Source organism: Cetorhinus maximus, unplaced genomic scaffold (genome assembly GCF_964194155.1).
Source record: "Cetorhinus maximus unplaced genomic scaffold, sCetMax3.hap1.1 HAP1_SCAFFOLD_566, whole genome shotgun sequence".
Taxonomy (NCBI): domain Eukaryota; kingdom Metazoa; phylum Chordata; class Chondrichthyes; order Lamniformes; family Cetorhinidae; genus Cetorhinus; species Cetorhinus maximus.
This window is the reverse complement of record NW_027596508.1, coordinates 63,004-207,182: the sequence shown is the minus strand read 5'-3', so window position 1 is coordinate 207,182 and position 144,179 is coordinate 63,004. Positions and strand designations below refer to the sequence as shown.

The 144,179-nt window shown below is 44.7% G+C and overlaps 4 protein-coding genes, 2 long non-coding RNA genes and 9 other non-coding genes across 15 annotated transcripts in view; 7 read left to right on the top strand and 8 right to left on the bottom strand.

Moving 5' to 3' along the window:
- Nucleotides 1-11,667: 11,667 nt before the first annotated feature.
- On the bottom strand, nt 11,668-12,347 carry LOC144674124 (histone H1-like). Its single transcript, XM_078535631.1, has one exon. It carries the CDS (start codon nt 12,345-12,347, stop codon nt 11,679-11,681), a length of 669 nt encoding a protein of 222 aa, XP_078391757.1. The 3' UTR covers nt 11,668-11,678.
- A 10,321-nt stretch (nt 12,348-22,668) lies between these two features.
- On the top strand, nt 22,669-22,740 carry trnam-cau (transfer RNA methionine (anticodon CAU)). The gene has a single exon. It is a non-coding gene; the product is annotated as a tRNA-Met (tRNA).
- A 15,954-nt stretch (nt 22,741-38,694) lies between these two features.
- trnam-cau (transfer RNA methionine (anticodon CAU)) lies at nt 38,695-38,766 on the top strand. The gene has a single exon. It is a non-coding gene; the product is annotated as a tRNA-Met (tRNA).
- A 5,223-nt stretch (nt 38,767-43,989) lies between these two features.
- trnas-gcu (transfer RNA serine (anticodon GCU)) lies at nt 43,990-44,071 on the bottom strand. The gene has a single exon. It is a non-coding gene; the product is annotated as a tRNA-Ser (tRNA).
- A 2,193-nt stretch (nt 44,072-46,264) lies between these two features.
- trnaf-gaa (transfer RNA phenylalanine (anticodon GAA)) lies at nt 46,265-46,337 on the top strand. The gene has a single exon. It is a non-coding gene; the product is annotated as a tRNA-Phe (tRNA).
- A 2,820-nt stretch (nt 46,338-49,157) lies between these two features.
- Nucleotides 49,158-49,239, bottom strand: trnas-gcu (transfer RNA serine (anticodon GCU)). The gene has a single exon. It is a non-coding gene; the product is annotated as a tRNA-Ser (tRNA).
- A 2,029-nt stretch (nt 49,240-51,268) lies between these two features.
- On the top strand, nt 51,269-51,341 carry trnaf-gaa (transfer RNA phenylalanine (anticodon GAA)). The gene has a single exon. It is a non-coding gene; the product is annotated as a tRNA-Phe (tRNA).
- An 11,473-nt stretch (nt 51,342-62,814) lies between these two features.
- On the bottom strand, nt 62,815-62,885 carry trnag-ucc (transfer RNA glycine (anticodon UCC)). The gene has a single exon. It is a non-coding gene; the product is annotated as a tRNA-Gly (tRNA).
- A 9,062-nt stretch (nt 62,886-71,947) lies between these two features.
- trnag-ucc (transfer RNA glycine (anticodon UCC)) lies at nt 71,948-72,020 on the bottom strand. Its single transcript has one exon. It is a non-coding gene; the product is annotated as a tRNA-Gly (tRNA).
- Nucleotides 72,021-74,963: 2,943 nt separating this feature from the next.
- trnag-ucc (transfer RNA glycine (anticodon UCC)) lies at nt 74,964-75,034 on the bottom strand. The gene has a single exon. It is a non-coding gene; the product is annotated as a tRNA-Gly (tRNA).
- A 12,185-nt stretch (nt 75,035-87,219) lies between these two features.
- LOC144674125 (histone H3, embryonic-like) lies at nt 87,220-87,624 on the bottom strand. The gene has a single exon (XM_078535632.1). The coding sequence runs from the start codon at nt 87,622-87,624 to the stop codon at nt 87,220-87,222; it is 405 nt and encodes a 134-aa protein (XP_078391758.1).
- Nucleotides 87,625-90,269: 2,645 nt separating this feature from the next.
- LOC144674127 (uncharacterized) lies at nt 90,270-108,102 on the top strand. Its single transcript, XR_013574475.1, has 3 exons — nt 90,270-90,466; nt 90,790-90,936; nt 107,687-108,102. It is a non-coding gene; the product is annotated as an uncharacterized LOC144674127 (long non-coding RNA).
- A 15,506-nt stretch (nt 108,103-123,608) lies between these two features.
- On the bottom strand, nt 123,609-124,756 carry LOC144674126 (histone H2B-like). The gene is made up of 2 exons (XM_078535633.1): nt 124,699-124,756; nt 123,609-124,257 (listed from the first exon to the last, which is right to left on the bottom strand). The coding sequence occupies exons 1-2, from the start codon at nt 124,754-124,756 to the stop codon at nt 123,812-123,814; spliced, it is 504 nt and encodes a 167-aa protein (XP_078391759.1). The 3' UTR covers nt 123,609-123,811.
- A 280-nt stretch (nt 124,757-125,036) lies between these two features.
- Nucleotides 125,037-126,457, top strand: LOC144674128 (histone H2B-like). Its single transcript, XM_078535634.1, has one exon. The coding sequence runs from the start codon at nt 125,049-125,051 to the stop codon at nt 125,424-125,426; it is 378 nt and encodes a 125-aa protein (XP_078391760.1). The 5' UTR covers nt 125,037-125,048; the 3' UTR covers nt 125,427-126,457.
- Nucleotides 126,458-128,540: 2,083 nt separating this feature from the next.
- LOC144674123 (uncharacterized) overlaps nt 128,541-144,179 on the top strand; it is a 17,942-nt gene continuing 2,303 nt past the window's right edge. The window contains exons 1-2 of the long non-coding RNA XR_013574474.1: nt 128,541-129,014; nt 129,341-129,438. This is a non-coding gene — a long non-coding RNA (uncharacterized LOC144674123). The remainder of the gene's footprint in view (nt 129,015-129,340; nt 129,439-144,179) is intronic.

The window sequence follows — 144,179 nt, the reverse complement described above, 5'->3', positions numbered from 1 at the left end:
AAATCCAACATGTTACCAGGCACTGACAAACTGCACAATACACACACAGCACCAGAGCCTGACAGATACAGAATGAATCCCATTACTCCCAGCACCAGCGACTGACCAGTACAGAATAAATCACCCACTCGCTACAGTAACGGAGACAGACAAATGCAGAATGAATCCCACATCACACACAGTACTGCTGACCAGTAGATACAGAATACATCTGAGACCGTTTGACATTCAGAAGTTGAGAATGAATCAGACTTTCACACAGTGCCAAACACAGAGACACAGAGGAATCATAAGCACACGTTCAGAATCAAAATCTGATAGAGACAGAATGAATCCCACAGTCATTAATGAAAATGAAAATAGCAGAAGATGGTTTCAATCCATCGAGCTGTTGGTTATGGGCCCAGCACGCTTCCGCTGAGCCACTCTGCTAGATGGGGAGGTAGTGCCACAGTGTTATTGTCACTGGACGAGTATGCTAGAGACCCAGGGGACCCAGTTTCGAATCCCACCATGGCAGATTGTGAAATTTGAAATCAAAATTCTGATTGTCGATTGTCGTCAAAAACCATGCAAAACCTGCCTCCTTTACATGATCCGACTGGTAACTCCAGGCCCCTGACCCACAGTAACGTGGTTGTCTCTTAAATACCCTCTGAACAAGGGCAATTAGGGATGGACAAAGTTGTGCACAGCATCAGGGATTGAGTGTTACAAAATGTATCTAACACTCGCGCAGATTACCAGAGCCTGACAGACAAAATGAATCCCACTCTCACATACAGCATCACAGACTAACAGATGCAAAATATGTTTCAAAGACTCCCAGATATTGAGAATGACTCCCACATTCCTGTTCAACACTCGACACTGACAGATACAGACTGAATTCCACACTCACATTGAGCAGCAGATGTTGGAATGTCCAAAATTAATCCCACCTTTAGACACAGAACCAGGCTCTGACAGTGAATGAGAAGTGCACAATCAGATAGTACCACAGACTGAACGATCTAGAATCGATACCACATTGACTTACAGTGCCAGAGACTGACAAACACAGGATGAATCTCATTTACAGACAGTTACAGGGACTAACGGGTATAGAATCAATCCAACACTCTCATATTGCTGTCGAGAATGACAGATACAGCATTTATCCCAAACTGGTATATCATTGAAACAAGGATCAAGTGTAGGCCATTCGGCCCTTTGAGCCTGCTCCACCATTCAATATGATCATGGCTGATCCTCTATCTCAACACCATATTCCCTCTTTCTGTCCATACCCCTTGATGCCCCAAATATCCAAAAATGTACCAATTTCTTTCTTGAATATACTCTGTGACCCGGCCTCCCCAGCCTTCTGTGGTAGAGAATTCCACAGGCTGACCACCCTCTCAGTGAAGACAAGACCATGAAGCAGCACTTTATGGGGTATGTGGAACATTCCTTGTTCCAGTCCTGCTCAGGCCCCCTTCCGCAATTCTTTCTTCGGAAAACCGATGACCATTTCAGTGCTGCTTCATGCCCTCACCTGGACCTGGAAAAAATGATACAATTTTGCTTCCAATTTCCATCCCTCCATCACCTTCATGGTCCATCTCTGACACTTCCCTTCCTTGACCTCTCTGTCTCATTTTCTGGCAATAGACTGTACATCAATATTTGATACAATCCACTGGTTCTCCCTTATCTTTTCTCCAAAAACTTCAGTTGATTAGTTAAGCATGATTTCCCTTCCATAAACCCATGCTGACTTTGTCTAATCCTATTAATGCTTTCCAAGTGTTCAGTTACCATGTCTTTTATAATAGACTCTAGAATTTGCCCCACTACTGATGTTAGGCTAACTGGTCTGTAGTTCTGTTTTTTCTCTCCCTCCTTGTTTAAATAGCTGGGTTACAATTGCCACCCTCCAATCTGTAAGAATTGCTCCCGAGTCGAGAGATTTTCGATGATGATCACCAATGCATCCAATATTTCCAGGGCCACTTCCTTTAGTAGCCTGGGATGTAGATCATCAAGTCCTGGGGATTTTTCAGCCTTTAACCCCCTTAATTTCTTGACCACAATTTCTTTAACTAATACTAGATTTCTTCAATTCCTCCCTCTTGCTAGACCCTTGGTTCCCTAACATTTCTGGTAAATTATTTGTGTCCTCTTTTGTGAAGACAGAACTAAAATATGTGTTCAATTCTCCTGCCATTTCTTTATTCCCCATTATAATTTCCCCCATTTCTGACTGTAAGGAACCTACATTTATCTTTGCTAATCTTTTTCTCTTCACATATTGATAGAAGCCTTTACAGTCAGTTTTTATGTCCCTTGTAAGTTTAATCTCATACTCCATTTTCCCCTTCTTGACAAATCTTTTTGTCCACTTTTGCTGAATCCAAAACTGCTCCAAATCTTCAGGCTTGCTCTCTTTTCTGGCAGGTTAATATGTCTCCTCTTTGGATCTAATACTATCCCTAATTTCTTTTGTAAGCCATGGTTGGGCCACCTTTCCTATTTTATTTTTGTGCCAGACAGGAATGAATAATTGTTGTAATTCATGCATACTTAAATATTAGCCATTGCCTATCCACTGGTCAACCTTTTAAGTACGGTTCCCCAGTCCATCATTGCCAACTCGTGCCTCACACCTTCGTAGCTCCTTTTATTTAGGTTCAGGACCTTCATTTTGAATTCAACTTCTTCACTATCCATCCTAATGAACAATTCCATCATTTTATGGTCGCTCTTTCCCAAGGGAATTAATTCTTTCTCATTGCATGGCACCCAGTCTATGATAGCCTGCTCTCTAGTTGGTTCCTCAATGTCTTGGTCCATAAAACCATCACGTACACACTCCAGGAAATCCTCCTCCACAGCATTATTGCTGTGTGTTTTGTCCAATCTGTATGTAGATTAAGGTCACCCACAATTACAGTTGTATCCTTATTGTATGCATCTCTAATTTCCTGCTTAATGCCTTCCCTTACATCTCCATTACTGTTTGGAGGCCTATAGACAACCCCCACCAACATTTTCTGCCCCTTGGTGTTTCTTATCTCCAGCCAAAAGATTCCACATCATGATTTTCCAAGCCAATATCCTTCGTCACTATTGCATTGATTTCCTCCATTACTGACAATGCCACCCCACCCCCTTTCCCTATTGGTCTGCCCTTCCTAAATATTCAATACCCCTGGATGTTCAGTTTGCATCCTTGATCACCCTGTAGCCATGTCTTCATAATTGCAACTATATCATAACCATTTATATCTATTTGCACCGTTAATTCATCTACCTTATTGCAAATGTTCCACACATTAAGATATGATGCCTTTCAACTTTTCTTTAACTTTGTAACCATCTTCGCTTTATTTTGCACTCTGACCCCGTTTGTTTTTCACGCCTTTTTTTCTGTCATTCACTTTTGCTTCTTACTTTTCTGTCTTTTGTTTCTATCCTCGTTTCCCCCTCCTCTGTCTCCCTACTCAGGTTCCCATCCCCCTGCCATTCTAGTTTAAACCCTCCCCAACCGCACTAGCAAACACTTTCCTCCACCACCACCACCACCCCACCCCCAACCCCTCCACTCCCACCACCCCCCCACCTCCAACCCCTCCACTCCCACCACCCCCTCACCCCCAACCTCTGCACCCCTGAGGACATTGGCTTCGGTCCTACCCAGATGCAACCTGTCCTGTTTGCACTGGTCCCACTTTCCCCATAAGCGGTCCCAATGTCCCAGGAATCTGAATCCCCCCTCCCAACACCATTTCTTCAGCCATGTATTTATCTGATATATCCTGTTATTTCTACTCTCGCTAGCACGTGACACTGGTAATAATCCTGAGATTACTACCTTTGATGTCCTACTTTTTAGTTCACATCCTAACTCTCTATATTCAGCTTGTCGGAGCTCATTATTTTATTTTTTACCTATGTTGTTGGTACCAATATGCACCATGACCACTGGCTGTTCACACCACCCCCCCCCCACCCCCCTTCAGAATTCCCTGCCGCTCTCTGGGACATCCTTGACCGTGGCACCAGGGAGGCAACAGACCATCCTGGAGTCTATTTTGTGGGCCACAGAAACGCCTGTCTGTTCCCCTTACTATTGAATCCCCTTTCACTATAGCCCGGCCACTCTTCTTCCTCCCCTCTTTTGCAGCAGAGCCACCCGTGATGCTATGGACTTCTGCTGCTTTCCCCTGAGACGTTGCCTCCCCCAGCAGTATCCAAAACGGTATATATGTTAGAGAGGGGGACGGCCACAGGGGACTCCTATACTACTTGCCTCCCTCTACTCTGCCTGGTGGTCACCCATTCCCTTTCTGCCTGTTCAGTCTTAACCTGCAGTGTGACCGCCTCACTGAATGTGCTGTCCCCGATAATCTCAGCATCACAGATGCTCCAAGGTGAATCCAACCGCAGCTCCAGGTCCGAAATGCAGTTAGCCAGTAGCTGCAGCTGGACACACTTCCTGCACACATGCTCACCAGGGTCACTGGAAGTGTCCATGAATTCCCACATAGCACAGGAGGAGCATATCGCGGGTGTGAGCGCTGCTGCCTTCTGTTCCCTTTAATTTAAGCTTGTTAGTTACTCCCTTTTAAAGAATACTAATTACACTAGGGTCCTTATTCCACTCCAACTACAGTCCAAAGTCCTCACATTATTTTGTTTAAACTGATGGACTGCAGCAGTTTAATTAATAGAATAAGTAGAAGTACTTACCTGACCTACTTACTGCGTCATATTTTGAATCGTGATGTCACTTTGAACTCCACCGCCTGGAGGCCCTGAGGGTCCACCTCTCCTCTCCGGACTTGGCGTCTGTCAGAGGGAGAGAATGAAACAAAAACAAAAATACCTGGAAAAACTCAGCAAGTCTGGCAGCATCTGCGGAGAGGAACACAGTTAGCGTTTCGAGTCCGAATGACCCTTCAACAGAACTAAGTAAAAATAGAAGAGAGGTGAAATATAAGCTGGTTTAAGGTGGGGGGGCGGGGGGGGACACAAGTAGAGCCAGTGATAGGTGGAGATAACCGAAAGATGTCACAGACAAAAGGACAAAGAGGTGTTGAAGGCGGTGATATTATCTAAGGAATGTGCTAATTAAGGGTAGAAAGCAGGACAAGCAAGGTACAGATAGCCCTAGTGGGGGTGGGGGGAAGGAATCGAAAAAGGCTAAAATGTAGAGATAAAACAATGGATGGAAATATATTTAAAAATAATGGAAATAGGTGGGAAATGAAAAGTCTATATAAATTATTGGGAAAAAAGGGGGGGGATCGGAAAGGGAGTGGGGATGGAGGAGAGAGTTCATGATCTAAAATAGTTGAACTCAATATTCAGTCCGGAAGGCTGTAAAGTGCCTAGTCAGAAAATGAGGTGCTGTTCCTCCAGTTTGTGTTGAGCTTCACTGGAACAATGCAGCAGGCCAAGGACGGACATGTGGGCATGAAAGCCGGGTGGAATGTTGAAATGGCAAGCGACAGGGAGGTCTGGGTAATGCTTGCGGACAGACCAAAGGTGTTCTGCAATGCGCTCACCCAGTCTGCGTTTGGTCTCTCCAATGTTGAGGAAACCGCATTGGGAGCAACGAATGCAGTAGACTAAATTGAGGGAAGTGCAAGTGAAATGCTGCTTCACTTGAAAGGAGTGTTTGGGCCCTTGGACAGTGAGGAGAGGGGAAGTGAAGGGGCAGGTATTGCACCTTCTGCGGTTGCATGGGAAGGTGCCATAGGTTGGGGTTGAAGCGTAGGGGGTGATGGAGGAGTGGACCAGGGTGCCCCAGAGGGAACGATCCCTGCGGAATACCGCCAGGGGGGGTGAAGGGAAGATGTGTTTGGTGGTGGCATCATGCTGGAGTTGGCGGAAATGGCAGAGGATGATCCTTTGAATGCAGAGGCTGGTGGGGTGATAAGTGAGGACAAGGGGGACCCTATCATCGTTCTGGGAGGGAGAGGAAGGTGTGAGGGCGGATGCGCGGGAGATGGGCCGGACACGGCTGAGGGCCCTGTCAACCACCGTGGGTGGAAAACCTTGGTTAAGGAAGAAGGAAGACATGTCAGAGGAACTGTTTTTGAAAGTGGCATCATCAGAACAGATGCGACAGTGGCGAAGGAACTGAGAGAATAGGATGGAGTCCTTACAGGAAGCGGGGTGTGAGGAGCTGTAGGCGAGGTAGCTGTGGGAGTTGGTAGGCTTCTAATGAATATTGGTGGACAGTCTATCACCAGAAATTGAGACAGAGAGGTCAAGGAAGGGAAGGGAAGTGTTAGAGATGGACCATGTGAAAATGATGGAGGGGTGGAAATTGGAAGCAAAATTAATAAATTTTCCAGGTCCAGATGAGAGCATGAAGCAGCACCGAACTGATCATCGATGTGCCGGAGAAAGACTTGTGGGAGGGGACCGGAGTAGGACTGGAACAAAGAATGTTCCACATACCCCATAAAGAGACAGGCATAGCCGGGGCCCACGCGGGTAACCGTAGCCACACCTTTTATTTGGAGGATGTGAGAGGAGTTTAAGGAGAAATTGTTCAGTGTGAGAACAAGTTCAGCCAGACGGAGGAGAGCAGTGGTGGATGGGGATTGTTCAGGCCTCTGTTTGAGGAAGAAGTTGAGAGCCATCAGACCATCCTGGTGGGAGATGGAGGTGTAGAGGGATTGGACGTCCATGGTGAAGAGGAGGCGGTTGGGGCCAGGGAACTGGAAATTGTTGATATGAGGTAGGGTGTCAGAGGAATGACGGGTGTAGGTGGGAATGGATTGGAAAAGGGGAGAGAGAATGGAGCCAAGATAGCACGAAATGAGTTCCGTGGGGCAGGAACAGGCTGACATGATCGGTGTGCCGGGACAGTCCTGTTTGTGGATTTTGGGTAGGAGGTAGAAGCGGGCCATCTGAGTTTGGGAGACTATCAGGTTGGAAGCTGTGGAAGGAAGATCTCCAGAGGAGATGAGGTCAGTAACAGTCCTGGAAACACTGGCTTGATGTTCAGTGGTGGGGTCATAGTCCAAGTGTGGTAGGAGGAAGTGTCTTTGAGTTGATGCTCAGCCTCTGTGAGGTAGAGGTCAGTGCGCCAGACAACAACAGCACCACCCTTGTCAGCGGGTTTGATGACAATGTCAGAGTTGGACCTGAGAGAACGAAGTGCAGAAAGTTCAGAGAGAGATAGGTTAGAGTGGGTGAGAGGGGCAGAGAAATTGAGACGACTAATGTTACGCCAACAGTTCTCAATCAAAAGATCAAGAGAAGCTAAGAATCCAGAGGGAGGCATCCAGGTGGAGGGAGAATATTGGAGGCAGGTAAAAGGATCCATTAAATGGGGAGAGGACCCCTGCCCAAAGAAGTGAGCACGGAGACAAAGGCAGCGGTAGAAGAGTTCAGCATCGTACCGAGCCTGAGATTCATTGAGATGAGGGCGTAAGGGTCTGAAATTAAGTCCTTTGCTGAGCACTGAACGTTCAGCGACGGAGAGGGGAAGGTCAGGGGTATGGTGAATACACGGCCGGGGCTGCCATTGGAAGACGGGATAGGGACAGAGGGACAGGCAACGGTTGAGGGTCCTGGATGGGTGTTGGTGTCAATGAGTTGTTGGAGCTTGCGTTCCTATGCACCTGAAAGAAAAAGACAAAGTTTCTTGTTGAAGCGTCGGATGAGACGAAGAATAAAATGAAACTGGGGATATGCGCAGCTTAGAAAAAGAGTGCGGCGGTGCTGCTGGAGGGAGAGGTCAAGTGTGTTCATATGGCGGCACATGGCACTGAGTGTAGATCTCAGAATGCGACGAGAACAGCAGTCCGAGGAGCGTTGTATGTCCCGGAGATACCTTTAATCCTGGGTGGGTTTGAAACATAAGGGATGGAACTTAAGTTGAAATCCACATGGGGTAAGTCGGAGACGGAGACAGTCAATGAGGAAGGAAATATGGCTGTGGAAGCGAGTTTTGGTAAACACCTTGTCAAACACCAGGAGAGAAATGGAAAGCAATGAAGGTGAACAAGGCAAGAGAGAGATACGAAAATCCTGTCGGAGAGAAGAGCACAACTTCTTCAAGGTAGGCATTCCTTGAAGAGAAGTGGCAGTCAATTAAACTCTAAGATAAAAGCAAAAAACTGCGGATGCTGGAAATCCAAAACAAATACCTGGAAAAACTCAGCAAGTCTGGCAGCATCTGCGGAGAGGAGCACAGTTAACGTTTCGAGTCTGAATGACCCTTCAACAGAACTAAGTAAAAATAGAAGAGAGATGAAATATAAGCTGGATTAAGGGGCGTGGGTAGGACAAGTAGATCCAGTGATAGGTGGAGATAACAAAAAGATATCTCAGACAAAACGGCAAAGAGTTGTTGAAGGTGGTGATATTATCTAAGGAATGTGCTAATTAAGGGTAGAAAGCAGGACAAGCGAGGCACAGATAGCCCTAGTGGGGGTTGGGTGAAGGAATCGAAAAAGGCTAAAAGGTAGAGATAAAACAATGGATGGAAATATATTTCAAAATAATGGAAATAGGTGGGAAAAGAAAAATCTATATAAATTATTGGGGAAAAAGGTGGGGGGGGGATCGGAAAGGGGGTGGGGATGGAGGAGAGAGTTCATGATCTAAAATTGTTGAACTCAATATTCAGTTCGGAAGGCTGTAAAGTGCCTGGTCGGAAGATGAGGTGCTGAATGAAAGCCCCACTCACTCACAGGCACCGCTAACTGACAGATGCACAATGAGTCTCAAACACTATCACAGTCAGACACAGAACGACAGCAACAATCACTTTCAGTCCCAGAGACTGACAAGCACAGAATGAATCCCAGACTCTCTCACTGTAGCACGGCCTTACAAACAGTGAATAAATCCCAAACTCATTCACAGTATCAGAGTGAGTAAATCCCACACTCGCACATATTATCAGGGGCTCTCTGTTACAGATGGCATCCCGCTTTCCCGTATAGTCTCTCTCTGTGGAGAACGGACCCTCGCAAAACAATCAGGCGACATTCCCCGATGTATAGTAAAACACTGTGGAACTGGGGCTGGAGAGAGTCTTTGTAAAATGTATTTCCTGACCAAAGTAAATGGGCTGATGACGGGTCGGGAGGAGGAGTGGGGGCGAGAAATCACAATCTGATTGGCCTGTTTCCATATCCAATCCTGAAATTATATACTTAGAGGCTGGTTCCGCCTTTAAACTGTCCATTCAGAGTCATCTTTTCCCAATCCTTCATTAACATAGATCTGGGAGACTGTCTATTTAATCGGCGCTCGGAAGGGGTTTGGTTTATTTCTGTGTCTGAAACTGAAGATGGTTGATGAGAAGAAACCAGCTCCCAAGAAGGGAGCCAAGAAAGCCTTAAAGAAACCGGTAGCAAAGGGCGGCAAGAAGCGGCGAAAGTCGAGGAAGGAGAGTTACTCCTGACCATTTTCTGAACAGATTCACCAGTCAGAGTTACAAGGACTATTAATACAATCTGCTCGACAATCCGCCTTTTTAGACTCTGTGAGGAACCGCCCCGAACAGTAATTGGCTGCAGCCTTACGCCCAGGCAGTTGCGTCCAAAATCGAACCAATGAATTAATCCCTGGCAGCTCAGGTCCTCATTGGTCGAGTTGTTTTTAATTGTCCATTTAAAAATTCCGCCTTTTTTTACAGCCGTTTCCCGTCTCGACAATAGACTTCGTTCTTCCCTTTTTTGAAAATTATAAATACCATTTTTCACACTCACTCACTATTTCCTAACCCCAATGAAATTCCAGTTCATGTAACCTGACCCGGCAATTTGTAAACCCCGCATCATCCTGGTGAATCTGCTCATTTTTGGACAGAAACACCAGTCTGTTGTTTGAACTGTGTAAAGTCAGTGCTGAGTTTCCCAGGCAATAACTGAATTGTTAATATAATAATAATTGAACATTGCTCCATACAGCACAACCAACCTTTAAAATCGCCGCTCGCTTAGAGGGCTGGAATGGGTAATAAAATCGAAACGGTGCTGGGGGCATCAGACCCCTTCCCATTGCCCTCATTCTGGGCTGTTCATTCCGATAAAGAGCGGGAACGGGAGCGGCTCGAAGCTCCCCCTGTTTCCGGTCTGAGTCTTGACGGACATCCGTGCGAATATTGGGAATAGGAGGAGGAGGCCACTCAGTCCATCGAGCCTGTTCCGCCATTCAGTGAGATTATGGTTGATCTGATTGTAACCTCAACTCCACTGACGGATTGAACGGCTGATGTCAGAGGAACCGCCGGATCCTGTCATTACTATCCGACCCATTATTCATCTAGAACAAAACCTTTCGGAAATGTGAAGCAGTGGAGAGACTTTTCAGTGTCAGTACAGAATGTGCCATCCGGGTAAATAAACAACGAGCAAACTGAGATTCTCAGTACATTCCCCGCCAGAACAAATCAGACACTAACATTCCCGATCACAGCCCATCCCAGCTCCCGCTCCCAGGTTTCTGCTCTCTCTGTGAGGCGGTGGGTGGCTCTGAAAAGAGCCTTTGTTGTTGTGTTTGGTAGAGAGAGTCGAGTTGTTCAGCCGCCGAATCCATAGAGAGTGCGGCCCTGGCGTTTCAGAGCGTACACCACATCCATGGCAGTGACCGTCTTGCGCTTGGCGTGTTCAGTGTAGGTGACCGCATCCCTGATCACATTCTCCAGGAAAACCTTCAGCACCCCGCGAGTCTCCTCATAGATCAAACCCGAGATCCGCTTGACACCGCCACGGCGAGCCAGGCGGCGGATTGCTGGTTTGGTGATGCCCTGGATATTATCACGAAGCACTTTGCGGTGCCGCTTTGCTCCGCCTTTCCCCAGTCCTTTGCCTCCTTTCCCTCTGCCAGACATGATGATTCTTCACTCAGAGCGCTGCAGAATATGAGAAATCAGCTGTTTCGGTTCTTCTTTTATACAGCCCGCCCCGACCTGACTGAGAAAGGGGCAGAGAGTGAGAGGCGGGGCGGGGAGGAGACTGAGTGACAGACAGAACAGAGGAATGTCTATGATAATCCAACTCCGCCTCCTCCCTGCTAGAAACGACTTTGTTTTTAAATTATCGACAATGGAAGTTAACACAGCGCTCGGCACAAAGCTTATAGATTGGAGCTTCAAATTAAACGGTTCTAAAAACCCGCAACTTTTAAATAAAGAGCTTTACAATTAAAATTCAGTAATATTCCCGCCCAAGTACATACACTATATGCTGTCAAATCCGCCTATTTCCACTTCACTCCCAGCTTCTGTTCTATCCCCACACACCTCCCCTCCAGGCGGGTTCAGCAGTTTACCGACACCTCACTCCAGCTGAATTAGACAAACTCATGTGTTGGGCTTTGAGTTGTAACGCGGGGTTTCTCCGCCCGGGTAACTGTCTTACACACACCCTGAATCTGTGAAAAGGGAAGGAGCAGAAACTGACAGAGCAGCTGCACAAATCCCCAGTTACAATGGGGCACGGACCCCGCTGTTTTATTACAGAGTGGGGGAGGGGATGGGTATAGTGCATGTCAGTGAGATACCGGGAATTTTCAATTTAATATAAATCATTTCAGTGTGAAACCTGCTCCCAGCGCCGGGAGAGGGACATTTGATTCGGGGATCAGCTCTTTCCTGAGAGACGTGGGCGGCTCTGAGAAGAGCCTTTGTGTTCAGAGGTTTACAATTTGCTCGGCTGGTTTCACTTCTTTCCTGGCGCTGCTTTCTTAGCCTTTGCTGCTTTCACTTTGGGTTTGGCCTTCGATTTATCCACTTTTTTTAAAGCCTTTCCGCCCGTGACCTTCTTGACGGGAGATTTTTTCTTCAGCGCTGCTTTCTTCACCGCCTTTTTTGGAGTTGCCGCCTTCTTGCTGCTTGTTTTCTTGACTGTTGCTTTCTTCGCTGGGGATTTCTTGGCTGCTACTTTCCTGGCTGGAGATTTCTTAGCTGCTGGTTTCTTTGTTTTCACCTTCTTGGCCGCTGGTTTCTTTACTAAAGATTTCTTGGCTGTTGGTTTCTTCTCCTTCTTTCCCACTTTCCCCTGGGATTCCTTCTTAGGGATTTTGAAGGAGCCGGAGGCGCCCTGTCCCTTTACCTGCACCAGGGAGCCGCTCTCCACCTTCCTCCTGATACTTAGCCTGATCTGGGAGCCGAGCTTCCCCACATCGACACCGCTGCCAGACAAAGCTTTCTTTATCGCGGCCAGGGACATCCCCTTGCGATCGCTGCAACCCGCCACAATCTTGAGGATCTGTTCGCCTAACTTGGGACCGGCTGCCTTCGATCGGGAAGCCGCCTTCTTCTTCTTGGGAGGTTTGACTTGAGCGGTGGCGGCTGGAGGAGCCGTTTCGGCGGCTGCAGTATCAGTCATATCCGAGACTGTGTGGAAAATCTCTCTGACAGTCAGAACTGGATCAGAAATGAAAGCAGTGGTGGCGGCTCAGAGCAACTTAAACACAGAGAGCGGACGGGGCAGAGACAACCTGCTGTCAGCTCCCGGCTCCTCCAGCCTCTCTGTGTTTCTCTCTCCTCATAAACTCCCCAATTCCACTTCAAATTAGACATTTCAGATTCCCACACTCGCTTCCTTCTGTTAACAAAATCCGAATCTTTGTTGTCGAGAATGTTCCATCCGAATTAAATGCAGCAATTTCGATTTAAACCCGTTTCTTTGCTGCTTTGATCGCGCCCTCTCAGCCGAGCGCTGACTTCTTCTCTGTGTTTCCACTGAAATCTTGAAATAAATGAAAACTTTGCCTTAAATTCTCTCTTCAGGGCTGAGCAGGGGAGCAGCGCGATCCAATTACAGGGAAATCTTGTGATTTTACACAAGAATGACTCGGAAACCTGGCGCTGAGGCCGGACACACAAACACAGTGACATTAGTCTAACCCGCCCGCCCCTTCAACACACTCTCGCTGATACAATGTCACTGTCAGCCTGTTCCTGCCCCACGGAACTCATTTCTTGCTATCTTGACTCCATTCTCTCTCCCCTTGTCCAGTCCCTTCCCACCGACATCCGTGATTCCTCTGACACCCTACATCATATCAACAATTTCTAGTTCCCTGACCCCAAACGCCTCCTCTTCACCATGGACGCCCAATCCCTCTACACCTCCATCCCCCAACCAGGATGTTCTGATAGCTCTCCGCTTCTTCCTCGAACAGTGGCCCGAACAATCCCCATCCACCACTACTCTCCTCCGTCTGGCTGAACTTGTTCTCACACTGAACAATTTCTCCTTAAACTCCTCTCACTTCCTCCTAATAAAAGGTTTGGCTATGGGTTCCCGCGTGGGGCCCAGCTATGCCTGTCTCTTTATGGGGTATGTGGAACATTCCTTGTTCCAGTCCTACTCCGGTCCCCTCCCACAACTTTTTCTATGGTACATCGATGATTCCTTCGTTGCTGCTTCATGCTCTCCTCTGGACTTGGAAAAATTTATTAATTTTGCTTCCAATTTCCACCCCGCCATCATTTTCACATGGTCCATCTCTGACACTTCCCTTCCCTTCCTTAACCTCTCTGTCTCAATTTCTGGTGATAGATTGTCCACCAATATTCATCACAAGCCTATCGACTCCCACAGATACCTCGACTACAGCTCCTCACACCCCGCTTCCTGTAAAGACTCCATCCCATTCTCTCAGTTCCTTCGCCTCCGTCGCATCTGTTCTGATGCCACTTTCAAAAACAGTTCCTCTGACATGTCTTCCTTCTTCCTTAACCGAGGTTTTCCACCCACGGTGGTGGACAGGGCCCTCAACTGTGTCCGGCCCATCTCCCGCGCATCCACCCTCACACCTTCCTCTCCCGGCCAGAACCATGATAGGGTCCCACTTGTCCTCACTTATTACCCCCCCAGCCTGCGCATTCAAAGGATCAGCCTCCGCCATTTTCGCCAACTCCAGCATGATGCCACCACCAAACACATCTTCCATTCACCCCCCCGCTGGTGGCATTCCACAGGGATCGTTCCATCCGGGACACCCTGGTCCACTCCTCCATCAACCCCCTCCCACGACGCCTTCCCATGCAACTGCAGAAGGTGCAACACGTGCGCCTTTACTTATCCTCTCCTCACCATCCAAGGGCCCAAACATTCCTTTCAAATGAAGCAGCATTTCCCTTGCACTTCCCTCAATTTAGTTTACTGCATTCGTTGCTCCCAATGCGGTTTCCTCTACATTGGAGAGACCAAACGCAGACTGGGTGACCACTTTGCAGAATACCTTCGGTCTGTCCGCAAGCATGAGCCAGACCTCCCTGTCGCTTGCCATTTCAACACTCCACCCTGCTCTCATGCCTACATGTCCGTCCTTGGCCTGCTGCATTGTTCCAGTGAAACTCAACGCAAACTGGAGCAATATCACCTCATCTTCGGATTGGGCACTTTACAGTCTTCTGGAATGAATATTGAGTTCATCAATTTTAGATCATGAACTCTCTCCTCCATCCCCAACCCCTTTCCGATCCCTGTTTTTATTCCCCAATAATTTATATAGATTTTTCTTTTCCCACCTATTTCCATTATTTTTAAATGTATTTCCGTCCATTGTTTTATCTCTACCTTTTAACCTATTTCGATCCCTTCCCTTCACCCCACCCGCACGAGGGCTATCTGTACCTTGCTTGTCCTGCTTTCTATCCTTAATTAGCACATTCCTTACATAATATCACCACCTTCAACACCTCTTTGACCTTTTGTCTATGACATTTTTTGGCTATCTCCACCTATCAATGGCCCTCTATCCAGCTCTACCTGTCCCACATCCCCTCTCCCTTAAACCAGCTTATATTTCACCTCTTTTCTGTTTTTACTTAGTTCTTAGTTGAAGAGTCATACGGACTCGAAACGTTAACTGTGTTCATCTCTGCAGATGCTGCCAGACCTGCTGAGTTTTTCCAGGTATTTTTATTTTTGTTCATATCTACACGTTGACAGGACAAACTGTGTCTCAGATTTACAGCTCCCAGGACAGGCTTTCCTCTCCTCTCGGCCTGTGCTGTGGATTATTTGGAACTAGTTGTTGTTTCCCAGCTCAGTAACTGTTAAACCTTCTGAGACCGGAGCTGCTCACAGTGTCTGTTCCCCAGACTCAGGAGGTTGCAGCCAATCACAGCTGTGCCTGTGTTAACCCATAACTGGTTTAAATTATTCTCTTGTTCACAGGAAAACTTACTTTTGATCATTGGAGGGGGCATCGAATAAAACTTTGTGGGTAGAGTTTAGGAATAAAAAAGGGGCAACCACATTATTAGGTGTTTATTATAGACCCCCAAATAGTCAGCGGGAAATTGAGGAGCAAATATGTGCACAATTTTTGGAGGTGGGTAAAAACAATGACAATAGGGTGATTATATTAGGTGATTTCAACTTTCCCAACATTAATTGGGATAGACAGAGTGTTAAGGACTTGGATGGAGTGCATTTCTTGAAATGTGTACAAGAGAACGTTTTAGGTCAATATGTAGTGGGTCCAATAAGGGACGGTGCATTGCTGGACCTAATTCTGGGGAATGAAGCTGGACAGGTGGCTGAGGTAGTGGTGGGCGAGCATTTTAGTGATAGCGACCACAACATGGTACAGTTTAAGTTTGTTATGGACAAAGAAATCGAAAAGTTGCAAAAAAATGTTTTGGATTGGGGGAGAGTGGATTTTAGTAAAATAAGGCAAGATCTGGCCAAGATAGACTGGGAACAGTCACTTGTGGGAAAATCTGCAGAGGAACAGTGGGGGGTGTTCATAAAGGAAACGGGGAGGGTACAGGTTCAATATGTTCCCTTTAGGGTGATAGGAAGTAGTAACAAACCCAGAGAACCATAGATGACCAGAGATATTCAGGTTAAGATGAGATAGAAAATAGAGGCTTTTAGCAGGTACAAGGGATGCAAATCAGCAGAGGCATTAGTGGAGTACAGACAGTGCAGTGTGGACCTTAAGAAAGCAATTAGGAGAGCAAATAGGGGATATGAGAGAGCTCTGGCTGGTAAAAGAAGGGAAAATCCCAAGATATTCAATAAGTATTTCAATGGGAAGAGGATAACCAGGGAAATAGTATATGGGATCAAGTGGGCATTACATGGGTGGAGCCAGAGGACATCACTAGAGTTTTGAATGTATACTTCACGTCCGTCTTCACCCAAGAGAATGAGGATGAATGTATCGAACTCGGGAAGAAAGACTGCGAGGTACTTAACCAAATTGATATAGCGATTGACAAGGTATTGGTGGTGTTGGCAGGTTCAAAAGTGGATCAATCTCCAGGTTCGGATGATTTGTGTCCCAGACTGCTGAGGGTGGCAAGGGAGGAGATCACAGGGCTCGGACCCAAATTTTAATTCCTCTCTGGCCACGGGGAAGGTGCCAGAGGACTGGAGAACAGCTAATGCGGTTCTGCTATTTAAGAAGGGTTGTAGAGATACACCAGGGAACAACAGGCCAGTGAGTATCGCGTCAGTGGTAGGGAAACTATTGGAGAAATTTCTGAAGGAGAGTATCTGCCTCCACTTGCAGAGGCAAGTTTTGATCAGCGATAGTCAGCATGGCTTTGTCAGAGGGAGGTCATGCCTAACAAATTTGATTGAATTATTTGAGGAGGTGACCAGGTGTGTAGATGAGGGTAGTGCAGTTGATGTAGTTCATATGGATTTCAGCAAAGCCTTTGACAAGGTCCCACATGGGTGACTTATAAAGAAGGCAAAGGCACATGGGAAACAGGGTAACTTGATAAGGTGGATTCAAAATTGGCTTAGTTGAAGGAGGCAGAGGGTGATGACAGAAGAATGCTTTAGTGACTGGAAGCCAGTGTCCAGTGGCGTACCACAACGATCTGTGCTCTGTCCCCTATTGTTTGTCATTTATATAAACGACATAGATGACTATGTGGGGGGTAGGATTATTAAGTTTGCGGATGACACAAAGATTGGCCGGGTGGTTAACAGTGAGGTTGAGTGTCTTGGGCTACAGGAAGATATAGATGGGATGGTCAAATGGGCAGATAAGTGGCAGTTGGAATTTAAACCTGAAAAGTGTGAGGTGATAAACTTTGGATGGAGTAATTTTACAACAAAGTATTCAATGAGTAGCATGGCACTAGGAAGTTCTGAGGAACAAAGTGCCCTTGGCGTGTGTGTCCATAGATCTCTGAAGGCGGAGGGGCATGTTAGTGGGTTGGTGAAAAAGGCATATGGGTCACTTGCCTTTATCAATCGAGGCATAGATTACAAAAGTAGGGAGGTCATGTTGGAGTTGCATAGAACCTTGGTGAGGCCACTATGCATTTCTTGTCGCCACATTATAGGAACGATGTGATTACACTGGAGGGGGTGCAGAGGAGATTCACCATGATGGTGCCTGGGATGAAACTTTTAAGTTATGAAGGGAGGTAGGATAGACTTGGGTTGTTTTCGTTGGAGCAGAGAAGACTGCAGGGCGACCTGATCAAGGTGTACAAGATTATGAGGGGCATAGACAGGGAGCAGCTTTTCCCCTTTGAGGAAGGGTCAGTCACAAGGGGGCATAAGTACAAGGTGAGGGGCAGGAGGTTTAGGGGGGATGTGAGGAAAAACATTTTTACCCAGAGTGTGGTGATGGTCTGCAATGCACTGCCTGGGAGGGTGGTGGAGGCGGGTTGCCTCACTTCCGTTAAAAAGTACCTGGGTGAGCACTTGGCACGTCATAACATACAAGGCTATGGGCCAAGTGCTGGTAAATGGGATTAGGTAGGTAGGTCAGGTGTTTCTCACGTGTCGGTGCAGACTCGATGGGCCAAAGGGCTTCTTCTGCACTGTGATTCTGTGATTCTGTGATTTGAAGATAGACTGTGTGCACTCAGTCACTAAACAACAGTATCGCACCTTCATGTGGAGTTCAAGAGAGAGGGGGTGGAGGGATAGACAGAGACAGAGTGAGTGAGGGCGGTGAGACACAGACAATGCATCAGTTGCAGAAATCCTTGTAAATTCTGGTGTTATCCAGAAAGATTCTCATGAAGAGGCAGAAGCTGCAGTCTCAGATCTTAATGATATTGTAGCACAGACACATCATTAATCCCACACACAGGAATAATGCTGTATTTTAACAGAAATGAGGCAGTATGAACACAATGGTCCAGTTCTAAAAATTGTGCAAGGTCAGAGGGACCAAGAATCTTTATATCTTTGAAGGTGACAGGAGATTTTGAGGGTGTATTTCAGAAAGCAAATGGGATCTTTGGTTTCAACAACAGAGGTACTGAGCATAGAAGCAGGAACGTTATATTTAACATTTATAAAGCTCTGGTTAGGCTGCAACTAGAGTATTGCCTACATGTCTGGTCACCACGTTTTTGGAAGGATGTGAGAGTCTTTGAGAGAGTGTAAAGGAGATTTCCTAGAATAGTTCTAGGCATGAGGGATGATAGCTGCAAGGTTTGTTTGCGGAATCCGGAGCTGCTCTCCTTGAAGCAACCGAGATTGACGGGAGGTCTGAGAGAGGTGTACAGGATTATAACAGGTTTAGATCAGGTAGACAAAGGAAAGCTGTTCCCATTAGGTGAGAGCAGAAGGAATAGGCAGCACGGATTTAAAATATAAGACAAGATGTACAGGGGGGATGTGTGCAAGAAATTTGTTACATTCTAGGTAATGACCTGGATCTTGATCCCTCTGGGCATTGTGGAAACGGAGATGGTGATTACAAATGGAAATTGGGAAATAAAGTTGCAGGAATGGAGCAGGAGAATGGGCCTGACTGGATTATTCTACAGACAGTCAGACTGGATGGGCCGTATGGCCTCCTTCTGAGCAGCAATGTCTCCATGACTCTATGTCTCTCTGTCTCTATGACAGTGTCAGTGAGTGAGAAACAGTGGCCCATGTTTAACCCTCGGTTCCTTTTTGTACTCCCTGCAGCTCAGGGCCATTGGGTATCACTCTCAGTGAGTGTTTCACTCGGATTGAATGAATCTGGGAGAGTTCATGACAGATATTAACTCCTGCACGGTCCTAGCAAACACCACGACTACCGGCTTCCTCCAGTGATTCTGCAGGATTGCTTTGTGATGACGGGCCCCTGAACAGCAAACAGGCTGCACAGAAAGATCTCAAGCAGAAATTCTTATTTCATCGTTCCCTTTCTCAGGAGCTCCACATCTTTTGCTGATCTCGGATATAAATGAATTGGAGAACGTTTCAAAACAAAATTGTTTCACGGAATGTTGTAGAATTCTGCGTCATTCTGACCCACCAGAGCTCAATGGGTGGGAGCGGAAGAGCGCATGGGCGCTGCTCTCCCCCAGCTCCACCTGGGACAGGAAGAGCCGCCAATGGAGTGACCTCAGTCCTGGGGGAATGGAACAAACAGCAGCCTCCTGGGAGGAGGGAGACAAAATGGCAAGAAGCTGTTATTGAAAATAATTGCTGCTTTCTCCCCACAAAGCAGCAGTGAATATTCTTGGTTGAGTTCCCACTCCCCAGGTTTGTTGATATTGGACAGTGAAGAGTTTGAACAGAGCCGGACAGTCGGGACGTGGGGAGTCAGACAAGGAGCAGCTATTGCAGGCACCAGATGAGAAATAGGACGGGCACTTTTTAAACAGCGGCAGTTTGGTTTCGGTGGCAGTTTTAATAGTGGAGATGGTGGCGTAGCGGGAATCTAGAGTTCCAGGTTAATGAACATAAGAACAGAAGGAACAAAGAGCAGGAATAGGCCACTCGGCTCCTCGAGTTTGCTCCACCATTCAATAAGGTCATGGTTGATCTGATTGTAACCTCAACTCCACATTCCTGTCTACCCTCGATAACCTCTCACCCACTTGCTTTCATGAGTCTACCCCTGCTTTAAAAGTATTCAGAGAATCCACTTCCACCCTCTTTTGAGGAAGAGAGTTCCAAAGACTCAAGACCCTCAGCGAGAAAAAAATCTCCTCATCTCTGTCTTAAATGGACGACCCTTTATTTTTAAACAGTGACCACGAGTTCTAGATTCTCCTCCAAGAGGAACCATCCTCTCCTCACCTATCGTGTCAAGAAACATCAGGGCCCCCTCAGGATAATGTTATGGAGGCGAGGGATCAAATCCCACCACAGCTACTAGTGACATATAATTCAAAAAAACCTTGAAAGTCATGTTGATAAAAAACCCATCTGGTTCACGCACTCTCCTGCTCTGTTTGAATGAATATACATTCCTGAGACTTGGGCTCACTGCCAGTCTACCATAGTGCTAACAAAAACGGAACATTCTGGAAAACTCAGGAGGTCGAACAGCATCTGTGGAGAGAAAGACAGAGTTTACCTTTCATGTCTGTATGACTCTTAAACGTTAACTCTGTCTTTCTCTCCATAGATGCGGTTAGACCTGCTGAGTTTTTCCAGCATTTTCTATTTTTCTTTCAGATTTCCAGCATCTGCACTATTTTGCTCTTTTCTTACTGTGCTGTTGGTGCTTGTGGAACTGGTGTCTCTGCTCTCTGTGAGTGATACTGTACTTACTGTGTGAGAAGATGCTGGCTGCACTTCTCCTTTTGTCACGGAATCACTATTTCGATTCAGCTACTATCAAACTTTTGCCTGTAGGAAGAAAAAGGTATTTATAATAATTCAAAGAGAGGTGAGGTTGCAAATACAAAATAGACCAACGCATTTGTTTCAATTAATTGTCATTACGAAAAAACAGAAAATTAAAAGCAGCAACTGAAGCAGGGCCTGATCTGAAGGGTAATTAGAGCGAGGCAACAGATTCTGGCCTTGTCAGCGACTCCTACAGCCCGTAAACAAATAAAAACAAAAGTGGATCCCGAGTGTGGGTAGTAATTCGAACTGTACAGAACTCCCTGCTCTGTCACTCAGTCCCATTCATGGAGCAGTGAATTGTTTCTGGATGGCAGGAAATTGTTGTAAAATGTTCCAAGTCCTTGCTCTGCAGTAGCTGGGTGCTGCAGCACTGTCGTGCAATCAGACACTGACTCTGTTCAGAGAGAGAGAGAGAGAGAGAGAGTGGAAGCAAATCATCCTCTAACCCGAATGTCTGAATAATAGTAAGAATAACAGAGACATTCAGATACAGAATTAATCCCACTTCCCCTGTCAGTAATGGGGTCTGATAGACACAGATTGATTCCCACATTCACATTCTGTACCACTGCCTGATACAGACCCTCATCCTCACATATAGTACCAGGCATTGACCCATAAAGAAGGAACCCTGCTCTCACAAATTGTTCCAGAGACTGAGATGCAGAATGAATCCTACACTCACAAACACTATCTGTGATGGACACATACAGAACAAATCTCGCTCAAGTCCAGAAACAGAGTTCTCGGGATGTATCACACAATCACATTCATCACTAGAAGGTAACAGACACAACTGAGAATTGACGATTGTAGTCCAGTTGCGAATTAACCAGATTTTCACTCAAGAAGAGGGAACATCTGAACACAAGATGGAACACATTAACATGACAGGGAAAATTAAGGCCCCTGAAAGAAAATAATTGTGCAATAGAAAACACCCTCACTGAGCAACAGAGACCATCTTTGCAGAACAGGGAGCACTTTGAAACAACAGAGAACATTTTAATGCAGCTGGGAAAACGTTTGCACGACAGGGAAGCGGGTTACACAACGGTGAAGATCTCTCAACAGCAGAAAGCACAGTTACACAATAGAGAGCACAGTCACACAACAGAGGGCACAGTCACACAACAGAGAGCACATTTACATAATAGAGAGCATTGTTACACAACGGAGAGCATTGTTACACAACAGGGAACCGAGTTAGACAACAAAGGGCACAGTTATACAACAGAGTACACAATTACATTTTCGTGAATACAGTTACACATCAGAGGGCACAGTTCCACAACAGAGAGCACAGTTAAACAACAAAGGGCTCAGTTCGACGACAGGGGGCTCAATTAAACACATGGCACAGCTACACAACAGAAAGCACAGTAACACAGCAGAGAGCATATTTACACGACAGATAACACAATTACACAACAGAGAGCGCAGTGAAACAACATAGGACACAGTTACACAATAGAGGGCAGAGTAACACAACAGAGAGCACAGTTATATGAGAGCAGTTACACAACGAGAGCACAGTTACACAACAGAGAGCACAGTTATGCGACAGAAGGCAAAGTTAGACAACAGAGGGTACAGTTAAACAACATCGAGCACAGTTAAACAACAGAGGGAACAGTGAAACAACAGAGAGCACAGTTGAACAACAGAGAACAGAGTCCCGCAACAAAGAGCACAGTTACACAATAGAGAGCACTTTTATACAACAGGGTGCACATGCACAAAACAGAGTGCACAGTTACACAACAGGGTGCACAGTTACACAACAGGATGCACAATTACATTACACGATGCACAGTTACACAATAAGAGTCATTGTTACAAACAGGGGACATCTCTGTGTAGCTGGGAACAGTTTACAGAAATGATTAGTTTCTCCACCTCAGTGTCTTGCTAATTTTCTCGGCGTCTTTCTCTGTTATCTTGTGTATCCTGACAGTCTCTTGCTGCCTTTCTGTGTGTGTTTTTCTGTCTGTTTCTGGTGTTACGCAGTGGAATTATGCAGCCAAGATGATCCACCCAACACATCTTCTCTTGCTCAAAAGCACAAAGCAAGTGACTATTTAGTTCCCTAATACACAAGACTAACATTCATCAACTAGTGACAATGTGCAGCAGAGTGGCGCAGCGGAAGCGTGCTGGGCCCATAACCCAGAGGTCGATGGATCGAAACCATCCTCTGCTATTTATATACTCACTAAAATAAACATTTTGCTGCTACCCACAAACTTATCTCATTTGTAGGTATTAGCATTGGCATCTCGCTTCCTGTAAACACTTCAGTCTGCAACAAATATCTCAAATTGCTTTCATTCACACAAGGATACTAGCTGAAATTGCAAACGCACATCAGCTGAGACCAGCCCATTTCTCGCAAAGAGCTGGCACAGTCTGAATGTTCTTCTCTCGTTCACTCTCACCCCATCATTACCTGAATAGGAAATTCCTGAGATGGGAATATATAGTGAAATTGATATTCATTGCATGCAGTCTGTCCGACCTATATGACAAGCAGCAGTAATTCACCATTCTAATTTGGACAACAGCTTCCTAAACTGCGACATGTACCATCGAGGAAGAGAGGATCATCATAATGAAGACAGCATCATGTCAAAGGCAGTTAATCAATATTTGGGTAGATATCAGCGTTCCTGCTTAATTACTGGTTTAAAACTGGGATAGTGAAGTTTCCTTCCTTGGACCTTTGAGAGCCTCTGATTGTTTCCTTTATCCTGCTAGTAGCTGTTCGGAATTTAATGTGTTCAGCTTCCTGCTCATTCGGCCCTTACCGACCTTACTTAAGGTGAAAATTGTAACATTTCTGTGACCTTTCTCTGCCTCTAACATATTGTGGTCACTCATTGCTAGATGCTCATATACTGCCAGAATATGAATTAATTATCTCTCGTTAGTTATTACTAAATCTAACATTTTTCTCTTGTGGTTTCCAAATCAGGGTGGAGGGCAGGAGAGGTTAAATGACAAAAGAGTTTTTGGTGCAAGGTTAAGGTAAATGGGCAAGTAACAAATCCAAAGATGTGTCTGAAGGAGATGTGAATGATGGGATGATGAACGTCTGCCATTCAAAAGCAAAAACAAGAGAAAAATGTGAATTCAACCAAAATATCCAATTGAAAAGATACATAATGGGGATTGAGATTACATTCTCAAATTGTTGTACTCAGTGTTGAGTCTGGATGGTTGTAAAGTGCTCAATTTAAAGATGAGACACGGTTCCTCAAGCTTACATTGAGATTCATTAGAACACTGCAGGATGTCCAGGACAGAAAGGTCAGCGTGAGGACAAGATGGAAAATTAAAATCACAGGAGATTGGAAACTCAGAGTCGTACTTGCTGACAGAGCAGATGTTTATCAAAGCAAACACTGAAACTGCCTAACATAGATCAGACCACCATTGTGAGCAGTGAATACGGGGTGCTAAATTGAAGAAAGTACACATAAATCACTGTTTCAGCTGGAATGAGTATTTAGGTGAGGACAGGTAATATTCCATACCAACACTGCTAATTTACCTTCTTTTTTTCTCAACTGGTTATCTCTCCTCTCTGTGATTGACAGGGCCCTCAAGAACTTCTGTTCCATTTCGTGAGCTCTGCTCTCATCACTTCCCTCGCTCCCCGTACACCGATAGGCTTCCCTTGTCCTCACCATCCTCCCCACCATCTTTCACATTGAATGGATCATCCTTTGTCATTTCTTTGTAAGGCAGAGAGTTGTTGCGGTCTTAAACCCTCTGCCGTAATTGGTGGTGAAAGCCGAATCAAAATAAACTTTCAAAAGTGAAACGAGTAAATACCGAAGGGAAAATATTTTAAGGCTATTGTAAAGGGGAAGGGGAGTGGCACTGATTTGCTTCTATAGAGCTTGCACAGAAACGATTAACACAAACGTTTCCTCCCGTGTCGCTGTTTAGAATGAAATGGCGGTAAACACTTCCCAGAATGCTCTGGGGGATATAAAACGGCCTATCTCGAGCAGAAGGGCCGCATTGCGCAGGCGCACCTATATCCACCGGAAATCCTTTCTGCGCCGAGCATGCGCGGTACATCTCCCGGAAGCTGAGCATGGTCGAGTGCAGCCTCAGGAGCACCGATTCTCAGAGTCCGAATCAGAGCCTCCGGGTCCGACGACGTGCGGCGAGGAACCCGGACAACGGCACCATGAAGCCGATGTGCACCATCCCAGACGCCGCTTCCCGGTTTCATCTCCCGTTTGCACCGAGTTTTTGATGCGGTAACAGAGAGGGTTGGGGAGGGTGATGCTGTTCATGTGGTTTACATGGATTTCCAAAAGGCATTTGATAAAGTCTCACACAACAGATTTGTCAACAAAGTTACAGCTCATGGAATAAAAGGGACATAGCAACATGGATATGGGATTGGCTGAGTGACAGGAAACAGAGGGAAGTGGTGAATGGTTGTTTTTCAGACTGGAGGAAAGTTTATAGCGGAGTTCCCCAGGGGTCGGTGTGAGGACCCTGCTCTTCCTGATATATATTGTTGACCCACTGCTTGGTGTATGGGGCACCATTTCAAAATTTGCAGATGACATGAAACTTGGAGGTATTGTGAACTGTGAGGAGGATAGTATTAAACTTCAAGAGTAAGCATATTGGTGAAATGGGCCGATAAGTTCGACCTCAGAATGACCCGGGGCCGGCCCTGGGGAGCATGCACACTCTCAATGCCGGGGAAGACAGTGCATTTGATAGAGCCGTTTCTGGGATGCAGGGAATTGTGGGAACTGCAGTCACCATGGGCAGATGTTAGTAAGTCTTTTATTGCAGGTTGATTGTCAGTAATCCGAAATATGAACTTTTCTTTCTCCACAGATGCTGTCTGATGTGTGGTGTATTTCCAGCATTTTCTCTCTTTATTCCAGATTGCCACTATACACATGATGTTGTCAGTGAACTATTGCAGGTGTTGCTCACAAAACCAAAGTCAGAAACTCAAACTGACAAATGAAGAACACTTTTGAATCAGAATGGATGTTGGACGTGGAAGCCGTTCGTCGCTTACTTTGAAGGTATGTTCTTTTGGCTAATTTAGAACTGGAGAGTAGAGAGAGGATAAGGCGGTGGGTTTAACCGCGAGCAATTTTGAGAACAGTAGGGCCCAAGCATTTCTGATATCAGGTCATTTACTGTTTCCTGTACAGTAACAGAGACTGACAGGAAGTATATTTCAAATTTTTATGTAACAGCAGAGAGTGACAGACGGTGTTAATTCCACCCATATTCATATACTGTAAGAGAGATTGACGGAGAGTTAATTCAAAGAATCATAGAATGATTACAGCAATGACGGAGGCCATTCTGCCCTTGATGTCTATGCTAGCCTTCTGAAGGAACAAATCACCTCTTCCACTTCACCGCCTTTTCCACATAGCCCTGCACATTTTTCCTTTTTGGATAATGATCCAATTCTCTCTTGAATTCCTTGATTCAACCTGCCTCTACTACATTTTCAGGCACTTCTCCTATCCGGTCAATGCATGACAAGGTTTTTCCTCATGTTGCCATTGCTTATTTTGCCACTTAGCTTAAATCTGTGCCCATTGTCCCTCTACCTTTCCACAAATGGGATAAAAAGTCTTCCTGTTTGCTCTGCCACACTCGCAGTAACAGAGACAGACAGAAAATTAATTCCACATACATTCAGTAATGCAAATTATTAGACTTTTTATTCAAACTCACATACAGTAACAGACTCTAACAGAGAGTTAATTTCACACTCAGATCCAGTAACAGACATTGACAGGAAGACAATTCTACAATCACGTACAGCAACCAAGACTGTCAGAAATTTAATTTCACACTTACTCACAGTAACTGAGACTAGCAGAGAGTGAATACCACACTCACAGCATAATTGATACTGACAGGTACTGAATTAATTCTGCATTCCTGTACAGCAAAGAGGTTGACATGTAAGGTATGAATTCCACACCCACAGTCAATAGCAGAGACTTAATGATAGAGATTTAATTCTTCACTCACATAACAGAGACTGAGAGTTAATATCTCACTCATATACAGTAACACATTGGCAGATGATGAGTGTGGAATTAACTTTCTTGAAGTTGCAGAGCCTGAAAAGGAGTTATTTCCATGGCCTGATACAGTAACCGAGACTGACAGATACAGAATGAATTCCACGTTCTGATACAGTGACAGAAACTGACAGAGTTAATTCTATATTTACCTACAGTAACAGATTATCATACAGAGTTAATTTCACACTCACGTACAGTAACCAACATGATTGGATGGAAAGCTAAATCTGCGCTTGCATATGCGACAGAGATTGAAAGTTAAGCTTAACACAATAGGAAGGATCTGAATGTGTTGGAGAGAGTGCAGAAGAGGTTTATGAGAATGATTCCAGGTATCAGGCACTTCAGTTATGAGGAAAGATTGGAGAAGTTGGGACTGTTTTCCTTGGAGAGGTGAAAGCTAAGAGGAGATTTGATAGAAGTTTTCAAAATCATGAGGTGTGTGGATAGAGTAGATAGAGAGAAACTTCCCACTTGTAAACGGATCGAGAACCAGAGGACATGGTTTTAAAGTGTTTTGGAAAAGAAGCAAATGCGAAGTGAGAAAAAACTTTTTCACACAACGAGTAGTTAGGTTTTGGAATGCACTGCCTGGAAGTGTGGTGGAGGCAGGTTCAGCTGAGTCATTCAAGAGGGCATTGGACGATTATTTGAATAGAAACAATGTGCAGGGTTATGGGGAAAAGGCAGGAGATTGGCACTACGTTAAAATGCTCAGAGAGCCGATGCAGACACGATGGGCCAAATGGCCTCCCTCTATAGCGTAACAATTCTGTGATTCTGTGAATTCACACTCACATTAACAGAGACTAACTGATAGAGAGTTAATTCCACACTCACATACAGTAACAGAGACTGACATAAGGAGTTAATTCCATATTTTCATACAGCACGAGGGTGACAAAGAGTGAATTCCGCACTCATATACAGTGTTCGAGATAAAAACAAAAAACTCCTGCGGATGCTGGAAATCCAAAACAAAAACAGAATTACCTGGAAAAACTCAGCAGGACAGTGTTCGAGAGTTAGTTCCACTCTCATAACCGTAAAAGAGACTGACAGAGATTTAAATTACACACTCGCATTCAGTGAGTGATGGACAGAGAATCAATTCCACACTTACATGCAAATCAGACTGAATTAATTCCACACTGAAATACAGTAAAAGAGACTAACAGACAGAGATTCAATTCCACACTGACAAATTAAAAATATAAGAAAGAGAAGCAGGAGGAGGCCATTCAGCCCATCGGGCCAGCTTCGCCATTCAATAAGACCATGGCTGATCTGATTGTGGCCTCAAACCCATTTTCCCACCTGCCCCATAACCCTTGACTCTCCTACCGATGAAAAATCTGTCTAACTCAGCGTGAATATATGCAATGAGCCAGCCTCCCCTGCTCTCTGAGGTGGAGAATTACAAAGATTAAGGACGCTCTGAGAGAAGAAATTCCTTCTCCCCTTCTTCTTAAATTGGAGATGTTTATTTTTAAACTGTGTCCCCTGGTTCTATATTCCCCGCAAATGGAAACATTCCTCTCAACATCTACCCGGTCAAACCCCCTCAGAATCTTATTTGTTTCAATGAGATCACCTCTCATTCTTCGAATCTCCTATGTGGATCAGCCCAACCTGCTTAAACATTCCTCAGGAGACAACTCCTTCATCTCAGGAGTCAGTCTAGCACCTCTGTGAATTGCCCCCTATGCAATTATATCCCCCTTTAAATAAGGAGACTCCAACATAACACAGTACTCTCGGTGTAGTCTCACCAATGCTGTGTAGTTGTAGCAAGACTTTCCTACTTTTATACTCCACCCCCCCCCCCCCCCCCCCCGGAATAAAGGCCAACATTCCATTTCCCTTCCTAATTACTCGCTGCAGCTGCACATTAACTTCTTGTGATTCATGTACAAGGAGATCTTGATCCCTCTGTACTGCAACATTCTGCAGTCTCTCTCCACAGTATCACTGCATCGAAGGAGGCCATTCGGCTTATCAAGTCTGCATTGGCTCTCTGAAAGAGCATTCTACCTAGTGCCATTCTCCTCCCTTGTCCCCATAACCTTGCACGTTCTTTTCTTTCAGGTAGCAATTCAATTCCCTTTTGAATATCTCAAGCAAACCTGCCTCCACCACCCTTTGAGGAAGTTTGATCCAGACTCCAACCACCTTCTGGGTGAAAAAAAAATTAAATTTTAAATGAAACTTTGAGTCTATCTCACATCACATTTACTCCTTTTGCCAATTATTTTGAGTCTGTGCCTTCTGGTTCTTGATGTTCTATTGAGTGGGAACAATTTGTCATTTATTTACTCTGTCCATTCCCCTCAGGATCTTGAATGCATCCCTCAAGTCTCCTTTAAGCCACCTTTTCTCCAGGGAAAACAGCCCCAACCTCTCCAATCTATCCCCATGGCGACAGTTCTTTATCTTGGAATCATTCTTGTGAATCTTCTGTGTACTCTCTGCAATGCCTTAACATCCTCCCTTAAGTATGACACCCAGAACCGCACACAGTACTCCAGATGAAGCCTAAAAAGAGACTTATAAAAGTTCAACATGACCTCCTTACTCTTCACAGAATCACAGAATCTTGTACTCAGTGCCCCTATTAATAAAGCCTAAGTTACTATATGCTTTATTACCTGCTCCCTCAACATGCCCGGCCATCTTCAATGACATATGTACATATACAATGCAGTCCCTCTGTTCCTGCACCTCCTTTAGAGGGTCTCCCTTTATTTAATACTGTCTCACTATATTTTTCCTACCAAAATGAATCACCTGGCACTTCTCTGCATTGAACTTCAGCTGCCACTTGCCTGGCCAATCCACCAACATGCCTATGTCCTTTTGAAGTTCAAGACTATCCCAATCACAGTTGACAATGTTTCCAATCTTCGTATCATCTGCAAATTTTGAAATCATGCCTTGCACACCACAATCTAGGCCATTAATATATATATCATTTGAATAATGTGTTGTTTTTCTATTCTTCCCATCAAATTTTCCCACTTTGTATTTCATCTGCCAAATGTTTGCCCACTGATTTAACCTTTCTATATCCTCTTGCAGACACTTTGTGTCCCCCTCACAATCTGCTTTCCCACCTATTTATGTATTGTCTGAAAATTTGGTGATGCTCTCCCCACTCATCTATGTCATTAATATAGATTGTAAATAGCTGAGAACCCAGCACTGATCCTTGTGACGCTCTACTGGTTACAGTTTGCTACCCTGAAATTGACTCACTGCCATAGAGTAACAGAGACTGACAGACAGAGAGTTAATTACACACATTATTATAGATTGACAGAGAGTGATTTCGACACACACGTAGTGTAACATTGATTGATAGAGTATTAATTCTGCACTCACACACAGTAACAGATTGACAATGTTTGTGCCACATTGACACACAGTAATGGAGACAAAACGATTGAGAGTTAATTCCAGGCTGTCATACAGTAACAGAGACCAACAGATAGAGAAATAATTCCACACACACATAAAGTAACGGAGACTAATGTAGAGTTAGTTGTGCACTCATGTACAGTCACAGAAACTGAGAGAGAGTTAATTCCATATTCAATTACGGCAATAGAGACTGAGAAAGAGATAATGCTGCCCTCATATACAGTAACAAAGACTGACAGTTAATTCCACTCTCACATGCAATAATAGAGAGAAACAGAGAATTACTGCCCCACTCACAAACAGTCATAAAGAATAACAGAGACAGAATTAATTCCCCCTCACATACACTAACAAGATGGACAGAGAAGTAATTCCACCCAGAAATGCAGTAACAGAGACTGACGGATAGAGAGGTAATTGTGCACTCATGTACAGATTGACAGATACTTGAAATTAGTTAATTCTCGATTCACATACAATAACAGAGATAGACAGATAGAGAGTTAATTCCACACTCTTGTACAATAAAAGTTACCAGGTTCTCGCTTGAAGAATTCACCTGACATGCATCATACAGTCTTTTCATTGTTTCATTATATTTACTATTTTCTTCTTCATCAAAGGAGCTCTGGCTTAGGTTACCCTCCCTTTCCCCCCTCATTGGAATGTACCTAGTCTGTACCTGAAACATCTCCTCCTGAAAGATCACTCATTGCTCTGTTACAGATGTCCCTGTCAGTCTTTGGTTCCATTTTACTTTGGCTAAACCCCCTCTCCTCACATTGAAGTTAGTCCTTTTCCAATTTAGAAGTTCTACTTTTGATTGCTCCTTGCTCATCTCAAGCTTGTGATACGATGATCACTCTTACCCAAGGGTTCACCCACAGACACTTGGTTCACTTGGCCAACCTTGGCCCACCTCATTCCCCAGCACCAGATCCAGCAATGCCTCCTTCCTAACTGGACTGAGAACATTCTGGCCGAGGAAGGTCTATTGAACACATTTCAGAGACCCCTGGATATCACCACTCTACAGCTCTTGTCGCTGTTTAAAAATAAGGGGTTGCCCATTTAAGACAGATGAGAATTTTTTTTCTCTGACAGGGTCTTGAGTCTTTTGGACTCTCGTCCTCAATGGTGCTGGAAGCAGAGTCATCGAATATTTTTAAGGCAGAGGTTGATAGGTTCTCGATAGGCAAGGGTGTGGGGGGGAGGTGAAGTCTTATCACGGGCAGGCACGAATGTGGAGTTGAGGTTACAGTCAGATCAGCCATAATCTCATTGAATAGTGGAGCAGGCTCGTGGGGCCAAGTGGCCTCCTCCTGCTCCTAATTCATATCTTCCTATGTTCTTAGACACCTCTGTGATTTCCCTGCAGATTTGCCCCTCTATCTCTCTCTCACTATTTGGAGGCCGATTTAATATCCCCATGAGTCTGATCATTCCCTGATTATTTCTCAGCTCTAACAAATGAATTCTGCCCATTTCCGGTCAAGGACATTGTCTCTTCCCAATATTACAGTGATTCCCTTAATCAGTCCCGCTAACCCACTTCCTTTTTTCCCTTCTCTATATTTTCTGAACAGTTTGTATCAGTGAATATTAAGCATCAGTCCTCACCATTTTTAAACCATGTTTTTGTCATTGTCTCTACATCATTTTCCCACATGGTTATTTGTGCTTCTAGCTCAGCGACATTATTCACCACACTTTGTGCGATTACACACATGCATTCTAAACCTGTCCTTGTATTTCTCTTAGAATCCTTCTTCATCTACTCCTATTTTATATGGTCCTATTTCCTTCTCTAGTTATTTTTCTTTTCTACTTCGATATACTGATGCCCACCCCCCCTGCCAATTTAATTCAAACCCTCCCCAACCACTCGAGTGAGCCTATCCATGAAGACATTGGTCCCAGTCTTGTTAAGGTGCAACCTGTTCCTTTTGATTAGGTGTTTCCTGTCCCAGAACTTGTCCCAATGTCCCAAGAACCTGAATCACTCCCTCCTGCACCAGCCTCAAGCCACATATTGATGTTCCCTATCTTCACATTTCTACTCTCACTAGCACGTGGCACTGGCAGTAATCCCGAGATTACTCCCTTTGAGGTCCTACTTTTTAACTACCTCCCTAGCTGCTGGAATTCTGACTGAGGGACCTCAATACCTGTCCTCCCTGTGCCATTGATACTGACGTGTACCACAACCTCTGGCTCACTCCCTTCCCCCTGCAGAATATTCTGCACCCTCCCCGTGATGTCCTTTACCCTGGCACCAAGGAGACTACACATCATGTGGGACTCTCAATGACGGTGACAGAAATGCCTGTCTGTCCCCCTGACTATGAAATCTCCAATAATGACTGCGTTTCTACTCTTTGCTGTTCCCTCCTGTGCAGTTTCTTGCCCATTGATGCCATGGTCTGGACTGCACTCCTTCAGGGTGTCACCATTCCCAGCAGTCTCCAATGCTGAATACCGGTTTGACAGTGGCACATACCTGAAGACTCCTGCTCTTTCTGCCTCTTCCTACTCTTTCGATGGCCACCCATCTACTATCCTGAACCCTCTCTTTCCGTTTGGAGTGTTCACCTCCTGGAACGTACGATCCAGGAAACTCTCATCCTCCCTGATTCTCCACAGTGACTCCAGCTGCCCTTCAAGCTCGGAAATCCTGAGCTCGAGCTCAAGCAGCTGGAGACACTTTCTGCACATGTGGCCCTCAAGACACATGAAGTGTCCTGAGGTTCCCACATGGGGCAGGAACTGCAAACAACAGGTCACAGCTGCCCATCCATGACTGAAAATAAACCTCTATTCCCTCTTTTAGAATCTAATTAGTACCTTGTTTAAATTATTAATTTTATTAAATGCCGACCTGCTCTGCACTAATACTCTTATTATACTTACACTTACTGTTATACTTACCCTGATTGTAATGTTTAATTTTCCAGCTCCTATTTTTCATGCTCTGACTATTTATTTTAACCATGGCCGGTTTGCTCCAACCCCTCCCTCACAGCTCTTTATTCCCCCCCCCCCGTCACTCTTCCCTCCTTCTCTCTCTCACTGCTGCTCTCGGGCTGCTCTGCCGCTGCTCTTTATCCACCCTCCAGTCTCACTCAGCTCTCACCCTCACTCTCGGCTCCTCCACAGTCCCACGTTTCTGACTGTTTAGGAAATTCTCTGACCTTTGCTCCAAGATGGATGATCTCATGTTGACCACCATCGGCCACGGTTTTTTTCACTCACTGAATCTGTCAGTGATGCTTTGAAACTTGCTGCTCCCACCTACACTTCTAACCATGTCACCTAACCTAGTGTCATCAGCAAACTTGGATATAGTCTGGAAGTTATTAAAATGTAAAAGAGCTCTGGGAATGGGAATAGAACAGCCGCCTGACGTGACAGAGAATCAGTTGTGTATGTATCCCTCCACCCTGAAAAACACACCACTCACCACCACTTTATCCTTTCTTCCCCTTATTCAATTCTGTAACCATGCTGCCACTGCCCCTGTTTCCCATCTGCTTGAATTTTACTAACAAATCTATGATGTGGGATTTTTGCAAACCCTTTTGCAAGTCTGGACACACATCATCAAATTCACTCCCCTGGTCAATGTTGTCTGAAACTTCATCAAATAACTTCATTATGTATTTCAGTCATGATTTTCTGTTAACCAATCTGTGCTGGCTGTCATTTATCAACCCATGTTCCACCAAGTGACAATGAATTTTCTCCTGGATTATTGACTCTAAACCTTTCCCCACCACCAGCATTAGACTAACTGCTCTGTAGTTACTGGGTTTATCCCTCTGGCTTTACTGGGTTTGTCCATCTCTGGTGCTTTACCTGAGTGTGTGATTGGTTATTTAATTATCACTCGCCAGTCCTGTGTCAGGATTACATTAATTCTGTACATCAGTTTCTCGTCTCTCCTGGCCTATGTCAGCATGACATTGAATTTGTTTCACTCTGAAACGTGATCTTTGTGAGTCTGGCAGTCATTTTCCGACTGTTAGTCCTTGGCACTCTTTGATAATATTTCATACATTTTGTATCTGCCAATCTGTGACACTGTCAATATGAAAAACACTCTCAACCTGTCAGTCTCCATTACTGCCTGTGAGCATTGTATTATTTTTGTGTCTGACAGTCTGTTGTTCTCCAGGTGAAATTGTAAATCCTGATGTTCAGAGAGATTTGAGTGAACTTGTATATGGATCATGGGAAGATAGCATCCAGAAATCAATGTGGAAGGCAGCTAGCATGTTAGACTTTATGACAAGGGGATTGGAGTACAACAGTAAGGAAGACTTACTACACTTCCATACGGCTTTGCTGAGACCACACATGCAGCATTTGGCACTGTTTTTTGTCTCCATATCTAAGGAAGGATATATTTACATTGGAGGCCATAAAATAATTGGTCGCTGTGATGAGACGTTTGTCCAATGATGAGAAGCAGTGTAAATTGTTTTCATATTCTCTGGTTATTGGAAGTAGAAGTGATCTCATCCACGCGTGCAGGATTACAATGGAGCTTGACAGGTTAGACACTGAGAGGTTGTTTGTCTTGGCTATGGAATACGGACATACATATGAATTCGGAGCAGGAGTCGGCCACCCGGCCCCTCGAGCCTGCTCCGCCATTCAGTAAGCTCATGGCTGATCTGAATGTAACCTCAACCCCACATTCCTGCCTTCCCCGATAACCATTCACCCCCTTGTTAATCAAGAAACTATCTAGCTCTGTCTTAAAAATATTCAAAGACCCTGCTTTCACTGCCGTTTGAGGAAGACAGTTCCAAAGCTTCTCAACCCTCTGAGAGAAAACATTCTCCTCATATCTCTCTTAAATGAGTGACCCCTTATTTTTAAACAGTGACCCGTAGTTCTAGATTTTCCCACAAGAGGAAACATCCTCTCCACATCCACCCTGTCAATACCCCTCAGGACCTTAAAGGTTTCAATTGAATCACCTCTTACTATTCTAAATTCCAGTGGATACAAGCCTAACCTGTCCTGCCTTTCCTCATAGGACAACCCCTCCCTTTCCTGGTATTAGTCTAGTAAACCCTCTCTGAACTACTTCTAACATATGTACATTTCCCTTTAAATAAGGAGACCAGTACTGTATACAATACTTCTGAAGAGGTCTCAGCAATGCCGTGTACAACTCAAGCACAGCCTCCCTACTTTTGTAATCAATTTCCCTCACAATAAATGATAACATTGTATTAGCTTTCCTAATTACCTGCTCTACCTGCATACTCACCTTTTGTGATTCATGCACCAGGACACCCAGACCCCTCTGAATCTCAGAGCTCTGCAATCTCGCACCATTTAGATAATAAGCTTATTTTTTATTCTTCCTGGCCAAAAGGAAAGATTTCACATTTGCTGACCTTATACTCCATTTGCCAGATCTTTGCCCACTCACGAAATCTATCTATGTCACTTTGTAGCCTCCTTGTGTCCTCTTCACAATTTACTTTTCTACCAACTTTGTCTCATCAGCAAATTTAGCAAACATTCCTCCGGTCCCTTCATCCAGGTCATTTATATAAATTGTAAAAAGCTGGGGTCCCAGCACTGATCCCTGTGGCACACCACTCATCATATCCTGCCAACCATAAAAAGACCCATTTATGCCAACTCTCTGCACCATTAGCTAGCCAATCTTCTATCCATGCCAATATGTTACCCCCTTCACCATGAGCTTTTATTTAATGCAATAACCTTTGATGTGGCACTTCATCAAATACCTTCTTGAAATCTAGGTACAGTTCATGGACTGGTTCCCCTTCATCCACAGCACATGTGACTCCTTCAAAGAACTCAATTAAAATGGTTAGACATGATGTCCCTTTCACAAAGCCATGTTGACCCTTGAATTTTTCTAAGTGCCCTGCTATAACTTCCTTAATAGCTTCTAAAATGTTCCCTGTGACAGATGTTAGGCTAACTGGCCTATAGTTTTCAGCTTTCTGTGTCCCTCCCTTTTTGAATGAAGGAGTTATGTTTGCTATTTTCAAATCTAATGGAACCTTCCCTGAATCTAAGGAAGTTTGGCAAATTAAAACCAGTGCATAAACAATCTCACTAACCACTTCTTTCTAGACCTTCGGGTGAAGCACATCCGGACCTGGGGATTTGTCAGCCCGCAGCCCCAACTATTTGCTCAATACCACTTCCCTGGTGATTGTAATTTTCCCCAAGTTCCTCCCTCCCTTCCATTTCCTGATTTACAGCTATTTCTGGGATGTTACTTGTGTCCTCTACAGTGAAGAACGAAGCAAAATACCTGTTTAATTCACCCACCATTTCCCTACTTTCCATTATCGATTCCCCTGAATCTAGAACATGTGGGCACAATGTCAGCATAAGGGGTTAATCATTTTGGACTGAAATTTGGAGAAATTCTGCACTCTCAGCGTGTGAATATTAATACTTCTCTGTCCTAGTGAAATATGGATGCTTCATCCATGAATATATTTAAGGATGATGCAGACAGGTTATTCAGTGAATCAATGGATATGGGGTGTAGGCAGGAAAATCTAGTTAGGTAGAAGGTCAGGCCTCTGACCTTATTTTGTTTGCTATGATATTGCCCCTTAGTGAGTGAATTATTTGGTGTATTTCATTCTTTGGTATGATGTATGAGTGGTTCGGGTTCTGCAAGTCAGTCTCTGGTACTCTATCTGAGTATGAATATCCTTTTATTTTTCTATTAGTCTCCCACTCTGAATAAGAGTGAGTGATTTTTTTTTCCCATCAGTATCTGGTACTGACTGTCAGCTTGAGATTCATTCAACATCTGCCAGTGTTTTATATTCCATGTGAATGTGGATCTAACTGTGTTTTTCAGTGCGAGTAGTTGCAATTAATTCTGCATCTGTCAGTATCCGGAACTGAACAGGGCTATGGGATTCATTCCGTATCTTACAATCTCTGTTAATGAATGTCAGTAACATTCATTTTGTGTGCATTATTTTCCGGTACTGGAATTGATGGCGGGATTTAATATTTAACTGTTATTCCCTGGTACTGCATGTGAATTTGTGTCACATCCTGTATCAGTCACTATCTTTGTGTGTGTCTGTATGTGTGTGCAGGGTTCATTCTGTATTTGTCAGCATCTGGTACTGAATGGGAATTTGGAATAATGTATTTTAATATGTGTCTACATCTGGGGCAGAGAGTTACTGTGGGATTAATTGTATATCACTCGGTTACTGGAACTGTGTGTGAAAGTGGGATTCGTACTCTATCTATGTGACTTGGGAGCTGTATGTGAGGGTACTTTACTTCCATAGCTGTATTTAATAGGTATCTCAAGAGTGGTCGGCAAAGCCATTTATTTCACATTGTAGACTGCAGCTCAGGGTTAACCTGATTATTGTGATTGGTTCTAAGATCACACATAAGCCAAATTGGGTAAGGATTGGGATGAGAGGTTTCCTTCCTGACAGGTATTAAGATGGGAATCATTTACAACACCATGCCTGAGATAACTATTGAGTACAAATCCAGAATTAATCCCAGAGTCATAAGCAACATCAAAGATTGAGAACAATAAAATACACCCCACATTCACACAGAAAACTGGACATGGTGAACTACTGGACAAACCCTGTACGTTACCAGGCACGGACAAACTGCCCAATAGACAGACAGCACCAGAGACAGACAAATGCAGAATGAATCCCACATCTCACACTGAGAACAAAACACTTGCACACCTGCAGTTCTACTGGCAGGCTCAAAAAATGTCCAGACACTCATACAATACCAGAAAATACAATATGCAGACTGAATATGACACACATATATTGTACCAGAGAATGAGAGACATAGAATGACTCCAACACTCACTTTCAGCTCCAGAAGCTGACTGATAGAGCAAAATCCTTCCACATACAGTTCCACTGACAGTTTCAGAATGTAACCCACCTCTCTCAGTATCAGAAAATACTGATACAGATAGGAATGGAATATAACACAAATATACTGTCCAAGAGAGTGACTGTCAGAATAAATCCAAACATATTGGCAGTTCCACTGATAATGTCTCCACACTCACATACAGTAACCAAGACTGACAGCTTCAGAATGTCTCTCAGTTTCACACAGTACCAGTGAGTGACATAGATATTGAATCCCACATTCACAAAATGAGCCAGAAAAGGGCAGTGAAGAATGTATCTCACTCTCAAATACAAAACAACGGTCTGTTGGTTTCAGCACAACATTATAACTTCTGCTTGGTATAACAAAATATTATGAAATGTCATCTTCACCGTTCGTAATTCCAAATACCTCCCTTCGCCGTCCAATAAAATGTGAACGGTTCTTGTCTGTCCTGTCGCTCTCTGAGTGTGCTGACATCTACTGGCCAGAGCTGAGAAGTGCAACAGCGGAACTTTTTTTAAATTCAATGGATATGAGATTCGCTGGCTCGGCCATCATATTTATACAACCGGGAACACGTTTGTACTGCAGGGAAGCATTTTACACAACAACAAAGAACATTTCTCAACACCAGAGAGCATAATTCCACAGCAGGAAATATATTCTAAACATGTGAAACACTTTAACACCATAATGGAACAGTAGACATTAAAAGACTAAGCAGCAGAGTGGCGCAGCGGAAGCGTGCTGGGCCCATAACCCAGAGGTCGATGGATCGAAACCATCCTCTGCTATTTACATTCTCATTAATGTCAAAAGGGAGTACTTCCTGTTACCCACAAGCATGTCCGTTATTTACATCAGCTTCCTGCAAAAATGCAATCTTCAACAAATCTCTGATATGGCATTTATTCACAGAGGGACACAAGCTGCAAATACTGTGAACTCATCCGAGCCGATTCCCTCAGCCCATTGACCCCAAAGAACTGGCACAGACGCAAATGGCCGGAGTGGCCACCTCCTCTTCACTATCACTGTATGATTATCCGAATACAAAAAACTATCCTCTTAGATGGAAACAACATCGTGAAGGTCATAATTTTTAAAGGTAATTCACGGGATGTCGGCTTCGCTGACTGGGCCGGAATTTTTTGCCCATCCCGAGTTGCCCTTGAGAAGGTGGTGGTGGCTGATTTCTTGAACCGCTGCATTCCGTGTGGTGTAGGTACACCCACAGTGCTGTTAGGAAGGAAATTCCAGGATTTTGACCCAGCGACAGTGAAGGAACGGCGATATATTTACAAGTCAGGATGATGAGTGACTCGGAGGGGAACTTAGCCGCAGGTTTTCCGATCTATAGGACACCCTGCAGTAATTCGCCATCTTTATTTGAACAGCAGCGTCCTCCCTGAGACATGAACCACCGAGAAGGACAAAACCATCAGCATAGCGGAGACAGCATCGCACCAAATACACAGTTCATCATTATCTGGACAGAAATTGTCATTCCTTCTTAATCACTGGTTTAATTTATGGAATTCCATCCCCGTTATTAATAATATTAATCATAATAATTAACCATAATTATCATAAAAGTTTCATTCCTTCGGTACAGATTACACTAAATTATTATTTGAGTGCCTCTGATTGTTTCCTGTCTTGTTGTACCTGTTAATAGCTGATGGGAATTTAACGTGCTCAGTTTACCGCGCATTCCATCCTTATTGGCCTTACTTGAGATGATAACCAGCATGTATGCGACCTTTCTGCTCGAACTGAATGTCTGTCTCTAACATATTGCAATCACTCATTGCCAGATGCTCATTCACTATCATATTGTTAAGTCATTCGAAATTCCGGTGAGTCTAGATCCAACCTTATCAACCCTTCCTCGTTAGAAAACCCCCTCAGCCAAGGGAATATCCCAGTCACCTTTCTCGGGAACTGTCTTCAATGCAAGTATATCCATCCTTCAGTAATCAGGCCAAATCAGCACCCATTATTCTAGGTGTGGTCTCGCCAATGTCCTGTACAGCTGCAGCAAGGCTTCTCCGCTTTTCTATTCCAGTCCCCTTGCAATTAAGACCAACATTCCACCTGCCCTCCTAAGTATTTGATGCACCTAAATGATAACTTTTTTTCAATGATTCTTATACAGCGGCACCCATATCCATCTGTACTGCAGCATTCTGCAATGTCATCTAAACATTTTTTGTAATTCTTGTACAAGGATCCCTCTGTACCACAGGATTCTGCAGTCTCTCTGCATCTCAGTAATATTCCTCTCTCCTATGCTTCTTGCAGAAGTGGGCAACCTGACATTTTACTACATTGTACTTCCATTTTATCCCCACTTACTTGAACATCTACATATCTATGCAGACTCTTTCTCCACCCTCCGGTCTCACTCAGCTCTAACTCTCAGCTCCTCTGGCATAGTCCCAAGTTTCTGACTGTTTAAGAAGTTCTCGGATCTTTCTTTTGTTCAAGGTGGATGACCTCATTCTTCCCAGTGTTGACCACCACCGGCCACAGTTTTATTCACTCACTGAATCTGTCAATGGCCCTTTGAAACTTGCTGCTCCCACATACACTAATAACCATGTCACCTAACCTAGTGTTATCAGCAAACTAGATATAGGCTGGAAGTTATTAAAATTTATAATAAAACAGAAAATGCTATAAAAACTCAGCGGCCCTGGCAGCATCTGTGCAGAGAGGAACAGAGTTAATGTTTGAGTCCGTATGACTCTTCTTCAGAGCTCGCCACTACTTTACACTTTTTGTCCCTTATTTTATTTTGTATCCATGCTGTCGCTGCCCCTTTAATCCCAGCTGCTGGAATTTTACCAAGTTCATTATGTGGGACTTTTTCAAATCCCTTTGGAAGTCCAGACATACATCATCATCCTCACTTCCCTGGTCAATGTTCTCTGACACGTCATCAAAGAGCTTTATTAAGTATTTCAGTGCTGATTTTCTGTTAACCAATCTGTGCTGGTTATCATTTATCAACTCATGTTCTACCGAGTGACAATGAATTTTGTTCTGGATTATTGTCTTTAAATGTTTCCCCACCACCAGCATGAGACTAACTGCTCTGTAGTTACTGGGTTTATCCCTCTCCATTTTAAACACGGATGTAACATGAACAATCTGCAGTTGTTTGGCTTCACTCCCATATCCAAGAAGGATTGAAAGATTGTGGCTCGAGTCTCCGCTATTTCCACCCTTCATTCCCTCAGTAATCCAAGGTGTATCCGATGCGGATCGAGCAGCTTTTCTGCTGTGAGCAGTGCCAGCCTTGTGATAGCTTCCACTTTATCTATTTTCATCCTATCCAATTTCCCCACCAATGACATTAGCAGCATCCGCTTGTTTTGTGATGACAGGTTTATTGCAAAGTTTACGAGGCAAATACCAGGGATGGGCCGGTTGTCTTATGTGGTGAGGTTGAACAGGTTAGGCTTGTATCGCCTGGAGTTCAGGAAAGTAAGAGGCAACTAGATTCAAACCTTTAAGATCCTGAGGGATTTGACAGGGTGGAGATGGAGAGCACGTTTCCTCTTGTAGCAGAATCTGGAACTAGGGGTCACTGTTTACAAATAAGGGGTCGCTCATTTCAGACAGAGTTTCTTTTCTATCCGAGGGTCGAGCGTCTTTGGAGCTCTCTTCCTCAAAAGCTGGTGGAAGCAGAGTCTTTGAATATTTTAAAGGCAGAGTTAGATAGATTCCTGATTAACAAGGTGGGGGGGGGCGGTGAAAGGTTATTGGGGGTAGGAAGGAATGTGAGGTTGAGGTTACAATCAGATCAGGCAGGGTCTTACTGAATGGCGGAGCAGGCTCGAGGGGCTGAGTGGCCCAATCCTGCTGCTAATTAGTTTGTTTGTATGTTCTCATTTAGTACGTCAGCCACGCCCTCTCCCCGCACAGGATCTCCAAATCAGCCCCCCTTTCAGTGACTGCCCTTAGGCTGGTAAAAAATCTTCTGTGTTTTCGGTTGTTACCTGCAAATCTTTTCTCAAACGCTCTCTCTTCTGATCTAATTTCCTTTTTCCATCTCTCCTCTGCACTTTCTGTATTCTGCTTGGTTCTGTAATGTATTATGAATCTGACTATTATCATCAGACTTATTTGGAATTCCCACAGAGCACAGGATGTGTAGGCAACAGCTCTCAGCTGTCCCAACATTTCACTGAAATGAATTGTCTATTTAATTAAATTTCTCGTTATTTAGAGAGTTCCACTCCTTCCCTCTTGTACTTTTGCTGCAGTATCTCGGTTAAAATTACACAGCAGCTCCTTCCCCTCTGAACTTAACCCTCACTTGCAAAAAATTGAATTTTTTAAGTCTTCACTCTGAAATTTACTCTCTCTGTGTTTGAGCTCACAGGTCACTTGAGTTCTTGTTTGTACTTTAATTGCTCCACGTAATTTACCTGAAAGTAAGGTTTGATTTTGAATATCAATTCATTTGCACTGTAATTCCAGTTTATTTCAATTCTATATATCAACAAACTCGAAGTTTGCTCCTAATTTCTATGTTTTCAAAGGAAAATCTAGAGGTGACTTATTTGTTCTGCAATAACGTGCCTGCTCAACTCAGGTCAATAAATCCTGTTCTAAACAGAACGCTTTATACAGACAATACATCGACTTGATGAGCTGATGGTGCACGGAGCACTCAGCTTTTACTCACTGATCTTCACAAGAGTTGATTCAGTTTTGATGTTGACTTGTTCGCTGGTGTCGATTTACTCAGACTCTTCACCTGATTTCTGTGCTGTCCAATGAAGCTTTCTCAGCAGAGTTCTCATAATAACTTGACTTTTCCTCATAGGATTTCAATCTTGATGGTTTTTGAACTATTTTATCAAATGATTTTGTTTTGTAAATGTCACAGTCGCTCTCATGATCAGGCAGAAAGTTTAACTGCTGTGTTTTCAAGCAGCCGACAGCTTTATTTGAGATGTCATTGAGACAGCATTTTGAGTTTGACTCCAGTCACAAAATGTTCCGATGAAGCTCAAGGTTCGCTCGAGGAGCAGCGGCTCATCCTTCAATGAGGAACTTTACAGCCTTCCAGTGTGAACATTCAGCTCAACAATATCACTCTGTAAAAACTGCCAACATTCTGATTCCCTTCTGTTCGCAGATGTGGGTTTGAGCTAAAAACAAAAAACTACTGCCGATGCTGGAAATCCAAAACAAAAACAGAATTACCTGGAAAAACTCAGCAGGTCTGGCAGCATCGGCGGAGAAGAAAAGAGTTGACGTTTCGAGTCCTCATGACCCTTCAGCAGAACTAACAGACCTTTCTGCTGAAGGGTCATGAGGACTCGAAACGTCAACTCTTCGCCGATGCTGCCAGACCTGCTGAGTTTTTCCAGGTAATTCTGTTTTTGTTGTGGGTTTGAGCCTCGGTTTCACTGAGATGTTCTGAATTGATCTTTTTCTTGACGTCACAAAGCGCTTTATTATTCAACACGTCTGTCCATTACAGGGGCTGATGGAAGATCCAATCAGTGAGGTGCGCATTCACCCTTTTAAAACATTATTTCAGGGGCTGTGAGCGGCGCTCGCAAGGCCAGTCTTTGTTACACATCCCAAATTGTCCTTGAACTCAGTGGCTTTCTCAACGGCAGTTAGGAATCAAACTCATATGTAGGCCACACCAGGGAAGACATCAGTGAACCACCACTGAGACTAGCGTTTAATTGCAGGTTTTAATTATTGAGTTTAATTTCCATCAGCAACTATGGTGGGAAATGAACCCAAGTCCCCGGAATATTTCCACCGCTCCAATGTTTCCCCTTAGAGAGAGACGGAAATATCAAGTCAAATGGACACTAAGTCGTAGCCCCATGTTATTGTGAACAAAAGTATCGAATCCAAGATCTTACAAGAAAAGTCGAAGCAAGCTGGACTCATAACTTCGGTTGGAGAATCACATCAGTGATTCCAGGCAGAGCTTCTGCAAAATCACCGCAATAAGGCGAAAACAGTTGATAAAGTAACGACGAAGCTGGGATTCGAACCCACGCGTGCAAAACTCAATGGATTAGCAGTCCATCGCCTTAACCTCTCGGCCACCTCGTTGCAAAACACAGTCGATTAAACCCCCTTCTAAACTTTTTGCATCCATGAACCGTTGAAATAAATGATCCTCTTTGGTACAGGCCCTGAATATTCAGCCAGATGTGTAAAGATGGAAATGTAGTTTATGTCATTAAAATGAATGCCCATCACATCAGATCAGGGACTGTTGTAAACCGACTGATTTGAATCACTTCAACGCTTCAAACTAACATCCAACATGTTTCTACACAGTGTGAAAATCCACCGCGGAAAGACCGGAACATACAAGCATTTGGTAGCAAAAGGAAACCCCTCCCAGCTCACTGCAAGCACCGGAACACAGCTAAAATGTGGTAAATTAAAATGAAACACTGGGGTTCTCAGCTCTGCTTGTCCTTTCAGTCAAGATTGAAACTGAGTGCAATCAGCCTCCCTCGTGAATCCACAAATAGACAGTTCACTCATTTGATGCATTAGAATAAATTCAGAGTCTCATGGCACGGAGAAACGCTCTTTAAACTTGGCATTCATTTATATCACGTGTGTTGAGGTGATGCATTCCCTGCAATGACTTCCTGGGTGTTCAAACTTGCTCCTGATTTCCGGAACTGCCACCACCTCGAGCGCGAAAGAAAATGCTGCATTAAGTTGGGCTCGTCCGGGAATTGAACCCGGGACCTCAGGCATATTAATTCAAAGGAAAAACCCAAAGCGACCAACAAGCCACCTTCTTAACAAGATGCACTCAAGGAATCATTTCATTGTCACACAAAGTGCATCAATCATAAGCGAATTACAGCTCAGGCTGGAAATATTTTCGAATGTTTTAGAAACCCCGGGGACGACTCCAAATAGTGGAGAGTTTCCCGCCTTATTTCCATTGACTTCAGTTTTGCTGGGGTTCCTTGATGCCACATTACGTCAAATACTTGTTTGAACTCAAGTGCAACCACTTGCACCTCGCGTCTTAAGTTCAGCTGTTTTCTCCATGTTTGGACCAAGGCTCCAATGAGGTCAGGAGCTGAGTGACCCTGGCAGAAAACAAACTGAGCTTCAGTGAGCGGGTTATTGCCGCTTGATCGCACTGTAGAAGACATTTTCCCTCACTTTCTTGATAAACGAGTGAAGACTGATGGGGCGGTTTTTTTCCGGTTGAATTTTCCAGTTTTTTTGTGGATCAGACAGATCTGAGCAATTTCCCACATTGCCGGGTACATGCCAGTCCTATAGCTGCACTGGGACAACTTGGTGAGGGGCGAGGCTATTTCTGGAGCACAGGTTTTCAGGGCTGCTGCAGGAATGGTGTCAGGGCCCAAAGCCTTTGCAGTTACCCGTGCCTTCAGCCATTTCTTGATTTCACTTGGAGTGAATAGAGCTGGCTTAAAATTGACATCTCTGATGCATTCCCCCGGCTTTGAACAAAAGCGGAACTGAGGAAATCACATACGTGGCTCTATGAAACTGATCAGCTAAACAGTGAAAGGTGACAGGGTTTATCACAAGCGGGTTCCATTAATTCAGATACAGATTTGGTGTAAAACTAGCCATGACCAAGTGCGAAACACACATTTTTCTGATCTGCATGCAGTTAAATGTGCTCCCGCTGTGACGTTTACATACTCGTGAGTTGGGGAACTCTCTCAAGTTACCAACAGTCACAGATTGCAACTTCTTTCGAGTACAATCACAGTTCTTGGTTTTCCGGGAGCGGGACAACAACCCACAACCCTCTGATTCAAAGGCGAGGGTGCTATGAACTGAGCCACAGCTGACACCAGCTCGTGAGTTGAGAAGCTGTAGGCGTTATCTGGTTGAGGTAATTGAGATGATTAATAGGTTTTAATGCGGAGAAACGATTTTCTCTGGCGGGGGAGTGCAGAACAAATGTATGTAACCTTAAACTTAGAGCGAAGCCATTTAATAGTGACGTCAGGGAGCAATTCACTCAAAGGATGAAGAAAGCTGTTTGTCGGACAATCCCTGTGTAGCGATTGGCCGAGAGATTATGGCAATGAACTGATGCTTCGTTGGGCTTTGCACCCCCTCTTTATCACGAAAAACTGGAAAACTGGAGGGAACTGAAATGAGGCGATGGCTGTCCTTTGTCATTATGCGATCATGTTCTCTAATGTAAGCGCAGGACTGCAGGTGCCTGTAAAACTAACATCCTTAGTTCTCTGGTTCAATTCTGGCTCGAAGAACGCATTTCTGTCAGCCGAAATAGCTCAGTTGGGAGAGCGTTAGACTGAAGACCTAAAGGTCCCTGGTTCGATCCCGGGTTTCGGCAGCAAATAGCAAATCCTTTCGCCTGAGCGTCGCTAGCCGATGGCGCCGACCGTTTTTGGGAAGGCCTAGTCCCGCTTCTGAGGGTAGGGGTCTCATCCACCGCACACGGAGAGCTCTGTGACCGCTGGTCCACCTTACTTGAATAAAGCTCGGTTTAACCTTTCTTGAAAAAAACATATGAAAAAGCGCTGGTCATATGTTCCCAGCTTCTGGTTCCTCGATCAGTCATTGACTGATTTTAATTTCCTGAAAATCCGTCTGTTGATGCATTGCATTGGTGCTTTTTTTCACTTTAACCAGGGGACCGTAATTGGAATCCAAGTAGTCCATTGTTTCCCTCTCGTTTATTAATATTTCTTTGTGTCTGTGTCTCTCAGTGATTAGGTCACTATGAAATGAGCTCGCCTCAGTCATGCGGCGGATGGATCTCATGAGTATTACAAATATTTACCCTTTCCTTTTAAATTCAGATCAGGATTTCTCATTGAAACACAGGAAATGCTGCTTCACCTGCTCCAAGGTCACTTCTATGACTCACTGAAACAACATAATTTGACCTTTCAGTAAGCTCTTTGGGTGCAGCCGTTTCTGGGGGTCTTCCTCAGTCACGCATATTGGAATCGGATCTTAGTTTTCTGCATGTTTAGTGGGAAGCCCAATATGTCATCGGCTTTATAGAAGGAGTCGACAGTGACCTGGAGCTAAGTTTCTGAGTGAGCACCCTTTTACGAGCGGGATGGGAGGAGTGCGCCCTTGGTCTATTCCCAGTACTCTACAGGTCACAACATGGGCTCAAATGTTCAATTTACTCACCAAAATTGCCAATTATTTACCTTCACCACTGTTCCCGAGAATAAAAGAGGTTTTAAAGTGGATTATTTCGATGAACAATAAATATGTTTGTTTATTATAGAAAAAGGTATTTTCGAATAGAAAAGTACAGTATGGATCTGACATTATGCGAATTAATCTTTTGAGATACCATAAGTCACACACACACACATATACACACACATATACACACACACGCTCTCCCTCTCTCACAAACACACATACACACACGCATTCATAATAGGAAACCATGATAGTAAAAAGAGAAATAGGGGAAATTAAAGCAAAATGATGGGGATGCTGGAAATCAGAAACAATAACAGAAAATGCTGCAAAAAATCAGCTGCTCTAACAGCATCTGTGGGGAGAAGTAAATACAGAGTCAACGTTTCGAGCCCTTATGAACCTTCTTTAGAAAGGGAGCAATTTTGCCAAAAATTAAAAGTCAATCGATCAAGGCAAAAGACAGGGTGTGCAGTCCTTGAGATGGGGTCAGTGTTCGACAGTAACTCCCCCAGCACTGATCCGTGACAACATCAAGCAGTTGGTCCTTCTCTTCTCAAAGGAAAAAAAGCCCACTTTTTAAAACACAGTTTTCCAGGTATGATTTCTTTCAGAACCATGAAATCCATGTGACCCCCAGTGTACAGAGCCCTATCGGGTCAAAATGTTCACAGCCTGATTTCAACATGTAGGCTTGTCTGAAAGAACATTCAGCTTGGCAGAGTTGGGGGGTGGCTGCGGGTCCGGGGGAGGGGGGGGCGGGGGAGGGGTGGGGGGTAGTGCTGGGGGTGCAGGGGGGCGAGGGTGGTGGCAATTGGGTGAAGCAGTGAGAGGAGGGGCGTGTGGTGGGGGCAGATGATGGTGGGTTGGACGGAAGGGTTACAGCTTCATGTTACTTGACCATATTTTAGCTGTGTTATAGGAGTTGCAGAAAGTCAGCTTTAATTGGACTTAGCAAAGAAGCTCAGGAGGAATTAACGGTCAGGGAAGTTAGGCAGCGCTCACTTCAATTACTGGTCATCACATGTCTAAGTGGCAGTTTCTCAGGGCAGTAAGAGTTGGGATGGGGTTACTTTTGACAGAAAGTGTTGAAGTGGCATTTTCCTGCGACAGAACTGATAGCCAAGAATGTGTGGTAAATTAACAGAAAGTCCAACAACTCATCCACACCGTCAAGCTGGTGAAACGAAATGACTGGCGACCTGGCTCTCACCCTGATCACTCGGTTCTCGGACTCCTGCCATGTTCCGATGAAGCTCAGGGTTCGCTGGAGGAGCAGCGGCTCATCCTTCAATGAGGAACTTCACAGCCTTCCAGTGTGAACATTCAGCTCAACAATATCGCTCTGTAAAAACTGCCAACATTCTGATTCCCTTCTGTTCGCAGATGTGGGTTTGAGCCTCGGTTTCACTGAAATTTATATTTTTCTTGACGTCACAAAGCGCTTTAATATTCAACACATCTGTCCATTACAGGGGCTGATGGAAGATCCAATCAGTGAGGTGCGCATTCACCCTTTTAAAACATGATTTCAGGGGATGTGACCGTCGTTCGCAAGGTCAGTCTTTGTTACAAATCCCAAACTGTCCTTGAATCAGTAGATTTCTCAGCGGGCAGTTTGGAATCAAACTGATCCCTAGGCCAGACCAGGGAAGACATCGGTGAACCACCACTGAGATTAGTGTTTAATTGCAGGTTTTAATTATTGAGTTTAATTTCCATCAGCAACTATTTTGGGAAATGAACCCAAGTCCCCGGAATATTTCCACTGCTCCAATGTTTCCCCTGAGAGAGATGGAAATAACATGTCGAAAGGACACTAAGTCGGATCCCCATGTTATTGTGAACAGAAGTATCGAATCCAAGATCTTACAAGAAAAGTCGACGCAAGCTGGCCTCATAACTTGGGTTGGAGTATCACATCAGTGATTCCAGGCAGAGCTTCTGCAAAATCACCGGAATAAGACGGAAACAGTTGATAAAGTAACGACGAGGGTGGGATTCAAACCCACGCGTGCAAAGCACAATGGATTAGCAGTCCATCGCCTTAACCTCTCGGCCACCTCATCGCAAAATGCCCTTTCTTAAACCCCCTTCTATACTTTTTGCATCCATGAACCGTTGAAATAAATGATCCTCTTTGGTACAGGCCCTGAATATTCGGCCAGATGTGTAAAAGTGTAAACATAGTTTATCTTATTAAAATAAATGTGCATCACATCAGATCAAGGACTGTTGTAAACCGACTGATATGAATCGCTTCAAGACTTTAACCTAACATGTTTCTATACAGTGTGAAAACCCACCGCGGAAAGACTTCAACATAAAAGCATTTGATAGCAAAAGGAAACCCCTCCCAGCTCACTGCGAGCACCGGAACACAGCTAAAATGTGGTAAATTAAAATGGAACACTGGGATTCCCAGCTCTGCTTGTCCTTTCAGTCAAGATTGAAACTGAGTGCAATCAGCCTCCCACGTGAATCCACAAGTGGACAGCTCCCTTATTTGATGTATTAGGATAAATTTAGAGTCTCATGGCACGGAGAAACGTTCTTTAAACTTGACATTCATTTTTATCACGTGTGTTAAAGTGATGCATCCCCTGCAATGACTTCCCGGGTGTTCAAACCTGGTCCTGATTTCCGGAACCGCCACCACCTCGAGCGCGAAAAGAAATGGTGCATTAAGATGGGCTCGTCCGGGAATGGAACCCGGGACCTGACGCATATGAATCCACAGGAAAGCCCAAAGCGACAAACAAGCTAACGACATAACACAAACCAATCAAGGAATCCTTTCATTGTCACACAAAGTGCATCAATCATAAGCGAATTACTGTTCCTGCTGGAAATCTTTTCGGATGTTTTAGAAACCCCGGGGACGACTCCAACCAGTGGTGAGTTTCCCGCCTTACTTCTTTTGACTTCAGTATTGCTGGGGTTCCTTGATGCCACATTAGGTCAAATGCTTCTTTGAACTCAAGTGCAGTCACTTGCACCTCACGTCTTGAGTTCAGTTGTTTTCTTCATGTTTGGACCAAGGCTGCAATGAAGTCAGGAGCTGAGTGACCCTGGCTGGAGACAAACTGAGCTTCAGTGAGCGGATTAGTGCGGAGTAAGGGTCACTTGATCGCACTGACGAAGACATTTTCCCTCACCTTCTTATTCAACTAGAGTAGGCTGATGGGGCGGCTTTTTCCGGTTGGATTTTCCTGTTTTTTTGTGGACAAGACAGACCTGAGCAATTTCACACATTTCCGGCTAGATGCCAGTCCTGTACCTGCACTGGAACAACTTGGCGAGGGGCGAGGCTATTTCTGGAGCACAGGTTTTCAATACTGCTGCCGGATTGGTGTCGGGGCCCAAAGCCTTTGCAGTTACCCGTGCCTTCAGCCATTTCTCGATTTCACTTGGAGTGAATGGAGCTGGCTGAAGACTGACATCTCTGTTGCATTTCCCCGGCTTTGTACAAAAGCAGAACTGAGGAAATCGCATACGTGGCTCTATGAAACTGATCAGCCCCAGTGAAAGGCGACAGTGTTTATCACAAGCGGGTTCCATTAATTCAGATACAGATTTGGTGTAAAACTAGCCATGACAAGTGCGACACACACATTTTTCTGATCTGCAGTTAGATGTGCTCCCGCTGTGACGCTAACATACTCGTGAGTTGGGAAAGTGTAGGCGCTATCTGGTTGAGGTAATTGAGATGATTAGTAGGTTTTAATGCGGAGAAACGATTTCCTCTGGCGAGGGAGTGCAGAACAAATGTATATAACCTTAAACTTAGAGCGAAGCCATTTAATAGTGACGTCAGGGAGCAATTCACTCAAAGGATGAAGAAAGTTGTTTGTAGGACAGTCCCTGTGTAGCGATTGGCCGAGAGATTATGGCAATGAACTGATGCTTCGTTGGGCTTTGCACCCCCTCTTCATCAAGAAAAACTGGAAAACTGGAGGGAACTGAAACGAGGTGATGGCTGTCCTTTGTCATTATATGATCATGTTCTTTAATATAAGCGCAGGACTGCAGGTGCCTGTAAAACTAACATCCTTAGGTCTCTGGTTTAATTCTGGCTCGAAGAACGCCCTTCTGTCAGCCGAAATACCTCAGTTGGGAGAGCGTTAGACTGAAGATCTAAAGGTCCCTGGTCCCATCCCGGGTTTCGGCAGCATGTTGCAAGCCCTTTCGCCTGAGCGTCGCTAGCTGATTTCGCCAGCGGTTTTTGGGAAGACCCAGTCCCGCTTCTGAGGGTAGGGGTCTCCTCCAACGCACACGGACAGCTCTGTGCCCGCTGGTCCACCTTACTGGAATAAAGCTCGGTTTGACCATTCTTGAAAAAGCACTGGTCAACTCAGCACCCATATAAACTATGCTAACAACTGTGCAACGCTCATATGTTCGCAGCTTCTGGTTCCTCGATCAGTCATTGGAATTTTAAATTCCTGAAAATCCGTCTGTTGATGCATTGCAATTCTGCTTTTTTTTAACATTAACCAGGGGACCGTAATTGGAATTCAATTAATCCATTGTTTCCCTCCCGTTTATTAATATTTCTTTGTGTCTGTGTCCCTCAGTGATTAGGTCGAGAAATGAGCTCGCCTCAGTCATGCGGCAGACGGATCTCATGAGTATTACAAATATTTACTCTTTCCTTTTAAATTCAGATCAGCATTTCTCATTGAAACACGGGAAATGCTGCTTAACCTGCTCCAAGGTCACTTCTATGACTCACTGAAACAACATAATTTGACCTTTCAGTAAGCTCTTTGTGTGCAGCCGTTTCTGGGGGTCTTCCTCAGTCACGAATATTGGAATCGGACCTTAGTTTTCTGCATGTTTAGTGGGAAGCCCAATATGTCATCGGCTTTACAGAAGGAGTCGACAGTGACCTGGAGCTAAGTTTCTGAGTGAGCACACTGTTACGAGTGGGATGGGAGGAGTGCGCGGTTGGTCTAGTCCCACTACTCCACAGGTCGCAACATTGGCTCAAATGTTCATTTCACTCACCAAAATTGCCAATTATTTACTTTCACCAGTGTTCCCGAGAATAAAAGAGGTTTCAAAGTGGATTATTTCGATGAACAATAAATTCATTTGTTTATTATAAAAAAAGGTATTTTCGAATAGACATGTAAAGCTTATGAACATACAGTATGGATCTGAAGTCACACAGACACACGTTCTCCCTCTCTCACAAACACACACATACACACAGACACACGTTCTCCCTCTCTCACAAACACACACACACACACATACACACACGCACCCATCATAGGAACCAACACACACATACACACAGAAATACGCTCTCCCTCTCTCACAAACACACACACACACACACATACACACACGCACGCATAATAGGAAACCATGATAGTAAAAAGAGAACTAGGGGAAATTAAAGCATAATGATGGGGATGTTGGAAATCAGAAACAAAAACAGAAAATGCTGGAAAAAAATCAGCTGGTCTAACAGCATCTGTGGGGAGAAATAAATACAGAGTCAACGTTTCGAGTCCTTATGACGCTTCTCTAGAAAGGGGGTAATTTTGCCAAACATTAAACGTCAATGGATCAAGGCAAAGGTCAGGGTGCGCAGTCTTGAGATGGGGTCATTGTTCTACAGTCGCTCCCCCCGCACTGATCAGTGACAACATCAAGCAGTTGGTCCTTCTCTTCTCAAAGGAAAAAAAAGCCCATTTTTTACAAGACAGTCTCCCGGGCATGTTTTCCTTCAGAATCATGAAATCCATGTGACCCCCTTTGTACACAGCCCAATTGGATCAAAATGTTCACAGCCTGATTTGAACATGGTGTTGTAGGCTTGTCTGAAAGAACATTCAGTCTGGCAGAGCTGGGGGTGGCTGTGGGGCCGGGGGGGAAGGGGGAGTGGGATTGGTGTGGAGGGGAGGGGAGTGGCGAGGGTGGTTGTAGTTGGGGGGGTGCACTGAGGGGAGGGACGTGTTGTGGGGGCAGATGATGGTGGGTTAGGCGGGAAGGTTACAGCTTCATATTATTTGACCATATTTTAGCTGCGTTATAGGAGTTGCAGAAAGTCAGCTTTAATTCGACTTAGTAAAGAAGCTCAGGGGGAATTAACGGTCAGGGACGTTAGGCAGCGCTCACTTCAATTACTGGTCATCACATGTCTAAGTGGCAGTTTCTCAGGGCAGTAAGAGTTGGGATGGGGTTACTTTTGACAGGAAGTGTTGAAGTGGCATTTTCCTGCGACAGAACTGATAGCCAAGAATGTGCGGTAAATTAACAGAAAGTCCAACAACTCATCCACACAGTCAAGCTGGTGAAACGAAATGACTGGCGACCTGGCTTTCACCCTGATCACTCGGTTCTCGGACTCCTGTAATGTTCCGATGAAGCTCAAGGTTCGCTCGAGGAGCAGCAGCTCATCCTTCAACGAGGAACTTTACAGCCTTCCAGTGTGAACATTCAGCTCAACAATATCACTCTGTAAAAACTGCCAACATTCTGATTCCCTTCTGTTCGCAGATGTGGGTTTGAGCCTCGGTTTCACTGAGATGTTCTGAATTGATCTTTCTCCTGACGTCACAAAGCGCTTTATTATCCAACACGTCTGACCATTACAGGGGCTGATGGAAGATCCAATCAGTGAGGTGCACATTCAACCTTTTAAAACATTATTTCAGGGGTTGTGAACGTCGTTCGCAAGGCCAGTCTCTGTAATACATCTCAAACTGTCGTTGAAATCAATGGCTTTCTCAGCGGGCAGTTAGGAATCAAACTCATATGTAGGCCAGACATCAGTGGGAAGACATCAGTGAACCACCACTGAGCTTAGCGTTTAATTGCAGGCTTTAATTATTGAGTTTAATTTCCACCAGCAACCTATGGTGGGAAATGAACCCACGTCCCCGGAATATTTCCACTGCTCCAATGTTTGACCTTAGAGGGAGATCGAAATATCATGTCGAATGAACTCTAAGTCGGATCCCCATATTATTGTGAACAAAAGTATCGAATCCAAGATCTTAAAAGAAAAGTCGAAGCAAGCTGGAGTTAAGTTTCGGAGTGAACACCCTGTTACGAGCGGGGTGGGAGGAGTGTGCCCTTGGTCTAGTCCCACTACTCCACAGGTCGCAACATTGGTTGAAATGTTCAACTGACTTTCCAAAATGGCCAATTATAAACCTTCACCTCTGTTCCCGAAAATAAAAGAGATTTTAAAGTGGATTATTTCGATGAACAATAAATTTGTTTGTTTATTATAAGAAAAGGTATTTTCGAATAGAAAAGTAAAGCTTATGAACATAGAGTATGGATCTGAAATTATGCGAATTAATCTTTCGAGATAAAAAGTCATATACATACACACACACACATACACATACACACACACACATACACATGCTCTCCCTCTCTCACAAACACACACACACTTACTTACACGTGCTCATAATAGAAAACCATGATATTAAAAAGAGAAATAGGGGAAATTAAAGCAAAATGATGAGGATCTTGAAAATCAAAAACAGAAAATGCTGGAAATTATCAGCTGGACTAACAGCATCTGTGGGGAGAAATAAATACAGAGTCAATGTTTCGAGTCCTTATGACCCTTCTTTAGAAAGGGGGGAATTTTGCCAAACGTTAAAATCCAATGGATCAAGGCAAAGGTCAGGGTGCGCAGGCCTTGAGATGGGGTCAGGGTTCCACAGTCGCTCCCCAGCACTGATCCGAGACAACATCAAGCAGTTGGACCTTCTCTTCTCGAAGGAAAAAAAAGCCCACTTTTGAAAACACAGTTTTCCAGGTATGTTTTCATTCAGAACCATGAAAACCATGTGACCTCCCTTTGTACACAGCCCAATTGGGTCAAAATGTTCACAGCCTGATTTTCACATGGAGTTGAAGTTTTGTCTGAAAGAACATTCAGACTGGCAGAGCTGAGGGTGGCTGTGCGGCCGGGGATGGGGGGGAGGTGGGAGGGTTACAGCTTCATATTACTTGACCATATTTTAGCCGTGTTATAGGAGTTGCAGAAAGTCAGCTTTAATTCGACTTAGCAAAGAAGTTCAGGGGGAATTAACGGTCAGGGAAGTTAGGCAGCGCTCACTTCAATTGCTGGTCATCACATGTCTAAGTGACAGTTTCTCAGGGCATTAAGTGTTGGGATGGGGTTACTTTTGACAGAAAGTGTTGACGTGGCATTTTCCCGCGACAAAACTGATAGCCAACAATGTGCGGTAAATTAACAGAAAGTCCAAACATATCATCCACACAGTCAAGCTGGTGAAACGAAAAGACTGGCGACCTGGCTCTCACCCTGATCACTCGGTTCTCGGACTCCTGCAATGTTCCGATGAAGCTCAAGATTGGAACAGCGCCTCATCCTTCAATGAGGAACTTTACAGCCTTCCAGTGTGAACATTTAGCTCAACAATATCGCTCTGTAAAAACTGCCAACATTCTGATTCCCTTCTGTTCGCAGATTTGGTTTGAGCTTCGGCAGTTGTTCATCAATCCGCGATTTAAAACCTCCACCAGTTACATATTTTTTTCTCTTTATTGCTCCACATATGGAGCCGAGTGCCCTACTTCTGTGCTGTTTAACTCTCGGAGCTGATGTTTCCCTCTCTCTGGCGATGCAGCACAAACTCTGTTGTGATTTTATCTCTCCCGATTTCCAAGATTTTCCAGGGCGTCGTTTTTGCATTTTTCCCGCTTCCCTTTCACTGGCTTAACCCCTATCACAAAATATTTTCCTCTCCTGTTCAGGTGAAAAGTCACTTACCTACAACACGAACTCTGTTTCACCGCCCATGTGTAATTCTTACATTTCCTGTGTTACTCTCGCGGTGTGAAAGGATAGTTGACTGGCTTTGGGTGTTAATGGAACTAGATGCCCGCTTCGTCACGGCAAGCGGTTACCAGGAGGGCAGAGGAAACGTTTCAGGGGCGTCCTCAAAGCCTCCCTGATAAAATGCAACATTCCCACTGATTTGTGGGAATCTCTTGCTCGAAACGCCCAAACTGGAGAAGAAGCATCCGCGAAGGTGCCAACCATTTGGAACGTCTCCGACAGGCCCAGGTGGAGGCCAAGCGCAAACAGCGGAAGGAGCGGAGCAAAATCCGAGCATCCCACCCACCCGCCTCCTCAAACACTACCTGCCCCAACCTGTGGCAGAGTGTGCGGAGCCAGCATTGGACTTTTTAGGCTCCTCAGAACCCGCAACGTGGAAAAAAAGCCATTCTCAGTGACGAGTTACTGCCTAAGAAGAAGAAGATGAAGAGGCTGTGGGATGGGTATGATTCTCGCTTAGCGATTCTTATTGAAATATTCTGCGAGAGGTGTCGTATTCAAATCTCGGACGAGACCCCAAGTGTTATCAACTATCGCCCTAAGTCACTGATGGGACTTATTTAAGAGAATGAATATGTTTTTGTTCTGGAGAAGGTGGGATTTTTTTATTTCAGGAATTTAGCAGCGATTGAGTGAAGGTCAACGGGCCAAGATTTAGAGAGGACAAAAAAATTGCAGGGACATTTTGAGGAGAGGTGCGGACAATAGTAACTGACTTCATGATCCAAAATCAATCTGAGATCCCGAGGCCAAGGGTCTGGGAATCAGTGGATCATTCAAAAATTCAAGAGACATAAATGCAGCACAGTTTTTGTGGACAAGGCATTATTTGGCTGGAAGGACTGGTAGCCTGGTCCAAATGGATCAGGCGTCTGACTTCAATGTACATTGTGATGTAATCAGAAGATAGCAGTTTCGTGTCCTGTCCCGTTGCTTCATACAGAAATCTGGTGGAACGTCCAGTAAACCAGGTTCCCACTCGTCAGCTGCAAGTTCTGCTTTTTCTTCCAAACAATGCGGAGCTCTTTCTCAGAATGTATTTCCTTGTTACTTTGTGCATTAATCCCTCACTCATCTTTGGATTGTGTTTCGTTACTAAGAAATCCACAATGTCTGACTAATGTCGAGAGAATATTGATATTTCCAATTGAACAAAAGGCTTTGAATCAATCAGTTTAATAAAATGCTGCGGAGGGAATTCCAATTTCCTCATCAAGCGGCTGAATGATTCGCTGAATGTTCAGTTGTTGTTTCCAGGGATGAAAGATGATGTCACTGGTCTCGGAATCCAGAGGCCCAGGCTCATCTCTAGGGGCAAGTGTTCAAATCCCACCGTGGCAGCTCGTGGAATTTAAATTCAATCATTTCATGATTCTTGAATTGAAAACTGGTCTCTGTAATGATGGCCATGAAACTATCGTCGATTGTACTAAAAAAAAAATCTGGTTCACCAATGCACTTAAGAGGAAACAGTCTGCCGTCCTGACCTGGTCTGGTTTACATGTGACTCCATGCACATGGGGATATGGTTGACTCTTATCTGCCCTCGGAAAATACTGAGCAAGCCATCCAATTCGAGGGAGATTAGGGAAGGGCAGGATGTTCTGGCCGTGCAGTTGACGCCCACAGCCCACAGAAGAAGAATAAATAACAAAAAAATGCAATGCGTGGTATACAAGGACGAAAGGATTGACAGTTTGGATCTTTATTCTCTTGTAATAACAAGGCTGAGGGGTGGCCTAACGCTTGTATTTCAAATAGTGAAAACAATATTTCATGGGATGTGAGCGTCGCTCGCAAGGCCAGTCTTTGTTACACATCCCAAATTGTACTTGAACTCCGTGGATTTCTCAGCGGGCAGTTAGGAATCAAACTCATATGTAGGTCCGGCCAGGGAAGACATCAGTGAACCACCACTGAGATTAGCGTTTAATTAAAGGTTTTAATTATTGAGTTTAATTTCCAGCAGCAGCCATGGTGGGAAATGAACCCCAGTCCCCCGGATATTTCCACTGCTCCACTAACTCCCCTTAGAGAGAGATCGAAATATTAAGTCGAATGGACTCTAAATCGGATCCCCAAGTTATTGTTAACAATCAAATCGCAACGGAGATCTTAGAAGAAAACTCTATGCAATCTGCCCTCAGAACTTGGGTTGGAGGATCACATCAGTGATTCCAGGCAGACCTTCTGCAAAATCCCCGCACCAAGGAAGAAACAGTTGATGAAACAACGACCAAGGTGGGATTCGAACCTTAACGTGCAAAAATCAATTGATTTATATTCCATCACCTTAACCTCTCGGCCAGCTCGGCACAAATTAAAACCCCTTATATACTTTTTGCATTCATGAACTGTTGAAATAAATGATCCTCTTTGGTACAGGCCCTGAATATTCGGCCAGATGTGTAAAGGTGGAAATGTAGTTTCTGCCATTAACATAAATGCCCATCACATCAGATCAGGGACTGTTGTAAACCGACTGATGTGAATCACTTCAACACTTCAACCTGATATCAAACATGTTTCTACACAGTGTGAAAATCCAGCGCTGAAAGACCGGAACTTACAAGCATTTGGTTGCAAAAGGAAACCCCTCCCAGCTCACTGCAAGCACCGGAACGCATTAAAATGTGGTAAATTGTAATGAAACACTGGGGTTCCCAGCTCAGCTTGTCCTTTCAGTCAAGGTTGTAACCGAGTGCCTACCTGAATCCACACGGAGTGAGTTGCCTTATTTGGCACATAGGGATAAATTCAGAGTCTCATGGCACGGAGAAACGTTCTTTAATCTTGACATTCATTTTCATCACGCGTGTTTTTAGTGATGCATTTTCTGCAATGTGTTCCCGGGTGTTCAAACCTGGTCCTCATTTCCGGAACTGCCACCACCTCGAGGGCAAACAAAATTACTGCATTAAGATGGGCTCGTCCGGGAATTGAACCCGGGAACTCTCGCACATTAATAAAATAAAATTCGCAAGGCAAGAATCATGCCACTAGACCAACGAGCTACCAGTACTACAAAGTGCAGTCAAAGGATCCTTTCCTTGTCACCCATAGTGTATCAAACAAAAGCGAATTACTGTTCCTGCTGGAAATCTTTTGGAATGTTTTAGAAACCCCGGGGACGACTCCAACCAGTGGAGAGTTTCCCTCCTCATTTCCATGAACTTTCAGTTTTGCTGGGATTCCTTGATGCCCGCAATAGGTCAAATGCTTCCCTGTACATAAGTGAACACTTGAACCTCATGGCTTGAGTTCAGCTGTTTCTCCATGTTTGGACCAAGGCTGCAAAGAGGTCAGAATGTGATTTAAAAGATGCCATACATGGGTTGGTTGTGTGGTCAGAAAATTGGCAAATGGAATTCAATCCCAGAAAGTTTGGGGTAATGCATTTGGGGAGGGCAGACAAAGAAAGGGAACACTCAATAAATGGGAAGATATTGAGACAGGTTGCGGAAGGGAGACACTTTGGAGTGCATGTTCACATTTCCCTGAAGGTGGCAAGACAGGGGGACAAGGTGGTAACGGAATGTTTTCCTTTATTGTACGAAATATTGAATACAAAAACAGGGATATAATGCTGGAAATCTATAAAACGCTGGTTAGGCCATTGTTGGAATTTTGTGCACTGTTCAGGTCATCACGTTACAGGAAGGACACAAATGCTCTGGAGGGTGTACAGAGAACATTTAAAAGAATGCTACAAGGGCTTGAAAATTGCAGCTGTGAGGAAGGTTGGATATTCTAGGGTTGTTTTCCTTAGGACAGAGGAGGTTGAGGGGTGACCTAATTGAGGTGCAAAAAGATTATGAGCGACCTAGGGCTGGGATTCAGAACCAGTTGGGTTTCTCTGGCAGAGAAACACCAGAGACACAAAGGGCCGAATGGGCTTTCTCTGTGGTGTAACTATTCTAAGATTTCATGTGTATAAGTGCCGGATTCATTCTGTATCGCTCTGTCCCTGGTAAAGGATTTGAGTGTCTGACTCCTGATGTATTTGTCAGCCTCTGGGGATCTGTCATTCATTCTGCATTGCTCTCTCTGGAAAACTATGTGAGTGCGGGATTCATTATGTATTGGTCAGTCTCTGGGGATGTGTGTGAGTGTATGATTCACTCTGCATTGCTCTGTCTCTGGTGCACTATGTGAGTGTGGGATTCATTATGTGTTCGTCAGTCTCTGGGGATGTGTGTGAGTGTAGGATTCACTCTGCATTGCTCTGCCTCTGGTACACTATGTGAGTGTGGGATTTACTATGTATTGGTCAGTCCCTGGGGATGTGTGTGAGTGTAGGATTCACTCTGCATTGCTCTGTCTCTGGTGCACTATGTGAGTGTGGGATTCATTATGTATTGGTCAGTCTCTGGGGATGTGTGTGCGTGTAGGATTCACTCTGCATTGCTCTGTCTCTGGTGCACTATGTGAGTGTGGGATTCATTATGTATCTGTGAGTCTCTGAGGTACTTTGAAAATCAGTATTCATTCTACCAAGAATATACTTCATTGGGCCATTTGGATACATTGGTACATTAATGCTAACGATCCTCAATCCAGTTTACTTTATGTAATATTACCTGTTTATCCATGAAATCTATTCCCTCTCCTATGCTTATCTTGCTTTCCCTGAAATACAGCTGTGCTAATCGTCTTGACTGCTCAACATGACAGCCAGTTCCAAATTCTACCGACTCAGTGGGAAAACAAGGTAATATCGAATTCTCTTTGAATTGATTGTTGACACCTCTATGTCCACCCTATCACACCCCATCACTAATTCCTCATATTGAGCTGTTTCTGCAACACACACAGTTAATGTCATTGTATCAAAATCCTGGAACTCCCACCCTCACAGCACTGTGGGTTTAACTACGCCACTGAGATTGCAGCGGTCCAAGAAGGCAGCTCACCACCACCTTCTCAAGGTCACTTAGGAATGGACAATAAATGCTGGCCGAGCCAGCGAATCTCATATCCATTGAATTAATAAAAAAAAGCTCCGCTCTGTTGCACTTCTCAGCTCTGGTCAGTAGATGTCAGCACACTCAGAGAGCGACAGAACAGACAAGAAGCGTTCATATTTTATTGGACGGCGAAGGGAGGTATTTGGTTCAATGCAGATCTGTCAATGGCACTATGTACCTGTGATATTGTAAAGTAAGTGTGGGAATCATATGTTTCTTTCATCACTTGGTTCTGTTTGTGTGCATGAGATTCATTCTGTATCTGTCAGTGGGATTAACTTTACATCTGTTAATCTTTGGTATTATAAAACATTGTGAGATTCAATTGCGGTTTTCCCAATCATCGGTATTGTATGTGAAAGTGGAATTTACAGTGTGTGTGTTAGTGTGTGGTCTTCCATGTGTATCCATCAGCATCTGTTACTCTATGTGATGCTTGGACTCTTTCTAAATGTCTCAGTGGTACAATTGGTGTGTCATATTTCTTTAGTATCACTCAGATTCAGCTATTGTGAGTGAGTGCAGTGACCAGCCTGTATCTTTCAGCATCTGGCACTGAAAATGTGCTTGAGAATTATTCTCTGCTTCTGTGTGAGTGTGGGATTCATTATATAACCTTCAGTCTCTGGGACTAATTATAAGTTTGGATTCATTCCACATACATTTCCAGCAGAACAACAAGCCACTGATATGGTAGGTTTAAAGCAAACAATGTGTGTAAGCTTTGGCTGAGTATTAAATCTCTGGAGGAAACACCACGTTTATTCTGGTTTCGTCAATTATTTGCCTGTTGGAAAAAAGTATATTTTAGGACTCAAGTACAGGTGGAGCGGAAGATACAGATTCCATCAATTTAACCTCGATAAATAATCATTGTGAATGGTTTGAGAGACTTTAGACAGGCTCTAGCTCTGATTGGTCAGTCCATTCTCAATCCTAATCTTCAACCAATCGGAGAGCCAGGTAACAGGAATTGGAAGTGCCGATTGGCTTATGTTTTCAAATTCGAAAAGCCCGCCAATTTGAGGGGAAAAAAAAGATAATAGCCGAACGGCTTAATTTCAAGGCAATTTTAATCTCACGCTTTAGGAGCTGTAATATTGCATTCTGCGTCACAGAATCCTGGCGCTATTTTAGGAACAGATTAAATGTGTCAATCTCTTATCTGTAACCGGCGGTAACAAAGCAGCGATTTAAAAAAAGCCAATCTCAGCTCACTGGAAACGCAATAACATAGGTTACCAACCGACTCCTTCACACAGGTTTCATCGGAACAGAGAGAAACGGCTGATTTCTGATCCTGTACCCTGAAAGCGGCCGGCAATGTTACAATCGGAAGAGCGGAGCGCTCCAGCAGCCACACGCTCAGCATAGCTGCTCTTTCTCATGAGCCTGTGAACACGGCCCGCGGGGAGCTGCAGTCCATCCCGGGAGGAGCGAGACTTGGCTTTGACTTTGTCCTGGGCTCCCCCGCCGGTCTTTCTACAATCTTACACACACTGACACCACGAATGAAGAATTCCTCTCGCACTCACCCTTTCCCTATCTTCTGGGGAATGTAGTCGGCCACTTCTGAAAGCCCAGACATGAGCTTGTGTGATACACAGCGCGAAATGACCTGATCAGTGTAACCATTACCCTGCAGGATGCCTTTGATGAGCCCAGTATCCGCATCACGCTTGCACGTTGAGCAAATGGCTCGGACCCGATTCACAAAGTTGCTGATAAGACCAATCTTACAGAGCGTGGAACTGTAAGAATCCCAACGCGTTTTTTAACTAATGTAGAGAATTGTGGTCTGACCACGGAGAAGGCTGAAAATAAATCACTACTGCGATGGCCGGGAATCGACCCGGGTCAACTGCTTGGAAGGCAGCTATGCTCACCACTATACCACCATCGCACACTTCTTCAAATTACAGTCAGCATTTATAGTACCGCGAAACACACTATATCTTTGGCATCTTGTGTCTGATTGATAAACTGTTTTGCAATAATTCTCACCATGTTTATGTTGTTTCACACACATTTAAAATTTCCCCAAAGAAGTTACCTCTTTGCACGTCTCACGTGCAGCCAGCAGACGGCACCAGTCCACAATAAATTCTCTCCGGCTGTTTCTGTGGACACATCGAGACAGGAAAATGTCTGTTGCTGCCCGGGGAACGGGCCGTGAAACAGACAAAGATAGTGACCAACTACAACGGCTCCATGTAGATATCCACAAAGTTCCGAACAATAAAAAAATGCAACTTATCCTGGAAGGGATGATGAAGTTCTCTCTGAAATAACTACACCAACACCTCCCTTAAAATAATTGATTTGTTGTCACCTCTTCAATACCAACCGTTTAAATTTCAGCCGGTATTCATTTCCAGTTCTTAGACAGACACTTTCACTGACCGGTTCAATCTTTGCAAAACTTTTCGAATTCCCTCTCAATAAACTAAATTACAGGCCCGTGATCCGATTTTATCTTGATCATAGAGGCGGGATATTGCTGACAGGTCTGGATTTAAAAGATCCCGGTTTCTAACTATAGATAAACAAGATGTTCCATTGAGTAAGATTTGTTTCGAGCGCCCTGTTCACTAATGGTGCCCAGAATTCGAAAACAAATCAGTTCGAACAGGCAGGAGGTGGAGCTGGATGATCACAGACTCTGTTCTGTCTGTCACTCAGTCTCCTCCCCGCCCCGCCTCTCACTCTCTGTCCTGTTCTCAGTCAGGTCGGGGCGGGCTATTTAAAAGAGGAACGTGAAGCAGCTCGTCTCTCATATTCTGCAGCGATCTGAGTGAAGAATCATCATGCCTGGCAAAGGGAAAGGAGGCAAAGGACTGGCTAAAGGCGGAGCAAAGCGGCACCGCAAAGTGCTTCGTGATAATATCCAGGGCATCACCAAACCAGCAATCCGCCGCCTGGCTCGCCGTGGCAGTGTCAAGCGGCTCTCGAGTTTGATCTATGAGGAGACTCGCGGGGCGCTGAAGGTTTTCCTGGGGAATGTGATCAGAGATGCGGTCACCTACACTGAACACGCCAAGCGCAAGACGGTCACTGCCATGGATGTGATATACGCTCTGAAACGCCAGGGCCGCACTCTCTATGGTTTCGGCGGCTGAACAACTCGACCCTTTCTACCAAACACACAACAAAGGCTCTTTTCAGAGCCACCCAAAACGTCACATTAAGAGCACTGACCTGGGAACGGGAGCGAGAAATCTCAAACTGTAACTGAATGAAAAGCAACTTTAGCATCATTTCATTCTCTTTCTGTCACTAGTTCATTTATTAAGGTTGTTGATGTTTTAAGTGGGGAGTGGAGCGGTGTATTAGCTCCCCAAACCACACTCTCCCACTCCAATATATTGGAAGGACGACTCACTCCGTTTTCTCTTCAATATCTATTAAACCGTCATTTGAATAAAACCCATACAGTTCATGATGTTTATGTGGGAGACCCGGAACTGTCGGTAGTCATGGTGATTTCGCCCATCAGTAGGAGCTTTCTACCCGCCTGTTTAAACAGATCAGGTAAAGATTCCGAATTGAAACCGGGTTGAAAGGCATGTAGAGCCAAAATGAGACTTTTCTCAGGTTTTATACTGGTGTCGTTTGCAGCGAAGCTAGTATTTTTAATGAAAATGCTGGAAAATATCACCAGGTCTGGCAGCACCTGTGTGGAGAGAGGGAATTATCTCTTCGAGTGGGCATGACGTTTCTTCAGAGCCAGAATGAAAATTCACACAGTGAGCAGCCCTTTCACAGACTCTGTGAGAGGCTCTGAAAAGAGCCTTTGGGTTATTTGATTAAAGAATGGCCGCTTCACTTGGTCTTCGCGGCCGCAGCGGCGCTGGTTTTCTTGGGCAGCAGCACGGCCTGGATATTAGGCAGCACCCCGCCCTGAGCGATGGTCACCCCTCCCAGCAGCTTGTTGAGCTCCTCGTCGTTGCGGACGGCCAGCTGCAGGTGTCTGGGGATGATGCGGGACTTCTTGTTGTCCCGGGCCGCATTACCGGCCAGCTCGAGGATTTCAGCCATCAGATACTCGAGCACAGCAGCCAGATAGACCGGGGCTCCGGCACCCACACGCTCAGCATAGTTGCCCTTTCTCAGGAGCCTGTGAACACGGCCCACCGGGAACTGCAGTCCAGCCCGGGAGGAGCGAGACTTGGTCTTGGAGCGAGCTTTACCGCCGGTCTTTCCTCTTCCAGACATTTCACAATTTCACAAACGCTTTCACAGGACTGAAATCAATTGTTGGGCAGCAAGTGTCTAAGTGTCTGTATCATAGGGACAGGAAGTGTTCCAGCGCCTGTTACTATGAACAGAAAGTGTCGGAGTGACATTATTTTCAGTTTGCAGTCATCTTGTAGCTGCAGAAATAAATTGATTTCAGCATGATGGGAGGATTGCTGATTCGGTTCTTATTTGTCATCAAAGAAAACTGAGTTCGATTACAGTGAATGCATAACTCAGCGTCTTCATTAATATTTCAAGCAGCAAGTTTCCGATGTATAGAAATACCCACCTTTCTCCCTTTTGTCTAATATATTTGATGGTTAGAAATCTATCAAAGTGAGATTTAAAATTGAAGTGTCGTTTCCGGAAGGGAGCTCTGAAATTCTCATCCCCGTCTGTCGATAGAGATGGTTTCGAATTTCACCTCCGGAAAGCTCTGAATGTTTTACTGCCCCCAGTGCCGCCAGCTCCTACCCCCCACCCAACCTCTCCCATCCTCTAACCCCTATCCCCCACCTCTCCCTCCCACCAAACTCCACCTCCACCCCGCCCCAGTACCTGGATTGCCAATCATTGGAAACAGTTCCTCACTCTGACACGCTCGCCTCAACATCTCCGAACCGTCGGTGGAATTTCTTGTTAAACAAGGAAGAAGGAATTCCTTTCGAAGTGGTTTGGATGAAGGGGATGTTCTGTGTTTTCATTTCAGGAATTTAGCAACGATTGAGTGAAGGTCAACGGACCAAGATTTAGAGAGGACAAAAAATTGCAGCGACATTTTGAGGAGAGGTGCGGACAATAGGAACTGACTTCATGATCCAAAATCAATCTGAGATCCCGAGGTCAAGGTTCTGGGAATCAGTGGATCATTCAAAAATTCAACAGACATAAATGCAGCACAGTTTTTATGGACAAGGCATTATCTGGCTGGAAGGAATGGTAGCCTGGTCCGAATGGATCAGGCGTCTGACTTCAATGTACATTATGGTGTAATCAGAAGATTTCGTGTCCTGTCCCGTTGCTTTATACAGAAATCTGGTGGAACGTCCAGTAAACCAGGTTCCCACTCGTCAGCTGCAAGTTCTGCTTTTTCTTACAAACAATGCGGAGCACTTTCTCAGAATGTATTTCCTTGTTACTTTGTGCATTCATCCCTCACTCATCTTTGGATTGTGTTCCGTTACTAAGAAATCCACAATATCTGATTAATGTCGAGAAAATATTGATATTTCCAATGGAACAAAAGGTTTTGCATTAATCCGTTTAATAAAATGCTGCGGAGGGAATTGCAATTTCCTCATCAAGCGGCTGAATGATTCGCTGAATGTTCAGTTTATGTTTCCAGGGATGAAAGATGATGTCACTGGTCTCGTAATCCAGAGGCCCAGGCTCATCTCTAGGGGTAAGTGTTCAAATCCCACCGTGGCAGCTCGTGGAATTTAATTTCAATTATTTCATGATTCTTGAATTGAAAGCTGGTCTCTGTAATGACGGCCATGATAATATCGTCGATTGTACTAAAAAAAATCATCTGGTTCACCAATGCACTTAAGAGGAAACATTCTGCCATCCTGACCTGGTCTGGCTTACATGTCACTCCTTGCACATGGGGATATGGTTGACTCTTATCTGCCCTCGGAAATTACTGAGCAAGCCATCCAGTTCGAGGGAGATTAGGGAAGGGCAGGAAGTTCTGGCCGTGCAATTGACGCACACAGCCCACAAAAGAAGAATAAATAACAAAAAGTGCAATGCGTGGTATACAAGGACGAAAGGATTGACAGTTTGGATCTTTATTCTCTTGTAATAACAAGGCTGAGGGGTGGCCTAACGCTTGTATTTCAAAAAGTGAAAACAATATTTCATGGGATGTGAGCGTCGCTCGCAAGGCCAGTCTTTGTTACACATTCCAAATTGTACTTGAACTCCGTGGATTTCTCAGCGGGCAGTTAGGAATCAAACTCAAATGTCCTGGCCAGGGAAGACATCAGTGAACCATCACTGACATTAGCGTTTAATTGCAGATTTTTATTATTGAGTTTAATTTCCAGCAGCAGCCATGGTGGGAAATGAACATAAGTCCCCCGGATATTTCCACTGCTCCACTAACTCCTCTTAGAGAGATATATCAAGTCGAATGGACTCTATATCGGATCCCCAAGTTATTGTTAACAATAAAATCGCAACGGAGATCTTAGAAGAAAGCTCTGTGCAATCTGGCCTCAGAACTTGGGTTGGAGTATCACATCAGTGATTCCAGGCAGACCTTCTGCAAAATCACCGCACCGAGGAAGACACAGTTGATGAAACAACGACCAAGGTGGGATTCGAACCTTAACGTGCAAAATACAATGGATTTTTATTCCATCACCTTAACCTCTCGGCCAGCTCGGCACCAAATGGGGCCTATTAAACGCCCTTCTATACTTTTTGCATTCATGAACTGTTGAAATAAATGATCCTCTTTGGTACAGGCCCTGAATATTCGGCCAGATGTGTAAAGGTGGAAATGTAGTTTCTTCCATTAACATAAATGCCCACCACATCAGATCAGGGACTGTTGTAAACCCACTGATGTGAATCACTTCAACACTTCAACCTGATATCCAACATGTTTCTACACAGTGTGAAAATCCAGCGCTGGAAGACCGGAACTTACAAGCATTTGGTTGCAAAATGAAACCCCTTCCAGCTCACTACAAGCACCGGAACACTTTAAAATGTCGTAAAATAAAATGAAACTTTGGGGTTCCCAGCTCTGCTTGTCCTTTCAGTCAAGATTGTAGCCGAGTGCAATCAGCCTCCAACCTGAATCCACACGGAGGGAGTTGCCTTATTTGACGCATAGGGATAAATTTAGAGTCTCATGGCACGGAGAAACGTTCTTTAATCTTGACATTCATTTTCATCACGCGTGTTTTTAGTGATGCATTTTCTGCAATGAGTTCCCGGGTGTTCAAACCTGGTCCTGATTTCCGGAACTGCCACCACCTCGAGCGCGAAAAAAATTACTGCATTAAGATGCCCGATGGGCTCGTTTGGGAATTGAACCCGGGTCCTCTCGCAGATTAATAGAATGAAATTCGCAACGCGTGAATCATGCCCCTAGACCAACGAGCCACCTGTACTACAAAGTGCAGTCAAAGGATCTTTTTCTTGTCACCCATAGTGTATCAAACAAAAGCGAATTACTGTTCCTGCTGGTTTTCTTTTGGAATGTATTAGAAACCCCGGGGATGACTCCAACCAGTGGAGAGATTCCCTCCTCATTTCCATGAACTTTCAGTTTTGCTGGGGTTCCTTGATGCCCGCACTAGGTCAAATGCTTCCCTGAACATAAGAGAACACTTGAACCTCACGGCTTGAGTTCAGCTGTTTCTCCATGTTTGGACCAAGGCTGCAAAGAGGTCAGAATGTGATTTAAAAGATGCCATACATGGTTTGGTTGAATGGACAGAAAATTGGCAAATGGAATTCAATCCCAGAAAGTTTGGGGTAATGCATTTGGGGAGGGCAAACAAAGAAAGGGAACACTCAATAAACGGGAGGATATTGAGAAAGGTTGCGGAAGTGAGAAACGTTGGAGTGCATGTTCACATTTCCCTGAAGGTGGCAAGACAGGGGGACAAGGTGGTAACGGAATGTTTTCCTTTCTTGAACGAAGTATTGAATACAAAAACAGGGATATAATGCTGGAAATCTATAAAACGCTGGTTAGGCCACGGTTGGAATTTTGTGCACAGTTCTGGTCATCACATTACAGGAAGGACACAAATGCTCTGGAGGGAGTGCAGAGAATATTTAAAAGAATGCTACAAGGGCTTGAAAATTGCAGCTGTGAGGAAAGGTTGGATATTCTAGGGTTGTTTTCCTTAGGACAGAGGAGGTTGAGGGGTGACCTAATTGAGGTGCAAAAAGATTATGAGCGACCTAGGGCTGGGGATCAGAACCAGTTGGGTTTCTCTGGCAGAGAAACACCAGAGACACAAAGGGCCGAATGGGCTTTCTCTGTGGTGTAACTTCTCTAAGATTCCATGTGTATAAGTGCCGGATTCATTCTGTATCACTCTGTCCCTGGTAAAGGATTTGAGTGTCTGACTCCTGATGTATTTGTCAGCCTCTGGGGATCAGTCATTCATTCTGCATTGCTCTCTCTGGAAAACTATGTGAGTGCGGGATTCATTATGTATTGGTCAGTCTCTGGGGATGTGTGTGAGTGTAGGATTCACTCTGCATTGCTCTGTCTCTGGTGCACTATGTGAGTGTGGGATTCATTATGTATTGGTCAGTCTCTGGGGATGTGTGTGCGTGTATGATTCACTCTGCATTGCTCTGTCTCTGGTGCACTATGTGAGTGTGGGATTCATTATGTATCTGTGAGTCTCTGAGGTACTTTGAAAATCAGTATTCATTCTACCAAGAATATACTTCATTGGGCCATTTGGACACATTGGTACATTATTGCTAACCATCTTCAATCCAGTTTACTTTAAGTAATATTACCTTTTTTTCCATGAAATCTATTCCCTCTCCTATGCTTATCTTGCTTTCCCTGAAATACAGCTGTGCTAATCGTCTTGACTGCTCAATATGACAGCCAGTTCCAAATTCTACCGACTCAGTGGGAAAACAAGGTAGTATCGAATTCTCTTTGAATTGATTGTTGACACCTCTATGTCCACCCTATCACATCCCGTCACTAATTCCTCATATTGAGCTGTTTCTGCAACACACACAGTTAATGTCATTGTATCAAAATCCTGGAACTCCCTCCCTCACAGCACTGTGGGTCTACCTACACCACAGGGACTGCAGCGGTCCAGGAAGGCAGCTCACCACCACCTTCTCAAGGTCACTTAGGAATGCACAATAAATGCTGGCCGAGCCAGCGAATCTCATATCCATTGAATTAATAAAAAAAAGTTCCGCTCTGTTGCAGTTCTCAGCTCTGGCCAGTAGATGTCAGCACACTCAGAGAGCGACAGAACAGACAAGAAGCGTTCACATTTTATTGGACGGCGAAGGGTTATTTGGTTCAATGCAGATCTGTCAATGGCACTCTGTACCTGTGATATTGTAAAGTAAGTATGGGAATCATATGTTTCTTTCATCACTTGGTTCTGTTTGTGTGCATGAGATTCATTCTGTATCTGTCAGTGGGATTAATTTTACATCTGTCAATCTTTGTTATTATAAATCATTGTGAGATTCAATTGCAGTTTTCCCAATCATCGGTATTGTATGTGAAAGTAGAATTTACAGTGTGTGTGTGTTAGTGTGTGGTCTTCCATTTGTATCCATCAGCATCTGTTACTCTATGTGATGCTTGGAATCTTTCTAAATCTCTCAGTGGTACAATTGGTGTGTCATATTTCTTTAGTATCTCTCAGATTCAGCTATTGTGAGTGAGTGCAGTGACCAGCCTGTATCTTTCAGCATCTGGCACTGAAAATGTGCTTGAGAATTATTCTCTGCTTCTGTGTGAGTGTGGGATTCATTATATAACCTTCAGTCTCTGGGACTAATTATAAGTTTGGATTCATTCCACATACATTTCCAGCAGAACAACAAGCCACTGATATGGTAGGTTTAAAGCAAACAATGTGTGTAAGCTTTGGCTGAGTATTAAATCTCTGGAGGAAACACTACGTTTATTCTGATTTCGTCAATTATTTGCCTGTTGGAAAAAAGTATATTTTAGGACTCAAGTACAGGTGGAGTGGAAGATACAGATTCCATCAATTTAACCTCTATAAATAATAATTGTGAAAAGTTTGAGAGACTTTAGACAGGCTCTAGCTCTGATTGGTCAGTCCATTCTCAATCCTAATCTTCAACCAATCGGAGAGCCAAGTAACAGGAATTGGAAGTGCCGATTGGCTTATATTTTCAAATTCGAAAAGCCCGCCAATTTGAGGGGGGAAAAAAGATAATAGCCGAACGGCTTAATTTCAAGGCAACAATTTTAATCTCACGCTTTAGGAGCTGTAATATTCCATTCTGCGTCACAGAATCCTGGCGCTATTTTAGGAACAGATTAAATGTGTCAATCTCTTATCTGTAACCGGCGGTAACAAAGCAGCGATTTAAAACAGAGCCAATCTCAGCTCACTGGAAACGCAATAACATAGGTTACCAACCGACTCCTTCATACAAGTTTCATCGGAACAGAGAGAAACGGCTGATTTCTGATCCTGTCCCCGGAAAGCAGCCGGGAATGTTACAATCGGAAGAGCGGAGCGCTCCAGCAGCCACACGCTCAGCATAGCTGCTCTTTCTCATGAGCCTGTGAACACGGCCCGCGGGGAGCTGCAGTCCAGCCCGGGAGGAGCGAGACTTGGCTTTGGCTTTGTCCTGGGCTCCACCGCCGGTCTTTCTACAATCTTACACACACTGACATCACGAATGAAGAATTCCTCTCGCACACACCCTTTCCCTATCTTCTGGGGAATGTAGACGGCCACTTCTGAAAGCCCGGTCATGAGCTTGTGTGATACACAGCGCGAAATGATCTGATCAGTGTAGCCATTACCCTGCAGGATGCCTTTGATGAGCCCGATTTCAGCATCAAGCTTGAACGGTGAACAAATGGCTCGGGCCCGAATCACAAAGTTGCTGATAAGACCAATCTTACAGAGCGTGGAACTGTAAGAATCCCAACGCGTATTTTAACTAATTTAGAGAATTTTGGTCTGACTACGGATTAGGCTGAAAATAAATCACGAATGCGATGGCCGGGAATCGAACCCGGGTAAAACTGCTTGGAAGGCAGCTATGCTCACCACTATACCACCATCGCCCGTTTTTTCAAATTACAATCAGCATTTATAGTACCGCGAAACACACTATATCTTTGGCATCTTGTGTCTGATTGATAAACTGATTTGAAATAATTCTCACCATGTTTATGTTGTTTCACACGCATTTAAAATGACCCCAAAGAAGTTACCTCTTTGCACGTCTCACGTGCAGCCAGCAGAGGGCACCAGTCCACAATAAATTCTCTCCTGCTGTTACTGTGGACACATCGAGACAGGAAAATGTCTGTTGCTGCCCGGGGAACGGGCCGTGAAACAGACAAAGATAGTGACCAACTACAACGGCCCCATGTAGATATCCAAAAGTTCAGAACAATAAAAAAATGCAACTTATCCTGGAAGGGATGATGAAGTTCTCTCTGAAATAACTACACCAACACTGCCCTTAAAATAATTGATTTGCTGTCACTAATTCAATACCAACCGTTTAAATTTCAGCCGGTATTCATTTCCAGTTCTTAGACAGACACTTTCACTGACCGGTTCAATCTTTGCAAAACATTTCGAATTCCCTCTCAATAAACTAAATTACAGGCCCGTGATCCGATTTTATCTTGTTCTTAGTCCCATTAATTTGTGATACCTGCAGACTAACTGGTTTAGAGGCTGGTGTGTTTGTGACCTTCGTTCTCCTTCTCTGCCTGATCCTCACACCTCTTGACTGCCTTGTAGATTACAAATCTCCCCAACTCAACCTTGGCCAAACCCCGCGTCACAACTCAAACCCAAACATATTATATTCTCCAATTCAGCTGGAAGAGGGGTTAGTAAAAGTCTCAATGCTTCTGGGAGGGGAGTTGTGTGTTAATGGAATAGAAGATGTCCTAGAAATGGAAGCAGACTGTTTGTCTGTTTGTAGAAGCGACTGGAATGAGGCGGGGATATTGCTGACAGGTCTGGATTTAAAAGATCCCGGTTTCTAACTATAGATAATCAAGATGTTCCATTGAGTAAGATTTGTTTCGAGCGCCCTGTTCACTAATGGTGCCCAGAATTCGAAAACAAATCAGTTCGAACAGGCAGGAGGCGGAGCTAGATGATCACAGACTCTGTTCTTTCTGTCACTCAGTCTCCTCCCCTCCCGTTCTCAGTCAGGTCGGGGCGGGCTATTTAAAAGAGGAACGTGAAGCAGCTCGTCTCTCATAGTCTGCAGCGATCGGAGTGAAGAATCATCATGTCTGGCAGAGGGAAAGGAGGCAAAGGACTGGGGAAAGGCGGAGCAAAGCGGCACCGCAAAGTGCTTCGTGATAATATCCAGGGCATCACCAAACCAGCAATCCGCCGCCTGGCTCGCCGTGGCGGTGTCAAGCGGCTCTCGAGTTTGATCTATGAGGAGACTCGCGGGGCGCTGAAGGTTTTCCTGGAGAATGTGATCAGGGATGCGGTCACCTACACTGAACACGCCAAGCGCAAGACGGTCACTGCCATGGATATGGTGTACGCTCTGAAACGCCAGGGCCGCACTCTCTATGGTTTCGGCGGCTGAACAACTCGACCCTTTCTACCGAACAAACAACAAAGGCTCTTTTCAGAGCCACCCAAAACGTCACATTAAGAGCACTGACCTGGGAACGGGAGCGAGAAATCTCAAACTGTAACTGAATGAAAAGCAACTTTAGCATCATTTCATTCTCTTTCTGTCACTAGTTCATTTATTAAGGATGTTGATGTTTTAAGTGGGGAGTGCAGCGGTCTATTACCTCCCCAGACCCCACTCTCCCACTCCAATATAGTGGAAGAACGACTCACTCCATTTTCTCTTCAATATCTATTAAACCGTCATTTGAATAAAACCCATACAGTTCATGATGTTTATATGGGAGACCCGGAACTGTCGGTAGTCATGGTGATTTCGCCCATCAGTAGGAGCTTTCTACCCGCCTGTTATAAACAGATCAGGTAAAGATTCCGAATTGAAACCGGGTTGAAAGGCATGTAGAGCCAAAATGAGACTTTTCTCAGGTTTTATACTGGTGTCTTTTGCAGCGAAGCTGTTATTTTTTAATGAAAATGCTGGAAAATTTCACCAGGTCTGGCAGCACCTTTGCGGAGAGAGGGAATTATCTCTTCGAGTGGGCATGACGCTTCTTCAGTGCCAGAATGAAATGAGTTCAGACAGTGAGCAGCCCTTTCACAGACTCTATGAGAGGCTCTGAAAAGAGCCTTTGGGTTATTTGATTAAAGAATGGCCGATTCACTTGGTCTTCGAGCCCGCAGCGGCGCTGGTTTTCTTGGGCAGCAGCACGGCCTGGATATTAGGCAGCACCCCGCCCTGAGCGATGGTCACCCCTCCCAACAGCCTGTTGAGCTCCTCGTCGTTGCGGACGGCCAGCTGCAGGTGTCTGGGGATGATGCGGGTCTTCTTGTTGTCCCGGGCCGCGTTAGCGACCAGCTCGAGGATTTCAGCCGTCAGATACTCGAGCACAGCAGCCAGATAGACGGGGGCTCCGGCACCCACACGCACAGCATAGTTGCTGTTTCTCAGGAGCCTGTGAACACGGCCCACCGGGAGCTGCAGTCCAGCCCGGGAGGAGCGAGACTTGGCTTTTGCTTTGTCCTGGGCTCTACCGCCGATCTTTCTACAATCTTACACACACTTACACCACGAATGAAGAATTCCTCTCGGACTCACGCTTTCCCTATCTTCTGGGGAATGTAGTCGGCCACTTCTGAAAGCCCGGTCATGAGCCCGCTCACAGCGCGAAATGATCTGGTCAGGGTAGCCATTACCCTGCAGGATGCCTTTGATGAGCCCGATTTCAGCATCAAGCTTGCACGGTGAGCAAATGGCTCCGGCCCGATTCACAAAGTTGCTGATAAGACCAATCTTACAGAGCGTGGAACTGTAAGAATCCCAACGCGTATTTTAACTAATTTAGAGAATTGTGGTCTGACCACGGATAAGGCTGAAAATAAATCACTACTGCGATGGCCGGTAATCGACCCGGGTCAACTGCTTGGAAGGCAGCTATGCTCACCACTATACCACCATCGCACACTTCTTCAAATTACAGTCAGCATTTATAGTACCGCGAAACACACTATATACTTGGCATCTTGTGTCTGATTGATAAACTGTTTTGCAATAATTCTCACCATGTTTATGTTGTTTCACACACATTTAAAATTTCCCCAAAGAAGTTACCTCTTTGCACGTCTCACGTGCAGCCAGCAGAGGGCACCAGTCCACAATAAATTCTCTCCGGCTGTTTCTGTGGGCACATCGAGACAGGAAAAGGTCTGTTGCTGCCCGGGGAACGGGCCGTGAAACAGACAAAGATAGTGACCAACTACAACGGCTCCATGTAGATATCCACAAAGTTCCGAACAATAAAAAAAATGCAACTTATCCTGGAAGGGATGATGAAGTTCTCTCTGAAATAACTACACCAACACTTCCCTTAAAATAATTGATTTGCTGTCACTAATTCAATACCAACCGTTTAAATTTCAGCCGGTATTCATTTCCAGTTCTTAGACAGACACTTTCACTGACCGGTTCAATCTTTGCAAAACATTTCGAATTCCCTCTCAATAAACTAAATTACAGGCCCGTGATCCGATTTTATCTTGTTCTTAGTCCCATTAATTTGTGATACCTGCAGACTAACTGGTTTAGAGGCTGATGTGTTTGTGACCTTCGTTCTCCTTCTCTGCCTGATCCTCATACCTCCTGACTGCCTTGTAGATTACAAATCTCTCCAACTCAACCTTGGCCAAACCCCGCGTCACAACTCAAACCCAAACACGTTATATTCTCCAATTCAGCTGGAAGAGGTGTTAGCAAAAGTCTCAATGCTTCTGGGAGGGGAGTTGTGTGTTAATGGAATAGAAGATGTCCTAGAAATGGAAGCAGACTGTTTGTCTGTTTGTAGAAGCGACTGGAATGAGGCGGGGATATTGCTGACAGGTCTGGATTTAAAAGATCCCGGTTTCTAACTATAGATAATCAAGATGTTCCATTGAGTAAGATTTGTTTCGAGCGCCCTGTTCACTAATGGTGCCCAGAATTCGAAAACAAATCAGTTCGAACAGGCAGGAGGCGGAGCTGGATGATCACAGACTCTGTTCTTTCTGTCACTCAGTCTCCTCCCCTCCCGTTCTCAGTCAGGTCCGGGCGGGCTATTTAAAAGAGGAACGTGAAGCAGCTCGTCTCTCATATTCTGCAGTGATCTGAGTGAAGAATCATCATGTCTGGCAGAGGGAAAGGAGGCAAAGGACTGGGGAAAGGCGGAGCAAAGCGGCACCGCAAAGTGCTTCGTGATAATATCCAGGGCATCACCAAACCAGCAATCCGCCGCCTGGCTCGCCGTGGCGGTGTCAAGCGGCTCTCGAGTTTGATCTATGAGGAGACTCGCGGGGCGCTGAAGGTTTTCCTGGAGAATGTGTTCAGGGATGCGGTCACCTACACTGAACACGCCAAGCGCAAGACGGTCACTACCATGGATGTGCTGTACGCTCTGAAACGCCAGGGTCGCATTCTCTATGGTTTCGGCGGCTGAACAACTCGACCCTTTCTACCAAACACACAACAAAGGCTCTTTTCAGAGCCACCCAAAACGTCACATTAAGAGCACTGACCTGGGAACGGGAGCGAGAAATCTCAAACTGTAACTGAATGAAAAGCAACTTTAGCATCATTTCATTCTCTTTCTGTCACTAGTTCATTTATTAAGGTTGTTGATGTTTTAAGTGGGGATTGGAGCGGTGTAGTACCTCCCCAGACCCCACTCTCCCACTCCAATATATTGGAAGAACGACTCACTCCATTTTCTCTTCAATATCTATTAAACCGTGACATGAATAAAACCCGTACAGTTCATGATGTTTATGTGGGAGACCCGGAACTGTCGGTAGTCATGGTGATTTCGCCCATCAGTAGGAGCTTTCTACCCGCCTGTTATAAACAGATCAGGTAAAGATTCCGAATTGAAACCGGGTTGAAAGGCATGTAGAGCCTAAATGAGACTTTTCTCAGGTTTTATACTAATGTCTTTTGCAGCGAAACTAGAATTTTTAATGAAAATGGTGGAAAATTTCATCAGGTCTGGCAGCACCTGTGTGGAGAGAGGGAATTATCTCTTCGAATGGGCATGACGCTTCTTCAGAGCCAGAATGAAATGAGTTCAAACAGTGAGCAGCCCTTTCACAGACTCTGTGCGTGGCTCTGAAAAGAGCCTTTGGGTTATTAGATTAAAGAATGGCCGCTTCACTTGGTCTTCGAGCCCGCAGCGGCGCTGGTTTTCTTGGGCAGCAGCACGGCCTGGATATTAGGCAGCACCCCGCCCTGAGCGATGGTCACCCCTTCCAGCAGCTTGTTGAGCTCCTCGTCGTTGCGGACGGCCAGCTGCAGGTGTCTGGGGATGATGCGAGTCTTCTTGTTGTCCCGGGCCGCGTTACCGGCCAGCTCGAGGATTTCAGCCGTCAGATACTCGATTACAGCAGCCAGATAGACCGGGGTTCCGGCACCCACACGCACAACATAGTCGCCCTTTCTCAGGAGCCTGTGAACACGGCCCACCGGGAACTGCAGTCCAGCGCGAAAGGAGCGATACTTGGCTTTGGCTTTGTCCTGGGCTCTACCGCCGGTCTTTCTACAATCTTACACACACTTACACCACGAATGAAGAATTCCTCCCGCACACACCCTTCCTCAAACTTCTGGGGAATGCAGTCGGCCGACTTCTGAATGGTCAAGGTGTTCGGAATCTCATTGGGTGGCTTTTGTAACAAATCAGAGAGCAGCTTATTTCACCAACCAAAAAACATCAAAAAGAAAAAAAACAAAATACCGCGGATGCTGGAAATCTAGCCAAAAATAAAAATACCTGGATAAACTCAGCAGCTCTGACAGCATCTGCGGAGGGGAATACAGAGCGATCTGATGAAGAGTCATACGGACTCGAAGCGTCAACTGTATTCCCCTCCGCAGATGCTGTCAGACCTGCTGAGTTTTTCCAAGAACAAAAAGAAAATGGACCGTAGATTGAGCCAACCTGGCAGAGCTGAAACGGTTTTACAAATTGAACATTAGCGCCAATGTATTTGAGTGTGGCTGAAAAAAGAGACATGTCAAAGCTTTTCCTTCTGCAATCAAACAGGACACTCGCAAGAAAACCAATGTAAGGGGAAGACAACAATTTATACTGATAGAGAATATACTTCAGGGTGGAAAGTGACGGTCTCAGGCCCGGTCATGAGCTTGTGTGATACACAGCGCGAAATGATCTGATCAGGGTAGCCATTACCCTGCAGGATGCCTTTGATGAGCCCGATTTCAGCATCAAGCTTGCACGGTGAACAAATGGCTCGGACCCGATTCACAAAGTTGCCGATAAGACTAATCTTACAGAGCGTGGGACTGTAAGAACCCCAACGCGTCTTTTAACCAGTGTAGAGAATTGTGGTCTGACCACGGATAAGGCTGAAAATAAATCACTCCTGCGATGGCCAGGAATCGACCCGGGTCAACTGCTTGGAAGGCAGCTATGCTCACCACTATACCACCATCGCACACTTCTTCAAATTACAGTCACCATTTATAGTACCGCAAAACACACTATATCTTTGGCATCTTGTGTCTGATTGATAAACTGTTTTGCAATAATTCTCACCATGTTTATGTTGTTTTACACACATTTAAAATTTCCCCAAAGAAGTTACCTCTTTGCACGTCTCACGTGCAGCCAGCAGATGGCACCAGTCCACAATATATTGGCTCCTGCTGTTTCTGTGGACACATCGAGACAGGAAAAGGTCTGTTGCTGCCCGGGGAACGGGCCGTGAAACAGACAAAGATAGTGACCAACTACAACGGCTCCATGTAGATATCCACAAAGTTCCGAACAATAAAAAAATGCAACTTATCCTGGAAGGGATGATGAAGTTCTCTCTGAAATAACTACACCAACACCTCCCTTAAAATAATTGATTTGCTGTCACTAATTCAATACCATTGCTGACTGGTCTGGATTTAAAAGATCCGGGTTTCAAACGATAGATAAACAAGATGTTCCATTAATGGTGCCCAGAATTCGAAAACAAATCAGTTCGAACAGGCAGGAGGCGGAGCTGGATGATCACAGACTCTGTTCTGTCTGTCACTCAGTCTCCTCCCCGCCCCGCCTCTCACTCTCTGTCCCGTTCTCAGTCAGGTCGGGGCGGGTTATTTAAAAGAGGAACTTGAAGCAGCTCGTCTCTCATATTCTGCAGTGATCTGAGTGAAGGTTCATCATGTCTGGCAGGGGGAAAGGAGGCAAAGGACTGGGGAAAGGCGGAGCAAAGCGGCACCGCAAAGTGCTTCGTGATAATATCCAGGGCATCACCAAACCAGCAATCCGCCGCCTGGCTCGCCGAGGCGGTGTCAAGCGGCTCTCGGGTTTGATCTATGAGGAGACTCGCGGGGCGCTGAAGGTTTTCCTGGAGAATGTGATCAGGGATGCGGTCACCTACACTGAACACGCCAAGCGCAAAACGGTCACTACCATGGACGTGGTGTACGCTCTGAAACGCCAGGGCCGCATTCTCTATGGTTTCGGCGGCTGAACAACTCGAACCTTTCTACCAAACACACAACAAAGGCTCTTTTCAGAGCCACCCAAAACGTCACATTAAGAGCACTGACCTGGGAACAGGAGCGAGAAATCTCAAACTGTAACTGAATGAAAAGCAGCTTTAGCATCATTTCATTCTCTTTCTGTCACTAGTTCATTAATTAAGGATGTTGATGTTTTAAGTGGGGAGTGCAGCGGTGTATTATCTCCCCAGACCGCACTCTCCCACTCCAATATAGTGGAAGAACGACTCACCCCATTTTCGCTTCAATATCTATTAAACCGTGACATGAATAAAACCCATACAGTTCATGGTGTTTATGTGGGAGACCCGGAACTGTCGGTAGTCATGGTGATTTCGCCCATCAGTAGGAGCTTTCTACCCGCCTGTTATAAACAGATCAGGTAAAGATTCCGAATTGAAACCGGGTTGAAAGGCATGTAGAGCCAAAATGAGACTTTTCTCAGGTTTTATACTGGTGTCGTTTGCAGCGAAGCTAGTATTTTTAATGAAAATGCTGGAAAATTTCATCAGTTCTGGCAGCACCTGTGTGGAGAGAGGGAATTATCTCTTCTAATGGACATGACGCTTCTTCAGAGCCAGAATGAAATGAGTTCACACAGTGAGCAGTCCTTTCACAGACTCTGTGAGAGGCTCTGAAAAGAGCCTTTGGGTTATTAGATTAAAGAATGGCCTCTTCACTTGGTCTTCGAGCCCGCAGCAGCGCTGGGTTTCTTGGGCAGCAGCACGGCCTGGTTATTAGGCAGCACCCCGCCCTGAGCGATGGTCACCCCTCCCAGCAGCTTGTTGAGCTCCTCGTCGTTGCGGACGGCCAGCTGCAGGTGTCTGGGGACGATGCGGGTCTTCTTGTTGTCCCGGGCCGCGTTACCGGCCAGCTCGAGGATTTCAGCCATCAGATACTCGAGCACAGCAGCCAGATAGACCGGGGCTCCGGCACCCACACGCACAGCATAGTCGCCCTTTCTCAGGAGCCTGTGAACACGGCCCACCGGGAACTGCAGTCCAGCCCGGGAGGAGCGAGACTTGGTCTTGGAGCGAGCTTTACCGCCGGTCTTTCCTCTTCCAGACATTTCACAATTTCACAAACGCTTTCACAGGACTGAAATCAATTGTTGGGCAGCAAGTGTCTAAGTGTCTGTATCATTGGGACAGGAATTGTTGCAGCGCCTGTTACTATGAACAGAAAGTGTCGGAGTGACATTATTTTCAGTTTGCAGTCATCTTGTAGTTGCAGAAATAAATTGATTTCAGCATGATGGGAGGATTGCTGATTCGGTTCTTATTTGTCATCAAAGAAAACTGAGTTCGATTACAGTGAATGCATAACTCAGCGTCTTCAGTAATATTTCAAACAGCAAGTTCCCGATGTATAGAAATACCCACCTTTCTCCCTTTTGTCTAATATATTTGGTGAATAGAAATCTATCAAAGTGAGATTTAAAATTGAAGTGCTGTTTCCGGAAGGGAGCTCTGAAATTCTCATCCCCGTTTGTCGATAGAGATGGTTTCGAATTTCACCTCCGGAAAGCTCTGAATGTTTTACTGCCCCCAGTGCCGCCAGCTCCTACCCCCCACCCAACCTCTCCCATCCTCTAACTCCTACCCCCCACCTCTCGCACATACCAATCTCCTCCTCCACCCCGCCTCACCTCCTGCTCCAGTACCTGGATTGCCAATCATTGGAAACAGTTCCTCACTCTGACACGATCGCCTCAACATCTTCGAACCGTCGGTGGAATTTCTTGTTAAACAGGGAAGAAGGAATTCCTTTCGAAGTGGTTTGGATGAAGGGGATGTTCTGTGTTTTTATTTCAGGAATTTACCAGCGATTGAGCGAAGGTCAAGGAGCAAAGATGTAGAGAGGACAAAAAAAATGCAGCGACATTTTGAGGAGAGGTGCGGACAATAGGAACTGACTTCATGATCCAAAATCAATCTGAGATCCCGAGGCCAAGGTTCTGGGAATCAGTGGATCATTCAAAAATCCAAGAGACATAAATGCAGCACCGTTTTTATGGACAAGGCATTATCCGGCTGGAAGGAATGGTAGCCTGGTCCGAATGGATCAGGCGTCTGACTTCAATGTACATTATGGTGTAATCAGAAGATAGCAGTTTCGTGTCCTGTCTCGTTGCTTCATACAGAAATCTGGTGGAACGTCCAGTAAACCAGGTTCCCACTCGTCAGCTGCAAGTTCTGCTTTTTCATCCAAACAATGCGGAGCTCTTTCTCAGAATGTATTTCCTTGTTACCTGGTGCATTCATCCCTCACACATCTTTGGATTTTGTTCCGTTACTAAGAAATCCACAATATATGACTAATGTCGAGAAAATAATGATATTTCCAATTGAACAAAAGGTTTTGCATTAATCAGTTTAATAAAATGCTGCGGAGGGAATTCCAATTTCCTCATCAAGCGGCTGAATGATTCGCTGAATGTTCAGTTGTTGTTTCCAGGGATGAAAGATGATGTCACTGGTCTCGGAATCCAGAGGCCCAGGCTCATCTCTGGGGGCAAGTGTTCAAATCCCACCGTGGCAGCTCGTGGAATTGAAATTCAATTATTTCATGATTCTTGAATTGAAAGCTGGTCTCTGTAATGACGGCCATGAAACTATCGTCGATTGTTGTAAAAAACCATCTGGTTCACCAATGCACTTAAGAGGAAACAGTCTGCCGTCCTGACCTGGTCTGGCTTACATGTGACTCCATGCACATGGGGATATGGTTGACTCTTATCTGCCCTCGGAAATTACTGAGCAAGCCATCCAGTTCGAGGGAGATTAGGGAAGGGCAGGAAGTTCTGGCCGTGCAATTGACGCCCACAGCCCACAGAAGAAGAATAAATAACAAAAAAATGCAATGCGTGGTATACAAGGACGAAAGGATTGACAGTTTGGATCTTTATTCTCTTGTAATAACAAGGCTGAGGGGTGGCCTAACGCTTGTATTTCAAAAAGTGAAAACAATATTTCATGGGATGTGAGCGTCGCTCGCAAGGCCAGTCTTTGTTACACATCCCAAATTGTACTTGAACTCCGTGGATTTCTCAGCGGGCAGTTAGGAATCAAACTCATATGTAGGTCCGGCCAGGGAAGACATCAGTGAACCATCACTGAGATTAGCGTTTAATTGCAGGTTTTAATTATTGAGTTTAATTTCCACCAGGAGCCATGTTGGGAAATGAACCCAAATCCCCGGAATATTTCTGCTCCACTAACTCCCCTTAGAGAGAGATCGAAATATTAAGTCGAATGGACTCTAAATCGAATCCCCAAGTTATTGTTAACAATAAAATCGCAACGGAGATCTTAGAAGAAAACTCTATGCAATCTGCCCTCAGAACTTGGGTTGGAGGATCAGATCAGTGATTCCAGGCAGACCTTCTGCAAAATCACCCCTCCAAGGAAGAAACAGTTGATGAAACAACGACCCAGGTGGGATTCGAACCTTAACGTGCAAAAAACAATGGATTTTTATTCCATCACCTTAACCTCTCGGCCAGCTCGGCACAAATTAAACCCCCTTCTATACTTTTTGCATTCATGAACTGTTGAAATAAATGATCCTCTTTGGTACAGGCCCTGAATATTCGGCCAGATGTGTAAAGGTGGAAATGTAGTTTCTGCCATTAACATAAATGCCAATCACATCAGATCAGGGACTGTTGTAAACCGACTGATGTGAATCACTTCAACCTGATATCAAACATCTACACAGTGTGAAAATCCAGCGCTGAAAGACCGGAACTTACAAGCATTTGGTTGCAAAAGAAACCCCTCCCAGCTCACTGCAAGCATCAGAACACAGTTAAAATGTGGTAAATTGAAATGAAACTTTGGGGTTCCCAGCTCTGCTTGCCCTTTCAGTCAAGATTGTAACTGAGTGCAATCAGCCTCCTACCTGAATCCACACGGAGGGAGTTGCCTTATTTGACGCATAGGGATAAATTCAGAGTCTCATGGCACGGAGAAACGTTCTTTAAACTTGACATTCATTTTCATCACGCGTGTTGAAGTGATGCATTCCCTGCAATGACTTCCCGGGTGTTCAAACCTGGTCCTGATTTCCGGAACTGCCACCACCTCGAGCGCGAAAAAAATTACTGCATTAAGGTGCCCGATGGGCTCGTCCGGGAATTGAACCCGGGACCTCTCGCACATTAATAAAATGAAAATCCCAAGGCGTGAATCATGGCCGGAGATCAACAAGCCACCTGTGCTACAAAGTGCAGTCAAGGGATCGTTTCATTGTCACCCATAGTGTATGAAACAAAAGCGAATTACTGTTCCTGCTGGAATTCTTTTGGAATGTATTAGAAACCCCGGGGACGACTCCAAACAGTGCAGAGTTTCCCGCCTTATTTCCATGAACTTTCAGTTTTGCTGGGGTTCCTTGATGCCCGCACTAGGTCAAATGCTTCCCTGAACATAAGTCAACACTTGAACCTCACGGCTTGAGTTCAGCTGTTTCTCCATGTTTGGACCAAGGCTGCAAAGAGGGCAGAATGTGATTTGAAAGATGCCATACATGGTTTGGTTGAGTGGTCAGAAAATTGGCAAATGGAATTCAATCCCAGAAAGTTTGGGGTAATGCATTTGGGGAGGGCAGACAAAGAAAGGGTACACTCAATAAACGGGAGAATATTGAGACAGGTTGCGGAAGGGAGACACTTTGGAGTGCATGTCCACATTTCCCTGAAGGTGGCAAGACAGGGGGACAAGGTGGTAACGGAACATTTTCCTTTATTGAACGAAATATTGAATACAAAAACAGGGATATAATGCTGGAAAACTATAAAACGCTGGTTAGGCCACAGCTGGAATTTTGTGCACAGTTCTGGTCATCACATTACAGGAAGGACACAAATGCTCTGGAGGGAGTGCAGAGAATATTTAAAAGAATGCTACGAGGGCTTGAAAATTGCAGCTGTGAGGAAAGATTGGATATTCTAGGGTTGTTTTCTTAGAACAGTGGAGGTTGAGGGGGTGACCTAATTGAGGTGCAAAAAGATTATGAGGGACCTAGATATGGTAAACAATAAAGACTTGTCTTCCCTAGCTCAGGGGTCAATTACCTGGGGGGCATAGATTTGAGGTGATTGGCAGAAGGATTAGAGGGGACACGAGGAATATCTTTTTCACGCAGAGGGTGGCGGGTGTCTGGAATTCACTGCCTAAATCGGTGGTTGAGGCTGAAACGACCAACTCATTGGAAAGGCACTTGAATCTGCGCCTGAAGCGCTGTCACCTGCAAAGCTACGGACCAGGTACAGGAAAGTCCGATTAAAATCAGCGGCTCGCTCTTTTTTTTGGTGGCACAGACATGACAGGCTGAATGGCCTCTTTCTGCATCGTAATGTTTCCATAGTGTCATGGCTTCTGTGGTGTTGCCGAGAGGGTAAGGCGATGGACTGTTGGTGAACTGTGTTTTACACGCTCTCGTTCGAATCCTGTCCTTATCGATGTTTCCATTGATGCTTGGCTGTGTTCGGTGTCGCTGCCGGTAGTTGTGTTAATGATATTTATGATTTTACTATGAAGCTTTCCGAATGGTCTAATTGTTATTTTGATCACGTCTCAATCACAGCGATTCTCGGTAATGTAGATTTAACCCTCGTTCAATTGTTGGTCTCATTAATAATACCCCATAAATTAATGACTGCGCTTTGTTCTCAGACGCGTTTATATTCGGCCCCTTTCCCTGGCTTTGGAGAGAGAGATAATAGAGCGAAAATGCGTCAGTTTCCAGTTCTGGTCAAGTTTGGCCTCAATAATCGATCAGTTCATTTCCTATCAGCCCCGGTTGTGCAGGAACCTTCAGTCACAACGCTGGCAAATTTACACCAAAAATGTTCACTTTTGATTCCCACGAATATCTAAAATATACCGTCCGTTTTTAGAGATATGAAAATGAGACTTTCTGCCGGCTGGTTAGAGGGTTTCAAAAAGGACTGAAATTAACCGAAATGGATCCCGGATTCTAAAAGCGAATCTGGAACTTGGTATAAAATGTGAAATAGTCCCATCTCGGACCGATATTGGCAAAATTTTTTCGTCAGATAGAGTTAAATATTAATGGGATTTTCTATATGAAATCTATTTATTGTTTTATAAATATATCGGCGGTTTTTTCCATATCGAATAAAAAGAAAAGTTTGGATTCTGTAAATTTGGCGCCGTTATTTTCGGCTTGTTTTAGATACAGATAAAGCCAGGACGAAAATCAGAAACGGACAGATACAGACAAACTGTAGACAAGGGAAAGAGAGAGCGAGATTAAGTGCATCCAACATTCCCATACTAAATGCCTATTTCCAATTAGTACGGTATTGTGTCCTTTATTCGTTGCATAACATTTTGGCGGGCTTTCAGCATTTGAAATAAAAAAGGTTGGAATCTGATAATTTGGCACCGTTATTTTCCGCCCTCACTCCGTGGAGTCTCCGGATTGGTGAGTTCAGTAGATATCAGGTTGGTGATATGAACAACATTATGAGACGCAGCACAAAGTGACCAATCAGCAATGCCCGCAGCACCATTCATCCCGAAGATATAAGAGAAGCGAATGTTAGAGGATTTCCTCATTCTCTGTGAAAGTGTTTGTGAGATTGTGGAAATGTCTGGAAGAGGAAAGACCGGCGGTAAAGCTCAGTCCAAGGCCAAGTCTCGCTCCTCCCGGGCTGGACTGCGGTTCCCGGTGGGCCGTGTTCACAGGCACCTGAGAAAGGGCAACTATGCTGAGCGTGTGGGTGCCGGAGCCCCGGTCTATCTGGCTGCTGTGCTCGAGTATCTGACGGCTGAAATCCTCGAGCTGGCCGGTAACGCGGCCCGGGACAACAAGAAGACACTCATCATCCCCAGACACCTGCAGCTGGCCGTCCGCAACGACGAGGAGCTCAACAAGCTGCTGGGAGGGGTGACCATCGCTCAGGGCGGGGTGCTGCCTAATATCCAGGCCGTGCTGCTGCCCATGAAAACCAGCGCTGAGCGCTCCCAGAGGAAGTGAAGCGGCCACAATGTGATCTAATAACCCAAAGGCTCTTTCCAGAGCCACTCACGGGAAAGGGCTGCTCACTGTCAGGAGGGTCAGAGATGGAGTTATTGTAACGGTGGATTTATCTGTTTCTGATTTGTTATCTTGTGTTTTCAGTTCCCGCTCTGGATAGCGCTGTTTCTCTGCTCACACATCTCCCGCTTTTGTTAGTGAACTATTTATGGACAGGATATCAGAAACAATCATTCTGTAAATCCATCAATGTCAAAAATACCGAATCTATTCGATGCAATTACGAGAGCGACATGAGGAAATTCACAAGCGGGTTTCACAGCGAGTGTTGCGCCCGGACAGGATCTGATTCAATTGCATCTGCCCGCACGCAGTCTGTGAAAAGGGCTGTCTCCGATCTCAATTGCTCATATAGGCAGCATTTTCTTTACTTCCCATGGGGGTGGGACGGTTTAAATTCTATGCCGATTACTTACGAGATTCGAGTCTGAGCGGCCGAATTAATTTCTGTTCTAAACGCCGGTCACAGCTCTTTCATTATTTGATTTAGTGGCTCTTAAAAGAGCCGTTGTTGTGTTTGGTGCTTAAGCCGGGTTTTAGGCGCGTTCCCCGCGGATGCGGCGGGCCAGCTGGATGTCTTCGGGCATGATGGTAACTCGCTTGGCGTGGATGGCGCACAGTTTGGCTTCCTCAAAGAGCCCCACCAGGTAAGCCTCGCTGGCCTCCTGCAGGGCCATGACGGCCGAGCCCTGGGCGAGCAAGACGCTAAAGTCCTGAGCGATCTCTCGCACCAGGCGCTGGAAAGCCAATTTGCGAATTAGCAGCTCGGACCTCTGGTAGCGGCGGATCTCCCTCAGAGCCACAGTGCCGGGTTCGTAGCGATGAGGCTTCTTCACTCCGCCCGTGGCTCGAGCGCTCTTCCGGGCCGCTTTGGTAGCCAGCTGTTTGCGGGGAGCTTTCCCTCCAGTCGATTTGCGCGGTGTTTGCTTGGTCCTGACCATTTTCTGAACCGATTACAGTCTGGCCTACAATCCGCATTTTTAAACTGTGTGAGGAACCGCCCCGAACAGTAATTGGCTGGAGCCCAAATTGAGAATTCCAATCAAACACACGCACATCCCACCTCGCGTTCCGAGGTCTCTGCTCTCTCTGTGAGACGGTGGGTGGCTCTTAAAAGAGCCTTTGTTGTGTGTTTGGTAGAAAGGGTAAAGTTGTTCAGCCGCCGAATCCATAGAGAGTGCGGCCCTGGCGTTTCAGAGCGTACACCACATCCATGGCAGTGACCGTTTGGCGCTTGGCGTGTTCAGTGTAGGTGACCGCATCCCTGCAATTTCGATGTAAACTCGTTTCTTTGCTGCTTTGATCGCGCCCTCTCAGTCGAGCGCTGACTTCTTCTCTGTGTTTCCAGTAAAATCATGAAATAAGCGAAAAAATTGCCTTAAATTCTCTCTTCAGGGCTAAGCAGGGGAGCAGCGCGATCCTATGACAGGGAAATCTTGTGATTTTACACAAGAATGACTCGGAAATCTGGCGCTGAGGCCGGACACACAAACACAGTGACATTAGTCTAACCCGCCCGCCCCTTTAACACACTCTCGCTGATACAATGTTCACATCTACACACTGACAAGACAAACTGTGTCTCAGAATTACAGCTCCCAGGACAGGATTTCCTCTTCTCTCGGCCTGAGCTGTGGATTCTCGGGAATTCATTGTAGGTTCCCAGCTCAGTAACTGTTAAACCCTCTGAGACCGGAGCTGCTCACAGTGTCTGTTCCCCAGGTTCAGGGGACTGCAGCCAATCACAGCTATGCCTGGGTTAAACTGTAACTGGTTTAAATTATTATCTTGTTCACAAGCAGAATTATTTTTGATCATTTAAAGATACAGATTGTGTGCACTCAGCCACGAAACAACAGTATCCCGCCTTCATGTGGAGTTCAAGAGAGAGGGGGTGGAGGGATTGACAGAGACAGAGTGAGTGAGGGCGGTGAGACTCAGGTAATGCAACAGTTGCAAAAATCCGAGTAAACTCTGGTTTTACCCAGAAAGATTCTCATGAAGAGGCAGAAGCTGCATTCTCAGATCTTAATGATATTGTAACAGAGACATATTATTAATCCCACACGCAGGAACAGTTCTGCATTTTGACAGAAAAGAGGCAGTATAAACATGATAGTCCAGTTCTAAAAATTGTGCAAGGTCAGAGGGACTGAGAGTCTTTAGATCATTGAAGGAGACAGGAGATTTTGAGGGTGTAGTTTGGAAAGCAGATGGGATCTTTGCTTTAATCAACAGAGGTACTGAGCATAAAAACAGGAACATTATGTTTAACCTTTCTAAAGCTCTGGTTGGACTGCAACTACAATATTGCATCCATTTCTGGTCACTACACTTTTGGAAGGATGTGAGAGTCTTTGAGAGGGTGCAAAGAAGATTTACTAGAATAGTTCCAGGCATGAGGGATTACAGTTGCAAGGTTTGTTTGCGGAATCTGGAGCAGCTCTCCTTGAAGCAACCGAGATTGAGGGTTGGTCTGAGTGAGGTGTACAAGATTATTACAGGTTTAGATCAGGTAGACAAAGGAAACCTGTTCCCATTCTTCCCTGGCCACGGGGGAGGTGCCAGATGACTGGAGAACAGCTAATGTGGTTCCTCTATTTAAGAAGGGTTGTAGAGATAAGCCAGGGAACTGCAGGCCAGTATGTCTCACGTCATGGTTAGGGAAACTATTGGAGAAAATTCTGAAGGAGAAAATCTATCTCCACTTGGAGAGGAAAGTTTTGATCAGGGATATTCAGCATGGCTTTGTCAGAGGGAGGTCATGCCTAACAAATTTGTTTGAATTTTTGAGGAGGTGACCAGGTGTGTAGATGAGGGAAGTGCAGTTGATATAGTTTTTATGGATTTCAGCAAAGCCTTTGACAAGGTACCACATGGGAGACTTATAAAGAAGGCAAATACACATGGGACACAGGGTCATTTGATAAGGTGGATTCAAAATTGGCTTCGTTGTAGGAGACAGGGTGATGACAGAAGGCTGCATTAGTGATTGCAAGTCAGTGTCCAGTAGCATACCACAGGGATCTGTGCTGGGTCCCCTATTATTCATCATTTATGTAAACAACATAGATGACTATGTGGGCGGTAGGATTAGTAACCATCCTCTGTTAATTACTTTCCCAACTAAGAGAAATATTTGCTGCCACTCACAAACTTATCTGATTTATCATTTCAGTTTGCAGGCATTAACATTGGAATCTCGCTTCCTGTAAACACTTCAATCGGCAACAAACATCTCAAATTGCATTTGTTCACACAAGAACACGAGCTGCAATTGCTGCAAACACACACCAGTGGAGACCAGCCCATTTCTCACAAAGAGCGGGCACAGTCTGAATGTTCTTCTCTCGTTCACTATCACTCCATCATTACCTGAGTATGAAATTCTGGGATGGAAAATAGAGTGAAGTTGATATTTATTAGGCTCTTCCTCCCGCGTTACAGTAATGCTAAAATGGCAGACAGAATTCCCAGAATGCTCTGGGTGATTTCAAACGGCCATTCTCGATCAGAATGGCCGCACTGCGCAAGCGCACCAAATCGTAAAGGAAATCCTGTCTAGCCGCGCATGCGCAAGGAGCTTGATCGAGCGCAGCCTCAGTAACACCGAGTCTCAGCGGTTCTCAGAGCCCGAATGAAAGCCGCCGGGCCCGTCGGACGTGCGGCGGGGGACCCGGGGGACGGCATTAGATCCCCTGGTCTTTCTGATATATATTGTTGACCGACTGCTTGGTGTATGGGACACCATTTCAAAATTTGCGGATGACATGAAACTTGGAGGTATTGTGAACTGTGAGGAGGAGAGTGTTAAACTTCAAAAGGACATAAGCATATTGGTGAAATGGGCCGATAAGTTCGACCTCAGAATGACCCGGGGCCGGCCCTGGGGAGCATGCGCACTCTCAATGCCGGGGAAGTCAGTGCATTTGATAGAGCCGTTTCTGGGATGCAGGGAATTGTGGGAACTGCAGTCACCATGGGCAGATGTTAGTAAGTGTTTTATTGCAGGTTGATTGTCAGTAGCTTGAAATGTGAACGTTTCTTTCTCCACATTTGCTGTCTGATGTGCTGTGTATTTCCAGCATTTTCTCTCTTTATTTCAGATTGCCACTATCCACATGATGTTGTCAGTGAATTGTTGCAGGTGTTGCTCACAAAACCAAGGTCAGAAACTCAAACTGACAATTGAAGAACACTTTTGAATCAGAATGGATGTTGGACATGGAAGTCGATCCTCGCTTACTTTGAAGGTATGTTCTTGTTGGCTGTTTTAGAACTGGAGAGTAGAGAGAGGAGAAGGTGGTGGGTTTAACTGCGAGCACTTTTGAGAACAGTAGGGCCCAAGCATTTCTGATATAAGGTCATTTACTGTTTCTTGTATAGTAACAGAGACTGACAGGAAGTAAATTTCACATTCACATGTAACAGCAGAGAGTGACAGATGGTGTTAATTCCACCCACACTCATATATTGTAAGAGAGATTGACGGAAAGTTAATTCATCGAATCATAGAATGATTACAGCACAGACAGAGGCCATTCTGCCCATTATATTCTATGCTGGCCTTCTGAAGGAGCAAATCACCTCTTGCCACTTCACCGCCTTTTCCACATAGCCCTGCACATTTTTCCTTTTTGGATAATAATCCAATTTTCTCTTGAATTCCTTAATTGAACCTGCCTCTACTACATTCTCAGGCACAATAACAGAGACTGACTGATAGAGAGTTAATTCCACACACTCAGTAACAGAGCCTGACAAATTGTTTGTTTATTCCTCACTCACACACAGTAACACAGACAGACAAATATGAGAGTGTGGAACTAACTCTCTTAATTTCTCTCAGCCTCTGTTGTTGTAAGTTAATTCCTCACTGAAATATTAATGGAAATTGAGAGGTCTTAACTCCACTCTCAGATGTCAGAACAAAGACTGGAAAAGAGAATTCCACACTCACAGCAACCAAGACTGAGCGATAGAGATAATTCCACACTCACATACCGTAACAGAGACTGACATGAGTTAATTCCATATTCTAATACACCTAGAGGCTGACAAAGAGTGAATTCCACACTCATATACAGTATCATAGGCTGCTCGAGAGATAGTTCCACTCTCAACCGTAACAGAGACTGACAGAGATGTAAATTACACACTCACATTCAGTAAGTGATGGACAGAGAATCAATTCCACACTCACATGCAGATAAGGCTGAGTTAATTTCACGCTGAAATACAGCAAAAGAGACTAACAGACAGAGGGTCAATCCCACACTGACAAATTAAAAATATAAGAAAGAGAAGCAGGAGGAGGCCATTCAGCCCATCGGGCCAGCTTCACCATTCAATAAGACCATGGCTGATCTGATTGTGGCCTCAAACCCACTCTCCCACCTGCCCTATAACCCTTGACTCTCCTGCCGATGAAAAATCTGTCTAACTCAGCATGAATATATGCAATGACCCAGCCTCCACTGCTCTCTAAGGTGGAGAATTACAAAGATTAAGGACGCTCTGAGAGAAGAAATTCCTTCCCATTTTTGTCTTAAATGGGAAATGTTTATTTTTAAACTGTGCCCTTTGGTTCCTTTTTCCCCACAAATGGAAACATCCCTCTCAACATCTACCCTGTCAAACCCCCTCAGAATCTTAGTTGTTTCAATGAGATCACCTCTCATTCTTCGAATCTCCTATGCAAATCAGCCCAACCTGCTTAAACATTCCTCATGAGACAACTCCTTCATCTCAGGAGTCAGTCTAATCAAACTTCTCTGAAGTGCCCCTATGCAGTTATATCCCTCTTTAAATAAGGAGACTCCAACAAAACACAGTACTCCCGGTGTAGTCTCACCAATGCTGTGTAGCTGTAGCAAGACTTCCCTACTGCTAAAGTAAATAGGCCCTTCCCATCCACTCTATCCAGGCCCCTCACAATTTTGTGCATCTCAATCAAATCTCCCCTTTGCTTCCTGTCTTCCAAGGAGAACAACCCCAATCCATCCAATCTTTCCTCATAGCTGCGATTTTCCAGTCCTGGCAACACCCTCATAAATCTCTGGACTCTCTCTACTACAATTGGATCCTTTCCGCAATGAGTTGACCGGAACTGCACACTACTCAAGTTGTGGCCTAACTAATGTTTGACGTAGTTTCAGCATAACCTCCCTGCTTTCATATTCTATGCCTCAGCTAATAAGTGAAAGGATTCCATATGCCATCTTAACCACCTTATGAACCTGTCCTGCTACCTTCAGGGATCTGTGGAAACTCACTTCAAGGTCCCTCACTTCCTCAACACCTCTCAGTATCCTCCCATGTATTGTGGCCTTGCATGAGACTCCAGACCCACAGCAATGTGGTTGATACTTAAATGCCCTCTTAGGGATGGTTTATAAATGCTAGCCTAGCCAGTGACACCCACATCCCATGAATGAATAAAAAAAATACATCACCTCACACTTCTCTGGGTTGAATTCCATTTGCCACTTTTCTGCCCACCTGATCAGTTCATTGATATCTTCCTGCAGTCTACAGAAATCCTCCTCGCTATCAACTGCTCGGCCAATTTTTGTATTGTCTGCAAACTTCTTGATCATTCCCCCTACATTTATATCCAAGTCATTTATCTTGGAATCATTCTTGTGAATCTCCTCTGTACTGTCTCCAATGCCTTCACATCCTTCCTTAAGAATGACACCCAGAACTGGACACAGTACTCCAGATGAAGCCTAAAAAGTGACTTATCCAAGTTCAACATGACCTCCTTACTCTTCACAGAATCACAGAATCTTGTACTCAGTGCCCCTATTAATAAAGCCTGAGATTCTATATGCTTTATTAACTTCTCCCTCAACATGCCCCACAATCTTCAGTGATTGATGTACATATACAATGAAGTGCCTCTGTTCCTGCACCTCCTTTAAAGGCTGTCCCTTTATTTAATACTGTCTCACTATATTTTTCCTACCAAAATGAATCACCTGACACTTCTATGCATTGAACTTCAGCTGCTACTTGCCTGCCCAATCCACCAACATGTCTTTGTCCTTTTGGAGTTCAAGACTATCCCAATCACAGTTGACAATGTTTCCAATCTTCGGATCATCTGCAAATTTTGAGATTTCTCATCTCGCTGCACACCACAGTCTAGTCCATTAGTATATATATCATTTGAATAATGTTTTGTTTTTCTATTCTTCCCATCAATGTTCCCCACATTGTATTCCATCTGACAAATGTTTTCCCACTGACTTAACCTTTCTATATCCTCTTGCAGACTCTTTGTGTCCCCTCACAGCCTGCTTTCCCACCTATCTATGTATTGTCTGAAAATTTGGTGATGCTCTCTCCATTCATCTGAGTCATTAATATAGAATGTAAATAGCTGAGAACCCGGCACTGATCCCTGTGACTCTCTACTGGTTGCAGTTTGCTAACTTGAAAGTGACCCACTTCCATAGAGTAACAGAGACTGACGGATTGAGAATTAATGACAATCACATTATTATAGATGGACAGAGAGTGAATTCCACACTCAGACAGTAACAGAGATTCACAGTGTGTTAATGCCACACTAAAGTAAACTATTGGAGACTAAAGGATAGAGAATTCATTCACACTCACATAAAGTAACAGAGACTGTCAAAGAGAGAGTTAATTCCATATTCAATTACACTCATCGAGAGAAAGAAATGCTGCACTCATATACAGTACCAAAGGCTGACAGTTAATTCCACTCTCACATGCAATAACAGAGATGAACAGAGAATTAATGCCCCACTTACATACAGTAATATAGAATACCAGATACAGAATTAATTCTGCCCTCTCACACTAACAAAGATGGACAGAGAGATAATTCCACACTGAAACTCAGAAGCAAATACTGACAGATGAGAGTTCATTGTGCACTCACACACAGTAATGGAGATGAGGGAGATTTAATTCCACATTGACATACAGCAGTAGAGGCTGACAGATACTGAATTAATTTCACACTCAGACAGACTAATGTTTAATGATAGGTAGAAAGTTATCATAATTCTGCCCTGAAACATAGCAACAGAGATGACGGATAGGGAGTTAATTGTGCAGATTGACTGATATTGGGGATTAATTAATTCCACATTCACATACAGTAACAGAGATGGGCAGAGAGAGAGTTAATTCCACACTCTCATACAATAGCAGTGACCTGGTTTTCACTTGAAGAATTCATCTGACATACATCATATGCTTCATTGTTTCATCATATTTCCTATCTTCCTCATTATCCAAGGAGCCCAGGCTTTGGTTCCCCTCCCTTTCCCCCTTATTGGAAAGTACCTAGTCTGTACCTGACACATCTCCTCCTGAAAGATCACCCATTGTTCTGTTACAGTTTTTCCTGTCAGTCTCTGGTTCCATTTCACCCTGGCTAAATCCCCTCTCCCCCCATTGAAGTTCGCTCCCTTCCAATCACTCTTACCCAAGGGTTCACCCACAGACACTTGGTTCACGCGGCCAACCTTGGCCCACCTCATTCCCCAGCACCAGATCCAGCAATGCCTCCTTCCTAACTGGACTGAGAACATCCTGGTCGAAGAAGTTCTCCTAAACACATTTCCAAAATCCCCAGATATCACCGCTTTATAGTTCTTATACATCTCTGTGATTTCCCTGCGTATTTGCTTCTCTATCTCACCACACCTCCATTTTTTTCCTTCTCTCTCTTTTCTGAACACTTTGTAGCCTTGAATATGAACCCGATCCTCACCATTTTTAAACCACGTTTCCATCATTGCCCCCACATCATTTTCCCACATGGCTCTTTGTGCTTCTAGCTCACCAGCTTTATTCACCGCTCTTTGTGCGATTACGCACATACATTGTAAACCTGTCCTTGTATTCCTCTTAGATTCCTTCTTCATCTACTCCTATCTTATATGGTTCTACTTCCTTCTCTAGTTATTCCTCTTTTCTACTTCTATATACTGGGGCTCACCCCCTGCCAGTTCAGTACAAATCCCCCCCAACCATATGAATGACCCTCCCCATGAGGGCATTGGTCCCAGTCTTGTTAAGGTACAACCTGTTCCTTTCGAATAGGTGTTTCCTGTCACAGAACTGGCCCCAATGTCCCAAGAATCTAAAGGCTCTCCCACCTCCTGCACTGGCCTCAAGCCATGTATTGATGCTCCCTATTTCTTCCTACATTTCTACTCTCACTATCACGTGGCACTGGCAGTAATCCAGAGATTACTCCCTTCGACATCCTACATTTTAACGACCTCCTGAGCTGCTGAAATTCTGACCGAGTGACCTCAATACCTGTCCCCCCTGTGTCATTGATACTGACGTGTACCACAACCTCTGGCTCACTCCCTTCCCCCTGCGGAATAATCTGCACCCTCCCCATGATGTCCTTTACCCTGGCCCCAAGGAGACAACACACCATGTGGAACAGAAAAGCCTGTCTGTCCGCCTGACTATGAAATCTCCAATAATGACTGCGTTTCTACTCTTTGCTGTTCCAACCTGTGCAGTTTCTTGCCCATTGATGCCATGGTCTGGACTGCACTCCTTCAGGGTGTCACCATTCCCAGCAGTCTGCAATTCTGAGTACCAGTTTGACAGTGAGAACAGTGACTGTGGGAGATAGAGGTTAAAATAGAGGGACTTCGGGAGGAAGAGGCTAAAACAGCGAGAGTTCGGGAGCAGAGAGGTTAAAACAGTGAGACTTTGGGAGAGTGAGGCTAAAATAGAGACTTCAGGATAGAGAGAGAGGTTAAAACAGATTTCGGGAGAGAGAAAGGTTAAAACAGAGAGTTCGGGAGAGAGAAAATTTAAAACAGAGACTTCGGGAGAGAAAGGTTAAAACAGCGAGACTTCGGGAGAGAGAGCTTAACACAGACAGACTTCGGGAGAGAGAAAGGTTAAAACAGACTTCGGGTGGGAGGTTAAAACAGGGAGATTTCGGGAGAGAGGTTAAAACAGCGAGACTTCGGGAGAGAGAGGTTAAAACAGAGACTTCGGGAGAGAGGTTAAAACAGAGACTTCGGGAGAGACAGGTTAAAACAGAGACTTCGGGAGAGAGAGGTTAAAACAGAGACTTCGGGAGAGAGGTTAAAACAGAGACTTCGGGAGAGAGAGGTTAAAACAGAGACTTCGGGAGAGAGAGGTTAAAACAGCGAGACTTCGGGAGAGAGAGGTTAAAACAGAGACTTCGGGAGAGAGAGGTTAAAACAGAGACTTCGGGAGAGAGAGGTTAAAACAGAGACTTCGGGAGAGAGGTTAAAACAGAGACTTCGGGAGAGAGGTTAAAACAGAGACTTCGGGAGAGAGGTTAAAACAGAGACTTCGGGAGAGAGGTTAAAACAGACTTCGGGAGAGAGGTTAAAACAGAGACTTCGGGAGAGAGAGGTTAAAACAGAGACTTCAGGAGAGAGGTTGAAACAGCGAGACTTCGGGAGAGAGGTTAAAGCAGAGACTTCGGGAGAGAGGTTAAAACAGAGACTTTGGGAGAGAGGTTAAAACAGAGACTTCGGGAGAGAGAGGTTAAAACAGAGACTTCGGGAGAGAGGTTAAAACAGAGACTTCGGGAGAGAGAGGTTAAAACAGAGACTTCGGGAGAGAGAGGTTAAAACAGAGACTTCGGGAGAGAGGTTAAAACAGAGACTTCGGGAGAGAGAGGTTAAAACAGAGACTTCGGGAGAGAGGTTAAAACAGAGACTTCGGGAGAGAGAGGTTAAACAGAGACTTCGAGAGAGAGGTTAAAACAGAGACTTCGGGAGAGAGAGGTTAAACAGAGACTTTGAGAGAGAGGTTAAAACAGAGACTTCGGGAGACAGAGGTTAAAACAGAGACTTCGGGAAACAGAGGTTAAAACAGAGACTTCGGGAGAGATGTTAAAACAGAGACTTCGGGAGAGAGGTTAAAACAGAGACTTCGGGAGAGAGGTTAAAACAGAGACTTTGGGACAGAGAGGTTAAAACACAGACCCTTCCGGAGGGAGAGGTTAAACAAGCAAGACTTCGGGAGAGAGAGGTTAAAGCAGCGAGACTCAAGTAGGAGTAAGGGTAAAATAAAAGCAAGAGTCCATATTCGATTTAGTTAAGTTATGCCTGGGGAGCTCAGTGCTGTGATTTGCACATCCTGCGCTATGTGGGAAATCCTAGACTCTCCCGGCGGTCTGGATGACCATGTGTGCAGGAGGTGCCTCCGACTGGAGGAACTCGAGCTCCTGGTTTAGCAGCTTGAGCGGCAGATGGGGGCACTACGGTGCATCCATGAGGCTCAGAGGCTCATGAATAGCACGTTTCAGGACGTGGTCACCCTGCAGCTGAAGGAGGTGCAGGCAGAGAGGGAATGGGTGACCACCAGACAGAAGAAGGGCACCAGGCAGGTAGTGAGGGAATCCCCGAGTGCACCACACTTGCAAACTGTTTTTCGGTCATGGAGAGTGACGGTTCCTCTGAGGAGGCCAACCAGAGCCAAGGCCATGGCACTGTGGGTGGTCCAGCTGCTCAGTGGGGGAGGACAGTGGCAATAGTGGGAAGGGATTCATTAGTGAGGGGACTAAACAGGCGCTTCTGTGGCAATAGGCGTAACTCCTGGTTGGTATGTTGCATCCCAGGTACAGGGTTAAGGATGTCACGGAACAGCTGCAGGACATTCTGAAGGGGGGAGGGTGATCGGTCAGAGGCCATGGTTCATGTTGGGACCAATAACATAGGAAGAAAGAGAAATGAGGGCCTGCAAGCAGACTTTAGGGAATTAGGTGGGAAATTGAAAAGCAAGACTTCAAAGGTGGTAATCTCCGGATTACCCCGGGTGCCACACAGGAGTGAGTATAGGAGCATAAGGATAGAGCAGATGAATGCGTGGCTGGAGAGATGGTGCAGGTGGGAGGGCTTTAGATTCCTGGGACATTGGGACCGTTTCTGGGGTAGTTGGGACCTGTACAAGTTGGACAGGTTCCATCTGAACAGGAACGGGAGCAGCATCCTCACGGGGAGGTTTGCTAATGCTGTTGGGGTGGATTTAAACTAAATTGTTAGGGGGATGGGATCCTGAAAAGTTGTTCAGAGGGGAGAGAAGCTGAGATGGAATGAGAAGTTAAAACACTAGTAAGTGAGTCTGAAAGGCAGAGGAAACATAGGCCACTTCTGAAAGAAGTGAGTTTAGCAAGGCTAAGTGGAATGTATTTTCATGCAAGGAGCCTGAGGAATAAGACAGATGATCTGAGGGCACAAATTGGCAAGTGGGAGAATGATATCATAGCTATGACCGAGACCTGGCTGAAAGAAGGGCAGCTCAACATTCCTGGTTATAATGTATTCAGACATGATAGGGGGAGACGGGGGTGTAGGTGGATAGAAGAGGAAGGGGGTATTGATCAAGGAATCAATTATAGCAGTGAGGAGGGATGATATCATGGAAGGGTCATCAAATGAGGCCATATGAGTAGAATTAAAAAACACAGAAGGGGCAAACATGCTGTTGGGTGAGAGAGAGGGAGATAGAGGATGAAATATGTAATTAAATTTCAGAGATGTGGAAGAATAATAAGGCAGTAATAGTCGGGGATTTTAACTACCCAAACATAACTGGGATAGTTTCAGTGTGCAAGGTAGGGAGGGAGCAAAATTCTTAAGTTGCAACCAGGAGAACGTTTTTAGCCAGTGCGTAGAAAGCCCAACAAGGGAGCAGGCAGTTCTGGACCTAATATTGGGAAATGAGCCCAGGCTGGTGGAAGGCAGATCAGTAGGGGAGCATTTTGGAGATTGTGACCATAACTCAGTTTGATTCAGTAGAGTTATAGAAAAGGATAAGGTTGGGCCAAGAATAAAAGTTCTAAACTGGGGAAGGGCTAATTTTACGAAGATGAGGTACGATTTGGCCCAAGTGGACTGGGAGCAGCTCCTTGCAGATAAAACTGTGTCAGAGCAGTGGGAGGCATTCAAGGAGGAAATAACGAGAGTACCGGGCAAGTATGTTCCTGTAAAGACAAAGAGGAGGACCAAGTCCAGAGAACCCTGGATGTCAAGGGACATGAAGGTTAGGATTAAGGAAAAAAGAGGTTATGACAGATACCGAGGGCTCAATAAGGCTGAGTGCTAGAGGAGTATAAAAAGTGCAAGGGGAACTTAATAAGGAAATTAGGGAAGCTAAGAAAATGCATGAGCAAAATTGGTGGGTAGAATGAAGGAAAACCTAAAGGGTTTTTTGAAAATATATAAACAGCAAGAGAACAACTAGGGAAAGAGTAGGCCCAATTAGGGACCATAGAGGTGACCTGTATGTGGACCCATAAGACGTGGGTAAAGTCCTCAAAGAATACATTGCATTGGCCTTCAGAATGGAAAAGGACAACGCAGATAAAGACATCAGGGTGAAGGACTGTGAAATATTAGATGAAATTAACATAGAGAGAGAGGAGGTACTAGAGAGTTTAGTGGCCCTAAAAGTAGATAATCAGCAGGCCTGGATGAGATGTATACCAGCCTGTTGAGGGAGGCGAGGGAGGCGAGGGAAGCGATATCAGGGGATTTGGCAGGAATTTTCAAATCTGCTCTGGCCACAGGGGAGGTACCAGAGGACTGGGAGACAGCTAATGTCCCATTATTAAAAAAGGGAGGAAGGGATAGATCAGGAAATTACAGGCCTGTCAGTCTAACCTCAGTGGTGGGGAAGTCCTGAGAAAGAACTCTGAGGGACAGAATATATCTGCACTTAGAGAGACTCGGATTAATCAGGGATAGTCAGCATGGATTTGTTAAGGGAAGATCGTGTTTGACAAATTTGATCAAATTTTTTGAGGAGTTAACCAGGAGTGTTGATGATGATTATACATTTGATGTGGTCTACATGGGCTTTAGTTAGGCTTTTTTTTTAAGGTCCCCCATGGCAGACTGGTCAAGAAAGTGAGTGCACAAGTGATCCACGGCAGAGTGGCACATTGGATCCAAAATTGGCTGAGAGGCAGGAAGCAGAGGGTGATGGTAGAGGGATGTTTCTGTGGCAGGAAGTTTGTTTCCAGTGGGGTTCCACAGGGCTCAGTGCTGGGGCCCTTGCTGTTTGTGGTGTACTTAATGATTTGGACTTAAATGTAGGGGGTATGATCAAGAAGTGTGCGGATGACACGAGAATTGGCCTGGTGGTAAATAGTGAGGAGGATAGCCGTAATCTGCAGGAGGATATCAATGGACTGGTCAGGTGGACAGAGCAGTGGCAAATGGAATTCAACCTGGATAAGTGTGAGGTAATGCACTTGGGGAAGGCTAACAAGGTAAGGGATGACACTGAATTGTAGGACCTTGGAAAGTACTGAAGATCAGAGGGACCTTAGTGTGCATGTCCACAGATCCCTGAAGGCCGCAGGGCAGGGCATTTGTTGCCCATTCCTAATTTCCCTTGTTCAGGAGGCAATTCAGAGTCACCCACATTGCTGTGGGTCTGGACCAGGTAAGGATGGCAGGTTTCCTTCCCTAAAGGGCATTAGTGAACCAGATGGGTTTTTACGACGATCGACAATGGTTTCATGGTCATCATTAGACTTGCCCTGATGGGATTCGAACCCGGGTCCCCAAAGCATTACCACTGCGCCACTGCCGACTTGCCTTTATTAGCTGAGGCATAGAATACAAGAGCGGGGAGGTTATGCTGGAACTGTATAAAACACTGTCTCAGCCACAACTGGAGTACTGAGTGCAGTTCGGGTCACCACATTATAGGAAGGATGTGATTGTACTGGAGAGGGTCAGAGGAGATTTACCAGGATGCTGCCTGGGCTGGATGTTCTGAGCTATGAGTAAAGATTGGATAGGCTGAGGCTGTTTTCTTTGGAGCAGCAAAGATTGAGAGGGGACCTGATAGAGGTAAATAAGATTGTGAGGGGCACAGACTGGGTGGATAGGAAGGCACTTTTTCCATTAGTAGAGGGGTCAATAACCAGGTGACATAGATTTAATGGAAGAGGTAGAAGGTTAAGAGGGGAGTTGAGGAGAATATTTTTCACTCAGTGGGTGGTGGGAGTCCGGAACTCACTGCCTGAAAGGTGGTTCAGTCAGAAACTCTCATAAATTTAAGAAGTATTTGGATATTCACTTGCGTTGCCATAGCCTCCAGGGCTATGGGCCAAGCGCTAGAAAATGAAATTAGTGTCGTCAGATCTTTGTTGACCCGCGCTTACACGATGGGCCGACTGGCGTCCTTCTGTGCTGTAAACGTCTCTGAGTCAATGGGTGGCACAGACCCCAAGGTCTCCTGCATTTCCTGCCTCTTCCTACTCTTGTGATGGCCGCCCATCTACTACCCTGAACACACTCCCTTTGGGGTGTTCACCACCTGGAACGTACGATCCAGGAAACTCTCATCCTCCCCGATGCTCCGCAGTGACTCCAGCTGCCCCTCAACTTCGGAAATCCTGAGCTCGAACTCGAGCAGCTGCAGGGACTTCCTACACATGTGGCCCCCAAGGCCTGAGGTTCCCAAATGGGTCAGGAACTGCAAGCAACAGGTCTCAGCTGCCCATCCGTGATCGAAAACAAACCTCTATTCCTTCTTATAGAATCGAATGAGTACCTTGTTTAAACTCTAAATTGTATTTAATATCTCTTGACCTGCTCTGCACTAATACTCTTATTACATTTACACTGACTGTCACACTTACCCTGATTGAAATGTTTAATTTTCCAGCTCCTAGTTTAAATCAAAGCCCAATTTAGAGAAATCTGCAGAAACCAACCAGCTCCCTTCTTTCCCCTGATATCATGCTTTGACTATTTATTATAAACATGGCCGGTTTGCTCCAACCCCTCCCTCACAGCTCTTTATCCCCCCCACCGCTCTCACTCTTCTCTCCTTCTCTCTCTCACTGCTGCTCTCGGGCTGCTCTGCCGCTGCTCTTTATCCACCCTCCAGCCTCATTCAGCTCTCACTCTCACTCTCAACTCCTCCACAGTCCCAAGTTTCTGACTGTTTAGGAAATTCTCTGATCTTTCTTTGCTCCAAGATGGGTGACCTCACACATCCCCATATTGAACACCATCGGCCACAGTTTTTGTTCACTCACTGAATCTGTCAATGATCCTTTGAAACTTGCTGCTCCCACCTACACTACTAACCATGTCACCTAACCTAGTGCCATCAGCAAACTTAGATATTGTCTGGAATTTATTAAATTTTAAAAGAGCTCTGAGAATGGGAATAGAACAGCCGCCTGACGTGACAGAGCATTGGTTCTGCCTAAATCCCTCCACTCTGAAAACAACCGCTCACCTCTACATTATCCTTTCTGCCCCTTATTCAATTTTATATCCATGCTGCCACTGCCCATTTAATCCCACCTGCTTGAATTTTACTAACAAGTCTGTTATATGGAACTTTTTCAAACACCTTTGGAAGTCCAGGCTCACATCATCAAACTCACTCCCCTGGTCAATGTTCTCTGAAACTTCATCAAACACCATTAAGTATTTCAGTCATGATTTTCTGTTCATCAATCTGTACTGGCTGTCATTTATCAACCCATGTTCTACGAAGTGACAATGAATTTTATACTGGATTATTGTCTCTAAACGTGTCCCCATCACTACCATTTGACTAACTGGTACTGGGTTTATCTCTCTCTATTTTAAACACAGATGTAACATTAACAACCTTCAGTTCTCTGGCATCACTCCCATATCCAAGGAAAGATGAAAAGATTGTGGCTTAAGTCTCCACTATTTCCACCCTTCCCTCAGTAATCCAGGATGTATGGCATCCGGATCAGGTGACTTTTCTGCTGTGAGAGCTGCCAACCTTTTAACTGCCTCTTCTTTATCTATTTTCATCCTATCCAGTTTCTCCACCAGCTCCTCCTTTACTGTGGCATTAGCAGCATCCTCTGTTTCGTGCTGACAGATGTAATGTTCTCATTGAGCACCTCAGCCCTCTGCCTCCACTGATCTCCTAACCAGCCGACCCTTTCAGTGACTCTCCGTTTTTTGTTAAAGGTCTGCGTTGTCTTCTCTTGTGTTACCTTCTAATCCTTCCTCATGCACTCACTGACTGCTGCTCTAATTTCCTTTTTTATCGGTTCTCTGCTGTACTTTATTTATCGCGCTTGTTTCTCTAATGTTTTATGAATCTGACATTTACCATCAGCCTGCTTTGGAGGTCCAACAGAGCATACGATGCACTTAATCCCCGCTGTCAACAAATCCATGTTTTAAAGTCTTCACTCTACAATTCACTCTCTCTGTGTTTGAGCTCAGAGGTCACTCAATTTCTCGTTTGCAATTTAATTGTCCCACTTTCTTTATCACAGTGTAACTTGCATGTTCTGCAATGATGCATCTATTCCACTAAGTTCAATAAATCTTGTTCTAAAGAGAATGCTTTATCCAGACAATATCTCCACTTGATGAACTGATGATGCACGGAGCTCTCAGCTTTTACTCATTGATCTTGACAAGAGTTGATCCATTTTGATGTTGACTTGTTCACTGGTGTCGATTTACTCTGTTCTTCACCTGATTCCTCTGCTGTCCAGAGAAGTTCTCTCAGCAGAGTTCTCAATAATAACTTGACTTTTCCTCTCAGGATTTCAACCTTGATGGTTTTTGAACTGTTGTATTAAAGGATTTAGTTTTTCTCCTGTCTCCCTAGCTCTCCTCATGGTCAAGAAGGAAGTTTCACTGCTGCATTTTCAAGCAGCTGACAGCTTTATTTGAAAAATCATTGAGACAGGATTTTGGGTTTGAATCCAGTCACAAATCTGATGCCTTGTGGCTCCAGCTGTCATGTGACCTGCCAGAGGATGACATCATAGTTGTCCTAGTCATGTAGCTGTGGATTGGACGATTTCTTAAACACTTTGACTGGGGCTGACTTGGTCACACTCGGCTTTGAAACACAAGGATATGTCTTCAAATCCCACACCAGAATTTGTGTGTAACAAGTAAGACTGACACTCCAGTACATTACTGAGGGAGTGCTGCTGTATTGGAGGTGCTGTCCATCAAAATAAGGCCATAATACAAAGAAATATTTGTAAAAAGAGAAGTCTAAATGCACTGTATCTGAATGCACGGAGCATTGGGAATAAGGTGGATGAATTGACACTGCAAATAGATGTAAACGGGCACAACATGATTACGAGAATAGAGACGTGGATGTAGGGTGACCAATTCTGGGTACTGAATATCCAATGGTTTTCAATATTTAGGGAAGCCAGGCAAAATGGAAAAGGAGGTGGCATGGCATTTTTCTTTAACGATGAAATCAGTGCAATATTGAGAGAGGATATTGGTTCATAAAATCTAGATGTAGAATCAATCTGTGTAGAGCTAAGAAGCAACGAAGGGCGGAAAACATTAGTGGGAGATGTATATATGACTCCAAGCAGTATTGATAAAGTAGGGGATGGCATTAAACAGGGATTTAGAGATAAATGTTTCGAGCATACGGCAGTGATCATGGGCAACTGAAGTTTCTCAGAGAAATAATTTCTTCCCAATGTTTCCTGCGCACTCTCTAATGTCGCCACATCTTTCTAAAGTGTGATGATCATTGTTGGACACAATGCCCTGCTCCTGGCCCAACCATTATTTTATAAAGCTGCAGCGGTTCAAGAAGACAACTCACAATCTCCATCTCAAGGGCAATTAGGGATGGGCGATAAATGCAGGCCTAGCCAGCGACGCCCACATCCATGAATGGATTAAAAGGACGTAGCTCGGATGCTAGAAACCTGAAATGAAAACAGGGAATGGAAACACTCAGCCAGTCTGGCAGCATCTGTGGAGAGGGAAAGAGAGTATCCGGAAAAGAGTCATATTAGACTCGAAATGATAACTCTGTTTCTCTCTCCACAGATGCTGCCTGACCTGCTGAGTTTTTCTAACATTTCCTCTTTTGATTTCAGTGTTTATAACGATTCTCCATTGCTGTTTTGTTTTTCTGCTCGATACTTCTATTTATAAAGCCCAGGAACCAGCGTGCCTTTTGTTCAGGTCTCCGTGGGAACCTATAGAATCAAATTTACCCAATGACCTCAATGAGAAAACCAAAAGACAAGATTTCGCTTCTTATGTTTTTACTTCTTACTTTGTTTTAACAAACAAACCAAAATCAACTTCAATTACACATGATTTAACAGGCAGATTGCTGTCGATGTAAAGTATAAATGACTTATTCAGATTGATTTCACCTTGAAAAAAAGTAGCCTGTTCACTCAATTTGGAGATTTCTGCATTTGGAACCCTCAGTCTCTCGGCTCTTTAAAACAAAGGGAATGTTTTCTGATTTCGAAGCTCGTATCGAAATTCCTGCAACACTCTCTTCCTGCCCTGCTAAAAAGTCCATCACTTTCAACTGTGTGTGTTTATATCTCATTCTCTGTAACACCTCTCCAAATAACACATTTGTAGCCTAAAGCCCTTCCTATCACACGGCTCTGTGAATGTGTCAATGATAGTTTGGAGCTCTGTCTCTGAGTTTGCGCAGACACAAGTGTCGTCAGCGCGCTGCAGTTCGATGACAGGCTGGGGTGATCTCGGTTCTGGAATGGAGGTGACGTAGGTTGAGCTGTTTCCTGCTCGTCCTGTAGAGTAGCTCCACCCCGACGAGGAGCTTCATGGAGATGGGGTGGGGTGTTGCAGTGATGGAGGTGGAAAAGAGATTTGGTGTGATGACACAGACTTGCTTGACCCCAGTTTGCACTAGTGTGGGTCTGCAGCAGATCCCTTGGTAAGGATCACGGTTTGCATGTCATCCTGCAGCAGGCGGAGGGGGGGTGACTTTTTTCTGGGGGCAGAAAAATTCCAGGAGGATGCTCCACAGTCCCTCCCAGTTGATAGAGTTGAAGGCCTTTGTGGGGTCAAAGAAGACCATGAAAAGAGGTTGCTGCTGCTCGCTGCATTTTCTTAGGCTTGTCTTCCTGTGAAGATCATTTTCAATGTTCTGTTTGATGGACAGAATCCGCATTGTGACTCTGGCAGGAGTTCTTCAGCCATGGAGAGAAGGTAATTGAGGAGGACTCTTGTAACGACTTTCCCTGTGGTGGACAGCAGAGATTCCCCTCTATAGTTACCGCAGTCAGTCTGGTCTCCTTTTCTGAAGATAGTCATAATTAGGCATCTCAGAGATACCCTGGTATGCTCTCCTTCCAGATGATGGAGATGAGGTCCTGTATTTTCTTTAAGAATAGTTCTCCACCCTATTTTAGTGTTTCGGCAGGGATTCCACCTTTGCCGGCGGCCTTGGTGGTTCTTAGCTGTCGGATGGCCTTTCCAACCTCATGTCGGGCTGGGATTGTGCTGAGCTGGTGGCGGGTAACATGCTGTGGAATGTGGTCGAGGGCACTCATGTCGAGGACTGAGTCTCGGTTGAGGAAATCGGAGAAGGTCCCCTTTCCAATGAGCCGGATTGCATCTCTGTCCTTGATAAGCGCCACTCCATTCTTAGCTCTCAGTGGGGTATGTCCTTGGGTGCTTGGGCTGTAAATGGTCCTGACTGCACTGAAGAACCCACACATTCCGAGGCTGCCCGCGAGTTGCTGTATTTACTGCGATCCTTGCACCAACCATCAGTTCTTTAATTCACGGGCTTTTTTTCCTCTTTCAGATAATCATGTAGCGACAGAGAACGGGGGAAGTCCATTCGGACAATGGGCTGAGAGAAAGGAGAGATCCCCCAGGGCTGGTGTATTTTTGCAACAATTATTGCTTGTGTCCATGTGCGAATGGAAGCAACTTGAGTGTTTGGTTGCAGATTGAAATGCTTACTGGAAGTATAAAGCTGATATAAATTTCCTGTAATGAAGGCTCCGAGTTTTTGTATCGAAGTTCAAATCCTTCTTTTCTGTCCGTATGGCAACCTGAACAGCAGAGGAGGGTTTCGATCCATCGACTTGTGGGTTATGAGCCTAGCACGCTTCCGCTGCGCCACTCTGCTTTGAAGCAGGAGCTTCAAATTAATATTAATGCTGCCTGGGAGCCAAGCAACCATTCACTTGTTCATTTATTTTTAAAGGACATCTGTTGGTGAGCTCAGCCTGGCTGCACAACCCCACTTCACACCACCGGGAACAGAGCACAGAGCGGAAGACACACAGAGAAGCAGTAAGACACGACCAGGGCACACAAAGACAGGCACAAAAAAGTGCCTGTCAAACCAGGAAGAAACTGAAATGGAGAAACTGATCATTTATGAGAAAAGGTGTTTGCAGTTGCATGAAGATCGGCCCTTTTTAAAATAGATTTCCTGTTGTGTAACTGTGCTTTCTGCTGTACAACTGTTCTCTCTGTCGTGGAACTGTGACAGACCTTCACTGTGGCTGTGTAAAATGCTTCCCTGTTTTGCAAATATGTTCCCGGCTGTGTAAAAGCGCCACATGTTTTGTAAAAGTGTTTACTCTTGTGTGAAGATGATCTCTGCTGGCCTGTGAAGATGAGTTCTGTGGAAAATATTTTCTTCCTGGTCTCATAGAACAATAAGAAATTTAGGGCATAGACCGGGGGCCATTCCGCCCATTGTGTCTGCCCCGGCTGGAAAAAAACACACAAAATCTAGCCGCCCATTCCAATCCCACCTTACAACACGGAGCTTTGCAGGTTGCAACACTTTAGGTGCAGATCCAGGTAACTTTGAAATGAGCTGAGTGTTTCCAAACCAGGCAGCAAAGTGTCTCAGTGGCAGTTTCTTAGAGCAGTAAGTGTAGGAGTTGCAGTAACTTTGAACAGATGTTCCATAGCGGCATTTTCTGGTGACAGAATTGATACCAAAGTCGTCCAAAAATTAGCAGGAACTCTAACCAACACATTCATAGAGTCAAGGTGGTGAAATAAAATGACTGGCGACCTGGCTCTTACGCAGATCACTCAGTCCTCGGCCTCCAGCAATGTGCCAATGAAGCGCAGGACACTCTCGAGGAACAGCACCGCATCTTTCAATTGGGCACTTTCCAGAGGTCCAGATTGACCAGAGAGTTTTCAAGGGCGCGACGGACGGAATGACCTCATCCTGTGCTGTTACTGCACGAGAAGCTTATATTTATCTCTCTCTGGACATGCAGCACAAACCCTATTCTCATTTTAACTCTCCTGCCTTTCAAAAGATCACCCGCTATCCGTTTTGCTGTTCTCCTTCCTTTCACTGGCCTAAAACGTATTACAATTCTCACTTTCCCCAGTGTTGATGAAAGGCCATTGACCTGAAACATGAAATCTGTTTCACTCCCCGTATTACGGCCGGAGCTGAGTTGGAATTGTTCATTGTTCTCTTTTCACTATAGCAATGTAAAAGGGTGACAGAAACACTTTGATGGCAATCAACATCTATATTCATTTAAGTGGGTCATCTCCGCTCGCTCTTTGGTCTAGGAGTGTGATCCTTAATTAGGGATTTTTGTTGAATTGGTTTGCGACAAGTGGGGGGTTCAATCCCCAGCCAAACATCATCGTTTGTGGCTTTTGGTCCAATATGTGGGCTGCATAAGGAAAACAATGAAGAGCTGTGCTCTGGAAGGTGCGATTTACTGAAATCGGGAGCAGGTTTGAGAATCCGGGTCGTTACTATTCAGAATTGATTCACGCTGCACAAATGGGGAAAATAAATACAGACCTTCCACATGTTTGCCTATGTAATCTGACTCTGAAATTATCCCAAAGCAGCAATTCAGGTAACCCCATGCTGGTGGGTTCAGGTTGCTGGCTGGTGAATTCTGTTGTAATATTGTCTGAAAGAACTGACAGAGCTGGTAACCCCACAGCTTGGTTTTTATTTGACTGCATTTAAACTGTATTCTAGGAGTTTCACTGAGGAGAAAATGGGCCTTTATGTGGTTCAACAATTTTATTCAGGGGGAATTCACAACCAGCATGGAGCTGCAAGTCAGAATTTCTTTGCAGGTATTGTGTGCTGCATAAAGATAGGCCCTGTTTTTCATTGTATTTCCTGTTGTGTAACTGTGCTCTCTGCTGTACAACTGTTCTTTCTGTCGTGGAACTGTGACTCTGCCGCTGACAGATCTTCACTGTGTTTGTGTAAAATGTATCCCTGTTGTGCAAATGTGACCCCGCCTGTGTAAATATGATCCGTCTTGTGCAAAAGTTTTCTCTGTTCTGTAAAGGTCTGTCTTGTTGTGTAAAGATGTTTTCTGTTCTCTGTTGTGCTGTGAGGATGTTTTCTGTGGGAAAATATTTCCTTCCTGGAGTCATGATGTTCCCTGTCAGATGCTGCTTTGATGTCAAGGGCAGTCGCTGTTATCTCGCCCGTTGAGTTCAGCTCTTTTGTCCATGTTTGGGCCAAGGCCGCAGTGCAGTCAGGGGCTGAATGGCCCTGGTGGATCCCAAACTAAGCATCAAAGAACAGGTTATTGTTGAGTTAGAGTTGTTTGATGACCCTGCCGAAGACTCCTTTCATCACTGTTTTTATCGGGAGTAGACTAATGTGGCGGTAATTGGCCGGGTTAGATTTGCCCTCTTGTTTTTGTGAACAGGACACACCTGCTGCCTCGCCAGAGACGCCCACGTCTCGTGAAAGAAAAAAAAAACCCAGATGTTCAGGTTCTTGTGTAAAACTCTGGTTAAACCACAATGGGATTACTGTCATCATCACCACTTAATCTGTGGCAGTAAATGTGATTGTGGGATACATGACGTATCTATCAAACTCTGCTACTGTACCTGAATGAGATTTGTTCTGTATCTGTCAGTCACAGGTAGTGTTTGTGAGTGTAGGATTCATTCTGCATTTCAGACTCTGGAACAGTTTGTGAGAGCAGGATTCCTTCTTTATGGGTCAGTGTCTGGTACTGTATGTGAGGGTGGGATTAATTCTGTGTCAGTCAGTGGTACTGAACGTCAATGTGGGAATCACTCTGTGCCTATCAGGCCCCATTACTATTGGGAAAAGTGGGATTAATTCGGTATCTGAATATCTGTGGTAAATTCTTATTCTTAGGCATACCCTCGGTATAGAGGTTGATTCCCCTGCTTGATGGGAATGTTGGAGTGATGATATGCCAGACCATGAGTTTACCAGTTATGGTCGAATACAATGATGGGCCTCAGCACCTCATGGATGACCAGTTTTGATTTCCTAGATCCGTTCAATATTGATCCCATTTAGCACAGTGTTAGTGCCACATAACACGATGTGAAGATGTGACCTTGTCTCCACAAGTACTGCGGGTTGCTCAGTCCTACCCATAGTGTCATGGACCCAGGCATCAAATACGCATTGTCTAGTTAATCATGAAGTTTCAGCATGGTTTTTTAAAAAGGGAATCATGTTTAACCAATTAATGAAAAGTCCTTTGAGTGAACAACATGTGCTGTGGATGAATGGGAGCTTGTCGGCGTACTGAACCTGTATTTCCAGAAGGTATTTGACAGGGTGCCTCATCAAATGCTATTGCGGATGGAAAAAAGCAGTCACGGTGTTGGGGGTAACATATAAGCATGGATAGAAGATTGGCTGGCTGTCAGAAAACAGAGAGTTTGCATAAACGGTCTATGTCTGATTCGTAGGGTTTTTTTTATTCATTCACGGGATGTGGTCACCGCAGGCTAGGCCAGCAGTTATTGCCCATCGCTCAATGCCATTCAGAACGTAGTGCTGAGCTGAATTCTTGAACCGCTGCAGCCCTTGTGATGTACGTACACCCACTGTGCTGTCAGAGGGCAGATAAAAGTCAACCACTTTGCTGTTGGCCTAGATTCCTGCGTAGCCAGACCGGGTAAGGTTGGCAGCTTTCCTTCCCTAAAGGGCATTAGTGAACCAGGTGGCTTTTTGTGACCATCAGTGATAGTTTCATGGCCACTATCAATAAGACACTCTTTATATTCCAGATTTATTAACTACATTCAAATTCCCCCAGTCGCTGTGGTGGGATTTGAACCCATGGACTTAGAGCATTAACGGGGCCTCTGGATAACTAGTCCAGTAACAGGACCAGATTTCTGTATCGGTCATTCTCTGATACAATATATCATCGTCATATTCCGTTTGTATCTCGCATTTTCTGATACTCTATGAGGTTTGGGTCACTTGTTGAGTCTATCAGTGGAACTGTCCGTGCACAATTGATTCTGTTCCGACAGTCAGCTCCCGGTACTGTAAATGAGTGCGGCATTTATTCTGCGTTTGGTATTGTAAGCGAGTTCCTGAATCTCCTCATTCTGAATCTCCCAATGGCTCTGTGTTTGTGTTTCTGTACATATCTGTGTATGCGAGTGTATGTGTGAGTCTGTGACTGTGTAATCTACTCATTATCACTGAGTGCTACTGTGTGTGGGTGTGGATTAAACGCTTATATTCTCTGTCAGACTCTGTGATCCCCTTGTCTTTGCGAACTCCTAAGAAACACTGAGACTACCTGAGGTGTTAGTGGGCGGCGGGGACAGGGGTGGGGGTCGTGGTGTGTGGGTTGGTGATGCGGGGGAGGGAGGGTTTGAAAGACATTTCGGAGGATGATGTGTGTGAAAATGGACGGATTTAAAGCATGTGAATTGCGAACTCGCCTGTGAGAAGATCACAGAAAAGCCGACTTGTCAGTATAAATAAATAACTCCTGTAACGAAGCACAAATCAGAAACAGGAAATGCGGGGAATATTCAGCAGGTCCGAAAGCAGCTGTGGAGAGAGATTCCTGTCACCAGGATGTAACTCTCCAATTGGATACTTCACGTCGCTCAGATCTTACACTCTCATCACCTTCGTGTGAGGAACAGGTCGGGTGGGAATTGGGTCCTTGTTGATTTGAGCAAACAGAGCAATGCAGCAATGAGAAGCTCCTCACCCCCCGGCGGCTTGGGGAAGGATGGGACTCAGATACAGGAACCTGACAGGTGCTGACAAAAGGAAAATCAAAGCGAGTTTCAAATGCAATGAAGATGAAAATAGAATTCAAAACCATTTATGCTGACTGCAAAATTAGCATGCAGATGCAGGAAATAACTAGGAAAGCATGTGGAATATTGGTCTATTTCACAAGGGGAGTGGAATTGAAAAGTAGAGAGGTTGTGCTGCAACTGTACAGGGCATTGGCGAGACCACACCTAGAATAATGGGTGCTGATTTGATCTGCTTACTGGAGGATGGATATACTTGTATTGAAGATAGTTCCCCAGCAAGGTGACTGGGATATTCCCTCAACTGAGGGGGTTTTCTAATGAGGAAGGGTTGATCAGGTTGGATCTAGACTCACTGGAATTTAGAATGACTTAACAATATGATAGTGAATGAGCATCTGGCAATGAGCGACCGCAATATGTTCAAGACAGACATTCAGTTCGAGCAGAAAGGTCACATACATGCTGGTTATCACCTCAAGTAAGGCCAATAAGGACGTAATGAGTGGTAAACTGAGCATGTTAAATTCCCATCAGCTATTAACTGGTAAAACAAGACAGGAAACAATCAGAGACACTCAAATAATAATTTGGTGTAATCTGTACCTAATGCAAGCCCGAAGGAATGAAACTTCACTATTATTGTTAATATTATTAATAATGAGGATGGAATTCCATTGTTTAAGCCAGTTAGTAAGAGTGGATGACGATTCCTGTCCAGATAATGATGAACTGTCTATTTGCTGTCTCCGCTATGCTGAGAGTTTTGTTCTTCTCGGTGGTTCATGTCACAGGGAGAACGCTGCTGTTCAAATATACATGGTGGATTACTGCAGGGCGTCCATTTGATCGGAAAATCTGCAACTAAGCTCCCCTCTGAAATATATCGGCCGTTCCTTCACTATCACTGGGTCAAAACCCTGGAACTTCCTTCCTAACAGCAGTGTGGGTGTACCTACACCACATGGACCTCAGCGGTTCAAGATGTCAGCCCACCATCACCTTCTCAAGGGCAACTCGAGATGGGTAATAAATGCCAGCCCAGCCAGCGAAGCCCACATCCCGTGACTTAACATAAAAAATATGACCTTCAATGTATTGTTTCCAGCTTTTTCTATTCAGATAATCATATGGTGATAGTGAATAAGAGGTGGCCACTGAGGCCATTGCGCCTGTGCTAGTTACTTGGGGTCAATGGGCTGAGGGAACGGGGAAAGCAATGTATTGTCCAGGGGCTGCAGCCGAACTGCTGACACAGGCAAATCAACTTTTGACCTGAAGTAACCTGAGTCCAGTCACTGGCCTGAGCTGGCTGGAGCGGGTTTGAATTAGCTGAGTTTCTTGAAAAACAAAGAGAACGTGATAAGACACAAGTCCTTGTTTAGAAAAGGAGTAATGAGGTAATGCTACCTAAGTCCTTGGGACAGAGCCAATGAGAAGATGCCACAGACTAGGCAAGCAAGCCTGAACCAACGGGAGAGAGACAGCACAGCTTGAAGAGATAAGATTCAGTATAAGAGTGGAGAATCTCAGGCGTGGTGCCAGCGAAGACTCCGGAGAACAACCATCGCGGAAATGGAAGAACCTACGTCAGCAACGTAGAGATGGTGTCGAAAGAGAGAGAGAACGGAACGCCTGGCCAGCGACAGCTCTCCTTTTCGGGCATTAGCTTTTATATTCTGTAACCACTCAGGGAGTGTCAGAGAAACCTAGTGGGTGTGCGTTTAGATCCTAGTTTGTGTATAAGACAGCAGCACCTGGTGCAAACTGCATGTGTATATCTAACCAGACGTATAAGCTATATGAATAAGATCTAACAACGTGAATAAAGCGAATTTAGAGTGAAGAGAGAATTGACTCTTCTCCTCTTTGTACTAAGCCAATAACCGTTACCGGTGAACTCCGGCAACAATTGGCTGGGATTTGTTTGCAGGATTTACAGCTTGTGTCCGTCTATGAATAAACACCATACTAGAGATTTGTTGAAGATTGAATTTTAGTGCTGGAAGCAAGACACTGATGTAAATAATAGGCATGATTGTGGGTAGCAGAAAATGCTTCTTTGCTATTGATGACAACGCAAATTGCAGAGGATGGTTTCAATCCATTGACCTCTGGGTTATGGGCCCAGCATGCTTCCACTGCACCACTCTGCTCCATGCCCATATACATCTACTGTTGTATGATGGTTTGAAGTGCTTCCCTTTTTAAACATATTTTTCCTGCTGTGCTATTGAGAAATGTTCTTTGTTGTTGTGTAAAATGCTTCCCTGTCGTGCAAATGTGTTTCCGTTTGTGTAAATATGATTCATCTTGTGAAAAAGCATCCTCTGTTCTATTAAAATGTTCCCTGATCTGCAAAAGTATCATCTATTGTGTGAAGATATTCTCTACTGTTCTGTGATGACGTTTTTTGTTGAGCAAATGCTTTATTCCTGGTCTCACGATGTTGTCTATCGTGTTAAGATGTCTTATGTTGTGTTAAGAAGTTCCCTGTTCTAGAGTGACAATCAGGTGAAGGGATTAATTCTGCATCAATCATTGTTACTGAATGTTAATGTGGGAATCATTCTGTATCTCTCAGTCCCCGTTACTGTCAATGAAAGTGGGATTAATTCTGTATCTGAATGTCTCTGGTATTCCCTGTGAGTGTTGGCAAAATAATTCAGTTCTCAGACTCTGATACTTTGTGTGAATTTAGAATTCACTCTGTTTCACTCAGTGGTATTGTGAGGATAGTAGGATTCAGACTGTGTCGCTCTGTCTCCCACAATCTATGTGAGTATAGTATAATTTAATATTGGACAGTCTCTGGCACTGTACGACAAAGTAGTATTCATTTGATATTTCTAAGTCTCTGGTACTCTATATCAGCGTTGAAAACATCCTGTGCTGCTCTGTCTCTGGTGTCGCATGTGAGTGTGGGGTTAAATTCCTTCCCTTCAGTCTCTGGAACCTTTTGAGAGTGTCAAATTCATTCAGCATCTTTCAGTCTCTGGCGGTCTATGTGAGGGCAGAATTCACTCTGCACTTATCTATCCCCAGAATTGGAATTGATTGGGGAGCTCTTATTTCATCGGATGGTCTCTGTACTACTTGTGCATCTGAGATTCAATGTATCTCTCAGAGGTAGTGTATGTGCGTGGGGGATGGGTGGAATCATTCTTTAACTATCAGTCTCTGGTGTCACACATGAATGTTGGACTTATTCGAGAACTGTCAGTCTCTGATATTGTGTGAGAGTGTGGGATTAATTCTTCATCAGTTCATGATAACCTATTTGAGAGTGGGAATAATTTTGTGTCTGTTGTTTTCTGTTAGTATTTGTGAGTTTGGTGGTAATTCTGGATCTTTGTCTCTTGGTGCGATACATGGATACAAGATTCACTGTGCATTTTATCAATATTATTGCATGTGAGTGTGGGTTCCATCTCATGTATGTGTGTGACTGTGTTGTATCTTTCTGTAAATCTCAGTCTGATGCTGTGTGTGAATTTTGGGTTCATTCTTTAAATGTCAGTCTCTGGTTTGACTGTGTGACATATTTTATATCTGTCAGTACAAAAACAAAATAGTGCAGGTTCTGGAAGTCTCTGCTACTGTGTTTGAGTGTGGGATACATTCGATATCTGTCAGTCTGTGCTCCTGAGTGTGTCTGTTGTATTCACCTTGTATCTATCAACCTCTGAGATACTTTGTGAGTTTGAGACTCAACCTGAATTGGGCCTTCGTACTGTATGAGTGCATGAGGTGTTCTTTGTACATGTTAAACTGTGATATGGTGCTTGAGTGTGAGATGCATTATGTTACTAAAAGAAAGACAGAAACTTCCCCTCTCTTCAGTTCGGAAGCATGATCCCAAACTTTCAATGACCTGCAATCTTCAGTCTCCATCTTGCTCTCCTGCTGATATCTCTATCCTCGGTCTGCTGAAATGTTCCAAAGAAGCTCAACACAAGCTCCAGGAACAACACCTCATCTTTTCAGTTAGAACTTTAGAGCCTCTGAACTCAACATTGAATTCAGAACTTTTAGATCATGATGTCCACCCCCTTATCCCCAATGACTTTGTTTTGTTTGCATGTGCCTTGTTTTTCTTGTTTTAGTCTCGGGTGTCAGCTGTTCATTATTCTGCCATTCATACCTCCTCTGGGAACATCTTTTATTTCTTTACTTGTCCCATTGCTGCTCTCTTTGGTTCTGCCCCACCAACATTTTTGCCATTGAATGCCTCCCATCTTCTACCCTATCTTCCCCTTTTATTTGTTTCCCACCCTCCCCCATTACACCTATATCAATGTAATTACAATTCAAACTTTTCCCAGTTCTGGTGAAATGCCACGACCTGAAACATTAACTTTGTTTCTCTCCACAGATGATGCCAGATCTGCTGTGAATTCCCAGCATTTTCTGTGCTTATTTCAGATTTCCAGCATTCACAGAATGTAGCTTTTGTATTTCCATTATGTTACTGTGGAGTGAATTATATGTCTGCCTGGCCCTTGTACTTATGTGTGCAGGATTTTCGCTGCACATGGCAATATCTAACAAACATTTAAATATTATTAAATTTAGAATCTCTCTCGAAACGAATTGTCTGTGTAGGCAGTGGATCCGACACAGACACTTTTATCAATTCAGTTCCTGGCACCAATCTTTTGGAAATTTGGGAAGGTTTTAGAGACTGTGCAGAAAAGCTTTATGATAATGGTTGTGAGGATGAAGGGCTTTAGTTACATGGGTAGATTGGGGGAGTTGTGGTTACAAGGTGTCCAAGGCAGAGTAGATAGCGAGAAACTGTTCCTGTTGGCAGAGGGCACAGATTTAAAGTGTTTGGCAAAACAACCAATGGTGACATGAGGAAAACTATTTTTACACAGTGAGTCATTAGGATCTGCAATTCACTGCTTGAGAGTGTGGAAGAGACATGGTAAACTCGGAGTTGTTAAAGGGGAATTGGATACAAACCTGAAGAGAAAAGAATTGCCACGTTGTGGTGATAGGGCTGGGGATCAGGACCAGTTGAGTTTCCCTGGCAGAGAACCACCAGAGACACAAAGGGCAGAAAGGGCTTTCTCTGTGGTGTAATTGTTCTAAGATTCGATGTGTATAAGTGCTGGATACATTCTGTATCGCTCAATCCCTGGTAAAGGATTTGAGTGTCTGATTCATGATGTATTTGTCAGCCTCTGGGGATGTGTGATTCATTCTGCATTGCTCTCTCTGGAAAACTATGTGAGTGCGGGATTCATTAGGCATTTGTCAGCCTCTGGGGATGTGTGTGAGTGTAGGATTCACTCTGCATTGCTCTGTCTCTGGTGCACTATGTGAGTGTGGGATTCATTATGTATTGGTCAGTCTCTGGGGATGTGTGTGAGTGTAGGATTCACTCTGCATTGCTCTGTCTCTGGTGCACTATGTGAGTGTGGGATTCCTTATGTATTGGTCAGTCTCTGGGGATGTGTGTGAGTGTAGGATTCACTCTGCATTGCTCTGTCTCTGGTACACTATGTGAGTGTGGGATTCATTATATATCTGTGAGTCTCTGAGGTACTTTGAAAATCGGTATTCATTCTACCAAGAATATGCTTCATTGGGCCATTTGGACACATTGGTACATTATTGCTAACGATCTTCAACCCAGTTTACTTTATGTAATATTACCTGTTTTTCCATGAAATCTATTCACTTTCCTATGCTTATCTTACTTTCCCTGAAATACAGCTGTGCTAATCGTCTTGACTGCTCAATATGACAGCCAGTTCCAAATTCTACCAACTCAGTGGGATAACAAGATAATATCGAATTCTCTTTGAATTGATTGTTGACACCTCTATGTCCACCCTATCACATCCCATCACTTATTCCTCATATTGAGCTGTTTCTGCAACACACACAGTTAATGTCATTGTATCAAAATCCTGGAACTCCCTCCCTCACACCACAGGGACTGCAGCGGACCAGGAAGGCAGCTCACCACCACCTTCACTTAGTAATGGACAATAAATGCTGGCCGAGCCAGCGAATCTCATATCCATTGAATTAATAAAAAAAAGTTCCGCTCTGTTGCACTTCTCAGCTCTGGCCAGTAGATGTCAGCACGCTCAGAGAGCGACAGAACAGACAAGAACCGTTCACATTTTATTGGACGGCGAAGGGAGGTATTTGGAATTACTAACGGTGGAGATGACATTTCATAATATTTTATTGTACCAAGCAGAAGTTATAATGTTGTGCTGAAACCGTCAGACCGTTGTTTTGTATTTGAGAGTGAGATACATTCTTCATTGCCCTTTTCTGGCCCGTATTGTGAACGTGGGATTCAATATCTATGTCACTCACTGGTACTGTGTGAAACTGAGAGACATTCTGAAGTTGTCAGTTTTGGTTACTGTATGTGAGTGTGGAGACGTTATCAGTGGAACTGCCAGTATGTTTGGATTTATTCTGTAACAGTCACTCTCTTGTACATTATATTTGTGTTATATTCCATTCCTATCTTTCATTTTCTGATACTGAGAGAGGTGGGTTACATTCTGAAACTGTCAGTGGAACTGTATGTGTGGAAGGATTTTGCTCTATCAGTCAGCTTCTGCTACTGAAAGTGAGTGCTGCAGTCATTCTGTGTCTCTCATTCTCTGGTACAATATACCTGTGTCATATTCAGAAGGCACATTGCATTTTCTGGTACTGTATGAGCGTCGGGACACTTTTTAAAGTAGAACTGTAGGTGTGGAAGTGTTTTGTTCTCAATAACTTTCTGGTAATGCAAATGAGTTTGGGACTCATTCTGAATTTCTTAATGGTGTGTGTGTGTTTAATCCTATCAGTCAGTACTACTGTATGTGAACATGGAAATCATTCTGAATTTGAAGTCTTTGGTGCCCTTTTTAAATTCATTCATGTGGTGTTAGTTTCGCTGGCTAGGCCAGCAGTTATTGTCCATCCTTTTTTGCCCTTGAGAAGGTGGTGGTGAGATACCTTCTTCAACCTCTGCAGTGCATGTGGTGTAGGCACATCCCCAGTACTATTCGGAAGGGAGTTCCAGGATTTTGACCCAGTGACAGTGAAGTTACAGTGATATATTTCCAAGTCAGGATTTTGAGTGTAGTATCCACTCTGTATCCGGTACATACATGTCAGACTCTCGTAACGTGTGTGAGCATAAGATTCAATACAGATCTGTCAATGGCACTCTGTATCTGTGATATTGTAAAGTAAGTGTGGGAATCATATGTTTCTTTCATCACTTCTTTCTGTTTGTGAGCATGAAATTCATTCTGTATCTGACAGTGGGATTAATTTTACATCTGTCAATCTTTGGTATTATAAAACATTGTGAGATTCAATTGGAGTTTTCCAATCATTGGTATTGTATGTGAAAGTGGAGCTTATTGTGTGTGTGTGTTAGTGTGTGGTATTCCATTTGTATCCGTCAGCATCTGTTACTCTATGTGATGCTTGGACTCTTTCTCAATCTCTCAGTGGTACAATTGGTTTGTTATATTTCTTTAGTATCACTCAGATTCAACTATTGTGAGTGAGTGCAGTGACCAGCCTGTATCTTTCAGCATCTGGCACTGAAAATGTACTTGAGAATTTTTCTCTGATTCTGTGTGTGTGGGATTCATTATATAACTTTCAGTCTCTGGGACTAATTATAAGTTTGGATTCATTCCACATACATTTCCAGCAGAACATCAGGCCACTGATATGGTAGGTTTAAAGCAAACAATGTGTGTCATCTTTGGCTGAGTATTAAATCTCTGTCACTGTGAACACAATCGTGAAAGATAATGTATCCTTCAATCGGTCCCCAAAGAAGTTACCTCTTTGTACGTCTCACGTGCAGCCAGCAGAGGGCACCAGTCCACAATATATTGGCTCCTGCTGTTTCTGTGGACACATCGAGACAGGAAAAGGTCTGTTGCTGCCCGGGGAACGGGCCGTGAAACAGACAAAGATAGTGACCAACTACAACGGCTCCATGTAGATATCCACAAAGTTCCGAACAATAAAAAAATGCAACTTATCCTGGAAGGGATGATGAAGTTTTGTCTGAAATAACTACACCAACACTTCCCTTAAAATAATTGATTTGTTGTCACTAATTCAATACCAACCGTTTAAATTTCAGCCGGTATTCATTTCCAGTTCTTAGACAGACACTTTCACTGACCGGTTCAATCTTTGCAAAACTTTTCGAATTCCCTCTCAATAAACTAAATTACAGGCCCGTGATGCGATTTTATCTTGTTCTTAGTCCCATTAATTTGTGATACCTGCAGACTAACTGGTTTAGAGGCTGGTCTGTTTGTGACCTTAGTTCTCCTTCTCTGCCTGATCCTCATACCTCTTGACTGCCTTGTAGATTACAAATCTCTCCAACTCAACCTTGGCCAAACCCCGCGTCACAACTCAAACCCAAACACATCATATTCTCCAATTCAGCTGGAAGAGGGATTAGTAAAAGTCTCAATGCTTCTGGGAGGGGAGTTGTGTGTTAATGGAATAGAACCTGTCCTAGAAATGGAAGCAGACTGTTTGTCTGTTTGTAGAAGCGACTGGAATGAGGCGGTGATATTGCTGACAGCTCCCCGCCCCGCCTCTCACTCTGTCCCGTTCACAGTCAGGTCGGGGCGGGCTATTTAAAAGAGGAACGTGAAGCAGCTCGTCTCTCATAGTCTGCAGTGATCTGAGTGAACTATCATCATGTCTGGCAGAGGGAAAGGAGGTAAAGGACTGGGGAAAGGCGGAGCAAAGCGGCACCGCAAAGTGCTTCGTGATAATATCCAGGGCATCACCAAACCAGCAATCCGCCGCCTGGCTCGCCGTGGCGGTGTCAAGCGGATCTCGGGTTTGATCTATGAGGAGACTCGCGGGGTGCTGAAGGTTTTCCTGGAGAATGTGATCAGGGATGCGGTCACCTACACTGAACACGCCAAGCGCAAGACGGTCACTGCCATGGATGTGGTGTACGCTCTGAAACGCCAGGGCCGCACTCTCTATGGATTCGGCGGCTGAACAACTCGACCCTTTCTACCAAACACACAACAAAGGCTCTTTTCAGAGCCACCCAAAACGTCACATTAAGAGCACTGACCTGGGGACGGGACAGAGAAATCTACAGATGAATCTAACACAGCTTTAGCATCATTTCGTCCTCTTTCGGTTATTAGTTCATATGTTAAGGTTGTTGATGTTTGAAATGGGGAGTGGAGCGGTGGATTTCCAGGCAGGCCTACAGACCCCTTTGCCTGTCTGGGTGAGAGAGCAGGCACTTGACAACTACCCAGACCCCACTCTCCCACTCCCAATTTAGTGGAAAAATGACTCACCCCATTTTCCCTACAATATCTATTGATCCGTGACCTGAATAAAACCCATACAGTTCATGATGTTTATGTGAGAGACCCGGGACTGTCGGTATTCACGGTGATTTCGCCCATCAATAGCTTTCTACCCGCCTGTTATAAACAGATCAGGTAAGGAATCGGAATTGAAAGCGGGTTGTAAGGTATGTCCAGCTGTCTTTTGCAGCGAAGCTAGAATTTTTAACGAAAATGCTGAAAAACTCAGCAGGTCTGGCAGCATCTGTGTGGGGACAGAGTTACCGTTTCGAATCGGCATGACGCTTCTTCAGAACCAGAATGAAACGAGTTCAGACAGTGGGCAGCCCTTTCACAGACTCTGTGAGAGGCTCTGAAAAGAGCCTTTGGGTTATTAGATTAAAGAATGGCCGCTTCACTTGGTCTTCGAGGCCGCAGCGGCGCTGGTTTTCTTGGGCAGCAGCACGGCCTGGATATTAGGCAGCACACCGCCCTGAGCGATGGTCACCCCTCCCAGCAGCTTGTTGAGCTCCTCGTCGTTGCGGACGGCCAGCTGCAGGTGTCTGGGGATGATGCGGGTCTTCTTGTTGTCCCGGGCCGCGTTACCGGCCAGCTCGAGAATTTCAGCCGTCAGATACTCGAGCACAGCAGCCAGATAGACCGGGGCTCCGGCACCTACACGCTCAGCATAGTTGCCCTTTCGCAGGTGCCTGTGAACACGGCCCACCGGGAATTGCAGTCCAGCCCGGGAGGAGCGAGATCTGGCCTTGGATCGAGCTTTACCGCCGGTCTTTCCTCTTCCAGACATTTCACAATCTCACAAACACTTTCACAGAGAATGAGGAAATCCTCTCACATTCGCTTCTCTAATAGCTTCGGGAGGAATGGTGCTGCGGGCATTGCTGGTTGGTCAGTTTGTGCCGCGTCTTTGTTCATATCACCAACCAGATATCTACTGAACTCACCAATCCGGAGACTCCACGGAGTGAGGGCGGAAAATACCGGCGCCAAATTTCAACCGATTTTTTTTTCAAATTTTCAAATCCCGCCAAATTTGTAAAAAACGGACAGAACATAGTGTTAATTGGAAATAGGTAATTCAGTATTTAATATACGAATGTTAGATTTACTTAATCTCGCTCTCCCTTTCTCTATTCTACGGTTGATCTGTATTTGTCTGTTTCTGATTTTCAGTCTGGGTTTATCTGAACCTGAAAACAAACCGAAAATAACAGCTCCAAATTTACGGTTTTCGACATCGAAAAGGCGGCCGATAGATTTATAAAACAAGAAATACGTTTCATGTAGAAAGTCTTTTGTAGAAAGTGATCTCGACCTGACGACAAAGTTTTAAAATTCCCCGTCCCTGATGGGACTATTTCACATTTTATCCCAAGTTCCAGATTCGCTTTTGTAAAACGGGATCTATTCGGGGTTTATTTCCATCTTTTATGAAACCTTTTAACCAGCCGGCAAAGTCTCATTGACATCGTTCTACAAACGGACGGTATATTGTAGATATTCGTGAGAGACAAAAGCGAACATGTCTGGTGTAAATTTGCCAGCGTTGAGACTGAAGGTTCCGACACAACCGGGGCTGATAGGAAATGAACTGATCGATTATTGAGACCAAACTTGACCAGAACTGGAAACTGACGCATTTGCGTTTTATTCTCTCTCCAAAGCCAGGGAAAGGGGCCGAATATAAACGCGTCTGAGAACAAAGCGCAGAGGGTGAGCGGGCAGTCATTCATTTATGGGGCATTATTATCAGGACCTAAGAATTGAGCGAGTGATAAATCTACATTAGGCCGAATATGAGGGAAATAACATGAAAATAACATAGTTCGAAATGTTCAAATTTAAAACATGACAAAGTAAAAATTGAGATGAAATAGCTTTTTCAGAGAGATTGTGGGTGGCTCTTAAAAGAGCCGTTGTGTTTTGAATGTTTTTCAGCCCATTGCCGGGTTTTACTTGGAGCTGGTGTACTTGGTCACCGCCTTTGTCCCTTCCGACACGGCGTGTTTGGCCAGTTCCCCGGGCAGCAGCAGGCGCACGGCGGTCTGGATCTCCCGGGAGCTGATGGTGCTGCGCTTGTTGTAATGGGCCAGGCGGGAAGCCTCACCCGCGATGCGCTCGAAAATATCGTTCACGAACGAGTTCATGATGCTCATGGCCTTGGAGGAGATGCCGGTGTCGGGGTGAACCTGCTTCATCACTTTGTAGATGTAGATGGCGTAACTCTCCTTCCTCGACTTTCGCCGCTTCTTGCCCCCCTTCGCTACCGGTTTCTTTAAGGCTTTCTTGGCTCCCTTTTTGGGAGCTGGTTTCTTCTCATCAACTATCGTCAGTTTCCGACAAAGAATAAAACAAATACCTTCCGAGGGCCGATTAAATAGATAGTCTGACAGACGAGCTATGTAAATGAAGGATTGGAGAACCGTGATTCTGATTGGACCTTTTTTTTAAAACTATAACTGCTCCTTCTCTCATATTTTTCTGATTGGTGTCTTTAATTATCCAATCACATTTCGACTTCTCCACCAATTATTCGCCCATTTACTGCAACCAGGCCACACATTCTACAAGGCTTCTCTCCAGCCTGAGTTTCTCTGTGTGTAAAGATATATTGGGAAATGTTGTCTGGCTGTCGGTGCTAGGGACCGTCCGGGGATGCAGGATTCCTTCTGGTTCTCTGACCCTCTGCTAATGTGTGAGGTAGGGGGATAGAGTACAGCGGGTGCATTCTGTTCTTGAAGCTGTGGTACAGTGTGTGTCTGCTGTATCCTGTGCTTGTCAGTTTATGGAACTGGAAATGAGACTGTCCGTGGACACGATAAGAAGGCCAGACACTCACAGTTCCTGAAAGAACCCACATTCCCGGACAGCCCCTCGTACCGACAGCCAGGAGACATTTCCCGGTGTATCTTTACACACTGAGAAACTCCGGCTGGAGAGGGTCTTTGTAAAATGTATTTCCTGATTGTAGTAAGGAGGCTTATGATTGGTGGAGAAACCTGAATATGATTGGTCGGGTTAGCTATCCAATCATAAAAAACACCATATAAGTCCCATTTTGTTTTAAAAATGTCCAATCAGAATCATTCTTTCTCCCATTCCTCATTAGCATATATCTGTCAGACTGTCTATATAATGAGCGGACGGAAGGGGTTTGGTTTATTTCAGTGTCTGAAATTGAGATTGAAGATGGTTGATGAGAAGAAGAAACCAGTTGCTAAGAAGGGCGCCAAGAAAGCGGTGAGTAAACCGGCAGGAAAGGGCGGCAAGAAGCGGCGAAAGTCGAGGAAGGAGAGTTACGCCATCTACATCTACAAAGTGATGAAGCAGGTTCATCCCGACACCGGCATCTCCTCCAAGGCCATGAGCATCATGAACTCGTTCGTGAGCGATATTTTCGAGCGCATCGCGGGTGAGGCTTCCCGCCTGGCCCATTACAACAAGCGCAGCACCATCAGCTCCCGGGAGATCCAGACCGCCGTGCGCCTGCTGCTGCCCGGGGAACTGGCCAAGCACGCCGTGTCGGAAGGGACAAAGGCGGTGACCAAGTACACCAGCTCCAAGTAAAACCCCACAATGGACTGAACCACACCCGAAACACAACGGCTCTTTTAAGAGCCACCCACAATCTCTCCGAGAAAGCTATTTCATCTCAATGTTTAATTTGTCGCGTTTCTAATTTGAACATTTTCGAATGGTGTTTTCTGTTAGTTTTGTTTCCTACTTTCAGGCTAATGTAGATTTATCACTCTGTTCAATCATTCGCTGTTATTAATAATGGCCCATAAATTAATGGCTGTCCGCTGACCCTCTGCGCTTTGTTCTCAGACGCGTTTATATTCGGCCCCTTTCCTTGTTTTTGGGGGGAGAGAGAATAGAGCGCAAATGCGTCAGTTTCCAGTTCTGGTCAAGTTTGGTCTCAATAATCGATCAGTTCATTTCCTATCAGCCCCGGTTGTGTCGGAACCTTCAGTCTCAACGCTGGCAAATTTACACCAAAAATGTTAACTTTTGACTGTCGAATATCTACAATATACCGTCCGTTTGCAGAACTATGTAAATGAAACTTTCTGCCGGCTGGTTAAAGGGTTTCATAAAGGATGGAAATTAACTCCGAATGGATTCCGGATTCTATAAGCGAATCTGGAACTGGGGATAAAATGCGAAATAATCCCATCAGGGATGGATATTTTTAAAACTTTGTGGTCAGATCGTGTTAACTATTAATGGGAATTTCTATCTGAACACTATTTTTTGTTTTATAAATATATCGGCCGTCTTCGATGTCGAATAAAAAGAAAGTTTGGATTCCTTAAACTTGGCGCCGATATTTTCGACTTGTTTTTAGATACAGATAAACCCAGAATGAAAATCAGAAACGGACAGAGAAACTATAGACGAGGGAAGGAGAGAGCGAGATTAAGTAAATCTAACATTCGTATACTGAATTAGCTCTTTCCAATTAGTACTATATTATATCCTGTTTTTTGCGAAGTTTGCGAGCTTTTAAAATTTGAAAAAAATCAGTTGGAATCTGATAATTTGGCGCCGGTATTTTCCGCCCTCATCCGTGGAGTCTCCGGATTGGTGAGTTCAGTAGTTATCTGATTTGTGATATGAACAACATTACGAGACGCAGCACAAAGTGACCAATCAGCAACGCCTGCAGCACCATTCCTCCCGGAGATATAAAAATAAGTGAAGGTGAGAGGATTTCCTCATTCTTTGTGAAAGTATGAGATTGTGAAAATCTCTGGAAGCTGGACTCTGTTCTCCAGGCTGTTACCAGGGACACACACTGAGACGAACATCAACTGCAGCTGGAGGATCATCAACTCGGTGAAAGACGCCCTTTGGTCTGCCTGAAACTTGTTGGTCTTCCCCAGCTGACTGTTGCAAACTGGGTACATTCCAAGGTCCAGGACTATGTGCTGAGGGAAGCACGAAAGTTTGGGGCAGCTGCCGCAAAGGCACAATGGGGAAAGGTCGCTGTTTAAGACCTTTCTGCCATAGTGCAGCAAAACAAAAATAAAAGTAGCTGGAAAAACTCAGCAGGTCTAACAGCATCTGTGGAGAGGAACACAGTTAACGTTTCGAATCTGTTGAATGCTGATGGGGTGAAAAGTGAGGACAAGGGGGACCCTATCATGGTTCTGGGAGGGAGAGGGCAATTTGAGGGCAGAGGCACGGGAAATGGGTCGGACACGGCTGAGGGCTCTATCAACCACCGTGGGCAGGAAACCTCGTTTAGGGAAGCAGGAAGACATGTTAAAAGCACTGTTTTGGAAAGTGGCATCATCAGAACAGATGCTGCGGAGGCGAAGGAACTAAGGGAATGGGATGAAGTCCTTAAATGAAGCAGGGTGTGAGAAGTTGTAGTCGAGGTAGCTGTGGGAGTCGGCGGGCTTATATTGAATTTTGATGGACTATCACCAAAAATTGAAACAGAGAGGTCAAGGATGGGAAGGGAAGTGTCAATGATGGACCATGTGAAAGTGATGGAGGGTGGAAATTGGAAGCAAAATTAATGCATTTTTCCAAGTCCAGACATGAAAATGAAGCGGCACCGAAGCAGTCATTGATGTAACCGAGAAAGAATTGTGGGAGGGGGCCTGAGTCGGACTGGAACAAGGAATGTTTCATACACCTCATACAGAGACAGGCAAAACTGGGGTCCATGCAGGTACCCATAGACATATCTTTTATTTAGAGGAAGTGAGACAAGTTTAAGGAGGAATTGTCCATTGAGAGAACAAGTTCAGCGAGTGGGGGAGAGTGGTGGTGGATGGGGATTGTTCAAGCCTCTGTTCAAGAAGCAGAGAGCCCTTAAACCATCCTGGTGGGGGATGGAGGTTGATAGGGATTGGACATCCATGGTGAAGAGGAGGCAGTTGGAGACAGGGAACTGGAAATTGTTGATTTGATATAGGGCACCAGATGAATCGTGGATGTAGGTGGGAAGAGACTGGACAAGGGGAGAGAGAACGGAGTCAAGATAAGAAGAAATGAGTTCCGTGGGGCAAGAACATGCTGACAAGATCGGTCAACCGCGACAGTCCTATTTGTGGATTTTGGGTAGGAGCTAGAAGGGGGCCGTCCGAGGCTGGGAGACTGAGGTGAGAAACTTTGGAGCGAAGATCTCCAGAGGAGGTGAGGTCAGTGACGGTCCTGGAAACAATGTTCAGTGGTTGGGTCATGGTCCAGGGGGAGGTAGGGGGAGACGGCCATAGTACAGTAAGTATTGAGTAATTGACTCTATGATCAATGATTTTATTACGAGTGAGCATAATGGAATACAATTCAATTACAACTTTCAAAAATGTGAAAACTAAACAAATACTAATATCCGAGATTGTAGGAAGTCTAAATTTAACGGGATGAGAGACAGTTTCATAACAAACAATCTGCAGGGGATGGACGCAAATTGAATATCGAAATGGGACAAACAGAGCTTCAAACGCAAATGGTCCCCGCTTCTGCTACACGTCCACTCGCGCCCAACGCCCCTTGCCCCCCGCGCCGACACAGGTTCGGGGATTTTGTTCTCTCTGTGATGAGAGTGAAATGGGCAAAATTCCCATTGATTTTACCGGCTGAATTGCTACGAAGATCTGCGCACGCGCAGTATAACCCCGCCCCCCAGTGTCGTCACAATGAGGATAACAGCGCATGCGCAACTCTATCCCCAACAATGGCCGACAGCGTCATTCACTCAGTGAGCGGAATAGGGTTTAATTCAGCAGCGATCGGAGACATCACCGCCCCAGAGGGAAGTGAACAAACAGCATCTGCTTAAAGCAGCGCATCGGTTTGGAGCCGCGTCCGCAGATATGCTCAGAGATTGGCATTGAGTGTCCGGGCAGCTGAGGCGGAGGCGGCGGCTGTTTTTAATGGGCTCCCTGGAACACGAGCTGCTCCCGGAACATGGAGTGAGCGGGGGGAAGGGAGAGGCCATTCTCGAGCAGTGTCTGGACAGAGTGAGAAGAACTCGCCATTGAAGATCATTGCTGCTTTCTCTCCCCAAACCCGAGTGAAGCTTCCTGGCTTAGTTCCGGCTCCCACTGTCCCTTGTTATTGGACAGAGAATGGCGGGGGAAATAGCCGCACAGTAACAATGTTTCCAGTTACACAAAGAAGATCAATTTCAGGCACCAGGTGAGAAGTGTGAAAGAGACATTTTAAACAGTACCTGCTTGTTTCCGGGTGTACAGTTAGTTCAAAGGGAGCTGTAAAGAGAAATTTGACCCTTGCAAAGGTCATTTCTCCATCGGATAGCCTAATTCAAGGAACAGTGCACAGGACAGGTTGTCTCTGCAGGTCACAAACTTGTTACAAATCTACTTAAAATAACAGATGAGCAGAAACTGATTGTTCCAGTACTGCTTGTGGTGCTGGTTTTGCTCTGTTGATTCTTCATAATAATTATTACTTGAAAAAATACATTGATCACTTTTGTATCTTCTACTTCACCTATTCTTCAGGTAAAGGAGTTATGTTTTCTGTGTGCACGGAAAGAATTTAAGGAACCAGATGATTCCTCGAAACAAGGAAAAGTGCAGCCTGATGGTTCCAACTCACAGTAAGTACAATATCACTCACAAATCACAGAGACACTGCCAGGCCTTTAGGCCAAAATGAAACAGTATAGAGATCCACATAGGTCCAAAGGTTGAGAGGCGCCCTTTCAATAAAATATTCAAACAGAGCATTGGTGGGAGAAGTTGTTTCCATTGCACTCCAACTTAGTACAACTGAGAACTAGATACATCAATCCCAGGGCAAAAGCAAACCCAATATTATTTTTAAGTACACAGTGTCACCTTGTCCACAAATTAAATACCAATTATTAACTCCATCAGACAACATTTACCCTTTTGTGAGATACAGAATGGATTGCTGTTAAGTATCCCAGAGTGTAGACCGGGCTACAGATTAAATACCAATTCCAAAATCTCACAAAGTGTTAGACGAGAACATCGAGTTAAAGTATCAATTTCCTTTTAAAAACTGCACGAATTACACACCAGGCCATATATCAGATTGATGTATATGTTATCATTTCAAATTGTTTTCACAGAGATACAAACTGAACAGCACTACATATCCCATACAAAACTACTGAATGTAACCTATGGCCGTGAAAGAAAACATTGAATAAATATTTTACAAGAAACCAAAAGTTAAACAAATATTGATACCATAATTTATGAAATCCCAGTTACATTCAACACCAGAGATGCATAGATAGAGAATATATCCAAAACTCACTCACCCACCTTGAAACAGACATTTAAACAATAATTCCAAGCACACATTCGATCTAGAGATGGAAAAATACAAAATTAAAGCTACTTTCATATACACTGTCATTGACAGAAAGATACAGAATATAGTCCACTGTCATATACAGCACCAGGAACTGACAAAGGTATCACAAAGTCCACACTCTCTTATTGTACTTGAGACTGATAGCCAACAATAACTAATTCACATTGAGCAGTTAAGATTGAAAAATATAGAATACAGGTTTGGAAGGTGCTGTCTAAGGAGTCTTGGTGAGTTCCTACAGCTCATCTTCTAGATGGTATACACTGCTGCTACTGTGTGTCGGTGCTGGAGGGAGTTAATGTTTGTGGATGTGGCACCAATCAAGCAGGCTGCTTTGTCCTGGGTTGTGTCAAGCTTCTGGAATTCTGTAGGAGATGACTGATACAGAAGGAATAAGGCATTCACATACAACACATAAGACTGACAGAAGTAGGTTGAATGCAACAGTATTACACTCCATCGGAAACGGAAAGAAAGCAAAGAATAAAACACACTTTTCATTTCACAGCAGAAAACTTGAAGCAAATTGAATAGAGCAATCACAGGATCAAAGAATTGCATTTATGTAGCTCATCCTGCTCTGGTACAAAGTACCACAACTGACAGATACAGGCAGAAAACAGCATTTGGATACAATACCTGAGACTGATACATACACAATGAATCAGTTACACATATAATTATTCAAAGGCTGATGGCAGCAGAACTAGCATCAAACTCTCACTCACTTCCAGATACTGGCAGCTTCAGAATGAGCTCCACATTCAGTTGTAATTCTGGGGACTGACAGATGGAATGGATCACAAAATCACATTCAGTTCCACTGACTGATGGGTATATAATTCATCCCATGCTCACATACAGTAGCATAGAAAGATACATTATTAAAAACTCTTTCGCAAAAAGCACACAAGACTGACAGATGCAGAACTAAATTAACTGTCCCATTCAGTACCAGAGAATGGCAGAAAGAGAAAATATCCCACACTGACACACATGACCAGAGTCTGTCAGATACAGAATATATCCCACACTCTCATCCCAAATCAGAGACTAACAGATGGAGAATTAAGGCCATAACAACACAGCCCCAATGAATGACAGTTACAGAATTAACCTAATAATGGATGAGAAATGGAGAGATGCAGATTGACTCTCACACTTGCTGAGTCCCAAGGGCTGAGGATCACAGGATGAATCCCACAGTCACACAGAACAGTGGCAGACAGTGAATGTGACCACACTCACAGAGCAGAGCAGAGACTGGGAGGTACAGATTGACATCAGCACTTGCATATAGAAGCAGAGACTGACAGATACACAATGAATCTCTCACACACATTCAGTCCAGAGATTGACAGATGCAGAGTGAACCCTATGCTCTCACATGGTACAAGATTTGCAGATAGAGAATGAATTCCACCATCTCACAAAAAAACAGTGACAGATATTGTACTCGTGTACAGTTCCTCAGAACTAGAAGTTACAGCATGAATCCCAGAATTGCATTTAGTACCAGAAACAGTCAGATATAGAATTATTCCAACAAGCACATTCATTACCAGAAAATGATAAAGACAGACAATTATCAGCTAATGAATTAGTCTAAAACTCTCATAGTGAAGCAGAGAATGATGAATACATAATAAATCCCACAACCATTCACTTGCAGTGACTGGCAGATACAAAATGATTTACATACTCACAGACTGAACCAGTGATGAGCAGATACTGAACAAATGTATTTCACACATAGAGCAGTTACTAATATTGTTTGATTTCTTCTTTGGATGTTTGTGTCACTAGAATGTCCAGGAGTTTTGCTCCTCCCCAATTGTCATTTTGAAGGCGGTGGTGGACTGCCTTCTGTCTGATGCTGTCTGTCATCCATAGGTGTGGCAACTTTGTTGTTAGGTAGCAAGTTCCAGGATTCTGACTCAGTGATGATGACTGAATGGTGATATATTGTCAAGTCAGGATGGTGTTTGAATTGGGGGTGACTTTGCAGGTGGTGTTGTTCCAGGCACCTTCTGTCCATGTTCTTCTATGTATAACAGGTTGCAGGTTTGAAGGATGCTGTTGAAGTAGTCTTTTTGAGTTGCTGCAGTAGATCTCGTAGATGGTACAAACTGTGTGACAGTGGGGGAGGGAATGGACTCATGAATTGTGTGTCACTCAGATACTTTATCCAGAATATTATTGATCTGCATGAGTGTTGTTGGGAGTGCACTCAGTAGTGGAAAGTATTTAATCACACTTCTGACTAGTAGGTTGTAAGTTGCAGAATAGGCTTTAAGGAGTGCAAAGGTCAGTTACTCACTGTGGACCTGCTTTGACCTGTTCCTGAAGCTGTAGTAGTTGTGTGGCAGAGTAAGATTAAACCTTTCAATCATTTACCATAAACTAACAAGCACAAAAAAAAAGATGGTCACACTCGAGCGAGATATCCCATTGCAGGGAAAAAGCCACACTCACTTATCGTAGACGTGCAGGCAAAGCACAAAACCCACAGTCGCATCTCAATTATAAAGAAGTCCATAATAAAATCAACAGGGAAATGAATACAAATGTTCACCAATCAGACACAGACACCGAATCATAGCAACATCTACATTCTACAGGTTAAAAGATTCACAGTAAAACCTACATCTCATTAAACAAAATGAAGAGGTACTGAATAAAAACATATTCTGTTACAGTAACTGACAGGTACAGAATTAGATCAACATTCTCATATCAGATACACACAATTGCAGAGTTAAATCTAAAATAACATCTAACAAATTGATAGGCACAGAGTGACCGCACATTCACTTGCCAGAATTTAAAAGGTACAGGAGAAAAACCTTTCTTCCGTACCAGCGACTAACTAGTACAGAGAAAAATAGACACTCACTAAGCTGTAACTGACAGGTGCAGAAGAAGATCCTGATTCACAGACTGGAAACTGCCAGGTAAAGATTAAAGCCAAAAATAACAAATTAGACACTGAGGTTCACAGCAATCCCATATTCACTTGTCAGAAATTTACATATAAAGAGTAAGGCCTTTTCTTCCACACTGGAAATGTCCAAGTACAAAGGAAAACCCAGATACATGTTTAAGAAATTGACAGACCCAAAGCAAAGCCAGCATTCACTCCAGCAAAAAACGACAGGAACAAAATAAAATACACACTCATGTAACAAAAATAGGCAAAAATAATTAAGTCCACCTATCCAAAACTGAAACAGTTAAAATCCACAATCACACATCAGTAAGTGACTTGCACAATAAAGCCCAGATTCTCATAGCAGAAACAGTTGGAGAGAGAGCAAACTAATTCTCACTGAACCAGAAACTGGGCAGGACAGAATACAGATTACACCCATTTTTCAGAAACGGACAGGTGGATATAAAATAAGGTACTTGCATAAAAGAGATTGACAGAAACAGATTAAAGCACATTGCCCCACTTAAAAGTTTGACCGGTGCAGTATATAACCCAGTCTTCCAAAATACTGACTTGTACAGAGTGAAAAGAACACTAACATGGCAGGAAATCACATATTCAATATAAATCCACACAGTCATACCACTTACTGACGGTTATAGATTTAGATATAATAAATCAGGAAATGCATATGACCATAGCAGAGTCTAACAGATAGAGATTAAAATCCAGGCACTTAGCAGGAACCAAAAGTTACAGGACAAAGCCCACAATCACATATCGGACAGTGAGGGAATCAGAGTAAAACCAACATTGACATAGATGAGCCAAATTGGTCGTATGAGGAAAGGTTGCTCGATTTAGGCCAATACTCAGTGGAATTGAGAAGAATGGGAGGTGATCTTATTTAGAAATATAAGTTTCCGAGGGGACTTGACGGGGAAGATTCTGGGAGGACGTTCCCCCTCATGAGGAGTCTAGAACTATGGTCCACAGCTTAAAAATAAAGTGTCTGCCATTTTAGATTGCAATGAGAAGGATTTTTTCTCCCAAAGGGTGGTTAGACTTTGGAATTCTCGTCCCCGGAGAGCAGTGGAGGTTGGGTCTTTGAATAAATTCAAAGCTGTGTTGGACTGATTTCTGATTGGCAAGGGAGTCGAGGCTTTGGGGGCCAGGCAGCAAAGGTCACAATTATATCAGCCATGGTCTTATTGAATAGTGGAGCATATTCAAGAGGCCGAATGACCTACTCCTAGTCCTATTTATTATGTTCTTAAAAAATAAGATTAAATGTGACAATTGCATGAGGGAAGTTAATAAGAATAGTGTATATCCCACAATTACATGACAGAAAATGATAGGCAGACTAAAACCCACACTCATAACAGAAAATGGCAGGTAAAGGGCATGCTCACACATCAGATACTGATCAATTCAGTGTAAAAGGCACATTGACATTCCAGAAATGGAAATTATAATAGCATAAAATGCCCACTCATCTCAAAACAAAACAAGAGATACAGACTAAAACCCACACTCTCAAACTACAGAAAGACACAATGTGAAACTAAACTCACCGGCAAGCAACCAACTTGTCCAAAATAAAACACTTACATCATCCCTGTTAATTTCTAGTATTTGTGTAAGACCATCACTGGCTCAACAGGAACTGACAGCTGCATTGTGCAAAACACTCACACCTACCAAACCTGACAGGTAGATTGTCAAAGTCACAATCACATATGTGAAACTTATAGACACAGGGAGTTTAAAAAATCACTCATTCACACATACCTGACACTGCCAGAAACACAGTAAAGCCACACTCAAAATAAGAAACTAGAAGCTACAAAAAACACCCAATTATGCCAAATATTGATATGCACAGGGTAAAAAAACCCTTCACATATCAGAAATGAGCATGTACAGACAAATTGCACACCATACCACAGACTGAGAAATATGGAGTAAAAAAAAACACTTTCCATACCAAATACCAACAGTACAGAATAAAATACAAAATTACCTACTGACAGACAAGGAGTAAAAACCACACACACACACGTCAGTGATTGATGGAAACAAAACCTGCATTCACTGAACAGAGATTGGCAAATACAAACAAAAACAGATCGTCACCTATCAGGAACTGACAATAGCAGATGAAAAGCCACATCCACATTTGGGAGATTGAAAGAGACAGAGTCAAACCCACACTCATGTAGCAGAGACTGACAGGTGCAGATTAAAATACAGACTGACATAGGAGAGACTGACAGGAACACAGGAAAACACTTCCTTTGAAGCTGCATGGTATGGAGATTTAAAAAAACATAAATTGGAGATTAAATGTTATGAATTAATTGTTGTAATCAACTGCCACAAAACTGACATAGATTAAAAGCTTTATCCAAATATCAGTTACTGATAGGCCACATTCACATAGCTACAGAGGACAAATATCTGAAGAGACAGAATAGAAATCCAATCGCTGAATAGCGGGAAAGGGAAGAAATTAGAAATGTGTGATCCATTTCACTGCTGAACGTGGACTACAAAATTCTGTCCAAGGCCATTTCCAATGGGCTCTGGGGCTGGTGATCCACCCTGACTAGACCTGCGCTGTACATGGCAAGAAGATATCTTATAGCCTCTCGCTACTCAGGGAAATAATTGCAGGATGGGGGCGGCTGGACCTACCTCATCAGCTTGGGCCAGGAGAAGGCCTATGGCAGAATATCACACGCCTACTTGATGGACCTGCCCTCCAAAATGGAGTTTGGAGAGGGAATCTGCAGTTGGGTCCAGCTGCTCTACATAAACCTCAGTAGTGCAGTTTCAGCCAATGGGTGAAATTGGATATCTTTCCGATAAATCTGAAGCACTCTCTCCCCTCTCCTGTTCGTATTTTGCATAGAACCTCTCGCTGAGTCCATCAGGAAGGATTCGGGTATAAGAAGGGTGACAATCCCAGGCAGCGGAGGCACTCAGGTCAAAGCCTCCCTGTACATGGACAACGTCATCATCTTCTGCTTGGATCCACTGATAGTGTACAGACCTGTGATTGGTTCAAACTGGCCTCGGGAGCCAAGCTAAATTGTGGCAAGAGTGACGTCATGTTCTTTGGGGACCTAGGCTGACCATTTCTTTGTCCCCTTCACTGTCAGGTCAGGCTGCCTGAAGGTGTTGGGGATATGGTCCTGGGCATGCACTGGAGACTGAAAGGAGCAAGTAGCTATGGTCAAAGAAAAACTGGGCATGCGGGAGCGACGCTCCCTCTCCATCACTGCTAAGAAACTGGTCATCAGGTATGAAACACTCTTGGTGTTGTACATGGTGCAGGTTTGACCCTTTCATCACTCCTACACTGTGGTGATCACCCGAACTATCTTCTGCTTTATCTGGAGGTTGCAAATGGACCATGTTCACAGGGACATGGCAATGAAACCTCTAGATAAATGGGGACAAAATGTGACCAACATCACCCTCATCCTAATTGCCCTGTTGTGTGTGGCTGCATCAAGCTGTGCATAGACCCCCGGGAAGCAAACAGCAAGTGTCAATATGTGCTGAGGTTCTACCTGACCCGGTGACACGAGGATGGGTAACTTGTGGAAAATTTTATTTAGAAAAACATCTTTGAGGACAACTCCATCCAGCAGTGGTACCCACGTAATGATCTACAGGTACAGCAGGATAAGGCGATGGTAGATTCTGTCAGATAGCCTGCTCAGTGAACTATCAATGTCTTTTGGCAGAAAGCCTCATCACCAGAACTTTCAAACAACCCCTAGGATGTAGCTTGGCTGGTGGTGAGAAAGGTCCTCCCCATCATGTCCTTCCTCCAAGCCCAAAGACTCTCTCCTTCCGCTCATCACACTCGGTGGCTGTAGTGGAGAAGAGGCCATTGTTCTGCACCTTCTGGGATGTACCTTTTCCAAGAAGGTCTGGCTAGAGATGCAGTGGTGTTTGTCGAGGTTCATCCTGAGCAGCTCTGTGATGTAGGACTCAGTGCTCTATGGCCTGTTCCCAGGGACACACACCAAGATAAACATCAACTGCAGCTGGAGGATCATCAGCTCTTTGGTCTGCCCGAAACTTGCCTACCTTTTGAGTGATATAGACTGGCACATTCCAAGATCGAAGACTATGTGCTGAGGAACACATTAAAGCTTGGAACAGCCACCACAGAGGTTCAATGGGGAAAGGTCACTGCTGAATGCCTTTCACCCATAGTGCACTGAGGGCCTGAAGAATTTTATAGCACCTCTGGGGCTATATGCCTGACATTGATTGTACTTTCTGAATATCAAGAGTAACAGAAATTGGATTGAAGCACCTCAGAGAGGAACTTGCTGCATGAAGGCAAGTTGAATTCTGTTGCAGTTTCTGTAATGTTTCAGTTTGAAAACAATTGCCATTGGGCTGTATTCCTGACATGGAACATATATTATAAACATCAGGGGAACTACAACTGCGGACAGGCACCTAGGGATGGGGACAAGTTGAACTTTGTTGCACTTGCGGTAATTTTCAAGTTGAAATGGTTTGCAACGTACTCCTACAAATTTTATGAAAGTATATTTCTGGAGGCAAAAAAAGAAGAGAAGAAGGAAACAGTTGCCAAGAATGGGTGAAAGAAACCTCTGAGTAAAGGGCAGGAATATTCAGGAAAATTTGGGGAAGGCGAGTTACGCCATCTACATCTACAAAGTGATGAAGCAGGTTCACCCCGACACCGGCATCTCCTCCAAGGCCATGAGCATCATGAACTCGTTCGTGAGCGATATTTTCGGGCGCATCGCGGGTGAGGCTTCCCGCCTGGCCCATTACAACAAGCGCAGCACCATCAGCTCCCGGGAGATCCACACCGCCGTGCGCTTGCTGCTGCCTGGGGAACTGGCCAAGCACGCCGTGTCGGAAGGGACAAAGGCGGTCACCAAGTACACCAGCTCCAAGTAAAGCCCCACAATGGACTGAAAAGCATTCAAAACACAACGGCTCTTTTAAGAGCCACCCACAATCTCCCTGAAAAAGCTGCACCATCTTTTCCCATATTGAGTTAATGATAAATATCTTGCTGGAGGATTGTAGGTCAATTTTCCAATGTTTTCCAATTCGATCACATGTTTCTCCAAAATGCAGTTTCTCTCCCAGCGGAATGTCTGTTTCTTTATTCAGTATTTGTGATGTAAACTAAACATTGGTCCCTGACCCTTTGTCCAATTTCTTGGCCTCACCTGTTAATGTTCCACCTCCTCCCACTCAGTTAGAGTGGATTTAAAGGGAATGTGTCAGCCTTCTCCTTTTCCAGTGTGTTTACTTATTGAGAAATGTTAATTCATTAACCTTAAACCGCTGGAGTGCAGAAACTTTAATGTCACTTTCTAACTTCTTACACCAGAAGCCTGGACTCTGGATTCACTCCCTCGGCTGCTCCTGTCACCAGGCACCAATCTCTAATCTGTGATGTGTTATCTTTACAATGATTGAATTGGACTGGGTCCCATTACAGAATGTTGTGAATGGGTCTTCCTACCTGCCCATTACAGACTGTTCCTTCGATGTGAAACTATCAAACTGAATTGGGAGTGAATTTTAAAACCGAAGCAAAGTTTCACTAAAGTGGTCCCTGGGATGTGGTGATTGGCCTACGATGAGACGCTGATCAAATTGGGCTTTTTATTCTCTCTATAGTGTTTGGAAGAATGAGAGGCGATCTCATTGAAACTTACAAGATTCTGAATGGGGCTTGATGCGGTAAAAACTGGGAGATTGTTTCTGCTGATTGGGGAATCTAAAACACGAGCACTGTCTCAGATAATGATCATTTAGTACTGAGATGAGGGGAAATTTCATCACTGTGAATCTTTGGAATTCTCTGCTCAGGGTTTCCAATGGTAGCTTCCTATGTAAACATGTCATGCTGCAGTTCACCAGCCTCACCAGTGGAGGTGTTGCTGTAATTCATCAAACCCCTGGAGTCAGACCACTCAGTACAGATACTGGGATCTTCCTGTGCTCCATGTGTGGGTTTCAGTGCCTGGGTGAGAGCACCTCACTGAGCGCAGGCTGGGAATAGAGACTGTGTGCCTGTGTGTCTCTGCACCACACCTGGTGAAAGTAGCTCATTCAGCACGTACAGGGCTTGGATTTCCCTGTGCTCTCTCTCAGGCTCAGTTTACTCTGAGTGGATATCCCTCATTCTTTGGTTTGAGTTACAGCTTCTCTCTTACAGTTAGTCTGGGTGTTCCTGACTGAGCAGAATGTCCCTATTCTGTCACACTCACCGCACATATTGAGGTGGATGTGCTGCCTCCCAAGATACAGGTGATCAAGAACTCACGTCTTCACTACACTCGTTAACTTTACTGACCCCTAGTCCTTGAATCATCATTGGTTTTCCTGGAATATCAGGTACATTATCATCTTCATCTGCTGTGAACACTGACCTGACAGTGGAAAGGCATTGGAGGAGGATGGTGAAGTGAACAGTGTCAAAGGTTGAGAAGGATGAGAAGGGATTGATCAGCTGGGTCAGACTGCACTCACCTGCTCCCATTCTAATCTTTCCAGAGTATCACCTACAATGGCTTCTCTTCCCACTCCTGCTCTGTTACCTCTGCAATCCCCCAGGGATCTATCCTTGGCTCCTCCTATTTCTCATCTATATGCTGCCCCTTGGTGACATTATCTGAAAACACAGTGTTAGTTACCACATGTATGCTGATAACACCCAGCTCCACTTCACCATCACCTCTCACAACCCCTCCACTGTCATTAAATGATCAGACTTCTTACCCGACATGCAGTACTGGATAAGCAGAAAATTCCCCCAACTAAATATTCAGAAGACCAAAGACCACACTACAAATTCCATTCCCAGTCACTGACTCTATCCCTCTCCCTGGTCACTGTCTGAGACTGAAACAAACTCTCATAACCTTGGCACCTCACTTCACCCTGAAATGAGCTTCTGACCACATACCAGTTCCTTCACCAAGATCATCTATTCCCAGGTCTGTAACATTGCACATTTTATTTTAATGTGAGTGTCGCTGGCTAGGCCAGCATTTATTGTCCACCCTAATTGCCCTTGAGGCTCACATGTAGGCCAGACCAGGTAAGGACGGCAGATTTCCTTCCCTAAAGGGAATTAGTGAACCAGATGGGTTTTTACAACAATCGACAATGGTTTCATGGTCATCATTAGATTTTTGAAAATATATTGTATTCAGATTCCACCATCTGCTGTGGTGGGATTTGAACCCAGCATCCCCAGGGCATTACCCTGGGTCTCTGGATTACCAATCTAGTTAATTACCAATAATTACCAACACCACTATGCCACAACCTTCCCATGTCACCATGCCTCAATTAACCGGCCCTGAAGCCTTCATCCACTGCGCAAACCCTCGTCCATGCTTTTGTTCCCTCTAGATTTGACCATTCAAACGCACTCCCGGCCAACCTCCCATTTTTCACCCTCCAGAGAGTGAAGCTCATCCAAAACTCTGCTTCCTGGATCTGAGTTCACTCCAAATGGCGGTCACCCATCACCCCTGTGCACGTTAACCTACACCGACTCCTGGTCTCAATGATAAAATTCTCACCCTTGTTTTCAAATCCCTTCATGACCTCACCTCTCCCTATCTCTGGAATCTCCTCCAGGCCGACAATGCGCTGAGAAATCTGAGCTCCACTAATTTCAGGACATCCCTGATTTTAATCACTCCACCATTGGTGGCTGTGCCTTCAGCTCCTGGGCCCTAAGCTCTCGAATTCCCTCCCGAAACCACTCTGCCTGTATCTTGCTTTCCTCCTTCCCCTACCTGGATCCCATTCCCTCCATTTGTTTCCCCCTTCCTCTCCCCCGAGTTCCTCCTCTCTCGCCCTCTGGCTTTACACAGACCAGTTGCTGTTTTAATTGGCATCAGTGAAATGTAGTTTCTGTATTTCCCACAGCAGTGACTACACTTTAAAAGGAATTCATTGTCTGTAAAGCTCATTGAGATGTTCTGAGTTTGTGAAGGAAAATATATACATGCAATATTTTGCTTTTTTCATAGAAACATAGAAAGGAGTCACAGAAAACACTGAAAAGGCCACTCAGCCCATTTTGTATATGATGGCCGCACCCTCTGAAACCCGTCTACAGCCCTTCACCACTGAACGAGCCCCAGCCCCCCTCCCATCAACACTGCACCCTCGTCTCCTCCTCCTGATCTCCTTCCCCACCCACTGAAACTCTTCCCCACCTGGTAAAGCCCTTTCCCCAGCCTCTGACCCATTGGGAAAGGATCAGCTTTGTAATCTGAGGGCCGAGGATTCCAGTCCCTGTCTCACTGCTGCTTCCAGCGAAACTTGGTCAATTCCCAGGAAGCCATGAAAAGTGAGCAATTCCCGTTGAATTCTCCTGCTCCCTCAATGGGAGTGAAGGAGATGCTCCTTCAATCTGCAACAATGTCCATCTTATTGAAATTGCAGCAGCCAGGGTGATTTTTTTTCCCTGACTAACAAGGGAGTGAAAGGTTATGGGGACAGGCGGAATGTGGAGTTGAGGCCGTGATCAGATCGATCATGATCTTATCAAATGGCAGAGCAGGCTCGAGGGCCTGATTGACCGACTCCTGCTCCGAATTCCTATCTTCATATGTTCGTACGTTCGAAAACATTCCTCTTCCAAACCCCTTCTCTGCCCCCTTAGCCACCAATCCTCCCTTTGAAACCCTTCCCCACCCCATGAACCAATTCCCGACCCACTTTCCTCGTCCCCTTAAACGCCTTCCACAGCCTTCGCTCCTTCTCCCGCCTCTGATATTTGTGAGATAGCTTGCTCCGTGAATGGTCAGAGTGCTGACAACCTAAGACCCCTGTCTTCTCTCAGTCCCTTCTTTATTGGGTTATTCTGAACTTTCAGAGATTCTCTGGAGTTATTCCCCACTTCCCATTCCTTGCAATTCCCACATCTTCTCCCAGCCTCATTCATCCCTAAATACCTTGTCCTGGGACACACTGATCCTAAAGAGAAACAAGACACGGATATGAAGCTGTGATCAGAGCAGTAAGTTTTATTTCAGAGCACAGCCCATTATTCAGACAGCAGTAACACAGGGTCAGTGCTCACTGGACTGAAACAATCAAACAGCCTGTTTCCCAGAAACGAAGATTTCATGCAGTAAGAACTTGGAGAGCTCGGGCTGCTGGGAATCCATCACCAGATCTTTCACTGTATTCGAACGCAACATATTGACTGGTCAGGTTCTCTAAAGAGAAATTCCCCAGTTTCCTCACAGGCCTTTTGAACAGTTTCTCCTCCATTCACAAAGCAAGCCCGCCTGTACACTAAAATCCAAAATGAAGAATGAATTGAGTGATTGTTCTGTACACAGAGGGAGGGAGATCAATGTGAAAACATGAAGCTGACTCTATCAGTATTACTGGAATGACTCTGGATCACACATCAACCTCACCTCTTTTATTTTCAATTAAAACCCACACATCCCTCCCTCCCCTCGACCTGTACAGACTCATTCTCTGTCCTGAAGGGCAGTCCAAGGGATTTTTCTCAGATTGGACCCCACCAGACCCACAATCTCAGACCAGAGAGAATGAAATGAAAGATCGGACATTTATATCAAACCTTTCCTGTCATGAGAAGAGTCCAAAGAGTTTCACAGACTGGCGATTGCTTCTGAAGTACTGATACTGTTTTATAGGAAACATTGCAGCCAATCAGCTTTCAGCAAAGTCGCACAAAGAGTGAATGAGATTTGACGGGGTGAGGAGTTTCTGGTCATGTTGGTTGAGAGAGTGATGTTGTTCCAAGACACGGGGAGAACTGCCAGCTCTTCAAATAATGTACCAGATATAACCTTTGGCATTAACAGGTAGACAGGGTCTCAGTTTAACTTTTCATCCAAAACATGACACCTCCAACAGTGCAGCACTCCCCCAGTGATGGTCTGGATCTACTGGAGTAGGACATCAACCCACAATTTGTTCACTCAACTCCCAACTGAGGCAGAGTGACAATGGATAAATAAACCACTTCTCTTATCAACACAATCTGTGTTCTCACAACCCAATCTGTGTGAAAGCTGCAGTATTAATCAATTTAAATAAACCTGTCTTAAACCCTCTTACTCTCACTCCTTGCCCTCATTATGAAAAGCTGACTCATGCCTGGGGATTGATCCCACAGACACCTCCAGTATCATTCTGAATTCCTCATTCTTCACCTGTTAGACTGGACAGTGCGTGTGGAGGAAAGGGACTGAGGGAACTGCCGACTCTGTCCTCACACACAATCTGCACTCTCACACTGCAGCAGGTAGCAGCGATGGGGAGCAGCAACTGGGAGTTACTCCTCTGTGGTTCCTGGGTACTGAGGCCAATTACAGAGTCTCCCAACTGAGTAACTCATCCGGCTGTGATCCACCAACTCGGCACTGCCCTTTTCTTGCTGGTCTATTTGGATCAGCCCTCAACACCCACCATCCCCTCCAGCCGCTCAGATAGTGACTAATCATTCAGGGAATTTACCTGTGCAACTGGTTTACATTAAATTCTTCAGTCTTTCATAAATAACAATTCAACCAATTATATTGTGATGTTCAAACAATTAAACTGTGAAATTCCAAGAGAGTAATGTAGTTTGAAAAGAATCCTGTCTGAACACTGGCTGTGAAGGGATTGGGGAAATGTGCCGGTGTTTACTATCAGGATGGAGAAACCCATTCCCTGCAGTCGGACTTGGCTGAGTCAGGAGCAGAAATTGAATCAGCAGGAAGAGAGTTTTCATTATCTTCCATGGAGTTCCTCACAGACAGTATCAGGATGCTGGAGTAGAAATGTTCTGTATCTAATCTCGGAGAGTTTGCTGTTTTTATAATCACACACACACACACACACACACACACACACAGAGTGAGTCACTCACTGAACTTATTACGGGTAAAAGGTGTTGCCCTTCTTCCTCCATACTCATTTTCATGAGTGTAGCCTTCAGGCAAGAGCTCACTGTGAGGTTCGCTTGCTGAATACCTGAAAGGGAGGAA

What these genes read in the sequence shown, in the direction of transcription:
- LOC144674124 (XM_078535631.1), bottom strand. Translation starts at nt 12,347, where the DNA reads ATGACTGATACTGCAGCCGCCGAAACGGCTCCTCCAGCCGCCACCGCT.
- LOC144674125 (XM_078535632.1), bottom strand. Translation starts at nt 87,624, where the DNA reads ATGGTCAGGACCAAGCAAACACCGCGCAAATCGACTGGAGGGAAAGCT.
- LOC144674126 (XM_078535633.1), bottom strand. Translation starts at nt 124,756, where the DNA reads ATGTCTCCTGGCTGTCGGTACGAGGGGCTGTCCGGGAATGTGGGTTCT. An exon ending in TGTGGGTTCTTTCAGGAACT is followed by an intron (nt 124,258 to 124,698) that starts GTGAGTGTCTGG and finishes TCATTTACATAG; the next exon opens with CTCGTCTGTCAGACTATCTA.
- LOC144674128 (XM_078535634.1), top strand. Translation starts at nt 125,049, where the DNA reads ATGGTTGATGAGAAGAAGAAACCAGTTGCTAAGAAGGGCGCCAAGAAA.